Source organism: Myotis nattereri (assembly GCF_964212035.1).
Source record: "Myotis nattereri genome assembly, chromosome: 12".
Taxonomy (NCBI): Eukaryota; Metazoa; Chordata; class Mammalia; order Chiroptera; family Vespertilionidae; genus Myotis; species Myotis nattereri.
Window position 1 is genome coordinate 36,348,990 of NC_138087.1, and position 144,179 is coordinate 36,493,168.

Below are 144,179 nucleotides of genomic sequence, written 5' to 3' on the forward strand. Positions count from 1 at the left end.
GCCAATTTAAATAAACAAGTAATAAAAGATCCTGATCTAACCAACAACAACAACAAAAAGTGAAGCACAGGTTTAATACCCATATATGTACACAGTGGGTGTCGGAGAGTAAATATCTGACAATCACTCAGAGGATGTATACTTAAAATTTGTTTTTCCTCATCTTCACCTTATTTTTGGAAGTTTGTATGCGCTTAGTAGATGTTGCTAAAAATGGTATAAAGTATGTAGGGTAGGATTTATTTTAGTGGAGGAATTTAGTAACTTATTCTAATTCTATATCTATAGAATTATTAAGAGTCAAAGGGACTTTGTTTTATGGGGCAATCATATTACCATGGTGTTTTCAAATTTGAAAGTGACCTCAAAGCAGGTCCCCTGAGAAGATGATGAAGATTATATTCTGCATTTAGGAAAATCTTGGGAATCTCAGTTTTCATGAAACCATCCCACCACGATGAAGATAAGTGGCAGTGGCAGTGGCAGTGGCAGCACGTTGGACAGGAGCTGATGTCAGGGGCTGCTCTATGGTTGCCTGCTTCCCAGGATACCAGGCTGAGGAGCAACAGGACATACACCAGGAAGGTTCTCAGAGGTTCAGCTGTGCCTCTGACTGTGGTCACACAAGACCCCAGCTGAGAATACTTAAACACAGAGAGTTATGATGTCACGTAACAAAAAGTCGAACGGCAGAGTAGACTCTAGGATTGACGACTCAGCGGCTCTGTGGTTTCATCGAAGACTGAAGTCCTTCTCTCCTTTTCTCTGCCATCTCCGTCATAGCCCAGACCCCCACATGGGTGCAAGGCCACCATAGAAATTACAAGAATCTCATCCAGACACACCAATGTCCAGAGTTATAAAAACAGACTATCATTTCTGGTATCTCCTCTTAAAAAATGATGATGATGATGATGATGATGATGATGATGATGATGATGGACACTTACATAACACTTATTGTGTGCCAGGCACCGTTCTAACTGCTTTACAAATACAGTAAGTCCTCACTCAACATTTTTGATAGGCTCTTGGAACTGCAACAAAACGACATCCAAGGAAACCAATTTACCGTAGGCTAATTGACATAAATAAGAATTAAGCTCTTACAACAGCATCTCATCAATGTTACAATAAAATGACACTAAACGAAAGGATGTTATTTGAGGACCTGTGATATTAACCAATTTTTATTCTTTCAACAATCCTATTAGGTATGTATTGTTATTAACCTCATTGAACAGATGAGGAAAATTGAGGTAAGAAGGGTAAGTACCTGTCCTAATGGCACAGAGCTAACAGGTAGTGGAGCTGGGAATTTAAACCAGACAGTCCACTCCAGAGTCTGTGCCCTTAGCCACACAGCTGTCTCTACTGTAAGAAAGTCTTGCCTTCATGCTCCATTGGCCAGAACTGAGTCACATCCCCACCTCTAAACTAATCTCTGACAAGAGACAAGAGATTGTCACAAAGAGGCTCAATCAAACAAGATTTACCACTGAGCTGGAGGTGGACTCATCTTTTCCAAGGGATAAAAAGTAGTTCTGTTCCCAAAGAGAAATGGACAGAAGGCAAGGAACCAGCAACACCTGTTTCAGGGGCTGCCTACAAACTGTCCAGCTTCACTGTTAATTAATTCCCTTTCCTCTGCCTTCATCAGGTAAGATAGCATGTTACACCGTAGTCCTCCATGCATGTATTTCTACCTCCTCCAACTTCTTGCAAGCACTCAAGATAGAAACAAAATTGCATGTTCCCCACAGGGCCTGACATAGGGACCTGCACATAGAATGTGTTCAAGAAACGTTTGTTCATTATAATTGAATTTTCATTCTCAAGTCTACTTAATTGGAGAGGTCAACAGTCGGCCATGCTCGAGGCAGGCAGATAATGCATTTTCACATTGATCTAGCAATCAAATGAAGTCTGCGAAACTTCCCTTGCCATGCAAAATAGCATGGAATCTCACATTAACATAGGTCAATGCAAAAGCCCAAACTTAGTAAGTTGTTACTGTCTTGCACTCAGCCCCCCTGGAGATAACATTAATGTCACATTTTTATTATGACTTGACCTTTCCACTCTATTTAAAGAAACGTATCAGAGAGCCATAAGACAGAGCAGGCTACATCATTTACACCGCCCTGTGCAAAAATTAACTGAATTCTAGATCAAACTATTACTGAAAGTGATGTTATAGTACAGTGGATAAGGGTGTGGGCTCTTTAAAAATACTGTATCTGGGTTCAGATCTGTCGGTTAACCAGATAATATGGACTTGGGCCAATGACAGGCTTTTCCTAAGCTTCAGTTTCCTTGACTGCTAAAAGAAATAACAATAGGGTCCTTGTGAGGGTTGAATGAAATCATACATATGAAGTACTTGACACGGTGCCTGGGTCTTTAAATGTAGCTCTTATTATTATATTACGTTATCATAGGAAATGGGTCTTAGTTTCTCCTCTGAGCTCCATGATTATATACTTTTTAAAACTGGTGTACTTCCAGTTATAAGAGGGAGAGGGACAGATGCCTGGCCACCCCCATCTACCAGTTTCTCTCCCCTTTGCCACCCATAGGGGTGACATTTATTCCTTCTTCTACTTTATAGTTTTATTCTTTACCTTTGGGCACCAACCTCAAGATCTAGCTGTCCAGCAGGGCATAGCATCTTATCCACAGAGGAACTTTTGGCTAAACCCCTTATATATGAAAGGTATTTAGAAAAATCCACTTTCTGTTCATAGGCTAATTTTAAACATATTGTCTTGCTAAAGAAGTCACCCCATTCATTTATTCATTCCTTTATTCATTCACGCTTTCTTGAGCCCAGTCAAAAAGCCTACACAAATGATGACAAAGATGATGAAGAAAAGGAAAAAAACTAAAGAAAAGAAATAAACAAATACATTAGTCTAATAGTTGCAGTATTTTGTCTCCATTAAAAACAGAATTTTTTCATTGTCATCTGTAGCTTACCAGGGAGCATGTAATTGGGAAACACAACATAAACACGTATATCTCAGAAGCCCCAGAGCCTGCTGGCACTGTTTCCCAAGCATTGGGAAGTACCTAGAAATTGGAGTGAAAGAATGTCTTCATCAAAACAGAAACTCTAGGGTCATGTGCTTTCAAAAATGGAGGGGTTAACACCAGCAGCTTTAGAATTAGGCACACTGGTTTGCATGTGTGTGGACATAAGTGCTGCCTGCCAACATTTCTAGTTTTCTTCTCCTTCCAGGAGGAAGAGGATCATAAAAGGATCTGATTTCTTAGACCCCTTGAAGGTAGGCATGGCCTTGTGACTTCTCTGGCCTATCCCATATGAACGGAAGCAATGTATGTCACCTCCATGTGGAAGCATTTAAGAGATGCTCTGAGATCCTCCATGCCGGCTCTTCTTCCTCCCTCAGTAATTGTGGAAGTCCTGTTGAAATGACATGTCATTACGTGGTAAAGCCCCCTTCTGCCTGAATCTCTGAATCAGTCTCTGAATATCTCAGAACTCTCATGTCAACCTATGGATTACATGTACTTTGAGGAAGAAAAACAAACCTTTGTTATTTTAACCACTGAGCTTTGGGAATATTTCTCATTGCAGAATTAGTAAGCCTATCCTAACTAATAACAGTATTATGCTAGGCACTAGGATACATATTTATGCATCCTGGGATACATAAATAAGCCAGGTAGACAGAATTCTCCTTTTTATATTATAGCAGGAGGGATACACACAGTAAACATACAAGGAAATAAATACATAAAATATTCAAATATGCAGGGAGCTGTGAAGAACGTAATACTAGGAAATGGAATGTGTTGTGCCCTATTGGTTGCTTCTCAGACAGCAGTGCTCAGAGAAACCTCACTGAAGTGCTGAGTGTTGAGCTGCTGAGGAGGGGCAGCTCAAGATTCAGAGAAAGAACTTAGGTGGAGACATAAGCAATTTGAAGGTTTAAAGCAGAGGGGGATGTGGTCGGATTTATCCTGTGTACTGGTTCACTCTGATTGCTTTTGATAAGCAGACTGTATGTGGGCAAGAATGGAAAAAGGAAAATCCTGATATAATAGAACAAATGACAGATGGGCTGTTAGGGTGAGGCTTTAGCAGTGAAGATGATAAGGGACCAGATTGAGGGCCTATATTGGACACAGTAGTAACAGAACTTGCTGTTAGATTGGCTCTCAGTAGATGAGGAAAGCAATCAAGGTCAACTCCCAGGTTTTTGGTCTGAGCAACTCATGGAGAAGACACGGGGAGGAGCAGGGTTGGGGATGGGGGCTGGTGAACATCGAGACTTCTGTTGGGAACATGTTGGATTGGAGATGGCCACTTGATGTCAAAGTGGAGCTATCTGACAGGCAAATGTGTGCGTCTGGAATCCGGAGATATGGGTTGGAGAGTCACAAAGCAGACAGATGGTAATTAAAGCACAAACCTGGACGAGATCCCTTACAAGATAGTGTAGAAAAGAGAAGAGAGCCAAGAGCAGAGAATGCAAACATTTAAAAGTTGGAGAGTAGGAAGGGTCAGCAAGAGAGCCTGAGCAATGCCTGGGAAGGTCAGAGGAACGTGGTGATGTGGAACAAAAGAAGAAATCGCTTCAAGGAGGAGAGGTGAGCAATGTGTGTCAAATGTGCCTGTGATGTCAGAGAGGATAGGAACGGGAGATTTGACCACTGGAATAAGTAACATGGACGTTATTGGTGGCTTGGATAAGAGCCATCGCAGGGGTGAAGAGGGAAGGGGTAATGACAAAGTGGTTCAAATTTTTAAAAGTATAAAGGATGTACAATGAAGCCTCCATCTGACCTCTGCCCCCCAGCCTTCAAGTTCATGTCCCCAAAGTAAACTAATGTTTCTTGCCCACTTTTCCATATACACACGCAAGTACTCATGCATTGTTCTCTCTCCCCCTTTTGGAGCAAGTGCTGTCATACCCCACATACTGTTCCCCAGGAATTGGGCCACATGGAGAGTAGATTTTTTGCCACTTTACCTTACAGCTACTAAAATCATGATAAATATTAGGAATCATGATAAATATTTAGGAAAGCAGTTCTTATTAGGTAATAGGTATGATAAATGGAGTTCTCATGTGTCTGTGGAGGAGGCAGTGTCTGTTGAATAGGGTGAAGCTTGAGGAGTGGAAGTACCTAGGAGAACAAAAGTAGGAAATGTGATGTGTAAGCATTTGTATACATGTTCCCTGGGACTGTCATGGAACTTTGCCATCACTGATGGGTTTGCTCGCCATCACTCCATCCCTTTCAGCACTTTTGGGAAGGCTCTGCCCTCCTGCCAACACACCCACAGGGGCTCTTGGCTGGCTCTCTCTGAAGTCAGTCAGCTGCCAAGATCACCACCTGTCCCCTGTCAAAACGGCCCTGTATTGCAGACGCATCCCTCGTGGCTGACCATCCGTGCGATGCCCCCATCAGGGTTTATTGTGTAACCAGGCACCATGCTCCTGGTTTGCTGTCCCACCACCAGCTGCATGGGAGCCCCTCTCCTAGCAGGGGGCATGTGCCTCTTGAATGTGAACCAATTGTAATATTTAAAAAATAGGACCCAGTCTTTAAAATTGCCATCTGACATGCCAAGCGAAGCAAAGCTCATTTTCAAATGATTCCCCGCTGCCGAAATAGCATTGTGCCCAAATGGCTCAGTCGTTGCAAAAGCAGGGAGGGCGTTTTCATTTCATATCTGACCTGATAACGGGAGTTGTGATTAGAAATCAACTTGAGCTACGTAGAACCGCTACTTATAAGCATATCAATTAACATTTGTGCATTGCTATTTTTAAAGCACTTTCTGTACACTGTCTAGTATGGCAGGGAGTAATGCGGGCTCCAAGGAGAGAACAAAACAGAATTCTTTTACTTCCTAGGCTTAGAAGCAGGAAGGACACAGACAGGTTCTTGCAAAAGCGAATATCAAAAGAAGACCCCAGCGCTAAGCACAAAAGAATAAGCACTAACAGGGCCAAACCTAGAGAGGCTGAAACGAAACCATTGCCAGTTCAGTGGAGACATGTCACGGGAGGAGGGAAAGTCAAACAAAGTGCTCAAGACAGAGGGCGGTGGAACATCTGTTTGGTCAGAGTCAGTCGTCTGTTCTTTTCTTTATTCCGTAGGTAACACATAGCTTTGTATTAAAATATCACAACTGAAGAGAAACCAAAAGAAAAGAGCAATGTGCGTTAGGCTTCTCTGTCTGGCCTCTCTCTGGCCACATTCTTGGAGAGAATTGGCTGGCACACGTCTCCATCGATACCCGCCATGTGCTGCTTTTTCCCCCCATTTCCCTGAAAAGTACTTACTGGCTCCCTGTCTAACCTGCTCCCTCTTCCAGGGGTTTCACAATAAACATTTCCCAGCTGTTGGAGACTCCACAAGGACTCCATTGAGGATAAGTGCCTTTCCTGAAGAGCTGGTACCCATAGTCATCTGCCTCGCAGGCTGAAATGCCCAGTGTAGCCATACAAATTGCGAAGGAATTCAGCGTGATGAGTGTCACGGCAATGAACGCCAAGAAAAATAATGATGTGCTACATCAGGTGATTTTGATTTGCCATATTTTCTTCATGGTGCCTTCCCCAAAGGGTCTTAGGAAACTGGCTGGAGCACACTTTGTGTATCACTCCCCATCCTCACTCCGTTTCCTTACTGGGTTCCCTTGCACCCAGTAGGTACTCAGTACATGTTTTCTGAATGAAAGTTCTTTCTTAGAATGTGATGAGGCTCCACTGTCGAACTGATTCAGTAGGCTTTGTTTCGCCTGAACTCCTACATGAAGCCATTGTCCGCTGAAAAGACTGATTCTCCCCCTTGGGAGTAAACGTGTGGAGTGTGTGAGGGTAGATGGCATGACTACAATGTGATGAGTCTGATTGTGTGTAAGTGTGCCTAGGCATGATTACTGTGTTCCTGGACTGTGGGAAGTTCCCAGCATATGACCCTTCTCAGCAGAAGCTAACACTTAGAATTCTTGCTTCTCTCAACAATTCTCTTCTCAAGACTCCCCTCCCTGCAGAATTCTTCTCCATCTTATTCTAGTTGTATCCAAATGCCCAAGTGAAAATTGATCTAAATTCTTGGAGAAGACCAGACTCGGGCCATCCCAGGCAGATCGCAAGGTAGAGGTGAGCTCTCCAGAATTAAGACCAGGGATGGACAAGAAAATGGAACAAAACAAGTGGGAAAGTTGCCAGTAAGATACTAGTAAATACTAGCCTAGCATTTCCAGAACATACTTGAGAGGCTTTTTTCTGTAAAATTCTAATAGTGCTAAGCCTGCAGTTACCGCAACCCTATTCTTGCCCAGAGATGAGGAGGGGAGCAGGGATGGGACACAGGGGGCAGGAGAGGTGAATGAGTGAAAATAGAATTTGAATTAGAGGGAGAAAAGAAGAGAGGAAATTGTAAATGGAATTAAATGGAAATAGGTGACTATTAAAGAGAATCTATCCATCATCGATCTATTCACCCATTCATTCATCCACTCATCTATTTATCCATTTTGCCTTCCAAAAGGAGTTAAGTTAGTTTCCAAGGATAACTAACTTGTATATGATGATATAGTATAAACTATAATTGACTAGAATAACAAAGAAATACAAGGATGGGGCCAAAATGGAGTCAGGAGTGGGGCTGACCACACACGGTTGCCGGTCACTGCCTCGCTGAGGGACTGCCTCTGACTGGGCAGCTTGGATGCCCATAACCAAAGCGAGCATCTTGCTAACCCTGGGGCTCTGGCCTGTGATGTGTATCTTCCTCTCCAATTAAGCCTCTTTGTGTCCTGCGTGGACTCTGCACACCCAGTTGGACTTTGTAGGTGGCCTCAATTTGCAGTGGGTGGCGGGGGGGGAGCAGACCTCAATGTGTGTGTTTGGGAGGATTGTATATGTCAAAACCCAAATGCAGAAATTGCTTCATTACATAAGGTGAATTAACAGAACCCGCCCAACTATAGAACATATTTTGTCAGAAGTTATAAAACAACATTAATTTTTCAGAGCTCAAAAAATAGTAAATTTTAAAATCATTGAGTTGAGAAAATAATAAGAATTCTTAAAACATGTTGACAGAGCCTATGAGATTCTTTTCTTATCTGACATCTCCCTCTACTGACAGTATCATCTCTCACTCTCCCTTAGAACCCAGCAGGGAAATCCTTTGAAAGGGACTTGCCTATGAAATGCCTTTGAGTCCCTGCTCACAGATCGGGGGAGGATGGGGATGATCACAGGTACTGTTTGGGACTGGGGGGATTGGAGCCATCCAAGTTCAGTCAGCGATAGGATGCATGTGTCTGGAGCTCAGAAGAGAGACCTCAGACACAGAGAGAAGTGGCAGAATGGTTAGTGGGAGTGGAAGAAAGAAAAGAGGTGCAGGAGGGGAATGCCCTGACCTGGAGTCTCTCACACCTAAAGTTCAGGCAGATGGGTAGGAGCAAAACAACACAAATTCAGTCACTCATTCCTCTGAAGGCCTTTGACAGCACTTCCTATGGGAAAGGGGCTTGTGTAATCCCAATGTTGGGAAACTCCTTCATCGTCAAGAATTGTTTGACAATGTTCAGTGTTAGAAAGTTATTATTTATGATGAGCTAGAATCTGATTTCTACAGTTTCCATTTAAATATATATATATATATATTCTGCTGTTCTATGTGATGTAGATTCAGTTGCCTCACTTGTTTACCCAAGAAATGCTTCCCCATGAAAATCCTATTCCACAAATATGGCTAAATAGGTAAATGATCCAATTTCAGGTCTATCCCTTCCTCCCAAACTATAATCCCTTAAGGGCAAAGACTCCATCTCACACCCCTCCCTCCCCAGCCTCCAGTCTATCAAGCGCATCAAAGAGGCTTTCTATGTAGTAAGTGCCTCACGTGCATGATCTCTTTAGACATCTCATCCATTGAATGGGCCCTGCATTCAGATGGGGAAACAGGGTCAGAGAGGCGTGTAGCTTGCACAGAGCCGCACAGCAAGTGTGGGGTAGAGTGTAGCTTGGATTCCATCAAAGGTTGGGCAGGTGATTCTGCCTGTGTTGCCCCTAGACTGCATCGGCACAGAAAAAGATCACAGTGGTGTCCACTGGACTGAATCAAGTTGTTATAATTCCTCACTGGAAATGGGTAATGTGGGGGTCATGGGGCTTATAGATAAAATAAGTAAGACTTTATTTCTGGACTCAAGTTTCTTCCCAGTCGACACTACTGACTTTCATATCCCAGCATCAGCTTCCACGAAGCAGCTCTCCTTCCCAGCTTTAGCCCATCGGCCCAGCACATCCCATGGTGACCCCTGCTTGACTCCACCTGAGAGGCAGGCTCCCTCCAACTCTCTCCAGGAAGCACTGCAGCTACAGGGCGCCTGTTGTCCTGAGGTTTGGTCGGTGCTTCCAGCTCCCATTATTCTGGGTTTCTCCAGAGGCAACAGACTTCTGCGGGCCGTATTTTGGATGTCGCTGGCTGCCCACTAACCAGCTCTCTCACCTTAGGTAAGTTTCTTATCTTTAAAACTGAAATGAGTACTTCATGGTATGTGGTGAGTCTAATTGACCGTGTAAGTTAAATGTCAAATACAGTGTCTGCCCTACACCAAAGCTACTCAAAAGTAGTAGCTATTATCAGTCTGTGGTGGGAAATTGAAAAATCTGTGATTATTCTTTCTTGTGGAAGAAGATGGATGATTAGAGGAAATAGAGGCAGCAAATGGAAAGAGGAGTCATGTGGGTAGGAGTGCAAATATCATGGAAACTTGAGGAAGAGAGAGTGTTATCCGCAGTGCCTATTTCCGGGTGGACATTCAAGAGTCTCGGCCTTGCATTTGGCAAAGAGATAAGGCACTGTCAAGACTCGTTTCTGTAGAGAAATGGGATAGAAACAGATGGCAGAGAAACGGAGCAAGGTCTTATGGAAATAAAGGCAATTATTGATGTCTATTTGTGAAGCTTGGCAGGAAAAGGAAGTAGAGGAGACAGGCAGCAATCCAAGAGCAAGGGGATTATGTCAAGGAGATGATTGAGAAATGCTCACTGGATCAATGACTCAGGGAGTGAGGAGTGAGTGAGTGAGGATGCTTGGAGTTTGATTAAACAATTTTGATAACGTTGATATTGTTGATTCTGTGGCATCTATCTACATGTCTTTTCTATAGTAGTGATGAGAGAAAAATTGGGTGGATTATATAACATTTTCAGCCAAAAACAAAATACATCTTTACCAAGAGCATTAGATAAAATCCTTTCTCCTGCACCGCTTTGGCTCTCTAAACTGCCGGACGTGGACTGCCCTCCAGTTGCATGAGATTTGAAACACGGTGTCAGTCAGAGAAGACCCCGGAATAGTTGTGGTCGGAAGCTAGTCATCAAGGATCTGGAGCTGTAGCAATATGAGTCTGCGAATTTAAATCCATTCAGGATCATTTCCTGAGATTCTTCGGCTCAAATTGACTAAGGCAGGATGAAAACCCATTTCTCTGTTCCCTTCAGCCCATTCTCTGGATCCAGAAACCCACTCTGTGAGTGCTATCGCTTAATCAGAAATAGCCTAATCTTTGCAAGGGTGGACGGTGAGTGCCAGACTGACCATTGAGGTACACCTTAATGTGCATGAGAATCCCCTGGGGGAGCGTGCCAAATGCAGATTCTGCCTAAATGAATCTGGGTGGGGCCTGAGAGTCCCTGTTTCTAACAAGCCCCCAGGTGGTGCTGGTGCTTATGCTGCTGGGCACCAGTCTGATGGACCAGACTTGGGGTAGCAAGACTATGGCATATCTGATGCTGATGTGCCCACATTCACCGTTGTCACATGGCACTGAGACACTTGTGGTGTCAATTCTGTTCTAGGACTGGTTTCCTCCCCTTCCCAACCCAATCACCACCAACCCCTGGCAGGAAATACAGTAAGTAAAAATTCAGTAACAACAGTTGCTTAGAATCCTGAATTCACAGCGTCAAGGTATTTTTTTTCTTTGTTTTTGGAGGAAAAATGTTTTTTTCTTTATTTTGGATTCCATCATTCTTGATTATTATTACTTTTTTTTTACCTTAATGGTTTGGCACCAACCCACCCTTGTTGATTGTGGATAAACTTTCTGGCTTTGGGAAAAAGCCTCCTTCTTTTGTGAGGCCCTTTTAACCTGCAGGATTTCCATTTAGCTTAATTGTTATATTTATGTATTGAGATGGTTCCTAGAGGGCTCGGGCCATAGCATCTTTTGTATAAATCGAAAAAAATGAAATGAGCTGTTCTCACAGTTGTGTGCCCTTCAGTCATGGAGTGCAGTAAGAGGCTCATCGTTTACAGGCTGCAAAAGCTCAGGAAGATCAATAAACATAATTCAACCCGGAGTCATTTAGAAAAGCAAAACATGGATTTTCAAAGCCCAATTATTTCAGGATCTTGGCCATTGCTAATTCCCTGTGAAACCCTTCTTGGGCCTTCATTTCCTCTCTGTGTTAAGGAATGGCCTTCTCCACTTCTGATGAATCACACTCCTAAGGTTAAGCCCGGGAGCCTTCTCCTGAAGGCCGGACAAATTGTAAACTCTGAGACGCTGTCCCTGGCCAGCCCTCTCTGATCACAAGCCCAGCTGCAGACTGTCACTTTTAGGTCACTTCTGAAACCTAGCATGCTTTGAAGTCAAGTGTGGAGATTGATTCTTATTGGTTTTATATAGCTATGGTTAATGGCTTATAGATTTTTCTATAGTCTGGTCCTGCTAGGCATGTCTGTTACGTCTCTATTAAGGTTGACAAAGGAGCAAGAAGGTCAAAGGGCCTGGGCCAAATGCATGGTTTTCCTCCAAGTCAGACTGTGAAATGTCTCCTTAACAAGCATTCTTATGATGTCCTGAAGAATTGAGAGAGAAAGAGGGACCTTTTGGTGGATACTGGAGGAATTTAGCCTCTGAGCTGAAGAATCCATTTTTCTCAGGACGGGCAGGTGATAGCAGAGTCGCACCAATGCCTGCTGGGATGAGCTGATGAGCACAGGTACCGGGGAACCAGCTGCCCTGGGAGTTTTTAGCTCCTGTCAAGGTGGCTGTAGTGGGTTGAATGGTGGTCCCACAGAAGATATGTTTATCCAGAAACTGTGAATGTGACCTTATTTGGCAAAAGGATCTTTGGAGATGTCATTAAGTTAAGGATCTCTAAATGAGGTCTTCCTGGATTATCTGAGTAGGCCCTAAATCCAATAAATATGAAAAATATCCAAACCTACTACTAATAAAATGAATGTAAACTAAAGCAGTGAAATATTGTTTTAGTCCAAAATTGGGAAAGATGTAAAGCAACTACAGTTGATTCATCTGGGATGTCTATTTAATGAGTGTTTACATAGAAATACCATCGGAGAGGTTATGAGCTTTGTCATTGACACAGGTTTTGGAGTAATACCTGAAACTGGGGCTTGATGGACAACTGGGAAGAGCGAGCATGAGCACACTTGGTACCTAGAAGGATGAGGCCACACATGGCCAAGGACGGGCAGGGAGGTAGGCACACTCCTCGATGGCTGCTCACAGTTCTCTGGAGAACAATTTTAAACCGAGAATCTAGATCCCTTTGACCTACTAGTAATCCAGAGATCGATAAGAGATATGGGCAACAGTTTGTGAGATCTTTTGACTTGCCTTCACCTCCTTTCCTCTCTTCTTGCCCTCAAAGCAAAGCCTCCCCCTCCTCTCATTCTGGGACTTACAGTGACGTCATTCAGGCTTTGCTAAACTAGAAGGAGAGTGTTTGCCTTCTGGGAGCCATGTTGGATGTTGAATTACCAACCTTGAGGATACACACTCCGTGACCCAGGGCGGTAAGGCATAAAAAAAGAAGATGCCTGCATTCCTGGAGGTGGTGAGTTGCCATCCCAGCCTTGTACTGCCTATATCTGGAATATATATATATATATATATATATATATATATATATATATATATATGAATATATATATACTCATTCTCCCTCATTAGTTTAAGCCACTCAGATCAGGTCTCTGATTACCAGCAGTCAAATGTGATTTAAAGATAAAGGCTGTGTTCGTTAGCTCTATTCACTAGCACACTTGCCATAAATTTCTCCTTGGTTGCAAGCATTTGGGTGAGACTGACAGCCACTTCCTGAAACACTATGCAACTTTCATTAATCATTGAGTAGTTTATTTTCTCGTTAAATTTTTCATACCTAGTTGTTCTGCGGCAGCTTTGGAGCAGGTGGTTGATGATGCATGGAGAGCTCTTGTTCAAGTCATTCACAAGAGTGAGCAGATGTGAAAGGGCTTTAACTGCTAAAATGGAAAGCACATCTGCAAAATACATTTTACAGATACATGAGGCCAAACATTCCAAGGAGGGAGAAAGGTTTGGGAGAGAGAAGGAGGTGGTGGGACCGACAGAGGCTGGCACGGTATGGTAAGGGCGAAGGCAGGGTGGCACCTAGCATTCTGCTGCTTTATATCCTCTTGTTTAAAATTACATGAAGTTTAAAGTTAGTGTGAATGATTCATTGGGGTCATTTGTAAATGAGATGTTAAAACATTTAGGAGTGTTCAGCTCTAGTCTCTTTCCCACTCTATTAAATTATGTAGAAAAATTGTTTTACTGAAAAAAATAAAAGACAAGGTAATTCTTTTATAATTCAAATCTGAGCCTAAGAGAAAGTTAGAGTTACATAAGCAGTATGTTGTTATGAAATCTATTTGGATGAAAAGATTTCCTAGGAGCAAACAGTGGAGGGAGGGAGGAAAGAAAGAAATGACACTAAATAGATTCAGTGCAAAGCAAAGGGCAAAGATTAGCCAGGATATTCTTGAAGAAGACAGGAGAGCTTGCTCTATATATTATGGTGCTTAGACATTAAGACAGTGAGGTATTGGTACAAGGATGACAAGTAGATAAGGGTACAAAATAGAAAACCCAGATACAGATTCATACATAAATGATCACTTAATTTACAACTAAAGAACCACTGCAAAGTCAAAGGGGAAGGATGTCTTTTTAATAAATAGTGCTAACAATTGAATATCTTTAAGTGAAGAAGGAGAAAAGGCAGGGAAGGAAGGAGGGAGGGGGAAAGGAGAGGGAGAGAAAGAGGGAGGAAGGGAGGAAGGAAAAAGGGAAGGAAGGGTCTTGATTCCTACTTCGAGCCATGCACAAAAATCAGCTCTAGAGGATTGAAGATCTAAATGTGAAGGGCAAAACACTAAATCTTTTAGAAGGCAATGTAGAATATCTTCATAATTTGAGAGTATAAAAATATTAAACAGAACACAGAGAGCACTATTGACAGAACATATTAATTAATTGGACTATATTAAAATAAAAACTATTTTTATCAAAGGATACCATCAAAGAATGAAAATGCAAACCATAGAATGAAAAAACATATTTGCAACACATTTAACTAACAAAGGGAATTTATCCAGAATATATGAAGAGTTCCCACATAAAATAAGAAAACAGCAACTCAGTAGAAAACATGAGTGAAAGACATAGGCACTGAACAAATGCAGGAATCCCAGTAAAAACGTGCTCCCCTTCATTAATACAGAGGGGAATAAAAACCAAAGCCACAGTGAGCTGTCACTGCACATGCTCTAGATCAGCAGTTCTCAACCTGTGGGTCACGACCCCTTTGGGGGTCGAACGACCCTTTCACAGGGGTCGCCTAAGACCATCGGAAAACACATATATAATTACATATTGGTTTTGTGATTAATCACTATGCTTTAATTATGTTCAGTTTGTAACAATGAAAATACATCCTGCATATCAGATATTTACATTACGATTCATAACAGTAGCGAAATTACAGTTATGAAGTAGCAACGAAAATAATTTCATGGTTGGGGGTGACCACAACATGAGGAACTGTATTAAAGGGTCGTGGCATTAGGAAGGTTGAGAACCACTGCTCTAGATGAACTAAATTTAAAAAGTCTACCAATGTCAAATGTTGGTAAGAATGTGGAGCAGCGCCATCGCCCATGCACTGTTGGTGGGGATATAAATTTGAGGATTTACGTCGGAGGGTAGTTTGGCACTCTCTAGTAAAGCTTTAAATATGTGTTCCTCTTGATCAGCAAACTTCCTCCTAGATATATACCCTGAGAAATGTCTACATAGGCACATCAGGAGATGTGTAACGAGTATCCAGAGTAACATTATTCATACTAACAAAAGAGGAGAAAAAGTGACCATGAAAGTAAAGCCTATAAATAAACTGTGAAATTCCCATGCAATGGCATTTCATACAGCAACAAAAACCAATGAAGAACAGCTACAAACAACAATATGCATAAATCTTTTTTAAGAAATATATTTTATTGATTTTTTTTTTACAAAGAGGAAAGGAGAGGGACAGAGAGTTAGAAACATCCACGAGAGAAATAGCGATCAGCTGCCTCCTGCATGCCCCCTACTGGGGATAGAGCCCGCAATCAAGGTCCATGCCCTAGACTGGAATAGAACCTGGGGCCTTCCAGTCCTTGGCTCAACGCTCTGAGCCAAATCTCTTTTTTAGTGTTGGGCAAAGGAAGGTAGACATAAAATGAGTTTTGTCTTTGTCTGTTTGAGCTGCTCTAACAGAATATCGCAGACGAGGTGGCTTATCAACAACAGACATTTATCCCTTCCAGTTCTGGAGGCTGGAAGCCCAAGGGGGCCAGCAGCCAGCTTCTGCTGAGACAGAGCCTCCTTCTGGGTTACTTCCCATATCCTCACGTGGTGGTGGACAGAGCAGAGATGAGACCGCTCTCTCCTGCCTCTTCCAAGGCACTAATCCCATTCATGAGGGCGCCACACTTATGGCCTCATCTAATCACCTCCCGAAGGCCCCACCTCCTTCTACCATAACATTGCAAAGTAGGGTTTCAACATATGAACTTTTAGTCTATTATAGTTCCCTACGACTTCATTTTTATAAAGGTCCAAAATGGCAAAAACTAGGGTAAAATGTTGAAGGATGCACACTTATGTGGTTGACATGAAGAAAACAAGGAAGCGATTAAGAAGAAAGGGGTGGGGAAGGGCATGTGCTCAGGAATTTTAGGGTGCTGGACATGATATATTTCTTGACACAAATGGTAGTTACCCAGATGGTCACTGTACACTAATTCATTAAGCTGCATATTTATGTTTCATATGTCTTTGTATATGTGTAATTTTTTTTTTCCAAATGAAGTTTAAAAGACAAAACTGAAGAGACTCAATTCAGGCAGATATTTGAATCAGGGCAGAAAATTGGCAAGTTAATAAATGACCTTTTCATACAATGTACATGGTACTTTTGGATGTTTGTTTCCTGGTTTGTAAATACATTGTAAGTCTTGTCATCATGCGTCCCTCCTGGGCAATAATGATTGAGTCAGTGATTGTGCATGGACAGAATGTTTGATTTTCACAAGAGTTGTATTTCATAGAAAATATTCAGCTTACATCAATTTTTCTCTGCATGAGGGAACATGAATAAGAATGTTCAGAATATGACTATTCAAAATAGAAAAAAAGGAAAAGGTGTCTATCAAAGTGAAATAGGTAAATTGTGCTATATTCAGGCAATAATCAGCCACAAAAGAAAAGCTACAGATAATTCTCTCTCTCTCTTTCTCTCCCTCCCTCTCTCTCACTCTCTCATCTTTAATGTTAAGCAAATGAGGACAAATTTTAAAAGACATGTTTTCTATGAAATTGTTTTCATTAAGTCTAAAGACATGTGAAATCCAAATTATAGTGTTTAGAGGTAGATACTTACATGGTCAAAGACTGAAGAAAAGCCAGGAAATGATGAGTGTACAGGGACAGGCCAAGCAGGGGCGGGAAAGGAGCTGACATGCGCTAACACCGTTCTAGACTCACTGGGGAAATAAGTCTAACAGAGTCTCGTTGTCTGAGGATGCTGAGTAATTACTTTCTAGAATCATATAGCATCCCAGGATTGGAAGGAACCTTAAAGATCATGAAGATAAGTAGATATTTAATGTATTTATATAGATAAAGTCCTCAGCATCCTTGTTGCTCTCTTATAGTCATTCTCCAATTTGTCCATATCTACTTTTAAAAATGTGCTACTCCAAACTGAGTACATTTTCCCAAGTGGCCTGTGTCACCTACTGAAGAGTAGAACCATCATCTCTTATTCTAAACATTATACTTCTTCACTCATTGCAGCCCCAAATTGCCCAGATCAACGCTCTGGTTCTTATTAACCCGTTTGATGACGACAAGTTCATATTCCAGTGTGACTCTAGAAATTGGTTGGTCATAGAGAGAGAGGGTAGCATAGTTTACAATTTGATAACATATGAAAGTGGCCAATTATTTATTTTTTTAATGCTCCAAGTTCACCTAATTTGTGGTAAGTCCACATATCTCCACATGACAAAAAATATACCACCAGCAAGGTCCCCAGAGGTATTTCGGAGGAGTCTTGGCATGCCAGTCCAGGGAAGAAAATGAAGTTACTAGGCACCATTTGTTCTGGTGACTGCTCTCTGGCTCCACCTACTGTCATCAGGGTCTCTTACCGCTTCTCCAGTTCTCTGGAACTGAGACACACAGCTCCCCAATAATGCGGTTTGCAGAAATCGTGTTCTCTTTCCTTAGAAAATTTAAATGATGTGAATTTCCTGGTTTACAGTTTTCCGTCACCCATGTTATCCATGAGGTCACAAAAGTCCCTCCAGCAGTGGTTCGATGTATCAGTAAACAATACCTTGATTTGTCTGGGCTAAGGTGCACAAACATAAAATGATTAAATATCCTTACCCATCTTGTGCATAATGAGAAAGTGAATCGGTTTACAAAGAAATTAAATTATTAATAATAAAAGTATCAACGTTAATTTGTACTATTAAAAGATAGTGTGTATGTATAATTTATCCCAGCCTCTAGTATTTAGCAACATATTGCTAAATACATCCTTATTATATATATTTTACATTATTGAATACATTTATCCTATTTCATGTTTAATAGTCCCTCATGACCCATAACAAGCATTTTGCAGAAAGATAGTATAAAATACAGTGGAGTTTCTTTTTATATAATTTAAAAAGAGAAAATAAAATATTTGTTTTCATTAAATATTCTCTAGTGTATATGGAAAGTCTAAAGTGTATTTGCATTACATAAAATTAATATATTTATTCATATTAAATTATTTATAATCACCAAACCAAACCTTATTCTCTATTTACTCTTCCATCTCTTAAGAAGTCTCCTTCTCTCCTTCACTTTCTACTCCATGGAACTCACTCACGGTGTTTTTACATTTGTAGAGTCAATCAAATACCGTGGTTTTTTTTTTTTTTAAAAAAAGACGGAAATGTTTGTCATTGAAGAATTATTTGCATTTCCATTCCAGTCTGGTCCATTCCTGTATCTTCCACACACCCAGCCTGTTCCAGGCACTAGGGAGGTTGAGGTGAAAAGACAAGTCATCCTGCCCTCATGTATGGTAGCATTTCAGCTGGGAAACAGACAGTCACAGAGCCAATACATAAATAAATCATTTCAGAAAAGGATGGAAACTATGAAGAAAATAAAGCAGGGTAGGGGATAGAGAGTGATGGGCGGGGAGGAGGGGAAGGAGGCATTGTGTGTAAAATGATGTCAAGGTTCAAAAGCCGCCCTATTTTCTGTTACTCTAATACTGGACTTTGCTGGCTTCCATCCATTACTACATCCTCCCTTCCTCCTCCACCTCTGGAGGCAGAAGAAAGGGAAGGAAGAGCAAAGGACAAATGACTGAGTGGTGTTTGGGGCTGAGTGAGACTAATCGTATGACTTCAGATAAAGAAAGAGGAGGAGCGAAGAGGTGCCAGGAACTTGCTTTGGCTTCAGCTCCCAAAGAAGAGAGGAGAGGCTCCAGGAAGAGGAGGAGGAGCAGAAACCTTAGTGCTTCAGGGGAGGACAGAGAGGAGGACGAGGGGAGGGGAGCTGTGGGCCAGGGGGAGGATGACGGCAGGGAAGGCTGGGAAGGGAAGGGAATGCAAGATCTTCTTTAATATGAGCTTGGCTAGTTTGGCTGAGGATTTGCTTCCTTCAGTTGGCAAAATGCACAATAGACTGATTAAAGAGGCACGGACCAAGGATTATTCATCTGGGGTCTTTCAGTCTATAAGAGATTGTCTTTTTGTTGTTGTTGTTGTTAATTGTCATCCAAGGATATTTTTTCCATTGATTTTTTTAGAGAGGGGTGGTGGGGGGGGGGGAGAGAAAGAGAGAGAGAGAGAAGAGAAAGGAGAGAGAGAAACATTGATGTGAGAGAGATACACTGATTGGTCGCTTCCTGCACATGCCCCAATCGGGGCTGAGAATTGAACTTGCAACCGAGGTACATGCCCTTAACTAGGAATTGAACCCGAGACCCTTTGGTGCACAGGCTGACGCTCTAACCACTTAGCCATACCAGCCATGGGTAAGAGATCATCTTTGAACAGAATTTAAGAGGTCAAAGAACTTAAATGTTTTTTTTTAAAAAAAAAAGTGAGGAGGAGGAGAAAGAAAAATAGGCAGGGAGGGAAGAAAAGATATCTATAAAATAGTGAGAACATAAAATACATCTTTATTTTGACTAACTTCTAACTAAAATTAAGCAAAATCAAATATGATTGCAGGCCACATGACAACTGTTGTAGATACCAGATATCTTGAAATATCATTTTGCTCATTACTATTTCAAATTTATAATGGGTAGGAGGCCTACCTCTGCTTTTCATTTACTGCATTAAAAAGAAACACATCTATTACTATGTCTCACATTTTCTTAAATATTCTAATGACTACATTGCAATGTAATTGGCTCACTTTGTTATCCAATGCATTAGGTTCTATGCATCTAAATATATAATGCTGAGAAGGAGTTCAGAAGCCCGACGCAGACTGCTGAGGTGGCTAAGAGCCCCTGTGTGAAACTCTGCCGAGAGCTTGATCGGGAGACCAGAATCCTTCCAATCGTTGGTGCTGGGGGAGCCTGCGAAACTGCCTCGGAACAGACAGGTCCACATTCCGCCCTTGCCTCGGGGGCTCCAGGCACTCAACTTAGGGGCGATTAATCATAATAACGATTCTCCTCTCCCGCTGGCTTGGGAGTGTTTCATCCTGTGGGTTTGGGTACTGTCAGGCATTTCAGGGGAAGTAGTGCCATCTGGTGGCACGTGCTCCTCCTCTGCTGCACACGAGTATTTGTCTCGCGGTTAAGCACATTCACAGCAAAAACACATTGGCGTTTAGACTGGTCAGTGCCTAGCTCGGCCCGGCTTTGTTCCACTGCACGTGTCCAGCCTTGCCAATTCCCCATCTCACAGAGTCGACGCATGATAATACTCAAGCAAGATTCTGCACAGCCACGCCTAGCGTCTCCTTCACAGAAATGCTCAGCAGGGCAGTGACTGGCAGAGTGGGAATTTCAGTTCTCATGGCGAAGGTCTCTCTCCCTCAGAAACAAATTTCACTTGTGATGGTGCTTGGAGCGTTTCAGATGCAAGGTGCACACGGAGATGGGAGGGCTGTGGGCAGAATAGCGGCCATTTCCATCTGTCTGGGGGCTGCAGGTGGCATTGGTCTCAGTGGACTCTCTGGGTTTCTGACACACTGATCCTGGATTTGCTTCCGAGTTTTGGTCAACTTGTCCTGGAAGCACCAGCTGTGATACTGGCAGCTCACGGGGCTCTGAGCCGTCTCCTCCCCTCCCTGACCACTTCTCATGACTTCCACTGCTGCCTCCCTGGCCCTTCCTCTAAGATTATAGCAACAGCCTCCCAACTGGTCTCCTGTCTCCACCTTTGTCCCTACGAGTTCATTCACCACCTGCAGAAAGAGTGATCCTGTAATGACACCAGTCAAATCATAGCACTCCTCTGCTCAACATCTTTCTCACTCAGAGTAAAAATAAGTCTCTACAATACCCTGTAAGGCCCTGTAATAGGGCCTGTGGGTAACTCTGGTCTCCTCTCCAACTACCTTTATCCTCACTGACAATCCAGGCATCTTCGCTCCTCAAACAAACTAGGCATGACTCTGCCTCAGAACATTTGCACTTGCTGTTAATCTGCCTAAAACACTGTTCCTTCAGGCACCAACATGGCTCATCCTCTCACGTTCACAGAACCAGAGACCTGTACCCCACCCCCACCTTATTTTTTTCCACAGTACTTATCACCACCTCACATTTTATGTACTGTATGGACTGTTTGTCTCCCTCCTCCTGCTAGAATATGATCTCCATGAAAATAGTGATTGTCATCTCTCCAGTTATAGTATCCTTAATATCTGAAAACGTGCCAGTCACAGAGCAAAAGTCCAGTGTAGGGTGTGTGGAACACTGGTATTTCCTGCCATTGGGAGATGACATCCTACCAGCGCATGGACCTTCTTTCTCTACCTGCAGGAGATCTGGCCCCCACCCTCACCACAGACTCCCCTGACCCCTAAGCTCACTAGTTGACCCTCTCATGTTCTAAACTACAGCAGGTTTCTCTGCTGCTTGTAGCATTCAAGCAAGACCCCAGGAAGCAGGGTGACCCCAAATCTACTGTTCATTTGAACCAACCTTGGGACACAGGATCACTGAATTAAATGTGTTGACTATGATTACTTTGGGGAAGTCATTGCATCCAGATTGACAATGGCAGTGGTTCTCAACCTGTGGGTCGCGACCCCTTTGGGGGTCGAACGACCCTTTCACAGGGGTTGCCTAAGACCATCGGAAAACATATATATAATTACATATTGTTTTTGTGATTAATCACTATGCTTTCATTTTGTTCAATTTGTAACAATGAAATTGGGGGTCACCACAACATGAGGCACTGTATTAAAGGGTCGCGGCATTAGGAAGGTTGAGAACCACTGTTAGGATAGCTCTGCTTTAGTTTCGCCTCAGCAGCTTTTAAAAAATACCATGCCAAGACCTTTCCACTAAGGGCTTCTGGCCCACGCAGTCTGAGCTGGAGGGTCAGGCATCAGTATTTTTTTTAAGCTACCACGTGATCCTAATGTACTTAATGACAGACAACGCACTTTCATGCATTGTTGCATGTGCTTCTCACAGTACACCCATGTGATAGTTGGGATGGTTGATGTTTTTGTCCCCATTTTTTAGTAGATATCCAAGAGGATAATTTACTTGGCAGCCAGGGAGTCTAAGAGCCAAGATTCAAATCCAGTTCTGGCTCCAAACCCGGGTTTTTTCCCACCAGAGGCTAGCAGAAGTCATCCCTAAATGAGGCTGTGTATCCACGCAAAGCAACCTCTACTTTTCCTTAATAACATATTTCTAACTGCACTTTATTGTCTGTTTTCTCCATTAGACAAACTCGAGAACAGAGATCAGGCTGCCTTATTCACTCAGAGGCTAGCGTATTCTAGGCCCTCCACAAACTATTTGTTCAGTGAGTTAGTGGTTGTTTGAGTGAGTGAATGAATGAATTAACAAAGAAAAAAATGAACGAACAAATGAATGGAGCCATTGTACCCATGATTCATTGCCCTATTTTTCTTGCAAATTCATTGTCAATTTGGTTGCTCTTGTCCTGCCTCAGTGGCTACACTGCCCAGAGAGTTACACTCATATGCTGACTTTACTCCAGGGACATCGGAGCTCATGTTTCACTCAGTTCAGGGGAGCGTCAGAAACCTTCTTTTCTTTCCTTTTCCTCAGAACATTTGTGCAGCTGAAAGATTGACTGGGCCATTGGCATGAAGAAATTAAATGTATCTCTGTTCAGAAACCCCAAACCAGCAGGCTTGTCATAAATAGGTCTCAGTGGACTAATTCTCTCTCCCAGCAAGTCAAAGGGAAGGGAAGAATGATCTTCATTAAGATGTTTCACCAATCAATTTCTTTCCAGATGAATCTAATGGCTCCCTGCACACTGGAAAAGTCCTATCACCTCCAGTCAAGGATGTTATAGTCACATTACCAAGTCTGTGACTGGAGCCTGTGGACTGGTGTTTCCCAACCTTGGCACTATTGACTTTGAGGGCTGGATAATTCTTTGTTAGAGGCCTGTTTTCTGTGCACTGCAGGACTGTAGCAGCAGCCTCTACCGTAGATGCCAGTCTCACACACACACAACCCCTCCCACCACAATGATTAATTTTGTGTCCTCTTCTCTGGGCCACAGTGCCCAGCTATGTTGTCAACATTATTCTGGATGTTTCTGTAAGGGTGCTTTTGGATGCAATTGACATTTAAATTGGTAGACTTTGAGTAAAGCAGATTGTCCCTTACAATGTGGGTGAGCCTCGTCTAATCAGTTAAACTCTAAGCAGAACAAAAGACTGACCTCCCGGAGCAGGAGGGAATGCGGCTAGCAGACAGCCTTCGGACTTGCACCTCATCCTGGGCTCTTCCCTAGGTCTCAGCCGATGGCCTTTCAGTCTGAACTACAAATATTGGACTTGCCTGCCTCCACAATCATGTGAGTCAGTTCTTTAAAATACATCTCTGTGTATATACAAAGATCTTATTGATTCTGTTTCCCTGGAGAACTGTGACTGATACCCCCCCATATTAATTACCCAACGTTTGGAATTAATTACCCCCCAAAAGGTCCACAAGCATGGCGAAAAGACCCCTGGGAAGCAAAACAGTCTATTGAGAACCACTGCTGTGGACTGATGAGGCTGGACTTGTCTCAGGACACAGTCCCTAGAGAAGCTGACTGGGTGGGAATGATTTGGAACCCACAGGAAACTAAGCTATCTCCTGGCAGGTGTTTTCTCTATGTGATTTGGCTGCAGATTGTGCCAAGCCTGACCTGACAGCAGAGGTCTCAGGAATCACTGGAATAGCTTAAGCTACAAAGGATCAGCCCTTGCCTTCAGCCATAAAACCCTCTTCTAAAAGAGCCATAGTATATGCTTGAATTTTACTTCAAATAAAAATAAAGCTTACCGAGCTCTTTCATTTATAGGGCTCTCTCAATTTATGTTGAAACAAAGTATTGTTTGGAGAAGATGAGCCATAAAGCAGCTCAATCAATGCAGATTTTGGATGCTTATATAGGGTACAGGAGAGACTCAGTTACAAAAAAAAAAAGAGGCAAAGGAAAATATAGTTATTATTCCTGAGTTGTAAGCTTTAATGTTCAAATCCTTCCTTAAAACAATATGGGGTGACTCCAAAAATGCCTGTACTGATGACAAAGATGCTTCAGTCAGAAATGAAGATAAAGGGTTTATTAAATGAAATGTGAGAGTAAGAACCAGCAATATTTCTAAATTGCATATTATTTTCAATGTAGCTTTAAATATGTGCATGTCATTAAATAAATACGACAAGGAGACATTTGGCTAGTTTACCTGTATCTGTGAAAATTTAAGTAACCAAGTTGGCCCAAAGACACCTTGAGGAATTCTTTCTCTGGCAGAGGAAGGAGCGCCTATATTCAGGCATATACGGTGTTTCTTCAGGCAAAAGGATCAGGAGTGCAACAACCCTCTCTTCTCCTCTGCTTTGCTACTTTTAACCTTTTCTTCTCCACTTCCCTTTCCCATTCTTCTCGTCCTCTTCTGTTCATTCTCTCCCGTTGTCTTCTTGTTCTCCTGGCTTTGCTCACTCTCCTTCCTTCCTTCATATTCCTTTCAAGTATGTGCCTTTCCAACATCTCCATCCCTTTGGCCATCAGCACCCATTCTTGTCCACATACCAAATTCCGATGGAAGGAAGCGAAGAAACGTGGAGGAAGAGGTAGAAAAAAACAATTCTTGTTTTGTCACTGAACATGTAAGCGTGTAGGAGCCTACAGGATAGACGAGGTGTGGGAAAAGTTGGGCAGAGGATGGTTCTCAGCATGAAGTTGGCAAATATTATTCATTGCCTGCCATGTGAATCTCAAAACGGGGCTCCCCAGCACATAACTCCAAAAAAGCAAACAGAAATACAAAAGTGAAGGTTATATCTTAGTTATTCCTTCTATTGCAGGTATGAATGTGCTGCAAGAATCAACTTTTTTTCTTTTTCTTTTTAAATCAGATCAATTTGGCTAAGCTCCCACCCACCAGAGGTAGTGAATAATTTCAGTTGGGTTTCTGGAAACCACTTCCTCACTCATGGATCATAAAAAGTTCTACAGAACTTTAGCTGCCCGTAAAGCTGAGGGGCGCAGGGACCTTTAAGCTTTAGTTCATATGGTTGCCAAGAAAATGGCCATTCCCTAAGCCCTGTGACCTCCTGAGGCAGGTGCTTCTGGCTCACCTCATGTTCCCCCACATTTCAGGAGTCCGGCCTCCCCATCCCCACCTCCACTCTACTTTGCATCACCACCTCATTTTGCCCTTTGTAGGAAAACACCTACAATGTTTTCCCTCTTGGAGATCCCAGCTCCCTTCTCCCAAGAGCCGAGCTGCTGCCTTTCTCTTCCTCTTCCCCCTACCCCCACCTCCTCCTCCCCCTCTTGAGGAGCAGGGGTTTGAGGAAAGGGGAAATGCCTCTCATTCTTTTAGTCACAGCTGTGAGAATGAGACTAAATTAATGCCTCAGTAAATTATTCTCCCATGCTTCTATTTTCTGATTTTCAGACTTTGGTGAGTTTTCTCAAAAGCTCCTGCTTGAAATACTTGAACAAACTGTTAGGTTATTTTTACTTTTTAAAAAAAATCTTGGTTATTCCTAAGTATTGTTTCAAGATTTGCATTATTTCTTTATTATTTTTTTCTTTTGTTCCCATGAAAAAGACAGGATGGCTAACAGAGGCAAGTCTGAATGTGGGTGTATGTTGCACTACTCTCCCAGGGGTGTGTTTAAAAGCTTTCCCTACCTTTCCCAGGTCCTTCCCTAATGTGTGTAATTCATGGGTATTTTAAAAGATTAGTCTTATGAATACTTATTTTTCCTAATGTATTTAAAAAGAATGCATGTGTGGCCAGGCCAACTCTTTTCTGAAGTTAACTCCAAAGTAATTAAATGGCCAGAGTCATTTGTTGCCTTATAAGGCAAGAGTCTGTAAGACCAATCCTTGCAATTTTTTCTTTATAAAACTCTTAAAATCTGTTCCTTCTTTTCACTCCCTGCTGTCAGCACATTGGACTCATGTGACTCTCTGTCTAGGGGACTGAAATAATCCAGTTATTCCTGCCTGCGGCAGATCCTGCCAGTAGCCTGTCCACATTCCTCACCCTTCCTTCCTCATTCCACACTGCCCGGCCCTTCTTCCCCGCAGGTGCATCTTTGTCCGAGGGTTTCTCTGATGCCACCAAATGCCTTCTTGATGCCCACGTGGTAGGCTGGAAGTTCTGGGGAACCACAACCCCCACCCCCAGGAGCAGCCCTCAACTCTTGACTGGTGAGAGTTCATGTATAAACACCCCAGCTCCTGGACCCTGTGGGTGGGATCCCTCTGAGGTGTGTGTTCTGCACGGACTCCCAGAGCCCCCCAACAAGATTCCTCTCCAGTCACCCACCATGAAAAACAGCTTGACGATGAACACACTGTTGGCTGCCTTCTGTTCCCTGTCTCTCTCCCTCAGTCCCATACTAGTCTTTCCTGGCCTTGCCCCAAAGAATCAGTTCCTTGCACGCAAATCTTTGTTTTAGGGTGGACGTCTGGTGGAACTCATTCTAAGATACTGCCTCTCATGTTTACCCCCACAAAACATGGAGGCACAGTCTTATTAAACTTTTTTTAAAAAGTTCAAAGAGATTTTTTAAAAACTTTGCAAACACTGCCACCTCCACTTAGAAATCGTTGGCAACTTCCAGTGGATAAAGTACAAATGGTCTTGGTCTATGGCCTGAGACTCTGTACGAGTAGCCTTTTTCTCCATGCTGTAATCCGATTGCCTGCAACCCCAACTCAGAATGGAGGTTTCAACCACCTGAGACTATTCACCCACTCCCAAGGGACACAGTGCTCGTCTTAACCCCCAACCATCTGCTGGCACTGTTCCCCTCACATGAGTGCCCCCACATACACACTCTTCAGTGTATCTAAAGCTACCAACCAGCATCCACTCTCTGACCCCTTTTGCTGAACACACCATGACGTTGGCACTTTGCCCCTACTTTTTTATTCTGATATTTACCATATCTTGTTTGTTCCTATCCTGGCCTTCCCATTTGGACCGTAAAATGCTCCTTGGGTAGTTGAATCACTTTCTAGAACACCTAGAATGCAGCTCTACAAACAGTAGATGATAAGGCAAAATTTGAACTCTGGCCCTGGACAGGCCAATGACTAGGATAAAACCCAGCCGAGGGCATGCGGGTCCTGCTGAGTGAGAACAGAGACGATACCCCAAAGAAGCTGCAAGAATCGGCCTGGATATATGCCATCCAGAGCAGGAGCGTCCCAAGATACTGGAGTATGAGGGTGCCTGACCAAGGGGTGAAAGGTAAAAGTAAATTAACAGGAAAACATTGACGTGGGGGTCAACGTCTTAGAACTGTGCATTTAACGCCATGGGGGAGCCCTAGGAGAAGGGACGAATACATTGCCATATGGCTTTCCCAAGCCTGGAGAGCAAAGGTGAAATGCCTAAGTTGTCATCGCAGATGGTAAAATGGGATGATAAAACAGACAGAAAGTAGGATCGGAAACAGTTCATATTCCTTGGAATGAACAGTGATATTCATTTACAGTTCTGTACCAGGGCTATGTTAGCTCACCCACCTTCTTTCTTAATATAATTCAGAGAGATCTGGACCATCTGGAACATTGATCAATTACATCAATAAAATAAAGAATGGCTCCTAGGCGGGAGACCTTGGTAAGAAACGTGTTGAAGAAGGTGGGAGACAAACTCTACAGAAATTTAGGGACAGACCATTTCAGCAAAGCTTTCAGGAAGCACAAAAGCTGGGACTTAAAAAAGGGGGGCACACGTTTTGAGAGTCAGGGGCATGTCACGGCATCCCCTCTGAAGCAAAGACACATTGCCTCATCTGGCGGTCTCTAATACAGAGGAGGAGGCACAGTGCCTGGTGGGCCTCTTCGGGTTCAGGAGGCCGCATAGTCCACATGTGGGAATTCTTGCTTTGGTCAATACCTCAAAGGACATGGCCGGCCGCTGGCTGTAAGTGGGGCCTGGATCAGGAAGGCGCTGTACTCCAGGGCAGGCTGTGGTGAAAGCAGCCTGCTCACTTGGACCAGAACATCGGGCAGGCCCTGCGGAGTTGGAGGTGCCAGTGGTGGGAAGAGGTGCAGGTAAGCCCGACTAGGAGGATCACACCCAGGGCCTTGGGGTTCTGGATCGAGGTCATACCATCTGAACCGAAGAATTATCCAGGTGCCCTCAAAAAAATGTATGCACACTTTAACAGCTGATAGCTCAATTTTGAAAATGAAATGTATTTTAATAAACTCTGCCTTTCTAATAATTCAAAGTGTGTGTACACATCTTGGGGGGACACCCTATACACATCCCAAGAAACAGCTCCTGGCATGTCGCTGAGCCCTGATGGAGAATGCTTGGCTGGAAAGTGCCCAGGACCATCCTCTGTAACTGCCTATAGGAGCTGAGTTATGTTCCACCGCCACCTGTTACTTCACAAAGCCAGTGCACCCAGCACCAATACACTGTAAGACGGAAATGGTCTATCAGGGACTGAGCCCATGGAAGACCAAAGGGCATGCGTTCGCTGCATGAGAGGCGGCACAGACCTCCATACCACCCACAGGACTGCACCGTCCCCCTTTCTCAGCTCTCCCCTTGGCCATGAAGCAAGGTGCCACTCAAACAGCTGCAGGAGGAAGAAAAAGCCCGGGCCTACTGGACAGGTGAGTTGGCTCAGTTTGTGGATGCACGCTGAGACTAGACAGCATCATTCCGGCCTCACTCAGGCTGAAACAGGGAAGAGAGGAGCCTCCCCAGCAGGCAAGCCGCGTGCGTGAGCGTCCACTTCGTGTGGAAGGAGAAGTGGTGCCGTACGGTGGCATGACCTCCTTGGCTGTGCAGTGTCCCGTTCAGATGCTGTGTGATACAGGATCCACGCCGATGCATCAGGCCTTCATGAACTTCCAGGTGGCGGTGCTGGCTGAGGCCCTGTGGGCCGGAAAGGCAAGCCTATACTTGGAATAGGACTGTGTCCCTGTGAGGAGAAACCGCTGGTTATTCCTGAATGAAAGGCCCAATGTCCTCCACTGACCCGCAGGCGGCCTGTTGGTCCCTGGGAATAACGCCATATCAGGGGCTCAGCAGTGGTTTCTGTTGCTGGCAGCTTCTGCTTCAGAGAAAGGCACGAAAGTTCATGCCATTGGGCCCATGTGAAGCCTCCATCTCTGCCATTCCGTTCAGGCACCGGTCATGCTGGTTTTAGATGCTGAAATGGCCTAATGCTGAAAAGCTGACTAATGTCAACTGACTGAGTCATTTCGTCTACTTGGTGGTTTAGTGTTCACAGTGAAAGCCTTTCGCTGAGTATTAACATGTAGAAAATGTCTACAGTTTGTGTCCACTTTCATATGTCCATCCACATGCCTGTACCCTGGACCTCCTGATCTCCCATCATCCTTTTCCTTCCAGGCCTCTGACCAGCTGTTCGAGCTGCTGGCCAATGATTCGGGGAATGGTTCCAGGGCACCCCATGGATACCGAAAGCCATGGATGCTCAAGTCCCGTATTTAAAATGGTGCAGAACCGTGCAGACACACCTCTGATCAAGCCTAAAATAAAAATTTAAACAAACACTTAAACCCAGAAAACATAATTGACATAATTGTTCCCATTCTAGCTAAAACCAGAGCTGGTACATGTCGCTTGAGGAGTTTCGTTTTTACAAAATCATAGTACAATTTAAGTGCTCTTTATATACATGACAGTGTGTGGGCTGTGAGTGATATTAACTGATCATTATTTTTACTTTTCCATCGCACGCTGACGTGATCTTTCATTAAAGGTGGCACTTTGTGTTACAATCAGATACATTTTTATTTTGCTCGTATGATTTTTCTGCTGCTCCTAAAAAATTCACCAAAGAAAGTAAATTAGGACAAGGTCAATTTTGTGTTTACTAGACAGCAACCAGAACTTTCTTAATATGTAGTTAATGTTTAGACTATATTAGCACACTTTTTAGCAAATGTACAGTATTGAAAAGCATAGCCCTCCCTCCTCCAAAGCAGTTCTTTTTTACTAAAGGAAAATGTGTTGGCAACTGCTCTGTTTCCAGGGACTTACGATTCTAATAGGTCCTGAAAATAAAATCCAATCTTTGCCAAAATCTCACTTATGCTTTATATCAATAACATGCTCTTTACCCCTGCTTATGCATTCTGGAATCAGAGAAACAACTCCAATTAGTTAAACACCCATTAATTAGAACTCTAAAGAACTGATTTTGGGGGAGGGAAATGTGTGGGAGCTGACACCTAACACACTTTATTTCTATGAAAAAGAGAAAAATTGCACAAAATCACGTGGAATTGAAAAAAAAAGGCAAATATTTTTCAGAATATATTTGAAAGTGTGTAGTTCAAATTTAAACCATTTTCAGTGTCTAGTGATATTAAGTCACTACAGGAGACCCCAAAGAACAAGACATTCTATTTACAGAAACAAGTGTATTATACATTTAATTCTGAATTCTGGTGCCTTGCAAAAGAGCGGTCAGAAGGTTACAGGGTTTAATCCTCAGTTAACTAGAAAAATCAAATCAACAATGTGAACTCCATTCCTTAAACAAGTAGCTCTTAATTTTAGCTGCACATTAGCATGGTCTGGGGAACTTTCCAAATTTTTAATGCCCAGGCTCCACTCAGACTAATTAAATTAGAATTATTGGGTTTGTTTTTTGCTTTTTAAACGCCCTGGGTGATTTTCATGTGTGGCCAAGATTGAGATTCACTACTAAGGATACTACAATTATTTTAAGTTTTAGCTTACTGCTATTAAAATTTAAGTTTTAAACCAGATTAGTTTAAATCACAAATTAAATGTCTACCACTAGGTGGAGGCATATCTGCCAAGTGACCTTTCATTTTACTGGAAAAAGAGTGAACTCTAAATGCCTGGTTAACATGTCTGATGGACTTCCAATCTGGGGGTGCCCATGTGACCCAGTTTTAGGCAATGAACTAGAAGGGGAACCTTGCTAGGTCTTTTCCTTCTGGAATAAAAGGATAGCACCCTACAGTGGAGAAAAAAGTAAATTTCATTCTCTTTTTCCATTCTTCTGGCCCTGAACTCTGATATAAATTCTGAAACTAAGAAGTATATTTTGCAAACAGTGAAATAAGTCAGACAAAGATAAATACTGTATAATCCCACTTATATGTGGAATCTAAACAACCAGAACTCATTGAGACAAATCAGGTTGGTGGTTGTGAGAGGTGAAGTGAAGGGAGACGGGCAGGGGATAAATGAAGGTGGTCAAAAGGTACAAATGGGGGGAAAAAATAAATGAAAGCAGCAACTGTGAAAATGAAGTTAACAAGCTGAGCATGGTGGAGCATAGAACCTGTGCAAGAACATAAGTCTTCGATGACATTATGGAATCATTAAACAAGAGCAGTGATTTTCAATTGGTGTGCAGCGAGAGGCACACTGGTGTGCCACAAAAAAATTTAAAACCTGCAATACCTGACTATTTAGTCAGGGGCACTGACCACTTTTCCCTTAGATTGTTAAATAAAAAATGACAACAGCCAACACACAATACCTGTTGGTGTGAATGAATCAAAATTATACCTATTTTTTTTTACCAGATCAGCAAAAAAATATATGTATTTTTTGGTGTGCTGCAGAATTCTAGTAATTACTTTAGGTGTGCCATGAGATGAAAAAGGTTGAAAATCATTGAACTAGAGCAACCAACTACCTTCAGAATTGTGTTGTGTGAAGAAAATTATTGCTTAAGTCGCTATTAACTGAACTATTACTTGCAGGCAAAAGCATCTCTAATGGACACAACTTGGTTCTATCACTGTCTCTCAAGCTATGAAACACTCAACGTTTACTATTGGCTAATAACTTTTCATTTATTATCACTTTGAGTCACAGAGAAACCCCAAAAGGTAAGTGTTGTTATTCCCATTTTACATATGCAGAAATTGAGGCCCATACAAATTAACTATCTTGTCCATAGACATACAGACCTTGGATTCAGGGTTCATTTGACCCAAATGCCAATCCCCTTCATTACATTGCTGTAAACCTCTTGGATATGTACAAGTCTAGCTGCTCTGATTAAATTGCATTCTGTGTTATTTAGGAAGAGCATTTTGTGCTTCTAGGAATACACATAATTCTCGACATTAAGATTATTAGGTATTTGAAGAATTGTTGGGCTTTACTTGGTTAACTGCAAAATTGCAGGATAAGCTTTGCTGCTATTCTGCAAAACCAAAAGAGACTTTCAACTCATTACAAACAAAAACACTCAAGTGAATCTATTTTTGACAGCATAAAAGACTGGATAAATAACATTACTGATATTAATCTAGGACTTTGGTATGTAATCATCTTTCTGATGTACATGTTTAAGACAGCCAGCCACATGGATGTGTCTGAGAGCATATAAGGTGCTGCTCTCTGTGGCCTTTACAAATGCAACCCCTCCCAGGTATTGTGTGGTAGGGTGTATTTGTGAAGAATTTTTTATTTTATTTTTTTTGCTAGCATATGCCATGCTATTTGCCTAATAGGCACTACTGATAGACCTGCAATTCCTGTTCTTGAGCATTTACTGGAGAATTAATGGATTAAAGAAAGCAGTACAGAGGCAGTCATGCTGAATTTGGAGTCAGGCTCACCAGATCAAAACTACTTTATGTTTCCCCCTTTTCCTTAAAAAAAAAAGGAGGGGGGGAGGCCTACTTGAAATGTTCTTATGAGACTTAAATGAGCTGAAATGAAAATATAATGGTGGAGGCAAAAAAAAAATAGGTACTTATCAAATACCTATGTGTTGAGTTAGTGGCTTAGGTGCCTGGAAAGTAACCAGGGCCCCACCCTCAAGAAGTCTAGTGAATTACTGTACCAGGCTCAAGCCTAAAGCCTTGAGGGGCAGTAAACTGCGATTCAGAAAACAGTAAAATATGAACTTGACACACCTGGTATCAAGCTCCAATTCTTTAACTTCCCAGGTGGCCCTGGAAAAGAGATGCCGGTGCCCGAACCCCCATACTTGTGAAAGTAACCTTTCTTGGGAAAAGGGTCTGTGCAGATGCAATTGAGGACCCCCAGATGAGATCATCCGGGATGGTTACAATGGGCCCTAAAGCCAGTGGCAGGTGCCCTTATAACATAGACAGGACACAGAAGAGAAGGCCGAGCGACAACAGGCGGACATCGGAGTCATGCAGCCCCAAGCCGCGGGGCACCGCCAACTACCAGAAGCTGGAGGGGGCGCTACCGTGCCTGCCGCTTGACGTGGGGCTTCGAGCCTACAGAACTGTTAGAGAATAAGCGGTGTTGCTTGACCCGAGTTTGTGGTGTCCGTTTTCTCACCTGTGAAACGGGGATACTATCCGAACTAGTCTCACTTTCTGATGTGGGAAAATGGGATCGACGCAGTCTGGAAGAATGGACAGGCCTTAAAAATGGCAAACATTTATTGAGAGCTTATCATGACCATTGGCTGTTCTAAGAGCTTTGATTTAGCTACCTCTGTTGTATTGATCAGATCGTCAGGACTCAGAGAAACGGAATAATCTGCCCAAAGCCCCAGGGCTAGCAAGCGGAAAAAAACACCAGGATTACAACTCAAACCGGCTCCCGAGGTTTCCCTTTGATCCTTCGCGCTAGACTGTCAGAGAAGGTGCACATTAACGCGCTCTAAAAACGTGAACTATTTAGTATTAGTTCAGGCTACAGAAGGAGCCATGCCTACCAAGGCGGCTTTAAAAATCAGCCCGGCCCTCGAGAAACGCCGCCGTCTTCCCGGCGCGGAAGCGACAGGGTTAATGGCGTCACTTCCGGGAGCCGCTGACACGCCCTCGACGACGGATCGTTTCAAGGGCCAAACCCGCGTGTGTCACTGCCCCGGTTCTTCTCGGTGAGGTAATAGGGGTGGACCAATAGAAATGCCAAACTTCCCGGCTAGCCCCGCCCTTTAACCCAAGCTCCCCAGCGGAAGAAGAAATCCGTGGACCTGGGGGCGGGGCAAGTCCAGGAAGCGGAAGCGGCGGAGGGAGCCGGGAGCTGCCGGGTGGCGGCCACACGTGTGCGGTGAGTGTGGCGGGCCCGGCGACTGCTCCGGGGAGGGATTCGCCCCACGCCGGGCGCTGGAATCGGAGGGGGGGGGGGGGGGTGGGGGGGTGGGGGAGTGGGGAGGGGCCCTCGGGGCTGCCAGAGAGGATAGAGGTGTTCGCACCTGTCGCTCGCTGGGCAGCCTTCAGTGACCGTGTCTGCTGTGGGAGTTTGGAGACCCTTTCACTCGAATGTCCTGAGACTGCAGGGTCAGCCTGACTCCTTTCACCTTCCGACACCCGGGCCCGTGCTAGTTGCGTTCAGCCTTCCTGTCGTACGTTTGACACGCGTCCGCTCTGCGCCCAGTCGGTGCTACGCGCCGAGTTTGCACCCTGAATGCACAGGTGCCAGGCTCTGAGCGCCGAAGGGAAACTTGTTGGGAACCGAGGTGGAGGGCGGGGGAGTCTGACGAAGTGATCCTTAAGCCTTAAGCCAGTGGTTCTCAACCTTCTGGCCCTTTAAATACAGTTCCTCATGTTGTGACCCAACCATAAAGTTATTTTCGTTGCTACTTCATAACTGTAATGTTGCTACTGTGATGAATCGTAATGTAAATATCTGATATGCAGGATGGTCTTGGGCGACCCCTGGGAAAGGGTCGTTCGACCGCCAAAGGGGTCGCGACCCACAGCTTGAGAACCGCTGCAAGCCGACCTAAAGCGTGACGAGAGGCAGCCCTGAAACCCCGAAGCCGGGCGAAAGTGCTTTTAGTGGAAGCGGTAACTCGGGCTGAGTCCCTGAGCTGGGAGCTGTAGGAAAAGGACCCATGTGTTGAGCTCGGAGTGCAGCGATACCAGATAGAATGAGAAAGAGGGGGAGGGTGGTGGGACGAGCTTCTGCCGGGCTTTGAAGGCCATGGTGGGGGAGTTTAGGTCTTCTCTCCCTGGGAATACAGTGCCATTTCTGTTCCATGTGTAGAAAACAGCGAAGATTTATTTATAAGCAAGGGAGAAGCACGATAGGCCCCGGTTGTCTTTAGAAAAGGCCTGTAATTTGTATTATTGTTGATTATGTAATTGGAGATGATTGATAATGGTTTGGGTTGAGGTGGTGGCAGTGGAAATCAAAGGTGGAGGGTTAGAGGTGTTTTTCAAGGGTGTTGAACAAGACTTACTGCAGGCCTGAACGAAGCAGATAAGTGAGAAGATAAATCTTAGGTGTTTTTTGTTGTTTTTTTCCTTGAGTGGCTGGTGTGCCATTGACTGAGATGGAGAAGAAGAGGGTGGGAAAGATGAGGATTGTTTGGGTGTTTGCGGTGGCGGTAAAGTTAAAGAGTTCTGTTTGGGACTTAGTAAGTGTAAGGAACATAAATGGAGGTGTCAGGTAGGCAGTGAGATACACAAGTCAGGATGGCAAGAGAAGTCCCTAATGGAGCGGTAATTTGGGAGTCTCCAGCGTAGAGAGCCCTGGGATTGGATGAGGTCACCTAGGGAGAAGTCTGGAGAGAGAGGGCAAGATTTGAGGAATGCCTACATTCAGAAGTTGGGTATTCCATGTTCACTGCTTTCAGAGCCTAATGCTAAGTCTGCTGAAGGAGTGAAAGAAAGGTCAGTCCCATGTCCCCCTGTCTGTGGGAAATCTCTGCTATTACCCTTCACAAGGTATAAGCTGGCTCTCAGCTCTGCGGCTCCCTGAACACTTTGCGTACTTCCGTTATAATGCTCATAAACGCTGCGCTGTCGATGGTAGGTTTGTATCTCACGGGGATACAGGTTAGCAATGCTAGGGTTAAACAATACACAAATTGTGGATACGGAGAGGCAAGTTTCTCATTGTCAGAGGAGGAAGTTACAGATAAGCAGGAGAGGAAGGGTAGAGAACCCTGTGGCACTTGGTTCGAACTGGGAGACATTAGTAGGAGCTTATTTAGTAGGTACAGAAACAGGTTGTGTGTTCATACAGGCTCGTGTACACACACATGTTACCAGCCCTGTTTGGTGAAAACACCCAGAAGCAGTGACACCCCAGCGGCTGCAAGCACACCCAGCACTCATCTCCTGGTTTTGAAATACCATTCTCAGTACAAGGACCCTGGTTCCTTGGAGAAATGACTTATTTCACAGCCATCACAAGGAAAATATAAGGTGAACTTCAAACGTATCAGAAACATGATTTTTTGAAAAAGATGGGGCTTGTCAGAAGGACACAGCAGACTGAAAGATTTCCCACTGACCAAGGTTGGAACAATTCGAGCAACAAAAGGAATAGGTTATCAACCAAGTAATAAAAATATCTACGAGACCATACTGATGTAAATAAATGATTAAATAAATGAACAGAGGAGAAGAAACAAATGTTCTCTACAGAAGAATTTGAAATAACAAAGGTAGAAGTAATGAGGGAAATATAAAGTCACCATTAAAACACCACAGTTATGGATGCAGGGAAGATACATTGGATAATGCTAAAATTAGTGGGAGAAATAGAAAATATTGCATAATCTCCAAATATATCACCCAAAATATTTCTTAGTTGCTATGCTGATTTTAACATACATATTTTAACAAATTGTTTCATACTCCTCCTCTAGGAAGTAGAGTTTAATTCCCCTCCCCTTAATTTATGTGAACATAGTGATTTGATTCTAATAAATAGAGTGTAGAAAGGGAAGCATAGAGGAGAAACCTGGCAAACGGTACCTTAACCAGGTGAACAAGGTTAATATTGCCAGTCATGTTGTTACCATGTTCCTCATAATATGATGTAATGTCAGGGGCACTTCGCCTCTGTGATGTTCTTCCCCGAAAACCCATAAAGCCAGTCTTAACAGTGAGAAAGCAATCGGACAAACCCCAAATGAAGGATATTCTACACAGTGCCTGACCAGTAGTTTTCAAAAGTGTCTCAGTCATGAGAAACAATTAGAGACTGACAAGCTGTCACAGAAATAAGGTATTGTCTAGGGATCCCAACATCTACCCTAGGGCATCAACTTTAGAAATTTAGGAATGAATTGAATATACAGTTTTGGAAGGTGGAGAAATAGCCAAATAACTTTTGCTTTTGACATATTCTGCTGCTTTCAGGATCCTTGGGTAAGTGAGGGGTTATCTGTTGTCTGCCCTGTGTACCATGGGGTTTCTGTACCCAGAAGTGACCTGTTAGGCAGATTTCTCAAAATACTAAATGTTTCAACATAGTAGTATTTTGAGGGTTACTAGAAAACACTAGAGTAACAAGTTAAACATTTGAAGTTAGTCTTTGTTTTAGTTACATTGTGTTAGGAAACTTTTAGATAATCTTTTATTTTTGTGCATTAAATTTGAATATATGGTAAATGCAACCTATTGTTTCTGGCTTTTTAGGATAGAGACCCAAGAAAACAAATGGTAATATTTTCAGTTTCTCATCACAAAATCTTCCCCCATTATAAGAAACACAAATACTGACATGTATATCATATTTAATGTAAATAATGTTCTGCTTTTAGCCAGTACTATTACTGAAGTGTTGCCTCCGAATAATTAACACATTAGCCAGGGTGTACTTGTGCAAGTTTGTCTGTGTGTGTGTCCCCTTATTTTTTATGTTGGTATTTATTTCCCATTGTAAAATCTTAGAAGCAGTGATTGTTTACTTCCTGGACATGTGTGGGTTGCCCTGTACGTAAGAACTCAGGCTAAATGTTGCAGTGACTTAGATGACAGCAATTCAGTGATCCTTTTGGGTTTTGTTTTTGTTTTCCAGAGTTGCCATGATGGAAGTCAAAGCAAAACAAAAATTCACAGGAAAAGGTACAAAGACGTCACAAGAAAAAAACAGATTTTATAAGAACAATGGTAAGATAGCCTTACCAAAATATGCTTCTGGTGTGGTTATTTATTTGGCCTTTATAATCGGAGGGAGGGGTGTCAGCTAGTGATACTGTTGCCTCATGCTAGCTACACCAATCCACCACATTTTATTTTAATGTTTGATAAATTGTGGTTGGTTAGTATATAATACTGGTAAACCATATACTTTTATCTTCAAGATTTCTAATTGTGATGTCTTCATATTCCATCAGGTGTCAGTATTGCAGAATAGAAAAGTCAGTCTGTGTAAATGATTAAATGTTTCCTAAGCAATCTTTCTTTGTTTTTTCTTACAGCAGTCTTAGCTGTTGCAGTTTTCATTTCATTTGTTTGGTATTTAATTTGCAAACTTTGTTGACCAAAGAAGATTTTTTTGTCAAATAACTTTATTATAGGGTTTGAAAATTATTTTTGAAAATTAGAATTTTTGAAAAATTAACATCTTTAATTTGCCTATATGGTATACCTCTTAAATTTCAAGTGTTGCCAAAACCGGTTTGGCTCAGTGGATAGAGCGTCGGCCTGCGGACTGAAAGGTCCCAGGTTCGATTCCGGTCAAGGGCATGTACCTGGGTTGCGGGCACATCCCCAGTGGGAGATGTGCAGGAGGCAGCTGATTGATGTTTCTCTCTCATCGATGTTTCTAACTTTCTATCTCTCTCCCTTCCTCTCTGTGAAAAATCAATAAAATATATTTAAAAAAAAAATTTCAAGTGTTTATTCTATTTTTAGATTCCTAAGATGTTATTGAACTTTTAGAAGTTATATGTAAAGACTAATGATATGGAGTCATTAAATTAGAATACAAAGGTGTATAAATAATTCCTCACTTCTACTCTATGCTTAAAATAGAGAAATATACCAAACTGGTTATTTCTAGAATTATGTATTGTTTTTATTATGCATGCCTCTACTTTATAGGTTTTCTGTAATGAACCTGTAATATTACAGTTTTGTAATCAGAGGAAGTTTTTAAATTTTGGTTTGGTATTTTAAATCCTTTGCTCCATATTTGAGAGTAGGACAAAGTATTTTCACTAAAGAGGGTATAATTTTCTGTAACAAATACAACCCAGTGGATACAAGAGATCTAGGCTCAGGATTATTGAACTAATGATCATTTTGTATCCTCACTAGATTCTGGTTCTTCAAAGACATTCCCAAGAAAAGTTGTTAAGGAAGGTGGACCTAAAATCACATCTAAGAACTTTCAGAAAAGTGCCACAAAACCAGGGAAAAAAGGTGTGAAACATTTCAGGAATAAACAGCAAGGGGATAAAATACCAAAGAACAAATCCCAGCAGGCAAATCAATTCAACAAGAAGAGGAAATTGCAGCCGGACAGTGAAAGTGATGGTAAGCACTGGCTCCTTCGGCATGGTTTCTGTGGAAGGCTCGCCCCACCTGCGCTATTGCCAGGACCACTGTGCACAGGGACTCTAGAACTACTAGTGGCCTCCCATTGCTCCTTGACAGGCAGCATTTGGGGTGGGGGTGAAAAGTAGTTGGGATTGCCCTAGCCGGTTTGGCTCAGTGCATAGAGCGTCAGCCCGCGGACTGAAGGGTCCCGGGTTCGATTCCGGTCAAGGGCACATACCTGGGTTGTGTTCTCAATCCCCAGTTGGGGGACATGCCGGAGGCAGCCGATCAATGATTCTCATCATGGATGTTTCTATCTCTTCTTCTCCCTTTCTGATATCAATAAAAAGATATTTAAAAATAGATATATATATATATATATCTGCATTGGCTACGGACGGATGCCCTGGTGATCAAGAGACATATAGACCTTTCACAGAGCTTAGGTCAACCCATCAGATGGCTCAGGCCCAGCAGGCAGTTCCAAGGAGGGTGTAGAGTACGCCTGGCATATTTGACTTTCATTGGTTCAGGACAAGTTGCTCACTGATGGGATGTACTGGCAGGGCTCCCATGTGTGTGTTGAAACACACTGCTCATCTCTTCGTCAGGCTGTTCCAGGGGCCATTTCTAAACCAGAGCCTTGCCGTTTCTTGTACAGTGTGCCCCTCTTGTGTATTATCTTGCATTGGCCTCCGCTTTACATGTGCTGTTATACATACACCTTCTCTGCAGCATCATGGGACTTTCTCTGGTGTCTTTCATTCTCTTTTTCTCCAAGATGGCATCTCATAACACTGCTCCTCTGCTGCCAACTGAGGCCACTGCCATACAGCCTTCTCACGTGCTCCCTAACCCAGGCCCCTGCTCTCCGCTCTGCCTGGGCTGTTCTCTAGAGGGACAGCAGCCTTTACACAGGGAGGCTGGGGGAGGGGAAGGAAGGAACAGTTTTCGTTGCTTCTCCTAGGTCTGCAGGGTTCTTGCATGCTCCAGCTTCAGTGTTTTCTCTTGATCCTTTTTTCTTCCTCTTCCCCCATCACACACCCACACCCCATCGTTTCTCTTTCCTGCTTCGTCTAATAGCTCCTAAATCTTCCTTTCCCTACTAGGATTTGGGCACCCGATTTTTAAACACACACATTCTCACATGATCCTGTCATGCTATAGTCTGGGTTCTTTCTGCTTTGGGAGACATGTTCCTGACATCTCGAAATGGAATTCTGATTTTATTTTCTCATATTTTTATTCTAGCAACTGAGGGGGATTAGATACTAGACATTCCCCAAATTGGTATGTCTACTGCAACCTAGCATGGCATATGTCAAGGGTGCCCAAATGTTTATGGAATTAAATGAGCTCTGAGTCAGTTATTGTCCTCGACTGTATAGTGCATGATAGTCTAATATCAAAGGTAAATATGCCCTCTGCTACCTATAACCCTCTATTACCAGACCAGAAATAAATAACCAGTAAGGGGAATACATATGTTGTATGTTGTATAGCCATTAAAAATTACAGTTTCAAGGAATAGTTATTTTCATAGAAAAACGCTTACAATATAGTTATTAAGTTTAAGTGAAGACAGATTCTGAATTTTTAGGAAGAGTAATATAAAACATGCATAGATAAAAAGACAAGAAGGAAATAAAATGTCAATGGTTATATCTAAGTTTTGGGATTATAGAAGAATTTTGTTTTTGCATTTTCTAAGTTTCTTATAATGAGTGTATTTTCTAATCAGGGAAAAGGAGACATTTAGAAAAAACTAATTCTCCGAAGAGAATACTCATGTTAACAATACACATTAAGTTATTCTTTGGCCTCTTTAGGCTTTTTGATTCAATTGGTTTTGAGGACAAAAAATACTAATAGAAAGACACTTGACTTTTATAGAATTGCTCTGTTTGTAGAGAACTTAGGACTTTTGATTGTGCATTGTCATGAGTAAAAGGAAGCAGAGCATAAAGTTTCAGAGTTGTCTCTGGATATGAATCCCGACACTGCCACTTACCAGTTGTATGACCTTGAACCTGGGAGCTTAACTACTTTATGCCTTAGTTTCCCCAATGTGAAAGGGAGGGCAATAATAGTACCTACTTCTTAGCAAATGTGTAGCATTGAGGATAGTCATCATGCTATACATTATCTCTAGACTTACTCATCCTGTTAGCTACAATTGGTACCCGTTGACCAGTATCTTTCCATTTTCCCCGCCTCCCTGCCCTGGTAACCGCTATTCTACTCTCTGCTTTTGTCTTTGACAGTTTTAGATTCCACATGTACATAAGATTTTATAGTCTTTTTTTGTTTGTGTCTAACCCCAGAACTCATCTTAAAAAAAATAAATAAAAGTATTCACCTTAAAATAGAGTTGTTCTGAGAATTAAATGACTTAATACATAACAGCACTCAGAATGGTGAATTTTTTATTACATTGTTTTTCCTGTTTTAATTTGGACTAATTAACCTAATTATTTGGACTAATTAATTTGAACTTATTTTTGTTGTCCTTAAGAACTGATTATACCTGAAGTCCAATGAACTTGATGTTCTAAAGTAGAATTTTATTTTACAATTGAAAAAGATGCTTAAAAGTTCTGAATTGCTTTTTACAATCCTTTTGCTTTCCTTTTTTTTTTTTTTAAATTGGTATCCTCTTAAGAATCAATAAATAGCTACTGAATAAATGGATGGCTAGTTTGAACCAAATTTAAAATGTGTAAACTGCTCAAAGAATGAAATAAAGTATAAGTGTATAGAGAAAGATATTTTCCCCCTTCTAGTTTCCCCATATAGTATATGTAGATCCTGATCAGTGATTGCCCTGTGTACTTGACTTATACTTGTCTGTGGCACTCAGAATGTTAAATATAATTGGAAATAATTTCTATAATAATTAGAATCAGCAGCCAAGAAACCCAAATGGGATGATTTCAAAAAGAAGAAGAAAGAACTGAAGCAAAGCAGACAACTGAGTGATAGAACCAACTATGACATTGTTGTTCGGGCAAAGCAGATTTGGGAGATCGTGAGAAGGTAATGCTACTTAGTGGCATCTTTATTGGCCTCTTTGAGATGATGGAGGAGTAAGAGCATGCCTGGTAGATAATGAGATGTCATAAGCAAATGACATAGCACTTGGGTTATTTAGGGAGCATTCGTAACACTCCAGTGGAGGTATCAGTATTTGGATATCTTCTTGTTTTAGAGATGTGGGGATCACTAGGATGGTGTCAGATATGTTTATAAAAATGCATTCGAGTTAAATTGGGTTTGACATCCTTCCTGAAAGATTTCTAAGAAAATGAAGGACAATTTCTCATCAGCTAGGTTTTGAGATACTTAAATCTTTGGTGTCTTGCACTTGTTTTATTATTTTCTTCACTTTTGAAGTTCTGGCTGTGAAGGTTTAGATTGATGCATGAAATTATACCTTGTGAGATGAATTTCTGCCTTTGAGAAAATTACTTCTCTCTGGCTGCTCTGGAATAGTAATGTTAATGTCAGAAGGTTTGCTGCCTTCAGAGAAAATGACACTTAACGGGGTGAACATACACTGAAGCAGTTTTTAGTTTCGCGTGTATAAAATGTCTTCGCTTCAGCTATATGTTTCCACCCTCTGTTATTCTCTTTTATAGAAAAGACTGTGACAAAGAAAAAAGAGTGAAGTTGATGAGTGATTTGCAGAAGTTGATTCAAGGAAAAATTAAAACTGTAAGTAGAGCATACTTACAGTTGCAATTTTAACTCTTGAAATTGACTTACTCTGTAAAGGGTAGCTGGCCATTTATGACAAGTGAAATTGTTGTTATTTTAAATGCATTTAGCCAAAAATTTCAAATAATGACTAAATAAAAAGTTTAATAGAGAATATATTGCTGGGAAATTGTAAAAAAAAACAAAAACAAGTATTTGGCTGTGTCATTTTAAAATAATTTACTGAAGATAAATCAGTGTTCTTGAAAGTTATCTTGAAGAATTTATTAGTTAAGTAGTATGTGGTAAAATGTCTTGCTCTGGACTCTATTCTTTTGTATGTTTTAAATTACTGGCTTTTTAGGCATGTGATGCAAACTATTCTTTCTTTCATGCTTTTACAAACATGCAAAGATCTTTCAAATGTTACAGGTTTGGGAGTTCTAACGTAATTTTCATTGTTGATGTTTAGTCCTGTTTATAGTAAACGGTTGACTCGTGTATTTGGATAAATACTTAGCGACTGTTCACCTGTGAGACAGCAGACTCAGTAGCTTTGGGGACTCTGGAGGAGCAGCATGTGCCAAACCATGTACAGAGGTCTGACAGGCTACATTGCAGTTAGAAGGAAAGTTCCTCGCTGCTGCTTCCTTATACATCTGGCAGGATCTTTTTAGAAAGAACTGTTTCTCTGCTCCAGCAGTCTGTTATCCTCTATATATAAACACTTTACACTCAGGATCCTTCCCCAGTTACTCTTAGGCTATTAGTACATGCCCATGGACGTGGGTGTTTAAATCTGGTGTTCAATTCACTCTGCTGCTTAGCATCTGTACCTTGGACAATTACAACATATTTATTATGTACTGTGTGCTAGGAGTTGTGCTAACCAATGCATATGTTGCCTCCTTTACCTTAACCTTATTATCCCTATTAGACATTTCATACATCTGGGACTCAGACAAGTTAACTTTCATCTCCAGGATCACAGGGATTGCAGGTTCCTTAATGTCTCATGCATTCATTTTCTCATCTGTAAAGTGGGAATAGCAACAGCCCACTCTTAAGGTGGCTTTGAGGTCTACATGAGAAAAATATATTTAAACCGTGTATATTGGGTATGTAGTAAGTAGTCAATATATGTACAAAAGCGGCCTTATTTTTTAAAAATTGTTTTGGTTTTAATCATTAATGTCTATATAAATACCCCTTAAGGAAATTCTAATGAAATCTGTGGCTTTGATGGGTGTGTACCTCACCTTCTGATTTACTGGAATTAAAACATTTTAGAGACAGATTGAGCAACTAATAAGCACTATTAAAGTAGACAGGTACTATATCATAGTAAAAAATAATTTTGCATAACTGATAGTTGCTGCTATAGAAAATTGATCAGCAAGTCCTCCCTTCATTGAGGACCTAATCTATCCAGTAGTTGTGATGAGGGGATGGGTTGGGGAATTAGATTTGAAATACAACAAATTTCTAGGAATATAATTTGATATATGTTTAGGAAATCATAATAAAAATGTAAGAAATGGAGGGATTAACTTACGATTACCAATGTGTGTATTGACTTGTGTAGCAAGACTTTTTTTAGATCTATATCTTTGGTTGCCAAAGCCAAACTTTCTTAGATTTAAAAAGATCATAAAAGAATAGAATTTTTGAATAAGAAAATTCCCTTTTAGGGAAAGTAACTTTCAGAGAATGAGAAATATGGTATGTATAATCATTAGACAGGTTTGCTTTGATTTTTGGTTTTAAATAATAATGATCGGAATCTTGCAAAATAGTTAAATCTGTTCTTGTCTCAGTGCTGTATTTTAGGCAGCAAAACCAAAGAATGCCATTTTGTACCATTAAAACAGGTATTTTTACTCCCTAGTAGCTTAGATTTAATTTTATCCATGGAGACCCTACCTTTTATCTAGCAAGGAATTCTGAAAGCGATAGTAATAAAACATAAATAATACGAGAGGCCTGGTGCATGAAATTTGTGCACTTGGGGGTGGGGGTTTCCCTCAGCTCAGCCTGTGCCCTCTCACAGTTTGGGAGCCCTTAGGGGATGTCTGACTGATGGCTTAAGCCTGCAGTCAGACATCCTTACGTGCTGCCGTGGAGGCAGGAGAGGCTCCCACTACCACCATTGTGCTCACCAGCTGTGAGTCCGGCTTCTGGCTGAGCATTGCTCCCCCTGTGAGAGCACACTGACCACCAGGGGCCAGCTTCTGTATTGAACGTCTGCCCCCTGGTGGTCAGTGCGCGTCATAGTGACCGGTCGTTCTGCTGTTCAGTTAATTTGTATGTTAGCCTTTTATTATATAGGATAAGATAGAATGATAGAAACATAAATCTCAGAGAGAATTAGTCTAAAGGCCCAAACTGTCTTTCCTACAGATTGCATTTGCTCATGATTCAACTCGTGTGATCCAGTGTTACATTCAGTTTGGCAATGAAGAACAGAGAAAACAGGCTTTTGAAGAACTACGAGGTATTTCTTATATTTTGAAGATTAATTTTAATCATGTGTAATGAGTCACTTGTTTTCTCTTGAAATACCCAAGACTGTCCTGCAAAAGAATTCTGTTGTGGGAAAGCAGTGTGTTCTCTGTAGGACTGTTTAAATTTTTATTTGTTCTTTGCCTGGGATAGACAGAGGGCTAGTTGTTTATATTCCCAGGATTATGCATTTATTTAGTTCTTTCCTTTGTTTCTAAGGAGTCATTGTAATATATTTTGTTTTCCAGATGATTTGGTTGAATTAAGTAAGGCTAAATATTCCAGAAATATTGTTAAGAAATTTCTCATGTATGGGTGAGTTGTTTTATTTATAAAATCTATTTATATTAGTTTTTTAAAGATGTGGTTGCCAGTTGTGTGCAAATGTTTCTTGAATGTCTGTGACCATAAGAATAACCCTCAACAGTTGCTTGTAATGTTTCCAGGGAGTGTGATCTTAAGAACAAATACTGAAATTGATGTAAATTGATGGCACTGCCTTCACCATTCTTAGTATATATTTTGAAACCCTAGAAGAAGAGAAGTAGGATAATTAACTTGTAATTTGTTACCAGTATTTAGAGGGGAGGGGGTTGGGAGGTGCAGGTGAGTACACACAGAGGCAGAGGCAGAGCCAGTGGGTCAAGAAATGTCAAGATGGGCCCTAGCTGGTTTGGCTGAGGATAGAGCATCAGCCTGTGGACCAAAAGGTCCTGGGTTTGATTCCGGTCAAGGACAGGTATCTGGATTGCAGGCTCCTCCCCAGCCCTTGCCTTGGCCAGGGCACATGCAGGAGGCAACTAATCGATGTGTTTCTCTCACGTCAACATTTCTCTCTGTCTTTCCCTCTCTCTCCCATTCTCTCTAAAAATCAATGGAAAAATATCTTGGAGTAAGAATTAAAAAAATAATAAGATGAAGAAATGTCAAGATGGGAGGATTTCTTGAATTAGGTGGAATTGATATTTGTCTTGATTTCTCTTTCTGAGTGTAATAATGTGCCAAAATATGTTAATCATCAACAAAAAAGTACTGTTGACAAAATTTTCAACAGCTATTCCTGACTATAATTATCAGCTGCTTGATTTTAGGATGTAATATAAATACTTGTGATTAAGTTCTGTTTTAAAAGAGCATCCTTAGAATATGTTTTATTCCTATTTCTATGCATCTTTGACTTTTACCTTCCCCTTTCTCTTTCCCTACTTTTCTCAAGCTGAATAATTTAATGGGAACTGACATTTATTGAGCACTTATTATGAGCTGGTCATAGTTCTCAGTACATCTTAGCTCATTTAATCCTCACATGAACATTATTCTTTCTATTTTATGAATGAAGGAGCTGTGGCACAGAGAGGTTAAATAACTTGTTCAGGGTCTTGCAGCTAATAAGCAGAACCAGGTTTCGGCCGCCGAGTAACTTAGAAGCTTGAGGTAGAAATACAAGGCAGTTTGATTTTCTTTCCCATCAGCATTTCTCTGTGGTAGACACCCCTCAACCCTCATGAGTTGGTCTCAGGAGTTATGCTGGTGTCAAGTCATGTTTTGTTGTTACCCAGCCTTCTCCTGTATCACTTACCTTTTCCCATTATCTCATCGGGTTTAGGGGTAAACCTCAGATTGCAGAGATAATCAGAAGTTTTAAAGGCCACGTGAGGAAGATGCTCCGACACGCGGAAGCCTCGGCCATCGTGGAGTACGCATACAACGACAAAGCCATTTTAGAGCAGAGAAACATGTTGACAGAGGAGCTCTATGGGAACACATTTCAGCTTTACAAGGTAGCACTTCAAAGCATTTTTCTAGCGTTTTTGCTTTTCCTGTGAGCTGTTACTTACCTTCTGATGCCCTGTTTTCAACCTGTATTTTTACTTTGGTTGGTCCTTCAAGAGACCATCTTAAAAGACCCTTTTTTTTAATGAATTATTTTGTCTCCAGTATAGTGAGCAAGTGATTATACTTTCTCTTTCACCCGGAGCACTATTTTTAGATCCCCTTTAAATTGAACTACTGTCGTTACTCCCTCCCAAGTGCCGTGTGTAATGCTTCAGTACTTCCGTTTCTGCAGTCAGATAGACTGAGGTAGAAGACTCTTGAGTCTGCAGGCCGATGCTCTATCCACTGAGCCAAACCAGTTAGAGCTAGGTAGAAGACTCTTAACAGAAGTGAAGCTTCTAGCCAAAGTGCATTGGGCTCCCTGTTGCTGCCTTTTCCTGTGTTTCTTCATGTGTGTGGATTACTCTTCTCCAGGTTGTATCTAGAGAGGAATGGGAGTAGAGAGGCCCAACGTTGGATATAGTCACAGGGATTGAATCTGGAAAAGGCCAGGAATGCGAATAGGACATTTAAAGGATCTATTCCAGACTTGGGACATAAATGCCCACACTCACCTCCAGGGATATGGATTAATTCCTGGGTTGCCTCTACCAGTCAGGTTCAAGTCCTGGATTGAATTTAGTGCTTTATTTCCTTTGTAACTGTCACTGTAGGTGAGTACAAAACACATGTTGGCAAGGATTTTCAGCTGACTACTTGATTTTGTGATTAGGCATGTGCTAGGCTGTGGGCAAACTATGGCCCGCGGGCCGGATCTGGCCCGTTTGAAATGAATAAAACTAAAAAAAAAAAAAAAAAGACCGTACCCTTTTTATGTAATGATGTTTACTTTGAATTTATATTAGTTCACACAAACACTCCATCCATGCTTTTGTTCCGGCCCTCCGGTCCAGTTTAAGAACCCATTGTGGCCCTCGAGTCAAAAAATTTGCCCACCCCTGTTAGGTGCTTGACAAGTACCTATGGGCTGTTGAGTTGGTTGGTTAGCATGGCTCTTTTAAGTACATTGGTGGGTGTACACACTGAGAATGAGATAATCAAGAATTACTCTACAAGTGTATCTATAGCAGGGCTTTTGTTATATGAATATGGGATGTCTGAAACTTTAAGTTTATTTAAGTGAGTGTTATTGGTTTTCTTTGCTATGAAGCTGAAGAAACGTCATTAAGTTTAGAGGGCTTTAATGTTTTTTCTGTTGCAGTCAGCAGATCACCCAACTCTGGACAAAGTGTTAAAGGTACAGCCAGAAAAACTGGAGCTTATCATGGATGAAATGAAACAGATTCTAACTCCAATGGCCCAAAAGTAAGAAAGCTGTTGCTGTTGTTTTCTTAACAAATAGCATTTGAAGGAGGAAAGTTTTGTATAGCCCTTGCATAGAATGATGGATAGTTTTCCAAATATAATGTTATTTCAGTTGGATTGTAAGACTTAGAAATTGGGCATTTGGATCATGGTGGAGGGATTAAGATGTAGCCTCAGACCAGACGGCCTGGGTGTGAATCCTGGTGCCCCCTCAGTCACTAACTATGTGACCTTGGGCAACTTAACCTTTCTGTGCCTCAGTTTCCATATCTATAAAATTGGGATAATAATAGTACATATTTTATAGAGCAGAGGTCCTCAAACTTTTTAAACGGGCGGCCAGTTCACTGTCCCTCAGACATTCCACACATGCACACTGCGGGCCCGGGACAAGTCGGCTGCTAAGCAGGACAGGCAGTGGCGGCAAAAACTCCCGGTGGGCCGGATAAATGTTTTCGGCGGGCCACATGTGGCCCGCGGGCCGTAGTTTGAGGACCCCTGTTACAGAGTTTCATGAATATGGGTTGATAGTTTAAGAATACTCAAAACAGTGCTTTGCCCCTAAAAGCAATATGTTTCTGCTGTCTATTTAAACACTTGATGTGAACTTGAAGTTGTTGGTGCCTGACCATCAGCCTCCACTGTAACACCTGAATTCACCAAGTGTCACACTAGGAAGTCTGGGTCAGTTAGGTGTTGGCAGTTGCTGGTAATGTTTTGATCTACTTGGGTTTTAACTTTGCTAAAATTATTTTATGAAACTGATGCATTGTGAAGGGTGCTTGACAGAAAGAAAATAGGTTTATAATCATGTGCCTATTGTTGGGTAAAGAATATAGATGTTCTTATTTAAGAGAGTGTATTTTCAATGATTTCATCTGCTGGTTAAATACTAGCGATCTGTATCCTGGTTTTGATCATAGATGGTAAGCACTAAAATATTTCTATAATCTAAAAGGTTTTTTTAAAAAATATATTTTTATTGATTTCAGAGAGGAAGGGAGAAGGAGAGAGAGATATAAACATCAGTGATGAGAGAGAATCATTGATGGACTGCCTTTTGCATGCCCCATGCTGGGGATTAAGCCCGCAACCTGGGCATGTGCCCTGACTGGGAATCGAACCCGGGACCCTCCAGTTCGCAGCCTGACACTAACCACTGTGCAAACCGGCTAGGGCTAAACGTTATTTTTTTAATCTTAATATTGCTGAAAGATATAATCTGTCTTTTGATGAATTAAATTCCCTGAAACCATTTCACTTGCTTTGATTATTTTAGGACAACTGAGGTTACTATGTCTATATTAGTGTAGTGGCAGATCTGATGTATTCTCTTTTCCCTTTTTTCTATTTCCAGGGAAGCTGTGATTAAGCACTCATTGGTGCATAAAGTATTCTTGGACTTTTTTACCTATGCGCCCCCAAAGCTAAGATCAGTAAGTTCTTGGTTTTAGTTTTTAGATCAAAACATAGAAGAGCCATGTAAATATGTAAAATACTGCTTTGATATACATTGTCTTTTGGGAATTTTGAAAAGCTACTTATTTAAAGAAGATAATGCAGTAAACTTCCTTTAAGCAACTCTGCTAATTACCTTTAGATTTTTACCGGAAGGCAATAGAATTGATCATAGTTTTATCAACTCCATTTAATTTTTATATTTTACTTATAATCCAGAGTATCCTCTAGCTAACCTAATTTAAAAATTAACTAACAAATAGAGGGATATTCAAGTAGTTTGAAATTCACCTGTACCGATACCAAAAAAATTATGTTGGTGTTAACAGATTAGAGAGGGGGAAAGGTTAGAGGAGGACAATTGTGTAAAACTAAATGAACCATAAAAAATTGGACCTCATGTGATAGAAAAGAAACAGAGACTAAAGGTAAATTGCACTGCCCTTCAAGTCAGTGATGGGAATACCAATGAGAATTCATCATTTAGTCCCCTGAACTTTGCTTGCCTCACCATCCAGTGAGCTCATTGTCTGTCCTCATCCTAATAATAAGGGATCGCTAAAGTAGTAACACTGACTTCCTAACACATATGCCAGACTAAACTTTCATAGGAATTTTGACCTGCCGGAAATTGACATACAAAATAATTTCCCAAGAATAACCACCTACCTGAGCTTGTGGCTCGGTGACCATAGCAGCTGCTGCTTCTCTTTGGGGGAATTCTCTCCTGCCCCTGCATAGCACAGTATCTCACAGTTCTAGATGTACTGAGGCAGGACTATTTTCAGAACTGGAAAATGATCATTTCAATACATTCAGTGGTGGAAAATCTTTGTTTTTAGTGTTAAATGTGTTTTAGTAATAGCAAAATCAATCATTGAGAACCCAGTGTCAGTATAAAGTGATGAGGCAACTCTTTTCTGGCCCTGGGGGCATTTTCAAAAGAGAGACAAAAAAACCTTTTGGGGATAGTGGAAGCATAATTGGAATACATATATAGCTCTCCAGCTGGAGAGCTTTGAAGAGATTCATAAGTTTAGGTACATAAGTTGAAAGCTGTGCTGTTGAGATTCATCCTGGGTAAGGATTGTAAGATAATTAAGGATGGAATTGCTTGTTCCTTATTGAAGAAAATAGGCACCTACCTTCCTCTCTCCTGGCAGGAGACTTTGTACTTATTTATTTAATATAATTTTTTTTTCACTGGGAATGGGCTAAAATGGGACCCTGCAATTGTTAACTGCCAGAACTCATTTACATCTATAATTCCAAAATATAATTTAAGCCAGACTACCTTATAAGAAAGTAACAATTGATTTTTTACTAAAGAGTCATTGATAGTGTTGGCCTAGTCTAATATAGAGATTAATTTTATTAGGGAAATGTTGTTTAGTGTTTTTATGGTGAATTATTAATGTGATTTCTTAGAAGTAATCCAGTGATAAACTAAAAAAGAGAAACTTTTTAGGCCAAACTAGTGTTTTGGTTCTCTTCCCTTTTAGGAAACAGCATTTTATTTATTTTATCTGGCTTTTCTTTTTACCATAGCCACTTCCTAGCCTTCTTTTTCTTAAAAAATCATTTAGAATATATTGTATATATGCATTCTTATTTAAATAGACATTGTATTTTAATATAGACATATTTGATAAAATAGAAGTGTATTTTAATAGAAATTGCTTGTCAGCAGTATTTGTCACTCCTGATGGAAAAGAATATTCCTAGAAAGATGATATATATGCGTGTGCTTGTCTACAAAATGAAAAATTAAATTGTTTGCTCCCTATAATCTTTTTCATTCCCTGCGCTTAACTGCTCCCTAGCAGACAGATTAGTTTTAAAGGCAGAAAGAAAGCATGAACTAAAGCCTTGATGGCATTTGTTCCCCAGGAAATGATCGAAGCCATCCGTGAAGCGGTGGTGTACCTGGCGCACACACACGATGGTGCCAGAGTGGCCATGCACTGCCTGTGGCATGGCACGCCCAAGGTGAGTGTCAGGGCTTGGCCTGCTTTCCTCAGACTTCGGTCTCCTTAGGTCTTACGTTGTGCATAAACTGCTTATCTTTGCAAAGTTGTGCCTCAGGGCCTCACAGGAATTGGCCTTCTTTGGGCCTAGTTCTAAAAGGTAGTAGTAGTAAAAGACATTTTTAAGTAGTAAAGTCAGATTATTTTACTTTATAACAACAATTTTTTTCACTGCTGGAGTTTTCAGTAAAGTGTGAAAATCTTGAGTTGTCATTATTTGGGAAGGGATCTGTCAATCAAATCAATACAATATTTATTTATCTTAATGGAAGAGGAAGCAGGGGGAGGAGATAATGAACAGTTACACATTTGCTCATACAGATGTTAAGTATTTTGAGGGAAAAGTCCATATTAACTACAGAAGTTTAACAACTGATTCTCATTTCTTTGATCAGCATAATTCTGCCTTTAAAAGACAGTTGTACAGTGGGGCCTTGACTTACGAGTGTCCCGACTAACGAGTTTTTTGGGATACCAGCTGTCTCTCGGCCGATTTTTTGCATTGAGTTGACAGAGTAATTTGAGTTAACGAGCTCGGTCTCGGAACAAATTAATCTCGTAAGTCAAGGCCCCACTGTACTTTGTCCACATTTTACATTAATACAAATTTAATTTCAACAAATATGTATTGAATGCCATAGACTATATATTTGAAGACTGTTCAGACATTGGAAGAGAGATCTCTCATTTCTCACTGTAAAAGAAGGTCATTTCACTAGGTTAGTCTTGCAACTGATAATTTTATGACTCATATTTATGTCCGAATGGATATCACATACAAATGTAAGATCCTAATAGCTCTGAAAGGGCTAATATATTGCAATTTTTTTTTGTTCTGGCTGTATAACTATTTTCACTAATGGAAATAGTTCGAGACCAGAGGATAGTATAAAGCCACTCCAATGACAACTTAATATTAAATCAAAATTTTATATATGAAATACCTTAAATCTCTAATTAAAAGTTGCGGTTTTTTTTGTTTTGTTTTGTTTTTAAGGACAGGAAAGTGATTGTGAAAACAATGAAGACTTATGTTGAAAAGGTGGCTAATGTAAGTATAATAATATTTCTTTTAATTGTTAATAAAATGAAACCATGTTTATTACAGAAAATTTGAAAATTTAAGAAAACGACCAATAAATTTATTCTTTATTTTATAACAATCTTATTCTATGCATATGCATGCATTTTTATATATTAAACTTACACAAAATGAAATTTCACCTTTATTTAACATTGCATAGTGACACATTTTCCACTTTTATTAGATACTTTTCGAAGACTTGATATTTGCTACATTATTTAGTGAATTTGTTCAATCATATTAATTACGCATGGAAATTGCTGCCTAGAATAAATTCTAGTTAAGTTTTCAGTTCTTTGGAATCCTTTGGAGGTGTAATAGCTTTCCTGGTAAATTAGAGGATGTATAAAGTTTTTGTGAGGCACTAATGACCTCATTAATGTTTTGCATACTTACAACTATAAACTTACTTTTGCCCACCCTGTATTTGTAGTAGCAAATACTATAACATTTTTTGAGTTATTATGTTATGTTTTATAACCTCTTATTTATTGGAGAACTAAAATTTGTATTATCAACAACTTTTTCCTATGAAAAAATCTAATGAGAACTACTAGCATCTTAATGTAGTAAATACTAATTCAAGCACATTTGCTGCTGTGTGAATGAATACATACCTGTTGTCTTCTGTAGGATTGGAGACCAGGAGGAGAGTATAAAACCACTTAAAAGGCAGCTAACTTTTCTGTAACAAAATGAAATAAGATTCTCTAGTGGGTTGTATCAGAGTATGAGAATATTTTATGATTTATTATTCATCATCAAGTAAGTCCTTTGTATAACATTTAAGTTTGAATATTTTTTTTAAAATATATTTTATTGATTTTTTACAGAGAGGAAGGGAGAGAGATAGAGAGTTAGAAACATCGATGAGAGAGAAACATCGATCAGCTGCCTCCTGCACACCTCCCACTGGGGATGTGCCCGCAACCCAGGTACATACCCTTGACCGGAATCGAACCTGGGACCTTTCAGTCCGCAGGCCGACGCTCTATCCACTGAGCCAAACCGGCTTCGGCTAGTTTGAATATTTTAAATTAGAAATAAATATAATAAACAAGATGTTAGTAGAAAGTTCTAAAAAGTATTAGTTGTAAAAGATATTTTTTTATTTTTTTTCTTTTATTGAGTTTTTACAGAGAGGAAAGGAGGGAGATAGAGAGTTAGAAACATCGATGAGAGAGAAACATCGACCAGCTGCCTCCTGCACACCCCCCACTGGGGATGTGCCCGCAACCAAGGTACATGCCCTTGACCAGAATCGAACCTGGGACCCTTCAGTCCGAAAGCCGACGCTCTATCCACTGAGCCAAACCGGTCTCGGCAAAAGATATTTTTAAGTAATAAAATTAGATTATTTTAACTTCATAGTTTATTTTTAACAAATTTTTTCAAGAAACTAATCCCCACAAGGCATTGCAATGGTAACAAGAAATTAACAATGCAATGTATTTTTTATCTCAAGAAGTTCCTTTAAGGGGGGAGTTAAATTAATACAACCCATGGATTTGACTTACGGATTGTTTAGAAGTGTGCCATTTCCAAATATTAGGGGTTTCCTGACATACTCTATTATTTTAATCCTTTTCTAAATACTTATTTTATGGCCTAACATGGTCTATCTTGGTATCTTGAAAGGAAAGTGTTTTGTGGAGTTACAGGGTGTAGTACTCTATAAATGTCAATTAGATCAAAGTGGTTGATAGTGTTCAGATAATCAAAGTCTTTACTAATTTCTTTATCATTTTTCTGTGAGTTACTGAAAGAAGCCTTAAAATCTCCAACTGTAATTGTGAATTGTCTGTTTCTCACTTAAATTCTGTACCAGCTATTTTTGTATTCACTCAGATGTTTTGTGCTTGGGCATGTTCCTGTGTGTCAGACTTAAAAAATCAGAAACCAAAGCTTGTGTACTATATGCACATTGTTCTCTACTTTGTTTCCTTCACTTAATTTGTCTCAGGGGTCATTTTATTTCAATATACATATATGTACATCTATCTACCTTACCTTTTTGATGACGTCATAATATTTCATTATATGAGTTTCATAATTTATCTAACCAGTCCCTACTATTGGACGCTTAGGTAGTTCCTAGTTTTTTGTTATTTCAAATAGTACTCCAGTGCATGTCCACTGTGCATATGTGGAAGCATGGCTATAAGATAATTCTAGAACTAGAATTGATGAGTCAGAAAGTACATGCATTTTAAGTTTTTTAGATGTTGTCAGTTGCCCTTCAAAATAGTTGAACTACTTTGCATTCTCACCAACAACATAAAAGTGTGCTTGCTTTTCTCCAGACCTTTGTCAAGTTAGTATATTATCAAGGATTTTCACTTCTGCCTATAGAGTAGGTAGAAAATGATATTTTATTGTTTTAATTATTGCCTTTAATTAATGAGCATTATTTCATATGCTTAGAGCCATTTGTATTTCTTTTTCAGTGAACTGACTCTTCATTTTCTTTGCCCATTTTTAGTAGATTGTTGGTCTTTATATAGTAAAGGTGTTAGACCTTTGTTATTTGTCTAACTGATATGTTATTATTTGCCATACTCATCAGACCTGGCTCTGAAGAGGGTTATCAAAGTCAAATGCCCTCTCAAAGTAAAAAAAGGTTCATACTATCTAGAATACAAGAAGAATAGGCCTCAAACTCTGAATGCACTTTCTTCTTCTTTTTTATAAAGTAGTTCTTTAACTCTTGGGAACTATATCAGCATCCTAGATAATTCTGTCGGTTCAAGAGGTGGACGTTGTGAAATTCACAGTGTGTATTTGTATGATCTCTTGCTGTTATACTTTTTATTTTATTTTTTTTTAATTAAATCTTTATTGTTCAGATTATTACATTTGTTCCTCTTTTTTCCCCCCCATAACTCCCCTCCTCCCAGTTCCCGCCCCACCCTCCGCCCTCACTCCCCACCCACTGTCCTCATCCATAGGTGCACGATTTTTGTCCAGTCTCTTCCCGCATCTCCCACACCCCTTTCCCCCCCAAGAATGGTCAGTCCATTCCCTTTCTATGTCCCTGATTCTATTATAATCACCAGTTCATTCTGTTCATCGGATTATTTATTCACTTGATTCTTAGATTCACTTGTTGATAGATGCATATTTGTTGTTCATAATTTGTATCTTTACCTTTTTCTTCCTCTTCCTCTTAAAGGATACCTTTCAGCATTTCATATAATCCTGGTTTGGTGGTGATGAACTCCTTTAGCTTTTCCTTATCTGTGAAGCTCTTTATCTGACCTTCAATTCTGAATGATAGCTTTGCTGGATAAAGTAATCTTGGTTGTAGGTTCTTGGTATTCATCACTTTGAATATTTCTTGCCACTCCCTTCTGGCCTGCAAAGTTTCTGTTGAGAAATCAGCTGACAGTCATATGGGTATTCCCTTGTAGGTAACTGAGTTTCTTTCTCTTGCTGTTTTTAAGATTCTCTCTTTATCTTTTGCTCTTGGCATTTTAATTATGATGTGTCTTGGTGTGGTCCTCTTTGGATTCCTTTTGTTTGGGGTTCTCCGCGCTTCTTGGACCTGTAAGTCCATTTCTTTCACCAGGTAGGGGAAGTTTTCTGTCATGATTTCTTCAAATAGGTTTTCAATATCTTGCTCTCTCTCATCTTCTGGCACCCCTATAATTCTGATGTTGGTACGCTTGAAGCTGTCCCAGAGGCTCCTTACACTATCCTCGCATTTTTGGATTCTTTTTTCATTTTGCTTTTCCGGTTGGGTGTTTTTTGCTTCCTCGCATTTCAAATCATTGACTTGATTCTTGTGCTCCTCTGGTCTGCTGTCGGGAGTCTGTATAATATTCGTTATTTCAGTCCGTGTATGCTTAATTTCTAGTTGGTTCCCCAATATAACATCGAGGGTCTCATTAGTTTTCTTGTAGATCTCATTAAGTTTATCGGCGGCTTCTAAACAGTTCTTGAGAGACCTTAAAAGTGTGGTTCTGAACTCTATATCTTCCATTGACAATTTTGTCCTGTTTCTTTTTCTCCGCATTTTGTTATGCTTCCTTGGTGCACCCCCTAGTGGTCTTTGTGCGCAGTCTTATAGTTAAACTTTGATTGTTGTAGCTAATACCAGGGAGGGTTTGACCTCCAGGCCAAGTGGCTATGCGAATCAGCTGTGTCTGCAGTGAGAGAACTTCTGTCCTCTAGGGAGGTGCTAATCTAGCCTTTGCCTGAGGCTATCCGGCAAATGCCTCTGTGCAGGGCTTGGGCGGGGCGGGTCGCACAGGATCAACAGGGTGGGCTGGAGAGAGCAGTTATGGCGGCTCTCAGTCCTGTCCCCAGGGGCTCTGCCTCTCTGAGTCCCGGCACCCGCTGCAAAGCTCGGAGAGAAAGCTGCACTCGCTCTGACTGAAGCCAGACAGTCCCGCTTCTCCCATTTGAGTCTGGGTCCCTAAAGACTCGCCTGTATCTGGAGCTCAGAGTCTGCGACTCCCTCCCGATTGAAAACGCCAACCGCGCCCTCCGCCGCCAGCCCGCTCCGTGCACTCCGCACCTCAGAATTTGACTTCAGCACTGCGCCTCCTCTGAGTGTCCGTATGCGTTTCTCTTTCCTCCTAGTTGTAGGACTTCCACTCAGCCAGCGTTCCTGTGGTTCTGGGTGATGTCCCTTCCGTCTTTTAGGTGTGTTTTGATTTGGTTGTTCAAGGCAGCAAACTCCGGCGTTAACCTATGCCGCCATCTTGGTTCTCCTCTGTTATACTTTTTAAACATAATTATTTTTATTTCTCATTCAGTATATAAGTATATTCTTTTAGTTTATTTTTAGTATTTCTAGTCTAATTATATAGAATTATTTTAAAGAAATTGGACAGTATATTATGGAAAATGAAAAGTTTTTATCCTTCAACCCAGAGGTGACTATTACATTATGATGTTCTAGGATTTTCTGTATACATGTATTTTGTATACTTTGTATATGTATAATTATATTTGGATTTATATAATAGTGTTATGTTTTATAGTCTTCGTTTTTTTTTTAAACTATTGCATTTCTTTTTTAGTTTAATTTTTTTTAGTAGCTATTCATTAACAGAGTACCTATTTTTGAAAGATGTAATGAGTCCAGGCTATTTGATATTGAAGAATGTGCTTTCCTTTTTTCTTTTTAAAAAATCAACCTAGAATATTATTAACTAGGTCCTGATAAGAATTCCTTTGAATGGCTTTTATCCCTCTTATTTGTATTATGTTGTGCAGGTTACCAGGTTGGTAACCTTTATAAAGTGACTCCAGGGGTGGAATAAAAAGGAGAAGCTATGCATTTTTTTTAACCTTTCCTGACTTTCGATTCTTACAGGGCCAATACTCCCATTTGGTTTTACTGGCAGCGTTTGATTGTATTGATGATACTAAGCTTGTGAAGCAGATAATCATATCTGTAAGTAATTATCATGGTCTTGAATTTAAGTTACATTGATATATCATTTGTGGATTTATAAGTGTTATTTCACATATATATGTGTAAAGACTTTGAATTATTTGCTCCTTGATGGTCTTTCGTTATTTATTAGTTGACATTAAATCTCTTTGGGGGATTTGCTTTATTCCTGTATAAACCATAATCTAGTAACGATATTAATAATTATTGTTTTAAATATGTAAAAGAATGGTTAAATTAGGATAACATGACTTTTTAGACCATATGATATATTAAATGAAAATTTAGCAAAGCAGTGCTTAGATTTGATTAGAAATTCATTGACATAGTAATTCTTCAATTATTCAGGAGCTCATTCCAGGCAGAGGACACCTGTGACCTTTCTCCCTCTCCCTGTGGAGAAACTACCACTGCACAGTTACCCAGCCTGTCAATACATCTGTCCTGATTGAGCTGGAGAGGCAAACCTGATAAAACTCAATTGTGATCCTTCCTAGAGCTTTCATGAAAGTTTTTGTAGAGTCAGATTAAAAATTATCACTAAAATGAAAATACTAGCTTCGTTTTTACATTTCAGCAATTCCTTTTAGCCTAGTATAATGACCATAAAGTGGTAATAATTGAATGCAATTTATTTAACCCTAAATTTTCCTTCAGAAAAACTGAGCTGTCCTCTTGAAAGTACTACTCCAAAGTAAAAACTGCATTCCGAAATCATTTCCTTCATTCTGCAATGATTGACTTCTGAATCTGTGCTCTCTCTCCTCTTCCCTTCCTTATTTCTAGTGTGCAGGTAGTGTTGGATATGTAATAGAGGTTGCAGGGCTAGGGTTAAGAAATTGCAGCATTGGTTGCAGGGACAAAACTTGGGTACATTGTAAAAACCACATAATCTGTATAGAAATATTCATCTGAAAATTACACAAACGTTTCTCTTTGATACCATGGATGGGGCCTTTGGAGAAATCTCAGTGACAAAAACTACTTTCATGCCAGCTGCAGAGAGAAGCAGATGGGGTTCAGAAAGAGACTTTACCTGTTGGCACGTGGCAGTGTTGTGGCCTCTCTCTGTAGCCTGTCTAGACCAGTAGAGCTGGGTGTAGGGGAAAATGTATCAGCTAGCAGAGGGGAAGGAGATTTTTCTTAGATGCCAGCTGTACGTCCCAGTGTATGTGAGTTTCTCATGCCCTGGCTGTCATTTTCCAACTTTCCCCTTGACTATGTTAAGATTGTGATGACTTTCTTTGGGATAAGATTGTGGGAAGAAACCATTTGGCAAGACTTTCATGTCACAAACTGAGTTTTTTGACATGTTCCTTGTATCTTTATTACCCTTTTGACTCCAGTCATTAATGATTGTTTTTCATTCCAGTGACAGTGATGTGAGGCCATAGATTTTTTAATGAATAAAGTTGTTTCATGAAAATGGAAACAGGCTGGGCTATTCAAAGTTTGCTTTTGTTTAATATATTCAGGACAAGTAAAATTTGCATAATTGTTCCAGATAGATTTCAAGAGAAACTATACTTCCTTCAGAATTTGCCACAATTTGTCTGCTGGATATTTTCCCAAGATTTAGCCCACTTAAAGTTGCTGTTGAAACAGTTTTAATTCCTTGTGCTTATCAGATTGATTCCCACCACTACTTAACCCACATTCCTAATGACTTTCTCATACTCGGGGCAGCTTTCCGAGAATGGCCTGATTTACTGATCTCTTGCCTCTAGCTGACAAATGCTCAACAGCTTCTGTGTGTCATTACACTATGTAGCTGGTGATAAAATCCTGGAATGCTAATTGCACTTGCATTTTCCCTACCCATCTACCAGAAAACCTGTTGCAGTATGCAGTTCTTTTTCAAAATACACAAGAAAGCTTAGTGTTGCTAAGAATTCTCTTCAGGGTAGCCAGACTTCCTGAAATATAGTGTTGATATAACAACCTGGTCAGCTGAGCCCTCACTTTTCTAACTGGATACACACACTGCCCTGGCCGATGTGGCACAGTTGGTTTAGTGTCATCCAGTGCATCAAAAGGTTGCCGGTTCATTTCCCCATCGGGGCACATGCCTAGGTTTTGGGTTCCGTGGGTCAGTGTGCATAAGGGAGGCAGCCAATCAATGTTTCTCTCTCACATTGATGCTTCTCTCCCTCTCCCTTAAAAGTATCAATAAAAAACATTCTAAAAAAATAGATACACACTGTTTCCCATCTACTTTACTTTCCAAAATAAACATACCTATACAATTTTATCCATTTTACCCTGAAATTGTTGGTATGATGCAGCTGCTTTGACAGCAGTGTTTCTCAGAAAAGGAAATATATTATCATTAAAACATCCAGAAAGGTATAAGGAATTATACAGTGGATATTCAGCCACCTACTATCTGATAAAGAAGTGAAACTTGACAAATACAGTAAAAGTTCAAGCCCTTTGTGTACCTGTCCATGATTGCATATCCACCCTCACCCTCACCCATGGTGATGGATTTTGTGTTTATTATTGACATGTATTTCCTTATCCTTTTGCTATATGTAGATGTACATAGTACTATTTTGCATGTTTACATATTCCATGTCAGTAATATTGTGTATATTTTCTTATGTAACTTGCTTTTTTCTTTTGATATTAGGTTTGTGGAATTCATCATCAGGAGTTGGCAAGCCCTTTTTAAAAGGGCCAGATAGTATTTTAGTCTTTGTGGGATATATATGATCTCTGCTGCCCATTTATTTTGTTTTATTCTTTAACAACCCTTTAAAATGTAAAGACCATTCTTAACTTGTAGGATGTACAAAAATAGGCTGCAGGTTGACTCATGGGCCTTTGTTTGCCCACCCCTGTTCTAAGTCATTTCTGTTTCAATGCCAAATTGTATTTTACTATGAATATACTGCAGTTTATTCTTCCATTTTCTGTAGATGGACATTTAGATTGTTTACAATTTTTAAAACTTTAAAAACTCACTATTTTTTTGCTATTCCAAATAATTCTATGAGCATTCTTGTATGTCTCCTTGTTTCTCTAAGTCATTTACTTAGCAAAATTGCTGGGTTGCCCAATATGCTGCACATGGCAGGGGTGGGCAAACTTTCTGACTCGAGGGCCACAATGGGTTCTTAAACGGGACCGGAGGGCCGGAACAAAAGCATGGATGGAGTGTTTGTGTGAACTAATATAAATTCAAAAAGTAAACATCATTACATAAAAGGGTACGGTCTTTTTTATTTTTTATTTTTATTCATTTCAAACGGGCCGGATCCGGCCCGCAGGTCGTACTTTGCCCACGGCTGGTATAGAGTCACGTGTCCATCCCACTGAACCACTGCAGAGCCTGTTGCATTGTGTAATAAAAAAAATATATATATCACTTTATAGCCGTTTTCAGTTTGCAGTGTGAATTTTCAGCTTTGCTCCTGGTAATGGCCCACAAGTCAGGCAGGTACATCATTTCCTTTTACAGATAAGGGAATTGATGTGTGGGCAGGTTAAAAGATTTGTCAAAGGCTACTCTGCTTGAGTTTAAAGACTGAGTTCAGCAAAAAGTCGATACCAGTAGTTACAATAGTTGACTGATTCTTCTTATTTCTACATGTACTATACTCATTAGTGTTCTCCTCACTAGAAATTTCTCTCCTCTTTCTAACTAGGTTAAAGAGAAATGAATTAGTGCTCTAATATGATAGCACTCATACCATTTCCTTTTAGATATATGTTTTTTTTGGTAGGAAAGCTGGAATGAGGGTGAGATCGAGGAGAATTAAGTGATTTCACACTCAAACAAACATAACTTCAGATTCTCAATTCCTAAATTACAAACTGAAAGGCAATGAGTTTGGGCACTAGTCCTTGAATAGTGTTTGGACATGGAATTAAGCTTCTCTTTTTAAAGTGAAAGCTTTTCTCCCCACGTCTATGTATATTACCCTAGTCCTTAAGTGTGAAACCCACAGAGAAAGTAAGTACATTGAGGAATAATAGCAGCCATTTATATTTCTTCACTGAATACTTCACCCATTTTGAGTTTTTGTTGTATGTGTTTTATTTATTTATTTTTTAAGCAGCTGTTTTAAAGGGATTATAGCCAATAGTATTTTAGGACAGAAAGGTTGTGGGATTTTTACAGAAATTGGCCTAAGCTGTGTATCCTCACTCTCTTCTTTCAGCAAGTTAAAGCATCTTTGCTCTCATGAGTTGGTTGGTTAAACTTTAAATAGGAAAATCCATACTAATGGTAGCCCATTATTTGTGGCACTAAATGCTTCATTATCAAAAATGTGTATGTTGACCCCTGATCTGTGTGGCTCAATTGGTTGGAGTGTCTTCCCGGGCAACGAAGGATCAAAGGTTTCATTCCTGGTCAGAACACATACCCAGCTTATGAGTTTGAACCCCAGTCAGGGTGTGTGGGAGACAACCAATCAATGGTTCTCTCTCTCTCTCTCTCCCTTCCTCTCTCTAAAATCAATAAAAGCATGTCCTTAGGTGAGGATTTTTTTTTTTAATGCATATGTTGAATCCACTTTGGGTCATGTTTACCTTGAAATTACAAAAGAGCTCCCTCTTCTGTGAAGTGTACAATTTTGTTTTGTCTTGCCCTTTTTACTGAGATTTTTGTTCATTTTCCTTGAATGGTTGAAATTTCTCTTCTTTTTGAGGTGGTTAGGTCTATTGCACCTATTCTCTGGAAACCTTTATGTTGTAGAGGGAAATCTTTATACATGACCTTAAACTTCTTCAAAGGTAGAAGAGCAGAGTGGGGTTTAGAGTCAGGGAAAGAGGCGATCATGTCCTGGATGTGTGACCTTTACTTCTCTACTTTAAGTCACCTTACTTGTTTAAACCTTGGGCTTCTTACATGTAAAATGAAAGTAAGCTACAGTACCTTTGTCATTCATCATGCTGTGAAGAGTGTTTAAGATGATGGACATTGCACTCTCAGATAGGGTCTGGTTCTTAGTGAGTACCTTAAGTGTTTAGCTGCTCTTACTAATTACAGGAAGCACAGTATACTTTTGTGCAGGAAACGAGAGATGTTTGAGAATTTAAAGAGAAAATGTGTCTGGAATCTGGGTTTGTGTCATCAACCTCGGGGTCATGGACTTTGCTGTATCATGATCCCATAGTTGATGACTAACTTAATTTTTTTCTTTTTAAGATTATTTTATTTTTAATTAAATTTATTGGTGTGACATGGACTAATAAAATTACATAGGTTTCAAGTGTACAATTTTGTAATACATCTTCTGTATAGTGCATTGTATGTTCACCCCCAAAGTCAAATCTCCTTTTGTCACCATATGTTTGACCCCTTTTACTCTTTTTCCATCCCCTCACCCCCTTTCCCTCTGTTAATCACCATATTAATGTCTGTGTCTATGAATTTTTACTCATTTGTTCATTTGTCACTTTCACTTTTATGTCCACATATGAGTGAAATCATATGATTTTTTTTTTTTACTTTTTCCATCTGACCTACTTCGCTAGCATGATATTCTCACAATCCATCCATAGTGTCACAAATGGAAGTATTTCATCTTTTCTTATGGCTGAGTAGTATTTCATTATATATACTATGTACCACATCTTTATCCAGTCATCTATTGAAGGACACCTTGATTGTTTCCATATCTTGGCCACTGTGAATAATGCTACAATGACCATAGGGTATATACCTTTATGAATAAATATTTTCAAATTTTTCAGGTAGGTACCCAGAAGAGGGATTGCTGGGTCATATGGTAACTCTAGTCTTAATTTTTTAATGAACCGCCATACTGTTTTCCATAGTGGCTGTTCCATTTTACATTCCCACTAGCAGTGAATGAGGGTTCCCTTTTTCTCCACAACCTCTCCAACACATGTTACTTATTTGTTGATAGTAGCCATTCTGATAGGTGTAAGGTGGTATCTCATTGTTTTGATTTGCATTTCCCTAATAACTAGTGAAGTTGAGCATCTTTTCATATATCTATTGGCCATTTTTATGTCTTCTTGGGAGAGGTGATGACTGACTTAATTTTTAGTTTGGTTCCTTGCACTAAAATTACTGATCTCATTGTAATAAATAGGCACTTAAGAGAATAGCAAATCTGAGTATATCATCTCATAGAGAATTCATTTCCTTAATAGAGAGCTTATGTTTTTTTTGAAAGAGGCTAGAGTTAGAATCAGGGACCAGAACTTGTCAGAGTCCTGCCACTGATACTCTACGTCCTGTGGCAGAGTTACCTCTCCTCTTTCTGGGTTCCTCATCTGTAAGCCTGCGTGATTGGACCTAATTCTTTCTATGGCCCCAGCCAGTCAAGAATATCTGGTGCTAAAACCTACATGGCTTTGAGTATCTGTTAGGCTTGTGGCATGAAATAGGAATGTTAGAGGGAGAAATAGCTGATGATTTTTCTGTTGTTTATTGTCTATTAAGTGTAAAGGGATTTTTAAACAGTGAATTTTCCGTCTTTGAAAACAGCAAATTTACACAGGAGCTTAGTTGAGATAGGGATACCATTGCCATTGTTCCTTAAATTCATACAACTAGAAAAGGTTACTGTTCATAGAGTGCAGTTACTTGTAACTGCTCTGTGGAGTCTTTCTGCACGTTTCCTTCCCCTGTCTTTCTCGTGCGATACTTAAGTAGCCTTCATTTGCCATGAATGAGCAACCTAACTTTAAAAGCCTTTATCCACTCGTCCTGTTTAACAGAGTTTCTTTATCTCCCTCCACATACATTTCAGTGGGAAATTCTAATAAGAATGTTCTTCATCGATGCTGATGCTACACTTAAATGCAGCTGCAAATTAACCGATCTGCTCTGGTAATGGTGGCCTAAGTAATATCGGTAATATAGTGACTGAAGATAACTGCTTTAAGTATTTTTAAGTCTCCTTGGATTTTTCAGTAATGCCAGTCACAGCAGAGAATCTGTTCTGTGTCTGAGTGTAAATCTCTGGTGCTTTAATGAGACGATTTTACAGGTAGCTGCACATTTTCCATTAAGTAAGTTGGGGGAAATAGTTAAGTATGTATCCTCCTTTGCCATTCAGATTCCAAGCATCCTTTGAGCATACAGATTCACTTTTTTTGTTTCTGTAATTTTACAGGAAATTATTAGTTCCTTGTCTAACATATTAAATGACAAATATGGAAGGAAGGTCCTGTTGTACCTACTAAGCCCCCGAGATCCTGCACATACAGTACGAGAAATCATTGAAGTTCTGCAGAAAGGAGATGGAAACGCACACAGGTAAGAACGGTACACGGGTTTCGCCCTTTGTCCTCTGATTTATTAATTTCAGTAGTGCCTGCTTCCAGAAATCTACTCCTGCATGCAGGCCCCTTCTCATGCTCCTTTTCTCTCCAAAACTCAAAAAGTGTATTCCATTTTTAAACCTTTACTCATTTTTATCCTGAAAATAAAAGTGTTGTGCCAGAAGAATGCCTGTGAGCCCCTTGTACATAGTAGGTACTTAGATGTGTGATTTGTATTGGTTTTGCTTTTATTTTTTAAAGCTACTGGTACCATATAAATGAGTATTCTAGAGAGTAGGGTTCATAAAATGGTGTAAACATGGGTTGTCTTTTTTTTTTTAATATATTTTATTGATTTTCTACAGAGAGGAAGGGAGAGAGATAGAGAGTTAGAAACATCGATGAGAGAGAAACATCGATCAGCTGCCTCCTGCACACCCCCCACTGGGGATATGCCCGCAACCCAGGTACATGCCCTTGACCGGAATCGAACCTGGGACCCTCCAGTCCGCAGGCCGACGCTCCATCCACTGAGCCAAACCGGCTTCGTCATCATGGGTTGTCTTATAAGATACTTTGTTGTCATTTGGTTTTTGGATTGGTTTAGGTTGTTGTTTTTTTTAATTATTATTATACTAGAGGCCTGGTGCACAAAAATTTGTGCACTGGGGGGGCGGGGGGGAGGTGGTTCCCTCAGGCCGGCCTGTGCCCTCTCACAGTCTGGGACCCCTCAGGAGATAATGACCTGCTGGCTTAGGCCTGCTCCCGGGTGGCAGAGGGCAGGCCCAATCCCTAGGTGCAGCCCCTGTTTGGGCTCAGAGCAGGGCTGACTGGGGATTTGGGGCGCCGTCCCCTGTCATGCACAGAGCAGGGCGGATAGGGAGGTTGTGATGCCACCCTCAGTCATGCTCAGGGTAGGGCCGACTGGGGGGTTGGGGCACCTCCCCCAGTCACACTCAAGGCAGGGTCGATGGGGAGGTTGCGGCACCGCCCCCTGTCACTCACAGAGCAGGGCCCATCAGGGGGTTGGGGCGCTGCCCCCTGTCACGCACAGAGCAGGGCCCATCAGGGGGGTTGGGGCTCCGTACCCTGTCAAACACAGAGCAGGGCCCATCAGGAGGTTGGGGAGCTCCCCCCTGTCACTCACAGAGTAGGGCCGATAGGGGAGTTGGGGCACTGCCCCCTGTCACACACAGAGCAGGGCTGATCAGGGGGTTGGGGCGCCGCCACTCTCACACTCAGGGCAGGGCCGATGGGGAGGTTATGGCTCTACCCCGTCACACACAGAGCAGGGCCCGTGGGGGGCCGGAGGGGGTTGTGGCGCCGCACCCTGTCACACACAGAGCCGCAGGGCGATCAGGAGGTTGGGGAGCTCCCCCTATCAGGCACAGAGCAGGGCTGATCAGGGGGTTGGGGCGCCTTCCCCTGTCACGAACAGAGCAGAGCAGATAGGGAGGTTGTGGCCCCGCCCCCTGTCACACAAAGAGCCGCAGGGCGATCAGGAGGTTTGGGCGCTGCCTCCTGTCACGCTGATCCTGGTGCCGGGAGGCCTCGCGGCTCCGCTGATCCTGGTGCTGGGAGGCATATTACCCTTTTACTGTATAGGATAGAGGCCTGGTGCACGGGTGGGGCCGGCTGGTTTGCCCTGAAGGGTGTCCTGGATCATGGTGGGGGTCCCCACTGGGGTGCCTGGCCAGTCTGGGTGAGGGGCTTAGGGCTGTTTTCAGGCTGGCGGGTGACTGAAGCTCCCAACCACTCCTTTTTTTCTTTTTTCTTTTTTTATTCTGGGCCAGCTTTAGCTCTGAGGCTTGGCTCCAGCTTTTAGGCCTCCGCTGCTGAAAGCAGGTATCTGGTTTATTTGGGTTCTATAATCGAAACACTGTATCAACTCCAGCTCTGAGATCCTGGCTGGCTGAAAGCAGGTTTCTGGGGTTTTGTTTAGCTTCTATATTTGTTTTTTTGTATTTTTTTTTTTATTAGTTCAGTGACATTTATTTCAGCTTTTTTTATTATTATTATTATTAGTTAAGGTATTACAAATGTGTCCTCATCCCCCCCATTAACCCCCAACCTCCCCCCACCCCCACCCCGCACACTCATGCTCCCATCCCCCTGTTGTCCATGTAGCTTCTGTATTTGTAACAATGTTTCAAACTGCAAGTTCAGAGGCCAGCAGTGGCAGGCGGGGAACGTTGGAATCCTCCGACACTGAAGCAAGCAAGCCTCATGTTCGCTTCAAGCTGCCTGGCTGCTGGCCGCCATCTTGGCTGGCAGTTAATTTGCATATCACCCTGATTAGCCAATGGGAAGGGTAGCGGATGTACGGCTAATTACCATGTTTCTCTTTTATTAGATAGGATAAGGCAAGCTTCACTTGTTGAGTGCTTGTTCTGTGCCAGGTGCTAGTCACATCCTACGACACAAGCATGAAAAACACATCCCACCCTCAAATCACTTAAGCACATGCATAACAGAAAGATATAGTAGCGTATGCCACAGATTGTTTAGAGGTTTTTGTGAAAATACAGTCACCATGTTTCCTTTGTCATTTATCTCACCTTACTACTCATTCAACCTATTCCAACAGTAAAAAAGATACAGAGATCCGGCGCCGAGAGCTCTTAGAGTCCATCTCCCCAGCTTTGTTAAGCTACCTGCAAGGTCACGCCCAAGAAATGGTGCTAGATAAGTCTGCCTGTGTGTTGGTGCCTTGCATTCTGGGAGCTGCCATTGGAGACACTCAACCTGCCATGAATGCCGTCGCCAGCTTGGCAGCAGCAGAACTGCATCCTGGCGGCCAGGATGGAGAGGTAATGTGCTCTTAGACAGGCAGGAAAGCTGCAAGGAGGATTTCAGTCATAACTGCCGCACTCACTGCGTATCAGCAGTGCATTTGAAAACTGAATTCAAAACAGTGCTGTTGCAACACTGCCTTGCAGTGACTCCCTGAGCAAAAAGAAGTCTCTGTTATCCATGATCGGCCCCAAGCTGTCTTCCCAGTGTATTCTGTGCTCTTAATTCTATTTTTAATTTTTTTCTGGACTTTTGAACCTCTTTGCATTTGTCCATGCTTCTTCCCTCAGTCTCGAGTGTTGCCCATATCTCTATGGTCCTATGCTTTCCATGTAGAAAGCCTTCTCATCCTTCAGGGTCCCTAGAATCCTCTGTGACATCTCCCCTAATCCCTTCTTTGTAAAAAGTCTTTGCTGTTTCTGATAGGCTCTGCCTATATTTATTTGGGTCAACGCTGCCCCTCTTCCCCAGAAGCTTACCATTTTGATGAACATGAATATAATATTTAAATAAATAATCATTTCAAAAAAATCATTTCACATTGAAATAAGCGCTGTGAAAGAAAACTACAGGTTCTATGGTATTGTAAGTGGGAGCCATCCTATCCCCAAAAAGGCTTCCCTGGGGCAGTGAAAGCTAAACCCAAAGGATTAGTAGCTCAGTGAAGAATGGTAGAAAGAAGATTCTCGGCAGAGGGAAGAGCATGTGCAGCAGCCTGAAGGAAGGAAGGAGCGCAACTTGTGTAAGAACAGAAGGTTGGAGGGGTTGGAAATCGCTTAGCAAAGAGGAGAGGAAGGCAGAAGCCAGATCATGCGGGACCCTTGCCCTGACTAGGTGATAAGTTCCTGATGAACAGATAGATGTATACGGGAGCCTGTGGATCTTAGAGAAGCCCGGGCCCCTGCCCTCATAAGGCTGATCATGTTAGCAAATAGGGACGATGCGTGTATAGTGAAAGTTTCTTTTTAAAGAAATTGGGCCCCTTGTTTCCCATGCTTCAAAAGGAGAGATCCTAAGTACTGTGGGAACAATGATATGGCCTTGAGAAAGGAGTAGGATTGAGCTAAAAAGATGCTTTCTTGGCCGGAATCAGATAATGCCTGTATGTCAACATTCAGCATTAGTTTTCAATGTTTCTTCTAAAGGGTCTGTTCCATAGGTGTATTTGTACCTCATAACTGCATATCGCAGTCTGAAAAGTGGTGAGTTTGATCTCAAGATGAACTTTTGGGGGTGCTTTCTAAACCGGGACTCGTGAAGCCCAGCCTAAACTAGTTATCAGTGGCTGTGTTGTCTGGAACAACTGTCCTCATTTTAGTCTGGGGATTAGGATAGACCTCCAGGTATAATGGTCATTCTAGATAAAGATCTCTTAAGCCTTATGGAACTTTCAACATGGCTGAGTCCTTATCTGTATATGGTGATGTAGAATGGATTGTAGGCCAAGGCATGTATGAAATAAATTAATGTGTTCTTGATGCCTCCTAGCTTCACATTGCAGAACATCCTGCAGGACACCTTGTTCTGAAGTGGTTAATAGAACAAGATAAAAAGATGAAAGAAAACGGAAGAGAAGGTAGGTTGTTAAACTTAACCTTTGGGTTGCAGCCTAAGTGAGATTTCAGTAATTCTTGGCATCCCTGAACTTGATGTGAGCCATGCAAGTTCACATGAGTTTGTTGAGTGTTCAGAAATAGTGTCCTATAAGTAAGAACTGATTTAGCGGTTGCAAGTATTGCTTTAGTAAATGCTAGAAATTTGTGTCCTAGAATCCTTTAATTTTTTTCCTCTTTCCCCCCTCCCTCCTCTTACTCCTCTTTTCTCTGCTACTTCAGAATTCTGACTGGGCTTGGCCAGCTTTCTAAAACACCATTCTATTTCTTGAGGATGGTGAGAGCAGTACAGTGGGGGTGAGGAGGGGATTTGTGAGTATCATTACCCCATTTGAAAGGCATGGTATTTATCTCTAGTTTTGAGGAAGGGATATGCAGAAGAAAATTTGCATTGAAGTACATGTGACCAAAGAGCAAGCCAGTGGGTTGGTATTTATTGGTTTTTCATAAACCTCATGGCTGTTCTGTAAACTCAGCTCTCCAGGAGGACAGCATCTCTTATCTAATCGAAAAGTTGCATACCATTCCCCTCTCAGTCCTGTCTTTGACCAGACCTTCTCTTAGTAAATTCAACTCCCTCTGGTATTTTAGCCACTAAAGAGACTTTCCTCACTTAAGTAGTTTGGGCTCTTTATGACTGTATTTGAAAAAAACTGACAGCCGAGACCGGTTTGGCTCGGTGGATAGAGCGTCGGCCTGCAGACTGAAAGGTCCCAGGTTCGATTCTGGTCAGGGGCATGTGCCTGGGTTGTGGGCACATCCCCAGTGGGAGATGTGCAGGAGGCAGCCGATCGATGTTTCTTTCTCATTGATGTTTCTAACTCTCTATCTCTCTCCCTTCCTCTCTGTAAAAAATCAATAAAATATATTTAAAAAAAAAAAAAGAAGAAAGAAAAAAACTGACAGATTATGAATGTATGTCTTTAGGCAAGTTGCAGTTCTAATGGTTAGTAAGGCAGTCAATATAGCAGAGCTGTCACTTCTCACTCCACCTTTGAGAATAGAGACTTGGAGCTATTTTTCACTAAATTTTTTATAGAAGAGAAAAGCTTCTTATATTTTGAAGAAAAAACAATATACTGAATCATCTTTTTCAAAGTCCAGGAATTCTTAGTAATTTTATTCCTCGTAATCAAAATGCACTGAGAGCCCTATCACATGCCTGAAGTGTTTGTCATTTTCACGGAGCACCACATGAGTGTGGCTAGCTGTCTTGGTTATCTCTTGTTGTATAATAAGTTACCTCAAAACAGTAGTTTTCAAAAAAGTAATCATTTGATCGGGAGCTTGTTTTTCCTCTGTGCAGAGTGCTGCTCAGCTAGGGGTTGGAATCTACTTTCATAGTAGCTGGCAACGGCTGAGGCCAACAGCCTCAGTTCCTCTCCCTAGGCTGCTGCTTGGGCTTCCTTAGAGCATGGAGGGTTTGGTTTTAAAAGAACAAAGTACATGGGTGATTTTTTCATGATTTAGCCTCAGAATTGTTTAGCATCACTTTTATTGTACTCCCTTGGTTAAGTGAGACATAAAGGCCCACCAAGATTCAAAAGTAGAACACGTTGATTCCATGTGTTGCGTAGGTGCTGCTGTCAAACATTTACTTCCTGAATACCTTTCAGGTCAGGGTTAAGTCGTTCACTAGAACAAAGAAGCACAAACATGACCAAGTGAGCGTTTCTTATGAGTTATTACTGCTAACATAGCTTAGGATTTGAATCAGATTTGAAAGAAATGGCTTTATAAAAAATGCATTATATAAACCTGAACAGGAATTTTTCATCTTAGGGGAATTTGGGAGAGAACTCTTTTTACATACTTTTTTATTAAAACATATAGATTTAAGGGCAGAAGAGAGGGAGATTGAGTGTTTAAATCTTGGTATATGATGTCCACTAAGTTTCAGTATATTTTACAGGTTGTTTTGCAAAGACACTTGTAGAACATGTCGGTATGAAGAGCCTGAAGTCGTGGGCTGGTGTAAATCGAGGCGCCATCATTCTTTCTGGGTATGTGTAATGTGTGTCCTTCTCTGCGCAGGGTCCCCATCCTGAATGCTTGTTCGTGCAAAAGACTTCTCACATTTATTTCTCTGTTCCACCATTTGCTCGCCATAGTCCAGCATTACTTTCAGTCACTCATGATCTATACAAATATAGCAAATAGTAGAAAGCACATATAACTCTTTCAATCAGTCCTTGCAGTTTTTTTCATCTGCCCTCTTTTGGATGTCAAGGATCATAGAATTATAACATTCAGAGGAATCATTTAATTATCACATCACATTTATGGTTTTGACCAAAATGTATTTGTGTTCTTTTTTTTAAAAAGAAACATGTTTTTATTAATATTTTTAGAAAGAGAGGAAGGGAAATCGAGAGTGTCAGCTGCCTTCTGTATTTCAGTTGCCTTCTGTATGCCCCCTACTGGGGATTGAGCCCGCAACCCAGCCACGTGCCCTAACTTGGAATTGAATGGGTGCCCCCTCGGTGCAGGGGTTGATGCTCAACCAACTGAGCCACACCAGCCAGGACTGTATATATTTTTTAATGAATTAGTCTTGTCCTTAGGAAAATGTTGACAAGTTGTTTTTTAAATTGTGACTGAATTTACATGTAATTTTCATTCGTTGTTCTCAACTATTCTAAAAGGATTTAAAAGCATTTGCTTCTGAAGTCTGCACAAGTATTGTTTATTTCTAATTAAAATGGATAGGAAACTGATGATTTGTGAATTGAGGCATATGCTTTACTTGCATATTGTTCTCTAGACACCGTATGTTAAGTTTATAATTTACAGGTCATCGAAAATTTGTGTATTCTATTCCCAGATGAAACCATCTATTAAGAACATTCATTTAAAAGTCGGTTTGTTTGTAGATTGCTTTAAAGCAATCACTGTTGATTTTCCTTGCTCTATTACCGAGGTTTGGAACACATACTAATCTTGGTTTGAATTTCCCTCAGTATTTCACATGCAAATGCTATGCAATTTCATCTGTAATGTCGGTAAATGTTATGTTTGTTCAATATATAATTTAATTATATAATATACTTACAAACATACACATTCCATATGAACATTTCTTTTTTTTTAGTTATATCAATATCTACAAACATGGGCGACACATCATTTTGTTCATTTCCCATTAAAATTAATTTTTCAGTTGATGTTTAACACCCAGAATCTATGAGCTGAAACATGCAGTTTTTTTATATAAATTTCTTTATCAGACATTTGAAAGGTTACCATCTACTGACACATTCTTTCATTACACTTAATTAACTAGAAATTTCAACAGTGCCATAAAATTAATTTATAGAGATCGTTCATCAATCTGAGCTGCCCGTGGGTGGATTGCAAACATATCGGGGATGTTATAGGTTCTTATGGAACACTGCTTAGAATTGGAGCAGGAGCACATGAAGTATTTGGGGTTCGGAAGGGAAGATGAACCATAGATAACCTAATAATTTATTAATACAGTAATCATTTTTGTTTGGTTCTTAGAATATTGTCATGTGCTTGACTTGTTTGGTAAAATGATCTCCCTGCTTATAGTTTACTTTAAACTCTTGCAATTTTCTTTTTTTTTTTCTAAATATTTTTTGCATTAAGTGAAAAAGCATTCTGGGTGAAAAAGAAAATCGGCCTTGTGTGAAGTCTGAATACTAACCCAGGGAAGCAGAATTGTCTAACAGGCATGAGCTCTAGACAAACAGACTGGGTTCCAGTCCCAGCTCACTGTGTGGCCTTTGGTACTTTATTCAGCTTCTGAGTCTTAATTCTCTGGGTTTTAAAATGAAATAAATAATAGTTCTGTGTTGTTATAAAAAAATTAAATGAGATGATACATATAAAATACTTTTAGCATTATGTCTAATACACATGCTCAATAAATATCAACTTTTATCACTGTGCATTATGTGACTATGTGCTTAGCCAAGGTATTTAAAATAAAATTGCGTAGTGAGTCACAGATCTATTAAAAGGGCACTTTTCAGTTTCATAGGTGGCAAGCAATATTTGTTGCTTGTATCCCATGAGTGAGATAATGCTGCTTGGGGCTGCTAGCTTATCCTTCTCTTTCTCAACATGATGAAAGTTATAGGGACCAGGCACTTTAAAAAATGCCAAGTGTATGTTTAAGAAGTTCACATGTACATGTCCTTCAGAAGTGGGGGGGAAACAGGAATTTCATCCCTGGTGTGCTGCCTGAGTCCCAACCCCTATGTAAAGAGAAGGGCCTGCATGTAGCCTGCCGGGGTCCAGCCCCGGCCGACCAGGGGTTCCCAAAGGTGTAGACGGAGTCAGTGAAGAATCTTTAGTCTCCGTGGATCTTCCTGTGCCTGGCTGAGGCCACAGAGAAAGATCCAAGGCAAAAATGAGCCTTTATTTTATAGTCAGAGGTAAACAGGTAGTGGTTACCAAAGTTACACTATTCTTGTGAGTTTCACTTGTTTTTGTTCTTGTTCTTGCTGCACTTCCCTCAGCCCATTAGCTTCCCAGATAAGATCTAGGGAGGTCATAAGGTCAAACCTAATTATGCTAAGAGGACTGTGCCCTCTAAGCTGGGACTTGTTTGTGACTTTGCCAACAGGTCAGTCCATCCGAGGCTTAACCCTATACGGGCTCCCCACAGTAGCCCGCCTCTGGGGCCCCGTTCCCTGGTGTTGGATCACTCCAGCAAGGTCTCCGGAAGCAGAGCTGATGTTATTTTGTTTAATGACTCACACTGATTGAATGCTTCCTGAGTGTCAGGGTCTGGTTAGGTGGTGCTTTACATACAAGATCATTTGAGCCCCGAAAACAACCCTGTGAGGAAAAGGTGATTCTCTTGTTGATCCCACTTTACAGGTCAAGAGTGTTAGAGAATTTAAATAGCATTGCTCTTGGCTATTCAGTTACTGAGTGGCAGAGGCAGGTTTCAGATGTAGGCAGTAAAGCTCTTCACCCCTTCACTAAATGTTCTAGCTGCAGAGTTCAGTAAGGAGGCCGTTAACTGCTTCCCTTTCATGGCCCCACCTTTCTCTGTGCACCTGTTCATTCATGTGAATTCAGAGGCTCAGTGAACATTCTTGGCCATCTGTTCTGTACACGTGGTGCCATGGAGAAAAACACCAGGTTTCTGCTTTTGAGTTCAGGTGGAGAAGGGGAGATAGAATACACGTGGTAAAATAATTTTAAGGCAGGGTGTTAGCCCTAAGATAGTCAAAGTGAAAGGACCAATTCTGTATGAAACAGAGTTGCTCCTACTTTCCTTGAGTGACTCCACCAACAAGACTATGAAATGGTTTTTATTTATGTGGTTTTAGAACATAGGCTACTAGCCCTATCATTTATCTGATGGAAAAATGCGTTTATAGTTATAAGACTTGTCTCACAAGTCAATAAATTTTGTTTACTGTGGCTGCAGGTAGCACTGGCAGACAATCTAGGGATTTCTATGGAATTTAGTTTTCGTCTTCTCTCTTCAGCCTTCTCCAGAGTTCTGATCCAGAAGTTGCAAGCAAAGTCAAAGCTGGACTGAAAAGCCTGATCCCCACATTGCAGAAAAACAAAAGCACCAGCAAAGGAGTAGAAATGCTGCTTGAAAAACTGTCTGTGTAGATGGACACAATTACCAAGATGGAACCATTGTTTCTCGTCTGATCTGTTTTCCCAGAGTGGAGAGAAGGGCTAGGGGCCCACCACACTGGTGATTTGTGTACTCGGTGTATGTGCTACTGCTTTGTACATGAATTTATTTATAAAATGCTTTCTAAAAATGCCCTTTGAAAAAAATTCCAGCCATCTTCTATATCGTCTTGAGTAGTGAGTAAATCGCAGTGTGAGGAGTGATGTAAAGGGTTTAATGGTCAGATGCAGTGGGACCGACCAAATACATATAAAGTGGTTGCATGAGTTGCTTCAGGGGGAGACATCCTTTGTGAGCAGCAGTCTGAGAAGGCTCCATGGAGGGGGCGGGACTTGAGAGGGCCTCCGAGGAAAGCAGGATGTAGAAAAGAAGAGCTAAAGGGAGTTTTGAGGGCAGTGAGGTGGGACTTAATGGTTGTGAACTGAACTTCAGGAACTGTTCACCTTAGGGCCTGGATGGATGCAGGGAGGGGAGGGTAGCCTGCATCCAGGGCAGCCACATTCCTAGCTGCCTTATGGATTGGGTTCCACCGTAGATTTTGTTTGAAAGCTACTCGAGGAAATTAGGTCTAATAGGGAGAATGTGCTAGTCAGTGGTTGGCAAACTTATTAGTCAACAGAGCCAAATATCAGCAGTACAACGATTGAGATTTCTTTTGAGAGCCAAATTCTTTAAACTTAAACTATACAGGTAGGTACATTGTTATTAACTTAATTAGAGTACTCCTAAGGCTTAGGAAGAGCCACACTCAAGGGGCCAAAGAGCCGCATGTGGCTCGTGAACTGCAGTTTGTCGACCACGGTGCTAGGTGAGTAAGGGGATCATGATGGGTCGGGTTGGTAAGGTCCCGGTCACTGGGGAAATCTGCCTATCTTTGGGTCTGGGCTGTCCCTATAAATAGTTTCCTTTGATGACATTTTCTTCTGTGGGACTATCCCTAAAGTAGTGGAAACCTATAGGGTTTGAGTTAGGAAGTAGATGCTAATTTGTTAACAGTGCAGAAGTTTGAATTACATTCAGTTAGGATGTTTAAATTATGTAACTGCACTTGGCTTTTAGCAGCAGAGCTTGGAAGGTTTGGTAGACCATTCATGCTCAAGTAGCCTGCTGTAACATGATGCCCCCTGGAGTCTGTCACTGTAGCTACACTTGCTGGAGAATGCTGGGCCTTTCCTGACCAGACAACAGGGTCCCAGGACTACTCCCAGGACGTCACCTGCCACCTTCTCCTGCCTGGAACTTTGAACTCCACCCAATGCAAAAAAACTGACCTATTCATACTTCTCCTTGGCATGAAGCCCCTTAATCCCCACTACCCAGACCCCCACTACCCAGACCCCACCAGTGTAAGGGTGGGGTGGGACAGCTGGGGGAAAGGGATGGGGGGAAAGGCAACATCAGAACTTGCTTTTGTTTGAGTAATACATTGTGAGAGTGTGTTTTCCATATAAAGGGCCCATTCAGAAAGTGGGGGAACCTCACTCTTTTCTATCTATGAGACTAAAAAGATAAAGTGACATACAGAATTTTAAAAGTTAGAGTACTGTAAAGTGTATAATAAAAGCTGCAATCCTGCCTGGCCCTCCCCAGAAGCAGCTACTTCCAACTTGTTTAGCTTTGCTAAATTTTTAAATATATAGTTTTTGATGGGATTTTTTTTGAAGATGGAGGGATTTGTGTAGCAGTTAAGGCACTTTCTTTTGACTTCCTGTTATGGGACAATATAGATTAAGACTTAACTACCACTCCTGCCCCACTTTTTTTCTCTCCATGTTCCCAGTATAATTGCATCATTTTTGATAAATCAGTTATACTGACATAAATTGTGAAATATTCAAATAACTAGTAAACTGTCATTTCCTAAACCATTTTTATTTACCCTGGAATTAATAACTGTCTCATTTATTTTCATTTGCTTACTTTCCTACGTTCCTCTTATTTACCAAACTTTTATTAAATATATATTTTATTGGTTTTTTACAGAGAGGAAGGGAGAGAGATAGAGAGTTAGAAACATTGATGAGAGAGAAACATCGATCAGCTGCCTCTTGCACACCCCGCACTGGGGATGTGCCCGCAACCAAGATACATGCCCTTGACCAGAATCGAACCCTGGACCCTTGAGTCCGCAGGCCGACACTCTATCCACTGAGCTAAACCCGTCAGGGCTATTTACCAAACTTTTAATGAGAATCGCTTAAACTCTTCTGCAGCACGTACCATTCTCCTCTTTTATTCAGCCCACTAGACTCCCATGTTATTCTGATGTTCACAATCTTTACCCTGTGGCTCTGATATCCTGACTGGTCTAATTCAACATTTCACACCCAGTGTGATGAGTGGGTGCCAGATGTGCTGAGATTTTCACAGCTTCATTTATTATTCCACCGGGCTATACAGATATTTCCCTTGTGTGTCTAGTGCAATAGAGCACTGCTGTGAACTAAGCCTGGGCACATCCCTTTAGTCAGTGGTGGATTGGAAGGAGCCTGGCCCAGGAGCCCTAGAAGAGAAGTGGTGTTTCAGGGGAAGGTTTCCTAATAGACCCACAAGGAAGAGAGTCCCTTTCCCGCGGCTGGCTTTGATGTGTGCAGATCAGAGGCTTAGAGTGTGGCATGCAGCATCTTGCAGCTGAGAAGGTTAAAAGCATGCAGAGGATAGATGAGCAGCAACAGGTAGGAAGAATCTGGAATGATGGTGATGTTGAACTGCTGAACAAATCAGCCACTGAAGTGGCCTCCTCCTGTACCTCTGGTTATGTGAGAGAATAAACTCCCGTTTATCATTTAGACCATTCTGAATTGGATCTTTAGAAACTTGCAGCCAAACATGTGCTAAACTGATTGTCTTTGAATACTAATTTCCACACTATTCAACACAACTCAACTAGCGTTTCTACTCTCTTCATACGCCCTTCCTGGAGTCAGCTGGCTTTCTGGATGTCCTGAAGGATAGTTGCACAACCAGCACCATCATCTGGGCCTTCCCTCATTTCTGCTATGGAAAGCCCATTCCAGGATCCCATGCATTTCTTTTCCTTGCTGAACACCTTTGCTTGTTGCTATTGTTGTTTAATGGATCAGTTGATTGATTAATTAGGTTAAAACTTCTTGAATCTTTAGTAGCTTCCTGAGTAAGAATGCATATGTGGCAAAATGTTAAAGACTTTGCATGTCAGAATGTCTTTATTCTGCCCTTTCATATTTGATTACTTAATTTAGCTGGATATAGTTTGAAATTAATTTTGCCTTGGAACTTTGATGGCACTGGTCAATATTTTCTTTGACTTGCAGAATTGCTATGAAAGTCCAGTGCCACCCTAATCCTCAGTCTTTTGTATGTGGCCTTTGGGATGGGAGTCGGAGGGCAGGTTCTGAAAAGTCACAGGACTTCTTTAAATCCCCAGCTGCCTTATATGTCAGGGTCATGTGAACTGGTATGTGTTGTGTATGTCTGTTTATCATTCTTCATGCTGACATTTATTGAACTATTTTAGTTAGAAAAACAGAGCCTTTTTTTATTTCATTCTGGGAGCTGTATTTGTATTGTTTCGCTGATCCCCCAGCCTTGTTTTCTCCCTTCTTTCTCTTTGGCACTCTCCTTGTTGAGATTTTGAATGCTGGTTTGATCCTCTGGTTTTCCTTTTCAGGTCTTTGGCTTTTTGTTTTGCTTTTCTGGGTGAGCTCTTTCCTCCACACACTCTGCCAGTCCTTTCTTTGTAATACTCTTTTGTTGTTTTGTTGTTTCTTGGATAAAATGTCTCTGTGTCTCTGGGGATGTTGTATTTTGTGTTTATTTGTGTTTTTTTGAGTTGCTTTATCTCTTCTGCTATCTGCTTTATTTTTGTTTATTTTGGTCTTTTATGTTCAAGGCTTTCTTGGAGATCTTTGTCTTTATATACTAAAAACTGATCAGAAAGGGGGCAGGCTCCACCTTTCTATTGACTGTTCTTTGCCCAGGTGACTGGGTGTGGATTCTGCTGTTTCACTGGCGTCCTTCAGATGTCAGGATCTCTAAGCCTTTTGTCCTGGGCCATTCATTGCCTCTAGACAGAAATCTACCTGACAGCCAGTATTCTCTTTGCTCAATACTTGGTGCAGATTTTAATTAACCCACCTGCTCTCAGTTCAGTGCCTCTCTTTCATGCTCTCTTTAATCTAAAGTCCCCTGGTCTGGAGAAACTAAACCAACATGAGTCCATAAAATAAACTGTCAGCCTTCTGCCAAGGTGTGGCGTGGTAATCAGTTTTAGCCACTACCCCTGTTTTCCATTCCAGGCTTCACCTGAGTTTTCCCCAGCATCTGGTGTCTCTCATTGCCGGGACTTGCTGTATATTCCTGTGAGAATGAACCATCCTTCTGCACGCACTCGGTCCTCAGCTTTCTCAGCCCTGCTACTTTCTGCACAGCTTCCTTCGCTGCTATTGCTCTCCATCTGATGGTCTCTCCGGTTCACTTTGTTCCTGTGAGTTTATACATTCTAAGCAGAAATCTACGAATAGTCTCAACCAAACTCAAAACAACGCACCTGGAGGGCTTATTTTCCATGTAAGATCTTGCTGGGTTTGAAATGTCTTTAATTTTTAAATTGAGCTTTTTGTAGTTTCCAGGTTTCCCCAGGGATCAGACACTGCCTGGAAGGAAGAACCTTGTTTTCCCTTTAATCGGGGTGATGTGTGTTTGCGGAACAGAAATAAGGGCCTCTTGAAGGAAATGGCTTCCTGCGTGCCAAACTCAAAGCTCTTTAACATATGAGATGGCACTTCTGTTTTTGTTTTCAATGAAAATTTGAAAAGGTCACATCTTAATTATAGCAGATTAATCAGTCTGTAGAGACATGTGTATTTCAGTGGTTCTCAGCCTTTTGGCCCATTAAATACAGTTCCTCATGTGACCCAACCATAAAATTATTTTTGTTGCTACTGCATAACTGTAATGTTGTGAATCGTAATGTAAATATCTGATATGCAGGATGGTCTTAGGCAACCCCTGTGAAAGGGTCATTCGACCACCAAAGGGGTCGTGATCCACAGGTTGAGAACCACTGATTTAGAATAATGGTTAGAGCACACAATCTCAAAAAGAGCAGCGGTTAATACTGAGTCACTAATCATAAACTATTTCTATACCAAAACTGAAGAAGTAAACAAACACAGAAGTCCTCCTCTTGCACTCTTTTCCTCACCTCTGGATTGCTTAACCCGAGGGAACTAAGTTTCTAATCACCTCCATCAGTTTGTGCCCCCCTCACATTTGTGTGTAGAAATCCTAATCCTCCAGAACTGCAGAATGCGACTGTCTTTGGAAATAGGGCCTTCACAGAGGTGGCTGGTGGAGTGAAGTCATGGGTTGGCCCTCACCCAACATGGCTGGTGCCCTTGGGAGAAGAGAGTCAGACACACATAAAGGAAAGACCATATGAAGGCAGAAGACCATTGACAAGCCAAAGGGTGAGGCCTGTGCGTGCCACCCACCCTGCTAGCTCCTTCATCTGGGATTTCAGATAAATTTCTATTGGTTAAGCCCACCAGTCTGTGGTGTTTGGTACAGCAAACTACACCATCTCTCCTTTTCTAAATCTAAAGGCACCACCAAAGTGTCCCGAATTCCCTAACCTTTTCCCAGATGAATAGTCTTTTTTTTTTTTTTAAATCAAGATGAATAGTTTTAAACAGGAGATACAGTTTGCTGTTTGCATTGCATGTCTGATGATTAGTAACAAAATGTCTGCCCTGCATTCCCAAGTGTTCCAGCAGACAGTGGCTGCTGTGTACATGTATGTACAACAAAGGGTTGCCTTAAAAGATAGGGCCCATATTCCCACTCCCATCCCCTATAAAGTGACGGTGTTTGGAATCCTTCATCAAAATGTTTTATCCAATTTTAAACATGGAGTCATGCCAATTGTTGAATGTAAGTGGACAAAGCGAACTGCGATAACGTGCTAATGCGAAATATTGGTCCATGCTGTCTTGTTCTTAGGGGAATTGATTATGCCTTGGGGGAAATGATTAGCTCTTGGCTGTACTTGATATGTGACAACTACTTGAGTGGAAGGCTGGGAATCTGGTAGGGTTATGAGAATCATTTTGCCTTGTGTTCTTGGTGACTATAATTAAAAGTAATGAATAATTTAGATGTTTTAAATGACTTCCAGATGCTTAAAAACAGACTTTCCTTTTAGATAGAAATTCTCTGGCATTTAAAACTCATTGGTATACGTACCGGTAAAGACATTGGCTTGCTGCTTGCTATTCTACCCAACAGTGGGCAGTGATAGAAAGAACAAACATGATTCTTACAGACCTGTGTAACAGCACGAAAGTGCTTCTGAGGAAATGGACAAGTCTTGAGTTTTCTTTTTCTTGCCAAGTCAACTATTCTGCCCTATCTGTGTTGCTTAATATTTAAGTCTAGTTCTAAACATAGACCCATTGGAATCCGCTGTGTCTGCTTGTAATAGCTTGGTGGACGTTTGTTTTGGTCTGTCTCCCACATTTTGCAGTCATCCTGTTTGGGTGGGGTGAAGTCATCATAACCTGCTTCCGCTGGCGGCACATGACCCAGGTCTCCCAAGTCAACACCATTCCCCTGACCACAAGGATTAGTTCATGGGGTGAAGTGTACTCATTAGTAAGCAGCATCAAATCAGAATTTGGCGGAGGCCCAAACCCCAGGCATTTGGAGTTCTGGGGCTTATAAATCATGAAAGATACTCTCCCTTCCCCTAGGATCTCGGCTCCTTAGCCTGTTGCCGCCTGCCTGGATGTATGTCACCAGTTGTACAAACCAACTATTTTTGTCTTATTTTAACCTCTGAAAGGATGCATCTTACAGTTGATGGCATCTTGGCATGATCCTTTTTAATAGGCAACTTTTTTTCTCTCTTATTTTTTTAATAAGTTTTTTTATTGACTTCAGAGGAGGAAGGGAGAAAGAGACATCAGTGATGAGAGAATCCTCTTTCAGCTGCCTCCTGCACGCCCCCTGGGAATCAAGCTTGCAACCCTAGCACATGCCCTGACTGGGATCAAACTGTGACCTCCTGCTTCTTGGGTTGACGCTCTACCCCTGAGCTACACCAACAGGGCTAGGCAGCTTTTTTTCTTAGTGACACAAAATAGTGGTGGGTTTTTACAGTCAGGGCATGTTACAATTGGTAAAATACAGTATTCCGTCTTTTCCTCTATCTAGCCTGCTTGCTTTTCTGTACATTTTTACTCCTCTCAAAACTTTTCTTCGTTGCTAGATTCTTATGTGTCTCCTGCTATGTATTTGCAGGCTTCACCCTTTGGAAATTGAAAATCAAGTAAAATTAGAGACATGTAGGACAGTGACTGGGAGCTCTGGCTCACCCACTTTGTCATTTTTGAGCAAGATACAGAGCCTCTCTGATTCTGTTTCCTCATTTATGGAAAGATGATGCACATTTCGCTGGCTCACTGTGTGAAGTGAGCTTATGTACATACAGGACCTAGAACTGGGCCTGACACACAAACACGGGGCTTACTTTTGGGGCCAGGCTTACATTTGGGCAGGTAGAATCATGGGAAATTTGGGGGTTGCTGAAAAGGCCTCTGTGACAACTGTGAAACCATGACATGGAAATCAAAGTTCCCATCGTTGAGATTTTTAATATCAAACATTTCAGCAACCCTTGCCCCAAAATGCAAAATTACATTTGTACTCCTGAGTATATATTGGCTAAGAAGTCATATAGAAGCCCATGAATTCACCATGTATAGATGCTTATTTTACAATCTGAAACAGCTGTATGCATTTGAATAGTAGTTAAATGTGTGAGCCACTGTCATTCCATTTGTAGCTGGTACCTGGGTTAAGGTGGGGTTTGCAGGCTCCTTGCATTGTTTCTGCCCACAGGTTAGCAAGCGGAGGGTGAAGGCAGGTGAGACCAAATTGACTATTTTTAAAAATGCAAACAATCCTTGTAGGAATAACACCTTTAGCTGTTATCTGTAGTTAACATCTTCCTTCAAAGTCTATCAACTTGTTCAAGTAGAATGCTGAGGGCTAGACAGGTTGGAAAGGGAGTTGGTGTCCTTGGAGAAAGCATAAGGGGTACTTTGGGATCACTTTCCTGGGCCAGTAGGCCTAGGTACAGAAGAGAAGTGGGGGGCTTCACCTTAGATAGTGGTCTTGGCATCCAGAGATGGCGTTGGTCGCACCAGGAGACGGGGTGTGCTAACTCCAGGCAATGGTTCTAGAGAGGAAACAGCCTTAGACTAGCTTGGAAATCTTGGACCCTGTGTGAGTTCTGCCACTTGCTAGGCAGGTGATGTTGGTTATCAGTTCTTTCATCTATAAAACAAGGCACCTGCCTCATGTTCCCTCAGTTTACAAAGACTTTTTAAACAGTAACATTCTCTACAGCTGTGGAGAGCCGTACCTCGCGAAAAGCGCTGGGAGTTTGTTTTCAGAGGATCCTGGCTCTGACCAAGAATGTGGGTAAGTCACAATCTTTAGGAACTTCTGTTTTGTGTTATTTTTAATCTGTAAAAATAGAGATAATACCTGAAAATCTCAGAGGGTTGGGGTCAGAATCAATGAGATTGTGCTTGAGAAGGTGCCTTGTAAAATTGGCCGGTGTTTGTACGATTCCCCAGGTAGAATAGATAATCCGTGCTCTGTCTGATTCCCAAGTCACAGGATTGCAGTGTACAGATGCAACTTTTTAAAAAATCACATGTTAAGTAAAATTATCCAAAGCCTAGAACTAAGACGAAAAGATTTGCTCCATTCAGAGACATCCTAGAGCACCGTTTACAAAACTACAGGCTATTTGACTTTTCGGGGGGGTGGGGGGGGCTTTGTTTGACATATTAGTTTATTAATTAGGGCCTAGACCAGGGGTGGGCAAACTTTTTGACTCGAGGGCCACAATGGGTTCTTAAACTGGACCGGAGGGCCGGAACAAAAGCATGGATGGAGTGTTTGTGTGAACTAATATAAATTCAAAGTAAACATCATTACATAAAAGGGTATGGTCTTTTTTTTCAATAGTTTTATTCATTTCAAATGGGCTGGATCCGGCCCGCGGGCCGTAGTTTGCCCACGGCTGGCCTAGACTCTGGAAAGGTAAGTTATATAGAATATCAATAAGTTGCAAACAATTTCTGTCTAAAGTAGGGATGACTCCAAAGATAAGTTTTATTGCCTTGTAGAAAGAACATGAACCAGTATTGATATAACTGCAATCTTATTTTAGTAATCTTTTGTTGAATATGTAAATATATATATATTTTAGAGGAAGAAAAAAATAACTTTCCCTCTACCCTTCTAAGATGGAGAAGAAAATATCTATGGTGCCTACATGTGATATATCTTTAAATCTCTGTGTCTTCTTTTTCATACTATTAAGATAACTTCTATCTATGCTCAGTTTATAAATATATTTTATGTCCCCATAAACCCAGGGGCTCCCACTCTTTCCCTCTGGGTGGTACAAACACTATCTGTTCCATTCCCTTTCACTCATCTTTCCTAGGGACTTGCTCAGAGATAGAAATAACTTCCAGTTAATTATGTGGAAGGGGTACCCAGTCCTTCCACCAGGGCTGCGGTGGGCGATGTTCTGACTCGCCATAGAAGCAGGTAATGGCTGTGCTTTGATTCTACAGTATAACAAACACTGCATTGGGGATTAAGTGAGAGATCACTTGGCAATAGGCATTTAAGGGCTGGTCTGGGAATTGAAGGATAACTATGGTAGAGTGAAAAGATCTGTGTGCCCCAACAACCAGTGTGTGCGGTAGGCTGAGCTAGTCAACCTTTCTGGGTCTTCTGTCCTCTGTAAGAAAAGGGGCTTGGAATAGACCCGGCGATTTTTCAGATGAGATCCTGGAAGACCCAGGGTGCCTGGATGCCTTGGGAGCTGTGGGGTGGGGGGAGGCAGGGGCAGAGTAGATGGGGCTCCTGACCAACTACCTGGACTCCTTTGGGAGCAGCCCCACTTACATCTGTTTAACATGATCTGACTTTGAGTAAGATTTCTCTTTGTAACAGGGTTCTGCTGCTAAAAAACAAACAAAAAGTTAGAAAACTACTCATCAGCATCATCTCCCCCATCTGGATGAAACAGTCTGAGTGCCTGATTGCAGTCACCTGCACGCGTGCTCAAGGCCAGGTACCCTGTGCCCCGTGCAAAAGCAGTGCCGGGAAGGGAAGTGCTGGCAGCAGATTTCCTGGGAAGCCCAAGGTGCTTAAGTATCAGGGCCCCTTTCCAAAGCCTGCTACCTAATATTTTATTCACAGTTTAATGTTTTCCTTAAAGGGAGATCCTAAATTGTACAAGCTTCAGGCCCCACAAACCCTGGGTCCTCCCTTGCATTAGGCCCGAGCTTCTCTGGTGCAGACACCACTGCAGGCCTGTCTTGTGAGCTGGAAATGCAGTCTTAAGACAAGCCAGCCACGGGGAGTGCGTGGGGCTGCTTTGCACTCACCCTTATTAAGTGACAGCAAAACCAATGCTACATTTTTCCTGTTAATGAGGAACGGATGTAAAATATCGTTAGTACTCATCGTTCGTCTGAGAAGCATAGCTAAACTGCCTCGGTGGAAATTCTGCTCCACCACTTTCTAGTTATGTGACATCCACACATTAACCAACCTCTGCAAGCCCAAGGTTTTTGTTGTTCTTCTCCATCTACAAAAAGTGACAATTCCCCATAGAATTGTGAAGCTTAAACAAGATACTGTTGTGTTGTGTTTAACCCAGTTGCTGGACACCCCAGTTCCTGGACACCCAGAAAACACGCATAAGTTTTAGTTTTCCTCATTGCTGTCATTAAGTCACTAGTTCAGGCAGAAACAACTAGTTGTCTATCTTAGTACCTCTAAAACAACTTCAGTTTTTAGCTGGGAGCCTGTGCCCAACTCAGACATTTCTAGCCTTCACAGAAAAGATTTTTGTCAGTGAAGTGTAAGAGGAAGTGTTGTATTCGGGTAGGAAATCACGTTAAAGGAGACAGAGCCCTTCTCTGGTCTTTTCTCTGTCCTGCTCTTTTGAACTTGGATGTGATGGCTGGAACTCTAGCAGCCACATTGGATCACAGAGACAGGTTTTTGCCTTAGGGATGGAGTAGTGAGCAGAAAGGAACATGGGTCTCTGACAACTTCATGGAGATGCTGTGCTAGCCGCAGAATGCAGCTCTGAAGGTCTTTTATAAAGGCAGTTCTCAAATCACCTGCAGGCCTTATTAAAACAGAGTTTTGAGTTCCACCTCCAAAGTTTCTGATTCAGTAGACACAGATAGTTTAAAGCCTGGGTCTGCATTTTTATTTTTTTATATATTGTTTTGATTTCAAAGAGGAAGAGAGAAGGAAAGAGAGAAACATCAATGATGGGAGGGAATCATTGATCTGCTGCCTCCTGCACACCCCACACTGGGGATCGAGCCCAAAACCCAAGCATGTATCCTGACCAGAAATGGAACTGTGACCTCCTGGTTCATCGATGGATGCTCAACCACTGAGCCATGCCAGCTAGGCTGGGTCTGCACATTTTTAACCAGTTCCTAGGTGATGTGGATGGTGTGCTGGTCCCAGGACCATGTTCTGAAAACCAAGATGTTATGTGTTAGGGAAATGAACATTTATCTTGTTTAAGCCACTATTAGTTTGGGGCTATTTTGTTACTTAAAATGAGTTCTACACATTATTTAACTTCAGTAACTACTTATTCTGCTAAGTAATAAAAAGCAAAATTATTAAAATGCCACTCAACGTGAAACCGAGATGAGGTGAATTGCAAATTGAATTTTTGGTCTCTGCACCATTCTTTTGTCAAATGAGTACTGAGCTCCTGGTATGTGCTAGGCATATACAGAATACTATGTGAACAGCAGTTACCTCCTCACTGCCACGCATGTGGATTTCAGCTGAGACAGACTCACTGTAACCAATGTCTGCAGGAGAGTGATGCACTAAGCCAGCGACTTCCCTTCACCCAATTAGTCTGGAATTGGAGAGGACACAGGCCCGGAGGGGTGCTTGGAGACCACCCAGTGCAGTGGTGATCACCTCACCTGCACACTGGAATCGCCTAAGGAGCTTTAAAGTACTAACGCCTGTGCCTGTCTCCAGGATTTTCATTGCTCTGGGCGCGCCGGGTCTCTGGATTGTTGGAAGTTGCCTTGGTGATTCTAGTGTGCATCCTCGGTTGAGACCCACTGATCTAAACCAAGCCAGAGAGAGGAGGTGACTGCCCCAAGGTGGTATAGCGGGTCAGAGGCAGGTCTGCCATCCTGCCAAGTGCCCTTCAGATGCCTGGCTGGCTCTGGGAACCTGGCCAAGGCTGGGTACCCCACCAGGCCAATCCTCCTTCGCCTGTCATCGTCAGTGACATAGGATGCCTGGTGCTCCAGGCGCGCTTCTGCTCCCAGCCCGGTGACAAAGCTCGCTGCAGCTCATCAGTTTCCCTAACAAGATTTTCCTTAGTGACAGGGAAACAGATCATTTTAATTAGCATTAGATAATGAATTTAAACAGCACTGAAGTAATTTCCAGAGTCTCCCTTAACTGCCCTAAATAACATCATGCGGGAGGTACTGAGGGGGATTTATTGCTGAGAGATGTCTGGCAAGGGCCCAGCTGAAAGTCTCCTTACCTGGGGTTGTGTTCCCTGGTTCTACTGGGAACATGCAGTTGGGTTGGAACCAGGGGCTGTGAGGGCTGCGGACTCGGATGTCATCTGGTGTCCTCACCCCTTACCAGGTATGCACATCTTCCTGTCTGCTCGTCCCCAGTGACCTCAGCTCAGACCCTGCTGGCGACAGGGAGTTCATTCTCAATCTCCCGGGAACCTCTCTCCACTCAGGAAGTCATTCTATTCAGCTGACAGGGTCCCCTGTAACTTCCCGCCTTGATCCCACTTCTGCTCTGGGAATTGGTTCCTACCCTCCACTCTCAGGGGAGCCGTGCAGCGTCTGAGGGCACCCTGGGCGGTTGAGTGGGTGTGTGTTTGGGAGGAATAGTGCTGCTGTTCGCCTCTGGCTGCAGGGACTGGGACAGTCACATTATCCTCGTGGCCCTGGAAGAGTCTGTAAGCGGATTTCCGCTTCACCTAGATTTCTGTGAAATTGGCAGTAGATATTTTTGATTCATATTTCTCTGAAAGGAAAAGGAAAAGGAAAAAGAAAAATCTTGCCAACCTTTAAGACATTAGGCTCTGGACATGCTCATCTTGTCATTATGGTGTTAGGGTCTCCCAGGCCCTATTCTGACGTAGAAAGAGGTGTTCTGCCCTCCCCCCTAGCCTCACAAGTTGTATCACCGGACCTGAGCTGCTTTATGGTAACATGAGTTGGTAACTTGAAATCACAGGAGCTAAAGACTCTTAGGTTCCAGTTTTCTTGCATCTTTTGAACATAATTTTCATAAAGTGAGATAGTAAGAGATAATTACCTAATAATGGCTTCTGTGTTGGGGGGGGGGCATAGATAAAGTGTTCATTTTGCTTGGTCTTTGCTTTAAGAAAGAATCTTTGAAGTTTGAATACTCATTTGAGGTACTGTACAACCACATCCCTGTCTCTAAGTTACGGTTGCTATGACATCAACTGGTGTCCTGCTGTGCAATTTTGACACTAAAAGCCTAGTTAGCATTGAACTCTGTAGGTTAAGGGCTTGGTTCCCAGCAGGACTACCTTTTCCTTAATTGCCAGCCTCCTGCACTTCTGACCACTGACTACAGATTCACAGTTTTCCACAATAGCCTCAGGTTCGATCCTTCACTAGAATGACTCACAGAGCTCAGGCAAGCACTGTGCTTATAACGACAGCTTTCTTACAGAGGGTAGCCAGATGGAAAAATGCATAAGCCGAGGCATGGAGGGTCTGGAGTGCAGAGTTTGGTGGAGTCGGGGCCCATCACCCTCTGTACATATTTGTGATCACCAATCAGGAAGCTCCATTTAGCTCAATGTCTAGAGTTTGTGCTGGGGTTTTATTTTGGGGGCATGAGTGATGGAATCATTAGCCATGTGATTGAACTTAATGTCCAGCCTCTCTCTCCTCCCTGGAGGTGGGGCTGGCTCGAAGTTTCAACCCTCTGATCACATCAGTCTCCTGGTGACCAGCTCCCATCCTGAACCATGTCATCTCTCAACATAAACTCCCGTGTGATCCAAGAATCCTATATAATAAAGATGTAATATACAAATGGCCGTTACGCCATGAAGCATATCGACCGACCGACCGACGGCATAACGACCGGATCACGGATCAGCAGGAGGGTGGGGCAGCGACCTACAAGTGGGCAGCAGAGAGCTACAGGAGGGGCCAGGGCAGCAAGCTATGGGGGAGGGGCGGAGGGAGCTACTGGAGGGTGGCAGCGAGCTACTGGCACATGGATTCGTGTGCAGGGCTACTAGTTCATGAATAACAAAAACACTCTACAAGGATTGAGCTTCTCCTTCCTGGGAACCAGTGGCAAAGCCAGTCAAATTTATTGTACAACAAAATGATTCAACTAAACATGCTTGCAGAGTAGTGGGAGGGACAAGTGAAGTTCTGTCTACAGTGTACCGACTATTACACTCTGTCAGTACGTGCCCCATAGTGTGTGAAATAGACTTGAATCAGTAGTTGCTTTATTTGGTCCCCACATATTTCTCACAGGGTTGTATGACACCTGTGTTTAAAAGATTGCCCTCTTTATTATACAGTGAATTATTAAATGTATTACACATTTATGTCACATGCACAAACTCATGATCTATCATTACCATACTTTATAGGTAGTAGTTTTCAAGGTGACTTTGGCTATATCTGATTTTCCTTACTGACTTTAGAGCCCAGCCTCCATGTAAAATGTTACTCTATTATGCAATATCCCAAGAAAACTCTCCCATCGCTTTCCAGAAATTTGCTCATCTAAATTCGACCATTTCTGGTGACACAGAGTCAATCCATTCCATTGCTGGGCAGCGCTCACGGTTCCAGAGTAGTTTCTACGTTGAACCAAATCTGTCCCCTGGCCTGTGGCGTCTCACATTGGACACCTTCTGTTAGCAGAGGACTTTCAGTATTTAAAAACAGAGATCCTGAGTCTCTAAGTGTTCTCCCCAAAGCAAACATTCCCTGGTTCAACCAGTTTTTCATACATTCTTCTGCATACATAGTTTTAGGACAACCTCATTAGCCTTCTCATGTCCCTTTGTATAGCACAGGGCCAAGAACTGAATACAGTACTTCAAGAGTGGTTAGGCAATTACAGCACAGTTCTTACACTTCCTGATTTGACATAATATGCCTGTTAATTCAGTCATTCTATTATTACACTTTTTTAGATGAACTATAATTCCTCCACCATTTTACAGATTAAGCAAATGCACGTGGTGGTCACATGTTCCTCAGATACCTAGCATCCGTCTCCCTTTCTCCTGGTAACTTTATGAAAAAGCAGCATGGTTTTCCCTGGGCCAGCCACTTCCTCATGGTCAGTCTCTGCACACAGATATGGGAGTATAACCCAGGACTAACAATCGGCATTCTATTCATCTCATCAAAGCGATGGGATGCTTGGCTTAACCTACTGGGAAAGAGGGGCTCTCTTCCCACATTGTTGCAATGCTGATATGATCAAAAACAAAACAAGACAAAAAACCCCAAAACCTTGAGTTACTACTGAGCAAAGCCAACATGGAAGAAGATGGGATAGAGGGAGAGAGACGAGCGTTTCTGACATCACTCGAGCTCAGGTTCCAACTCTGCCTGCAGGTAGGTTTAACGTGGACTTGTCAGTTACTTGAAGTTGCTGGGTTTTGTTTGTTGGCTTAAACCAGTTTTAGCTTTAGTCAAAAGAGTCCTGACTGACATATCTACTTTCTCTTCAGTGGTGTGGTGGTACATGTTTACCATCCTCTTGTGGCCTGGTTTGCAGTGCTTATTATTTCTGTGGTCTAAACACCCCTCCATGACCAATTTCAGTCTAACGACATGATGTCTGCCTGCTCACATGGTTTCTGAAAATGTAATGATCTCTCACAAACCAGCTTCAGCACACCGAAGCGTCTGAGTTCTTACTCAAGTTACTAATAAAATTTTGATCGAGCCAAGGATCAAGTTCAGAAGCCAATTAGAGAATTTTCTTATGCTGCCCAAGTTGTCATGGACACACCAATCGACACACACACTTTGGACAAGCCCAACAAGCCACAACTTGAACATTTTACTAACATCCAGCTCATGTTTCTACTTTGTCCCACCTCATGAAAGAATGTCAGAAATTTTGCTAATGGCCAATCCTCTATATCCTTCTATACTTTGCTCTGTCAATCCAGTCACCATGATAAATGAAGTCACCTTGTCATAGCTTGGTTTAATGACTCTGCCCCCCTGAAGACCACTGCTTTCCATTTTAAAGGGCAAACTATGCTAAATACTCCGGACTTGGATTTTTATTACTTGCCATTGGTCTATTGTTTCTGGAGTCTGTCCTACTCCCCACTTGGAAAATTTGAACATTGCCTGTGTCCAGTCTTTCCTCACTTTCACAGATAATTTGGGGTATGTGTCATGGGAGAAATCAGAAATGATTGTACTTGGAATTTTGTTGTTTTTATTTTTGTAATTTTGCCAACATCTATTTTCCCTCTGACAGATCTGCAAGTTCTTATGGGTCTAGAAGCCTGCCTCAGAAAAGAAACTGGAGTTCTTTTTTAATCTGTTCAGTCTTGAAATGTGTGACTTTCTTAATGTTTGCTGTAGCCTTTTAGATAAGAACATACTCCCACGGGTAGAATTTCTCTCCTTTTGCTTCACTTAAACGTTCTTCTCTGTGTCTATTTCAGATCTATGGATTTCCAATTAAGACTCTACCCTCTTTATATTTTGTGACTCTCCTTTTCCTACTACTAGATATTTCTTTTGAATGATTCAACTTTCCATTGGGCCGTACCATAGGTGAGATCCTCAACCCACAAGGTTTTCTTGACATCAGTAGGACTATAGTTCCCTTGGGTTAAAATTCCAAGTTTACTGTGATCATTCCTAATCTTTTGTGCATCAGTATAAAGATGTCTGAGGTCATAAGCACTACATCTAAATGCATTTTCCATGATTTCCTCATGGGAATTACTGCCGTTTTATCTAGTCATCTTCTTTACTTATGCAGTTCCCAAATTCCTTATACCAGCTCTCCTTGGGGAAAAGAATGTGAAAGTAAGACCTCTATAACCAAGTTCCTCAGTTGCCAAACCAGGTAGCAGTAGGGCATAGTGGCTATAGCATTCAAAAGGGAGTCTTTACTCTTGGCTTCTAGTCCTACCCTGGCAACTTGCTAACTGGGACCTTGGACAAGTGACTTTGATTCTCTGAACTTTGCTTTTCTCACTTGACAGGTGAAAATGGTAATATCTTCCCTGCTCATATCACAGAGTTATGTTCAGAATGAAATGAGATGGTGTACGTAGAAGTATTTGTGAACTGAGCATTACACATAGGTGAGCTACTGTTAATAGTTCTTATGAAATGTGAAATTAAGGTAGATTTGTGGAATTTCAATATAGCATTATCCACTCATGATCAGAAGTTTTTATTTCACTGATACAGCATCACAATGGGAGGAGAAACATGACTAATCAATTTGCTGAGCTCACTCATCTTCATTTGGTCTTTTTTTTTTTTTTTATTTTAGAGAGGAAGGGAGAGGGAGAGATAGAAACATCAATGATGAGAGAGAATCATTGATCAGCTGCCTCCTACAAGCCCCTCACTGGGGATCAAGTCCACAACCCTGGCATGTGCCAAATTTGGACCTGGTCAATGCAATAATTCCTTACCAATTTGAAATAAATACTATGGGAAATGGGCTTTTTATAAGGGATTTACAAGTTAAAGCAAAGTAATTTAAAAGTCATTGGTTATATGTGAATAGTTTGTGGATCATGTTAGTCTGGAAGACAAATGATTATAAAAACTCATAGGGCATGGAATGAGGAATGTTAAAGCAAACCTAAGCGGGAAGACCCATCTGCAGTCACACCAAGTTAACATAGCCTCCCAGCTCTTGTTCACGTGCACAGAGGTGGAAATAAAGTCGAGAAGCTCTGTAAGAAATTCTTTCCTGGGCAAATTAAACCTGTCCTAAGAGTAGCTAAGAAGTCCATTTTCAGTCATTATTAGGATCTTGTGGCCTCCAACCCATGCGTTCACATAAGAATCCTTGACAAACCTGGCACCGGACTGTGGGAAGAGCCTCATCCTAGGTCCTGGTGTCACCATTGTTGCCAGTGGTGCTGTAGAGCTGGTCCTCCGCCCTCTGGTGGGCACTGCGCTCCCCACAGGGCCCCTTCAAGCCGTCTTCCACTCTGTCCTTGAATGCCGCTTCCAAGCTGAAGTCCATGTGCCATAGTGACCCACCGACGCCCTCCCCAGGGGACTCTGAGTGCAGGTGTGACTTTCGGAAACAGGATTCTTACTCTCTTCCTGGGCTCAGGAAGTTATCACCCCAGCAGACTCAGCCAGTTCCACCTCTTTAACTCAAAGCACCAGCTCCCAGCCCCTGCCTCTTTGGTTCTCAACATAATCCCATCCCCTCAACTTCAAAATAAAAAACTACATATGGACTCTTTTTTTATTATTATATACTTTCATTGATTTCAGAGAAGGGAGAGGGAGAGGGAGATAGAAACACCAATAATGATTAGCTGCCTTCTGCACACCCCACACTGGGGATCAAGCCTACAACCGGGGCCTGTGCCCTGACTAGGAATCGAACCATAACCTCCTGGTTCATAGGTTGATATGCTCAACCACTGAGCCATACCAGCTGGGCTATAGTGGAGTCTTTTGATAATTCTTGATTGTGATTGTAAAGTACCTAAATCATAACCCACTGAGTCAAGAGAATCAAAAATCAAAACTACCAAAACCAAAGAGCAGCAACAAGAAAAATATTTTGGTATCTATCCTACTATGGAGGAGGGAAGGAATGGTACAAATTACCTTTTCATTCTAAGAGTCCCCTACATTAGCAAAAAAGTTTTAGGAAAAAAAATGTATACACATATATAAATCTGTCACATATAAATAAGGGTAGAAATGTAGACATAGATTTGGTACCCTGCCTAACTAGCAGTTTGAGAAATGAGGCAAGATAGAAGAGCTGCAGAGGGAGGACAGCGTGTAGCCAAGTCTGGGCCCTTGGGAGTCGTGACCTTGGTGATGTCATGAAAATTCACTGGTTGTCAGCTGTGTAAACTCTAAATCATAATTATCATCCAGAGGATGGTGGATCTCTCTCATCTCTCTCAGCCCAGTGCATAACCCAGGAGGTCAGTTTACTGACTTGTAGCATGAGTGTGTAACTGTCAAGCAGGTCAAAGCTTGTGTTCAGTCGCTTAGTGAAGATTCATCAAGTGTGTGCTATGCACAGGTATTGTGGATCCAGTAGGGAACAAGACAGAGAGGTTAGTTTCTGCCGGTCTGTTCATTCCCTCTCTAGGAAAACCACACAGAAAGCCAGTTTGTGATCACAAAGCTGCTTTGTGTGTCTGAAATCAACCCACAGGTGGTCATGTATGAGACCTTCCTTAATTGGCTAGTGTCCTACCCTGACAGTCCAAGAGTGCACACCTGCCCACATGGGGGCCGCATAAAGAGCAATGAACTCGACCTGCTGTGGGAGCTTCGGAGTCAGCTGGGGAAATGAATGGCAGCTTGGAGAGGCAGACCTCATCTGGAAGTGTGAAAAGCAAAACCCCAATAGGTGAACAAAAAATCCAGGCCTTTCCATTTTGGCAGCCTGTCCTGGAATCCTAGAACCGCAGGGGCCTACTTCAATTTTATGCAGATAAAAACAACCAGGCGCCTGGAGAGAGGAAGTGTAGCCCCAAGGTATTCCAACAAGTCCTGGTTGAATGGGAGCGTTTTAACCAGGTTTCCTGTCTCCAGGACCAGTTCTCATTTTCCCACCAGAATTTTAGAGCAGAGATAAGGAAAGTGAAAGAACAAAAGTAGCTTATTTTCATGGTGGAGGGAATATAATTTTAAACTTAAAGGAAAGTTGCAAGAATTATACTCTTCACCCAGACTCACCAATTGTATTTGCCTCCTATTTCATTATTTTGTTCTCTAAATATATGTGTGTCTGCACACTTTTAAACCTTTTGAGGGTAACTTGGAGATATGTCCCTTTATCCCTACTCATGTGCATCTTCTTAGACAAGAACTTTTTTTCCCACATAATCGTAGAATAATTCTTAAAATCAGGAAACTTAACGTGGATGTAATATTTTCTAATCTATAGTCCATATTCCAATTTTGCAAGTTGTCTCCATAATGTCCCTTATGGCTCCCCCCGCCCCCCCTCTTTTTTTGACCTGGTCCAGAATCACATATTACGTTTAGTTGTTATGCCTCTTTAGTCTCCGGTATTTTGAAATGGTTCTTCAGTTGATCTTTCCCATTCTTGACCTTAACATTCTTGAAGAGCACAGAAGAGTTATTCTAGCATGGCCCTGAACTTGGATTTGCCTGATTAAATCCAGAGTTTGCATTTTGGGCAGAAAAAGCACAGAAATGACATGTGTTCCAGGTGCGTCAGGAGGCACCTGCCTTCAGTTTGTCCTATTACCAGTGATGTTAACTTTGATCAGGTTAAAGCCACTCAACTTTAAAGCCACTTCTTTTTTCTTTATAAATTAAGTAACTTATGGTGCTGTATGCCAAGACTATATAAGTAATTGTGTCTCATCAGACCTTTGCCCACTAGTTTTAGCATTCATTGATGATTTTCTAACTCTACCATTCAAAAGGATTGCTTTCTAAGTATAGCTGGAGATATACTTGAAATGGTCCCTGATGTGTGTTTCCTTCTCCACAATTCCACTCTATTCTATAGTCTTTCCACTGCTGGGACTAAGGCCAAGTCTCGCTACCCTCAGGGTGGGGGTTGGATGCTGGAGAGCTTAAAGAGCAGAGTAAAATTCCTCATGTGATATTCCGACCTAATGTGATATTCCAAAATAAGATATTGAAGCCACAGCTACCAATTTTAAGAAACTGGCACTTTTACAGGAAGAGAGACTTGTTGCTTCTTCCTTTTTCACACCCCACCCCCTTTTTTTTTAATGTTAAAGGCTTGGCTTTCGCGACTAGTAACAAAGCCTAACCCCTGTGTAATAATTAATTCAGGGAAGAATTATCAGTGGGTGCGAGAACCTGTTGGAGAATGAACTGTTTGCTTGATACCAAAGGATCTCACCTCAGATTTCTTACAACTTCGAAAGGAAGATGGTGCCTTGGAGGAGAGATCTTGCAGTTGCCATCCAAGTACAGTAATCAAACTTAATATCACCAGTAGCAAGAAAAACTGACATTAAGTGAGCTCTCATTGTATTTAAAATAAATAGCACCTATGCAGTATTGTTGCCAAAATGATTTAAGTTGAATCTGATCTAGTCTCCAGACTCAATTTCCAATTTGTCAGGAATATATGGGAAAGAGGAGCAGGTTAACTTATATCACAAGAAAGCTCTCAGACCAATTTAGAATATGGGATTTTTCCCTCACTGGGAAAAAATGGAGGTGGTTCTGTGTTAGACAAAAAGTAAAGAGACAACCAAATGGAATGATTAACCTTGATAGGATTATATTTTGTTGTGTTTTGTTTTTTTTAAGCCATGAAATAGTTTATTGGGAAAATAGGAATTTTAATATGGACCGGATATTAATGAATTATTGAAGTTGTGATATTATGAAATCATTGTCAAATTTGTTACTTGTGATAATGATATGGTAATAGTACATGAGAATGCCTTTATTTTTACAGTACACATGCTGAAGTACTTAGAGGTGCTGTTATTTTTGTGGGAGACAATCTTTATGCTTTTCTTGTATTTCTGCACATCTTGTGAGCAGAGCACTGGTAGCTTTTGTTCCAAACATTCTTTTCAATGATGTTTGCATAACACACAGTCTTAATGGATAGAGTGTCTCTCTGTAAGTCAAAGGGAGAATACATTTAGATTCTTTAGCTTATGAGGTAAGTGAAGAACAGGGGATGAGTTGCTTTAGCAGATAATGCCAGCAGAGAACAACCATGGCCAGATGCCCACCCTGCCCTATCCACCATGTTACACTGTTAACAAACTTCCTGTGATCCCATGGGCCGCTTTTAGGATGAGAGAAAAGAAGGGGAATCATCTAAATTAATATTTTCCCACTTAAAACAGTTTAGATCAGAAGTTGTCTCAAATTAGCTCCCCAATAGAGTGATTAAGGGAAAGGTACATTTAGTTACTTATTAGCTAACATGAATCTGGGCAGGAAAAAAAAGTAAGTTTGCTATAAAACCCTGGGCCAGCCTGTGGACTCTCATTGGTCTACTTTTCTGTGGCTCTTTAGTTAGCAAAATTCTTAAAATAAAACAAAACTTCTAAAATTTTAAATGGTAAGTGGATAAAATAAAATACTCCCATGGGTCTCTTAGCAGCTATGAACTGAATGTTTGTGTCCCCTTGTTCATATGCTGAAGCCCTAACCCCCAGCGTGGCTATATGTGGAGTAAGGAAGTACAGTGGGGCCTTGACTTACGAGTTTAATTTGTTCCATGACGGAGCTCGTAACTCAAATTACTCGTATGTCAAATCAAAGTTACGAGTGAGACACGTGATGCTGGGCTGATGTTGTGGTGTTCACTGTGACGTTCGCTGCACCAACTAGCGGTAGGGTATCTGAAGCTGGCTCGTAACCCGAATTTTAGCTTGCAACCCAAAGCAAAAAATCGGCCAAGAGACGGCTCGTATCTCGAAAAACTCGTTGGTCAGGACACTCGTAAGTCAAGGCCCCACTGTAGTTATGTTTAAATGAGATCATAACGGTGGGGCCCTGAGCTGATAGGATTAGTTTCCTTATAAGAAGAGACACTGTCCAGAAGGGATATTTTGTTACAACAGTTTAAGAAAACTAATACAATAACTAAAAGCAATCACTAACTGATTCTGAAAGCCTTGGAAAAAAATATACTTCCTGCAGATTTTCTTGAGGGAACAGCAAAGGGAAGATAGCATAGCAGAACAAGGAAACAAAATTCTTTCCCATGATTCTTCCCTCTTCTCAAAGTTCCACATCTCCCAGCAGCCCCCCAAATCTCTCTTCTCTGCTTTTTAAACTGCACTCAATACAGTCACAACTAGCCACGCACTGGGAGTGTGGCAAGGCTGACTGAAAAACTGATTTTAAAATTTTTATTTTAATTAATTTAAATTTACAAGCCAAAGCAGTATAAAGCATTTTGCCATTGAACACAAATGTATTTTTGTAGTAGGGCTACATTTCACTTTAATTCAGTGGTTCTCAACCTTCCTCATGCCGCGACCCTTTAGTACAGTTCCTCATGTTGTGGTGACCCTCAATTTCATTGTTACAAATTGAACATAATTAAAGCATAGTGATTAATCACAAAAACAATATGTAATTATATATGTGTTTTCCGATGGTCTTAGGCGACCCCTGTGAAAGGGTCGTTTGACTCCCAAAGGGGTCGCGACCCACAGGTTGAAAACCGCTGCTTTAATTGCATCACTTAATATATCAGTCGGGGCGTTGTAGTGTGCAGGCTCGCACTTCTGATAGTGCCAATGGATTGTTTCAGTTCCACTGAATTTTTTTCTATATATTGCTAGAGTATTGTAAGTTTCTTTGAACATTTTAAATACAGTATGAACTACCATCATATAAGTTGTTGTTGATAATTAAACTGGAGTACTTATTATTTTAGTTATAATTAAATCAGTGTTTTAGTTAAACAAATACAAGTGGACAAATCTTTACGTTTAAAATTTAGGCATGATATTGATGCGGCAGTGAGTGGAGACCAAGACACGAGTGCTATAAAGCCTCAGTCCATTTGGCTGCGATAACAGTGCCACAGACTGGGTGTCTTGAACAACTTCTTCCTCACAGTCTGGATGCTGTGAAATCCAAGCTCAGGGCACTGGTAGATTTGGTGTCAGACAAGAGCCAACTTCCTGGTTCATGACAGCTGTGTTCTCACAGGTGGGGGCCAGGGAGCTCTCTGAGGTCACTTATAAGGGCACTAATCTCACTCATGAGGGCTCTACCCTCATGACCCAAGTACCTTCCAGGGGCCTGACCCCCCAATACTGTCACTTTGGGGACAAGGGTTCAGCATATGAATTTTGAGAGGGCACAGACGTTCTATAAGATACAACTAGACAGTTTTATCTTATAAAACTAGAAGGAGGTGTATTGCAAATTTCATAAAGAATGGCAATTGCAATTTGCTACAGAATGTAAAAGGTGTTTGTCTTGTAAAAGCATTTTAAGCCAATAATACTGAAATTCTGCTTACCAATCAAAACACAATTGACAGTCACCTGAAATCAGAATTAAATGTTAAGCAGAAATAAATTTAAAAGATTTTCAACAGGATTTGAACTCATAACTTTGCTTGATTCTTATACACACACACACACACACACACACACACACACACACACACATACCACCTCTAATTGTAGATGAAGAGATGGTAAAAAAAATTTTTTTTCAGTTATGGAAACTTTGTTAGATAATTAAGAGAAGCCTAAACATATTTTACAAAAGGGGAAAGATCATGAATTAAGTAAACAAAGAATTTCCCATAGAATACAATACTTTTTTAAAAATATCAAATATCAGTTGATTCTAAATGTGCAAAATTGCAAGCACTTCTCTTTACCTTTATGTGAGCCATGAGTTATATGCAATATTAAAGATACAGCTCAATTGCCGAAACCGGTTTGGCTCAGTGGATAGAGCATCGGCCTGTGGACTGAAAGGTCCCAGGTTCGATTCCGGTCAAGGGCATGTACCTGGGTTGCGGGCACATCCCCAGTGGGAGATGTGCAGGAGACAGCTGATCAATGTTTCTCTCTCATCGATGTTTCTAACTTTCTATCTCTCTCCCTCTCTGTGAAAAATCAATAAAATATATTTTTTTAAAAAAAGATACAGCTCAATTAATACATTGGGTACATTTTATAGCAAAGGATGTACAAGTTTATGGAGAAATGTTTTCAATTTGTGACTTAAACATTTAAATTCACAGTACAGATATTTTTTAATCTATTACATCTGTCTAAGAACTTCCCCCAGACAAAGATCAGTTTTTATCAGTTTTAACAGTGTTCCAGCTGTAGATCAAAAGTATGGATTCAGGGTAATTTAATTCAAAAGGCAGATGTTTCCCTGATTGCTTCATTCTGCTCATGATATTGACAGTGTTCAACTGGATCTGAGCCCTGTGGACCTGGAAAAGTTTTTTTGCAAAGGACGACCCAGTTCTCACACTTTCTGAGATCAGACTCTCTTCCACCCTTCCCTCAATGACTAGACTCTCTTGTTCACCTGGCTGTATATTCCCAGGTCCCCTTTCTTCTCTTTGGAAGAAAATCCTCCTATATGATAAAAGGCCAATATGCAAATTGACCAAAAGGAGGAATGACTGGTCGCTATGACGTGCACTGACCACCAGGGGCAGACTCTCAACATAGGAGCTGCCCCCTGGTGGTCAGTGCGCTCCCACAGGAGGAGCACTGCTCAGCCAGAAGCCGGGCTCCCGGCTGGCGAGTGCAGTGGTGGTGGCAGGAGCCTCTCCTACCTCTGCTGCAGCTCTAAGGACTCCTTGGGGGATGTCCAACTGCCTGCTTAGATCCACTAGCTGGCAGTCAGACATCCTGGACTGCGAGAGGGCTCAGGCCAGGCTGAGGGATCTCTCCCCCAATGCACGAATGTTGTGCACTGGGCCTCTAGTAAATAAATAAATGGATTGGTTTATTTTCCTTCAAAGAAAAGGAAGGGGGCTTGTCCCCTACCCCCTGCATAGAATAAAATGTTCCAAAAATTTGATAAAAGATACAAAACTGTGTACAATCCATAGGGTAATACTCCATTGCATCTTCATCCAACAAAATTTTACATTTCTATTAACATTTGCATCCTATTAGGCTTGTAGAAGTTAACTTCTCTCTCTACAGAATTTCAAAATAGACAATAAAAGGTACAGACCTCTTCAGAATCAGGTAACCCTGGAGACTTTCTCCAAATACTTAGCATTCTTTTGAAATGATACTCAGTAATCTTTTTGTCCATTACAAAATTTTTATAATTTTTCTTGGCAGCATTGTGTACACCAAGACCTTGGTAAAGAATATAGCTTTCAACCGCCAACTGTCCATTTGTTATAAATGAGAGAATTGTTTACCTATCTATATCTGTAGTCTACCTATGTTTATATGAATGTATATATGCATATACTTTACAACTATACACACATATATATACATACACAGTATATACACACATCTATACACACATACATACACACATACATATATACACTCATACATACATAGGGTTACTAAGACAAGGTACAGCCCATTCATTTCTCGCAAAGACTGGTAGCCTAGATTTGAGCGTTGAAGCTTAACGGGCACAACACCCAGAGAGCTGTGTGTCCGGAATAGTGTTTCGGCTCCTGTGGAAATGTGTTTGCTAGCTTGTATCCTCAGCTCACACCTAGGGACACCAGGAGATGGAAACATACAAAACTGAAAGTATGTGAGTCGTAGGGATGTCTTGTGCTAAAACGCTGCCTCTGCTCTCAGCCTGCCATCCCATCTTTGAAAGACTCTATGTGCAGACAGGAGACTCCCATCCGTTTCCAGGTAAGCTCCCACCACAGGGAAGGGCATGTTCGCCCGGGTCCCTTCTATCCTTTCTTGGAGTTTCTGAGAATCCAAATCTCTGAGGATGGGGCTCCAGCATCTGTATTTTTAAAGATTTCAGATTATTCCAATTTGCTTTAAAAAATGAACGACACTCCATTGAGGTTGCAACCCTTCTCCGAGGACAACGCTTTCTTTTGAACTTGCTACCGTCAAGAAGAACACATGTCCCATAAAGTTAAGAAATGTAACTTGATTTGGGGGAGAGTTATAAAATACTGGAGTTAAAGGGAATTTGTGGTCTAAAAGGGACAAGGGACTTTTCCAAAGTTACTCAGTGGCAGAGGCAAGACTAGAACCTGTGTGGTCAGTAAATTATTGAGATGGTGCCTTTGCTCCCTGGCGTTACTTCTGTGATTATGTTATGTGACATGACACATGGGAGATTGTCCAGGTGGGTGTAATGCAATCCCATGAGCCTTATAAAAGCAGAGAGCTTTCTCCATCTAGTGGTGAAGTCAGAAAAAGTCAAAGCATGAGGTGGACTGTGCTGTTCAGTTCTCAGTTCTCTGTTGTTGAGATATAGGGGGCAATGTGGAAGGATCATGTGACATTGTGGTATAATAAGAAGTATATGTCTAGTCTTCATGCCTGGTTCCTGGCACAAAGCTCCTAAAACCCTTGTTATTTCCAGATTGACAGGAATGAGAAGAGTGTCTTTTGTTAACCAAAATAAGCCCCTCTCAACCATGCCTTAAGTGATGCTATTGAGGTGACTGTTGGCAGGCTGCTAGACAGCATCTAGGGCAGTGGTTCTCAACCTTCGTAATGCCGCGACCCTTTCATACAGTTCCTCATGTTGTGGTGACCCCCAATTTCATTATTACAAATTGAACATAATTAAAGCATAGTGATTAATCACAAAAACAATATGTAATTATATATATTAATCACAAAAACAATATGTAATTATATAGGCGACCCCTATGAAAGGGTTGTTCGACCCCCGAAGGGGTCGTGACCCACAGGTTGAGAACCGCTGTATAGTTGGAGACTGAAATCGGTACCCAGGCCCCAGGCAGAGGGTAAAAGGAACCTTTGTGCTCCCTTTCCTGCCCTTTTAGTCTTCCCATTCCTTATCACTCCATTTCAGGCCTTCAGGCATCTCCGCCTCCTCAGATCCAGCAGAGGAAGCTGTTAACCCCTCCTGGCTGGCTGCCCCCTGCTTCCATCCAGATCCTGCTATTCTCAGCAGCGCTGCGGAGAAGGGCCAGTTCTGGCCAGTTCCTGCTGGCTGTGTCCAGTGGAGGAGGGATGGGGCAGGTGGGGGTGTTTCAGGACATTGCTGGGGCTTCCTGGGACAACTGGTCGCAGGCCCAGGTCAGAGAACACCTGCTGCCATCACTTTACTTGCTGCTTTCTCCTGTTACCTGGCGAGAGCCTAGCACTACCCTTTGTTAACGTTAGACTGCAAGCCAGGCCCTGTTCGAGGGCCTTCATGTGTAAGGTCTCACTTTATTCTCATTCTCATACTCAGTGCTTTATATCTGCAAAGCACCTTTACTGCATCTCGGATTGCATTTTCACTGGGTGGGTGGGCAAGTAAGGACCTTGACCTGACGTAGGGAGGGCTGAAACCTAGTTCACAGAAGCAGCTGGACTTTTCCAGGGGAGCTGCCGAAGGTCCTAATCTAGAGAAGCTGTTTTATTTCCACCTGTTGTTAGGCACCTTTTAGAATTTGCCTCCTTTTAAGGCCCAGGTAGGAAGCAGCCATGCCTGCGATCCCGGCCCCATCCTGACATTCCTGCGCACCTTTGCCTCTCGCATACATCCTTCAGGAACACACATGAGCCTGTGATCTCACTCTGGGAAGAAAGCGTGCATTTACTTTGATAAGCTCTGTGCACCTCCTCCCATTAGTGAGTACCATGATCTGCTCCCGAGGGACACTTTAAGGGAAGCCTCAGCCCAATGCAGCCTTAATTCCTAGCTTTCTTGACTCTTTGCTACCTATTCTCCTTTAGCCTATATATATGTTTAATTGATTTGAGGGGTTGGGGTGAGGGAGAGAAAGAGAGAGAAACATTGAGAGAGAAACATCAAGCCTCTTGCAAGCCCCGTACTGGAGATCGAGCCTGCAACCTGGGTATGTGCCCTGCCCGGGAATTGAACCAGCAGCTTCTGGATACATGGGACATTGCTCAACCAACTAAGACACACTGGCCGGGGGACCACCTATTTTTCTTTAGGAAGCACAAGGCTGACACACAGTAGGTGCTCTATGAAGAATGGTGATGGTCTGTGTTTACGTATCAGCAATCTTTTGCTGCTTGACAAATCATCCCAAATCTAGACGCGTGAAGCAGCACATGTATTATCTCATGGTTTCTGTGGGGGCAGGACTGGAGGCAAGATTGAACTTGGTGGTTCTGGTTTAGGGTCTCTCAGGAGGTGGCTGTCAAGTTGTCACCTGGGCCTGTAGGCATCTAGGGGTGGTGGGCCTGCTTCCAAGCTCACTCCCAGGGCTGAGGTTCCTCTCTGGCTGTTGGCTGGATACCTCACCCCATGGGCCTCTCCACTGGCTTCCTGAAGGTCCTCCTGTCATGGCAGCTGGCTTCCACGAGAGCGATGACTTGAGAGGGAGGCCAAGACAGAAGCAGCAGTCTTTTCTTGTCCCATCTGAGACGTGGCATCCATGACTTCTGCCACATTCTATAGGTCACACTGATGTCAGCTCTGGGACAGTGTGGGAGGGGTGCATACCAGGGCATGGGGTCACTGAGGGGCAGCTTGCAGGCCAGCTCTCATAATTTGTCTATACAGATATTTCACATTTTTTTCAGAGAACTTACACACTATCTCATTTTTTAAAAATGTTTCTCCATGGACTTATCTTGTTTTTCCAATAAAAAAAGCTTTTCAAGGGAAAAGAATGTCACATTTCCAGATCACTTGTCTCTCTCCCCGCCCCCCCCCCCCAACGTCCCAAGCAACACCAGTGAGCAAAACAAAATAGAAATGAACCAAGCTTCTGCGTCTTTGGCAATAGTATTTACTGATGAGGTAGGTGGCTGCTTTACATTCTCGGCCGCAGGTTTGCCTCTATATAAAGGGGTGTAGAGGAGAAGGGGTTGGACCAGATATTCGCAAAGGACACTTCTAGCTGCAAGGGTTTTTCCTAAAGTGAGTGGGACTATTCCTACTTGACAGAAACGGAGGCAGGGGGCTGGGGATTTCACCCAGCTTTAACAGGGCAGTCAAAGCCGGGAGCAGAACGGCATTCTCGGGACTGTTGGGGCTGATGAACTCAGGACCGGCCAGCACTTTATGTTAGTAGTAGTATTATTACTACTAGTTCTTCTAACCATCACCACCTCTGCCATTCATTGAACATCTGCTAACTGCCATGCACACTTCAAGGGTTTTAGTGTCCATACAAGTCACAATAATCTTATGCCGTGGGGATTACTCCCACTTTACAGGGGGAAAAACTAACTCCCAGTGAGTTTTACCTGATTGATTGGCCCTAAATCACCAAGAAAGGAGTGGAAAGCAGGAGGTTGACACTGGGAGGCTGGGTCGAGAGTAACTGGATGCCAGGTGACTTCCTCCCAGGCACCCACAATTTCTGGCAAGGCAACTGCACTGCAAGCAGCTGCCACCAGCCCACGCGGAGAGGGGGAAGTGACCTCCAGGGCTACCTGTGCAGAGGATGACCTTGACTCCATAGCCCTCTGACTGCATCTCCAACAGGTGGACTGTGACACTCTGAGCCAAGTACACGATGGGGAAAAATGCCACATGTTTGCTGTGCACACAGCGTGTGCCCTTGACTTCCAGGATGCAGGAACAGCCGCAGTGAGGCAGGGCTGGAGAGGAGTGAGACTGAGTGCCTCCCAGGAGCAGGCCTGCCCACCCCCATGTGTGCCTTAGGCTGCCGTCCAAGCCACTGCCATCTCCTTGCAAACTTGGGCTCCTCTCTCCCCATCTCAGGGAATTCCCCTCTCTTCTCTTGGGGTTGGGCTACTCACAGCCCAATGTCAACTCCAAGCTCTAGTCTGTGCTGCCCTCCAGTTCAGCATGACCCCGCCTTACTCCTTAATGTGCTCTGACCTCCCAAACAAAGCCCTTTTTAAAGAAGTTCCTAATTCCCCCTGGGCCCAGGGAGCCCAGCACATACAGGCCTGCTGACTCACTTTAGAAGTCATTAAGGGTAGAGAGGGAAAACTTCTCTTTTTGCTTTGGAGTTGTGTTTGTTTGTTGTTGTTTTTTTAGCAAAGACAAATTAACAGATCATTACATTAGCCTTTCATTTTTTCCTTCCATTTGTTCCTTATAAGAGTTCTATGTACCTGGTATTATTCTCCCAATCTTAAAAACAAGAGACTGAGGCTCAGAAATGTTACATGGCTAGCCCCAGGCCATAGTAGTGAGAGTCAGAGTTAGGATCTGAACTCAGGTATGTGTAACCTGAGCTGCAGGCTGTGGGCCTATTAGCGGTGAGCACCGATCACAGGCCAGGCTGTATCTTCTAGATGTTTCTGGACATCGTCTAATTTCTACTCTTGAAGCAACCCTGAGAGATAGGTATTTTGGTGCCACTTTATGGATTACAAAACTGGACCAGCAAGATTAGGTAACTCACCCAAGGACACACAGAGCTTAGACATGGTGGGACTTGAGAAGTTCAAAGTGCCCTTGTAGGGCTCCCTTCCTCCAGTCTCCAGGGCCAAGAGGGCATTCTGAGTTCTGGGTGCTCCAGATCAGATCACTCCTTGCCAAGACTCCACGCTTTCATCAGTAGGAGTGCAGGGCGGATCCAGAACTGCGTGTCCCTCCCACCTTCCAGTCACAGTGTCACCACCACCACCACCTGCCCTGAGACCAGCAGGGCCATCTCACTGCCCCTTCTTCTGTGCTTATGACAGTCACCAGGAGAAGCCTGGGGCTCCTGGCTCATCACCCAGCGCCCCAGACTTTGATTCTGACACCCCTTTTTCTGACTCTAACTCTTACCCTTCCCAAATTCTACAAGTCTTCCTCTAGTGCAGCGATGGCGAACCTTTTGAGCTTGGCATGTCAGCATTTTGAAAAACCCTAATTTAACTCTGGTGCCGTGTCACATATAGAAATTTTTTGATCTTTGCAACCATAGTAAAACAAAGACTTATATTTTTGATATTTATTTTATATTTTTAAATGCCATTTAACAAAGAAAAATCAACCAAAAGAATGAGTTCGCGCCGTAACCGGTTTGGCTCAGTGGATAGAGCGTCAGCCTGCAGACTGAAGGGTCCCAGGTTCGATACTGGTCAATGGCATGTACCTTGGTTGCGGGCACATCCCCAGTAGGGGGTGTGCAGGAGGCAGCTGATCAATGTTTCTCTCTCATCGATGTTTCTAACTCTCTATCCTTCTTCCTTCCTCCCTGTAAAAAAAAAAAAATCAATAAAATATATACTTAAAAAAAAAATGAGTTCGCGTGTCACCACTGACACGCGTGTCATAGGTTCGCCATCATAGCTCTAGTGTCAATCACCAATACTCTTAACCTTTCCATTGAAAGTTGAATGCTCTCACTTCCTAACTATTGTGTGTTTTGCAGTGGGGACACTCTTGGATGGGACAAATCTTTATTTTATGGGACTGTGTTTTGCAGGACATTTAGCATCCTTGACCCACCTGCACACTGAATACCAATTTTATGATAATGAATCTCACTGATACCTGACTCTCCCCTGAGGACCCCGTGGCCCTGAAACTCTCTCAAGTGGTGGTGGTCTTCTATCCAACAGTCCTTATTTGCTGGGCCTGGAGTAAGATAGGTGTTCTCCTTGGTCCTTATTGCTGCTTCCAGATCATTCTGCCTCTCTCCCCCTAACGGCTCCCAACTAAGTTTGAATTGCAAGTCTCAGACCCTTTCCTCCTCTTATCATAATCACCTACCAATCTCCAGGCCCTCCTTCCAATCCCTTGATAAGTAGAACCTGGCTCACCGTCACCCTCTCCAACACCACTCCTCTCTAATTCTTGGTGAATTTAATACATCCACAGATGAAACTTTCAGTACCCTTGTCTCTGAGGTCCTTCACTTCCTCTCCTTTAATGCTATTATCTTTTACCCACTTCCAATACTTCCTCCCATTTTCTTACTCTAGAACTTGTCATCAAGGGAACTACAGCCATTCCTTAAAGGCAACTCCAAATTTCCTTTTCTTCACCTTTTATTTTTCCAGTTAACGCTAGTGTCTAAACTTCAAAAATCCTACCTCACCAGGACCCACAACCCATTGGTCTTTCCACCTTTTCTCTGTTGCTCATGCCCTCACAAAGTATAGTCTCGCTCCAGGGCATTTGCACTTGAGGTGTGCTCTTCCCCAAATACTAGTACCTGCAGGGTTAACTCCTCACCTCATTCAAGGTGTGCTCCAGTATCGTCTTTCACAATGAGGCTTTCCTGATCATTTTATTTAAAAGTTCTCCTCACCCAATATTGTTGCTCCTTATGAATTGTCCTTTCACTAAGATACTATGTGTGTGTGTATATATATATATATATATACTGGAGATACCCCTAGAGATACTGAAGACATTTGAAAGAAGAGGAAGGGAGATACCCCTTTGGATAGTGGATCTTAAAGCTGATAGAAAAACATAATCCTCTTCCTGAATGCCAAGTTTTTTTGTTTTTTAAATATTTTTATTGATTTCAGAGAGGAAGGGAGAGGGAGAGAAAGAGAGAAATATCAACGATGAGAGAGACTCATTGATCGGCTGCTTCCTGTAGCGTGTGCCCTTGACCAGAATCGAACCCGGGACCTTTCAATCCTCAGGCTGACACTCCATCCATTGAGTCAAACTGGCTAGGGCCTGAATGCCAAGTTTTCATTTCCATGGATGAGTGGGCCTGAGGGAGGCCAGTTTCTCTTTCCCCTCCAGGAGTTAGGTGACAGAAGCTGCATGTGGTAGAACCGTGGGGACAGATGTGATGTGGGGCACTGGCCTCAAAAGTAGGAAGCTGAGGTGTCAGGAGAGTGCACCACACTGAACTTGGCAGTCTTCACTGGCAGTGTATGGGGCAGCGTGGAAAGAACAAGGACTTGGGTTTCAGGCAGAACGAGAACTCAAATCCATGTGGATTAGTTTATGCCTCTGAAACTTTGTCTTATTGCTTAACTGCTTTGTGCCTTCGTTTCCTTTTTTGTCAAATGGAGATGATAGCAGTCCCTCCCTCGTGGGGTTGTCATAGGACTGGAACTAACGCATAATAATAACGATGACGATAATTAGCATGAATTTGGGTATCTACATGCCAGACATTTTGCTAAGTGTGCACATTAGGTCACATGAAGTGCCCAGAACAATGCTCAGCTCATATGGGCATCTGACACATTTTAAGAAACTTTGTTATCCAGTGCTGTGTAGGGCACATGACTTTGGGGACACGAACATTTAAGATATGTGAATATTTCAAGTCACTTTCCTGTCATGAGATGGCGAAGCTTCAGCTGCTCTGGAACCTTGATACCCAAAGAAATATTCAGCCCGGCCGGTGTGGCTCAGTGGTTGAGCATCGAACTATGACCAAGGAGATCACGGTTCGATTCCGGTCAGGGCACATGTCTGGGTTGAGGAATCAGTCCCCCGTAGGGGGTGTGCAGGAGGCAGCCGATCAATGATTCTCTCTCATCATTGATGTTTCTCTCTCTTCCTCTCTGAAATATATATATACTAGAGGCCCGATACATGAAATTCATGAAAGAGTAGGCCTTCCTTCCCCCAGCTGCTGGCACTGGCCTCCCTCGTAGCCCTGGCTTTTTCTGGAAGGTTGTCCGGAAGGATGTCCAGTCTAATTAGCATATTATGCTTTTATTATTTTATATATATATTCATCAAGATGGGTCAGTTTATGGCTATACCAACAAAAGTGTATTTCTCACTTAGACCACACACCCAAGAGGGGTCAACCTGGGGTTCTGCTCATCAGTGTTACTTGGAGCCACTGATGGTTGGATGCTCCATGTTGACATCTGTTTCCACAATTACCAGGAGAGAGAAAAGGAGGACTGATAAAGAGAAGCAGCAATTAAATGCTTCTGCCGAAAGTAATACACATCTCTTTTGTGCACATTTGTTTGGCCAAGGCAAGCCGAACTTGGCCCCATAGGATTTGAATATGGTGGAGAAATGCAATCTACTCCCAGGAGAACTAACATATTTGTGAACAGACCAATAATCATGATCTCTAATGAGTACTGCAGAGGGGCATGCTATGGATGGTGGACACCATTGACATTCTGATGATGAAGAATGAATAATAAGTACCATGAACTGAACATTTACTATATGATAGGTATTGTATCAAGTACTTTACATTCATATACCCGTTAACTTTCCTGAGGAGGTCTTAATTATCTCTATATTATAATGTAGAAATTGAGGCTCAGGGAAGTTTGATTACAAAGGCTTAATAGTATTAAGGATAGCGTAAGTATCGTCTGCACAGGTTTTCTGGATTCACAGGAAAATCCTTCAAAAGGAACTGTAGCTCTGGCCTGTGTGGCTCAGTTGGTTGAGTGTCATCCATGCACCAAAAGGTCACTGGTTTGATTCCTGGTCAGGGCACATGCCCACGTTGAGGGTTCAGTCCCCAGTTGGAGTGCATACGGGACACAGTTGATCAATGTTTCTCTCTCACATTGATGTTTCACTCTTTCCCTTCCTTTTCTCTAAAATCAATAAAAGCCTGTATTTTTAAAAAAGAACAGTGTAGTTCCCCGTAAGTTCTGAGCATGTGCAAGGATAGCAGACAGGTGTTGAATGTCAACTCTGACAGCTTTGCATTGGCTGCTAGGGAAAGGCGATGAGAAGGCTCGCCAATGGGAGAGAGTAATGTGGTTGATTAAGAATGTCCGCTGTGGACGTAGGAAGTGGGTGGCAGCATGGAAAACAGATGTTTGTCATCTCTGGGCACATTTCTTAACTTCTTTGGGTATCAGTTATATCACTTACAAAACAAGGTTAATAAAACCTTACCTGAGTGAAGGTAGAAGACTGGCCAAGATGGTTCTTTTTTTTAATGTTCTCTGAGGCCACTTTCTGTCCCTAGGTGCATATATTCCAACTCATTTTATGCATATTGTTCCATCATGTAGTCATGAAAATTCATTAGTATGTGTAGGATGGGCTGCGGAAGGGAACTCAACAGATTGAGTCATTGAAAACTGCTCCTAAAAAGAGCAGAGACTTTGACAGGAAGAATGAATCATTTATTGGCACTTAAGGGTGCCAATCATTGCTGCCCTACCAACCATCTGTGAGCTGAATATGCCTCCTGGTCTGTAAATCCAAGGCCTGTATTTCTCAGTTTGGGGTGATGTGTAGGGGAGGCATGAACCTTCAGATACATGTGCCTCATCTTTTCAGTGGCGATGTGGGGAATACGAGCAATGACTTTTTCATAAGGTAGACAAGATGTACTAATCAGGATCCCAGTGGGAAATAGGTGGTATACTCAAAGGGGTTATTTGAAGAGATTTTAATAGAGATCCTATTTCCAGAGCTATGGTCTGGATTAAGGGAACCAACAAGGGGCAGTGAGATCATCGGTGACTAGCAATGCAAGAAACCATTACCACTCACAGCCTGAAGGAATGACAGGAGGGGGAGGTGTTACTGGGATCTGTGAGTGCTGTGGCTGATCTAGAAGGCTGCTCAACCGAGCCCTGGCTATGGGAACTTAGCAGCTACCCAGACTCCTGCCACACAGAGAGAGGTGGGGAGTTAATAACCAGAATGGTCTCTCCTCCCATCTGCTGACAGCCAGAGGGTGAGGGACACATGGAAGGCAGACCTCTTGGACCATGCAGCAGGGCAGAGCGGGGTGAATATCTAGATAGACACATGGAGAAGGCCCAGCACACATGAACAGACGTGTACAGTGGGATACATATGGAGAATCACGTAAGCTTTAAAGATGCCACATCAGAGTTGAGCAGGGAGGAAAGAGGGAGCATTGAGGTGTGGGGAACCACATTCATCTTGAGTTGGGGGCCAGCCATCAGCCTGGGAGGAGGAATTTGGAGCTTTTGTGAATATTTTCTTGAGTGATAATCTAACGTTTTTCTTGAATTTTACCCCCCACCCCACCCCCCTCCCCCGGACCTCAGAGCAGATGCCTCCATGAAGGCAGATAGCAGCCTGGAGCCACGTGTGGCCATTTAAATTTTAATGAAATGAATTAACATGAAATACAGTAAAAAATTTAGTTCCTGAATCACACCAGCCACATTCCAAGTGCTCAATAGTCACACACGGCTATGCTGTATTAGATATGGCATCACATTTCCATCACCACAGGAAGTTCTCTTGGGCAGACTGGCCAGGATCCTTGTCACAGCCCTGGAGGGGTAGGGGGCTGGCCACAGGACTCAAAAGCTGTCTTCATCCGCCGAATCCTCTCCTTGATGACAAATGACTCTGCGCAGCCAGCAAAACAGTCATGATGATAATTGCAGCCCACAATGATTTAGTTCTTTAACATGAGCTGGACAGTATGCTAAGGATTTTATCTCCATTTTAAGGATGCAGAAACAGGCTTAAAGAAATGAAGGGACCACGCAATATTAAGTTGCACTGTATGACATTGCCAATACTCAGGTTTTTTTTTTTTTTTATGAAAATGGCAGTTTCACATGCTTCAACATCACAATACATAGCAGAGCCAGGTTTCAAATCCAGAGCCAAAAATCATGTCAAGTTCAATGTGGCTAAGCCTCTGTAAGTGATCACCTTGAAACCTACTTCATAGGGCTGTTGAAGGATTAAGTGATGCTGATTCTGTGCCTGGCACACAGTGGGGCTCATGGAATGTTGGTTTTTTGTTTTGTTTTGTTTTCATTCCCTTCTGTCTGTCAGTCTCATTCTCTTGGGAGGCAGAGCACAGCTGTTTCAACAGATGTGGCTAGTGAGGTTGGGAGATGGGGGCTGCTGTCATGTACCAGATCCCCTCCCAGGGACCTGCAAAAGTTCATCTTCCTCACCAAGACCTCCTGCACCCCCACCCCTCTCTCTCTCAGGGAGCTGCCTCTGTGGGGCTCCTTGGGGTCATTCTCTCAGGGCCTCCAGCAGGGGTCGAGGTGATGAACACCAGTCCTTCCTGTTCCCTGTCTCCTTAAGGGGCAGCTGCTGCCCTGAGCATGGCAGGTGGTTGCATAAACTGTGTTCCGACCTCCTGCCTGTTGTAACTCTGTTTCCATGGTTCCTTCTGGCAAGGAGCCTCATTCAAATTCCTCCCTCTTACTTGGCAAGAGGGAGAGAAGTCCGTTTGGTGGAGGGTCCTGCTGTTTAGATGGGGTTTTAGGATTGTGGGGGGGTGTGTAATTTCCATCCATATGAGGAAGCTTTGTCTCCCAGAAGCAAATGGAAACAGAGGGTGCCCACTTAAATTTGAATTGCAGATAAGCGGGAGTTAATTTTTTTAGTGGAAGTATATACCATGCAATTCTTGGGATATACTTCTAAACATTATTTACTTATCTGGAATTCAAATTTACTTGCGCATCCTATATTTTAACTAGGTGACCTTCCAAGAAATAGTGGGGTTTCTGTCCACCCTTCAGATGCCAAGGCACTTGGGAGTAAGGGGGAGGGAAACCTGGCCTAGTTTTTCCAGCTGCATCCTAGTTTTGCATTCAAAGGGAAGTGATTTAGACCATGGTTCTCAGGATGTGGTCCCTGGACCAGCAGCATCAGCATAACCTCGTAGCTGGTAGAAATACAAATCCTTGGATATCACCCCGACCTACTGAATCAAAGACCCTGGGGGTGGGCTCAGTAATCTGTGTTTAATAAGCCCCCCAGATGATGCTGATGAAGTTTGAGAACCACACGTTTAGACTTTGGGCAAGGGCCTTAGGGATCAGACAGACCGGGTTGGAAGCTTGATCTCACTATTTACTGACTGTGCCAACTTGGCTGAATTACTTAACCTCTCTGAGCTTCTGTTTCTTCCTCAATAAAAAAAGAAAAATTGTTTCTTCTTGAATAAAAAACAAGGTACAGGCAGTCCTCGGGTTACGTTGGACTCGATGTACGTCATTTCGTGGTTACATCGCCATCTCCCATTTATTTATTTAAAAAAAAAAAGATCCGTCATTTTGACATATGTACATATTTGCTTTATGTTTTTTATTATTTTCCACAGGTAAAGGTCAGGAATTATCTTTCTTTTAAATTTTTTTATTGTTACACTTCATTACTGCTGTGTATGTGCTCCATGTGAGTGATGTAGGTGCTTATGTAGGTGGGTTCTGACTTACAGGGAAAATCGCATAGGAACGGATCTCTGAGGACCTACTGTAATACCTAATTTAGGGATATACCATGGTATCAAGGGTAAAATGAGGTCAAATGTTATAAAATACAATCGGTATTTGTGCCTGTAATTGTAAGAACACACAACATGATTGTTTTTACGACATGAGCATGATTGGTCCAGTTATGCCCTGAGACACGTTGGATGGTCAGCATAGCAAAACTTCTCATTATTGGGCCAATCTCTGTTTGCTCAGTTCAAACACACCTTTAATTCCCAGGGCTTCAATTCCCAGGAGTCCTATGGAAAAAGGAAGAAATTCGGAGGAAAGGGGGCAGGGAGAGAAAGAACTTACACCCTATGGGAGCTGGCTTTCTGACTCACAGACAGAGCCCAGAGTAGAGGGCCACATCGATTTAATTCACTTTGTTCAGAATAGTCCCCCAAAGGCAGAGTTTTTTGGTTTGTTTGTTGAAAGTGAGGGAAAGGAGGCCTAGAGAGGTGAGGACATGTGTGGGCTCCTATCAAGGGAGAAGCGATGAGCACACTTTAGCATGTTTCACAGGTCGAGTCTGGGGGCTCACATGTTAACTGCAGACCAGGGTTTCTCAGTGTTGGCTCTGTTGATATGTTGGGTCAGATAATTCTTTGCTATGGGGCTGTCCTGTCCATATTTAGCAGCGTCCCAGGTCTCTGCCTACTAGATGCCATAGCTCCCTCATCCTTCCTCACAATGGTGACAGCCAAAAGCATCTTTAGAAAATGCCAAGTTTCCAGGGGGGTAGGGGGTGGACAATGACCAAATCTCCCTGGATTGAGAACCATCGGTCTAGAGAATCTAGTAGACAGTACCCTAACTCAAACAGTTTTAACAGCTTCCATTTATTGAGCATTTACAAATATTACCTTTATTCTCCATGCTCATATTACAAGGTGGTTTCTTATTACCTACACTTTACAGGTGAAGAAACTGAGGCTCCGACAGTTAAAGTAACTTGTCCCAAATCCTACAGCTGGTAGATCCGGGCTTCCGACTGGGATTGGTCTAACGCCAGGGCTCATATAGTTCTGATGCAACATTCCCTCTCTCTGGAAAATCAAGGATTTCCTTTCTTCAATGTAAGGAAATTCTTCTCAAGTCAACTCAAGTGCAAAAATATTTATTGAGAAGCCATGAGAAGCTACAAGAGAAAGCTAAGAAGTCGCTCCTCCCAAGGAGTTCTCATATCAATGTCATTGGGACGATCAGACTCTCACACAACACCATATGAGGCTGTCTGAGTCTGGGTTCAAACAAACATTCATGAGGTAGAACTCTGTGAAATGAATGCCCTTTGTGTATGTCTGCCTCACGTGTCCTTTCACGGGCAATCCTGACGATAAAAAAAAAAGAAGGCGGAAGGAAGCCTTGAAGGTTGCAGGATCTACCAGCCACGTGGCCTCTGGAACATTAATTCTCTTGCCTTGGGGTGGGCTGTGGGTTGCTTTCAGCCAAGCACTCAGCCATCTTTTTTCTGGCTCGCTGCACGAAGTCCACCTTTCCCCTTTCCCTTCGTATGGCCGTGTACTCATAAGCCTTGAGCTTGCTGTAGTAATCGGAGAACTTGTTGTAGAGAATGGAGATTGGCATCCCGTTGAGGATAATCCCAAAAGCAATGCAGAGGAAGGCAAAAAGCCTGCCCAAGTGCGTCTCTGGGTACATGTCTCCGTAGCCCACAGTGGAGATGCTCACCTGTATGGGAAGGAAGGCAGGGTTGAGTTGTTAACTCCGTGAGGGAGGAGGAGAAAGGGATGGAACAGGCAGGGAGTAATCTGTCTCCCTGAAGGTGCACGTGAGCCATGTAAGAGCTCCCCACGGAGGCAGCTCTAGGAGGTGCCAGGACATTTGCCTGCAGGACCCCTGTCATGGAAAGAACACAAGCTTTGGGGTTGCAAGACTTGGGTTTAAATCTTGACTACCACTTCTAATTTTCTTATAGACAGTGCAGGAGAGAGAAGACGGCCGGGGCCAGCTTTAGGACTGGGGCCCTGGGTTTGCCTAAATGATACACATACTGAAAAGAGCTCAGGCTTAGCACCAGTCAGACCTGGGTTCAAGTCCCTACTCCGACCGTTCCCAGCAGAGTGTCCTTGGGTAAAACATTCAGTCTCAGCCTTGGTTCCTTCCTCTGAACAGGAGGGTATTGCCTAACTCTCAGGATCCCTGTGAAGACTAAGCAATAAACAACTACCAAGCCCTTAACACAGTGTCAGGCACACAGAAGGCACTAAGCAACCTCGTCTGTGGTCCTTCTCTCATCTTTAAAATGGAGACGATTATAACACCTTTCAGAATTAAGTAATTCCAATGAGATATTTTATATGAAGGTGCTTTAATTGCAAATGTTTGGCGAAACATATTCTCATTATGCTGTGGAGGGATTTTTTAAAGACATCAACAACCAAAGACAGTTCACTCTGCATGAAAGTCTTCCCAAACTCTAGTCGCCGTGCTTTAGATTCCGCTAAGTAGAGATTTATTTAGGTTGTCAAGCTTCCGTTTTGACATGCAGATCCATGGAATTAGTTATCAGTCAGGGTAGCGAGAGAGAAAACTAGGAAAATCCCTCGGGGCTTGTTTTGTATGCCTCATGTACTAAGACTCCCTTTATCCCCAGACTATTGGCTACATTAGGCAGGGCTGCTGCCTGCAGTTGTAAACACTGTGCATTGCACAACTCCAGGGGGCACTGTGTGTGCCATGGATTTGTGTTGTCATTGCCATAATTTCCCAGCAGGTGGCAGTAAAATGTGCGAAGTCATCCTGTTTCCCTGCACCAAAATGGCCTTTACTTTAGAAATGCAAACTTTATTATTATTTGTTTATAATGTAAGGGTCAGTTTGAACTTAGAACGAGTGTGATGGATTAGGTAGAATGAAATGAAGAATTGAGCCAGCTGGGCAAATCTGATGGAGCTGATTAGCACAGGAGCTCCATCCAGCCCTTAAAGAAAGCTTGTATCTCCCCTTTGGGGCGGGTGCCCCACCACCTCTCACTGCTCCATCCTCGGTGAGAGACCTGCTGAGGGATGGGCTGTCCACAAACAAGCATCTAAGAGAGGCAGAATGGTGTAGACTGGTTTAAGGAGACAAGTATGGCACTAGGCCAGTGGTTCTCAACCTTGGCTGCACATTAGAATCACCTGGGAATCTTCTTAAAATCCTGATTTCTGGGCCTCATCCTCCGGAAATTCTGTTTCTTTGTTAGGGGGTGGGGCCACAACATTAGTAACAAAGAAACAATTTCCAGAGGATGAGGCCCAGCAATCAGGATTTTAAAAAGATTCCCAGGTGATTCTAATGTGCAGCCAAGGTTGAGAACCACTGCCCTGGGCTATATGGATCCGAATCCACTTCTCAGATGTGTGTCTTGGACACCTACATTGTCTCTGCCTCCATTGCCACTTCTGAAATGAGGGGAGAATACAACTACCTCACAGAGTAGTGGGAATTGAAGGAGTGCCTGACTCAGCGTGTGTGTGATAATGTTAGTCCTTAAGCATATTAGACTGACAGGCTGTGGAAGCAGGTCCCTCTTGGCTCCTGCAGAATGCTCCGAGGGAGACTGGCTGGGGCAGACACTCGCTCCAGGACAGAATCTCTCTTTCCTACCTTCTGGATCAAAGGTGATGAGAGGTCGTGATCAACTAAGAGTGTGGGTTAATCTCCAAGTATGCGTGTGTGTGTGTGTCTGTCTGTCTGTGTTTCCTGTCACTAGCCACAGCAAAAGTAAAAGAACCTGAGTCAGATCTCTGTCAGAACTGAACATATGTCAGTAACAGCATCGCTCACACCTCTGTATGAATGTTTGGTTAGTCTCCATTCCCTGGAGGAGGCCTAAAGGGAGTGTGGATAATAAGGGTGAGGGACAAGAAGGGTAGAGTTATATATAACTGTGTGTATGTACACATGTATTATGTACTATGTCTGTCTATATCTGTGCATTAAAACAAATCACATGTTTGTATATATATATATATATATATATATATATATATATATATATATATGAAGGGTAGAGTTAGAACAGGAAGCTTCCATGAAAAGCTAAAGCTGAGGCTTTTAGGTGAACCAGTCCTTCAAGGGCTCAGGATTGGGGAGGGTGGGGGGCAGAATGGGATGCAGAGGAAGGAAAAGAATTGAGACAAAGTGCCTTTTTAAACTTCTGGTCAATCCTGATACTGGCCTTGCCTCACTCCCAAAGCAACTTCATGTCTTTCTTTTTTCTTTATTGGCTGAATGTTTAGTGAAAAGCTAAAAGCAAAGCTAATTGACGTAAGGAAGATTAAATATTTGATGTGCATAATATGGTCTGAATATCTTTGTATATCTTGGATCTCTATTTTTAGAGAAAAGATCTCTCCTGCTAGGGGCTCTGTATGACGGGTGTGGAAGAATTTGTTCAAAATGCATAGCTAATTTATGCCTTGTCGGTTTTGTGGGTAATTTGACTCAGCCGGTGATCTGGGTGCTCCTTGGCTCCAAGAGGAACTCGGGATTCCTTGGCTTTAGGTTACTTTTCTCCATGTTCCACAGGCCCGACCATTTCTCCCTGGATGAGCATTAAACATTGAAGGCCCCAGACTGACCCATATGAGTTTGCAGATTGAGTTCTCACATTAGCACCAACTGGGTTTGGAAATGTGGCCAAAATTTCTACAATCCATCTTTTAAAAAAACACACACAACATAACAGCAGCTTTATTGAGGTATAATTTGCATAATATGAAATTCACTTGTTTCAAGGGTACAGTTAAATGATTTTGAGTGAATTTACAGAGTTGAGCAATCATCACTAAAATCCATCTTTAGAACATTTCCATCACCTCAAAACATCCCTTGTTCCCATCTGTCACTACTCTGAATTCCCATCTCCAGTCCCACGTAACCACTAATCTACTTGCCTTCTTTGTAGATTTGCCTCTTCTGGAAATTTTATCTGGCTTCTTTCACTCAGCCTAATGTTTCTGAGGTTCATCCAGTTTGTAGTATGTTCTATAATCCATCTTAATATCCTGAAAAACTGGCTGGCTCAGCCATTCTGTAAACTGGAAACTTACCATTCCATTGAAAACTTACATATTTTCCCTAGCCTTTGGGTCCCAAAAGCCCGGAACGTGACTTTCCCCTAGCAGCTCACCCACTAATCAGCAAATCTTGGCCTGCTAAACATTACAAGGAGGACAAGCATCCAATTTTTCTCCAAAGCTGTAGAATGGCTATACTTGAATTTCTCCTTCAACAAGGAATGTTTCTTTCATCATGAACTAGGCATGTATGAAACCTTGGCAGCCAGTAATCCATGAATCTTGAAATTATGATCCCAAGGAATAAAACTGATTTTAAAAAATAATTAACATTCCTTCTTATTTTTCCAAAAAAATTTAAGACTAAGATGTTCTGGCTAAAATCATTACATACCTCAGTCCTTCAAAGGACTTAGCTTCAAAGGCTATACTTAGGCTATACTTAGCCGACCCAAATATTTTAGGAATTCCTCTTTAGGATTGTAATCTGCACAGAGGATTCAGTGGAATGACCTTGAAACAAGTGGTCTTATTGTGCCACAATTAGGACACAGTTATCTGATGCCTCAGCTTGAGGATTAACTTTAGATGCCAATATTAAACTCAGGGGTCTAGACTATTTTAAAGTATTGAATCTACTCTCAAAAAGGTAAAGATTAAGCATGATTAGAAGGAAGCAAATGGACATGTCACAGACTCTGAAGATAGTTCTTCAGTGAAATTCAAAGACTGTTTTGACCAGCGGAAGCACTGTTAGAATCACATCATAGGTGACCACCTGGAAGAGAACAACCAGCTCATCTACATATTATAGGGCTGACACGTACATAAATTGCACAGTAAGGAGGAGGTGTGCAAAAGCTAAAGCAAGCTTGGGAGTCTATGAATATACTCATAGAAAGGTGCTAATAATCTGATGCCCTCTGCATCTTCGGCTGACCTGGCACTTCTCCCTGCCCTCTGCAATTCTGTCATGTCCCAGTCAAGTCATAATGGTCAAACAGGAAGAGCATAGTTTAAAGAGATAGAAGGGGGCCACCCTCAAATCAGGAGTCCACAAGATCAAAAGTCATAAAGGTGCCTCGTAGCCTTTGTCCACTGACAGCTCCTGTGCTAGCTCTGAAGGAGCCAGAACATGAATTGCCGGCTGGGCCAGACATTGACCTGTTGTCTCTCAGTCCCAAGTCTGACACTCTTCTGAGCTGTATTTTGTAATTCTGCAACTGGGAGTCTGCAAACTACAATCCCCGAATTTCCTTGCCCACTGTCTTCTGGTTGTGCTCTGCCAATGAGAGACGCTGTTGGGAGGCTGGAAGGTGCGATGAGGAGATGGGAGTCTCTATAGCTGCTTCTGTTTCTGGCGTCACCCTCCAATAAGAGCAGGTATTTATGGCCCAGGGACCTTTCAGCACACGTGGCGTCAACCTCACGGTGCTAGCTCAGGGGTCCCTGCAACAGCTGCCCAGATGCTCCTCCTCTGTACGCCGTGCTTGGTAACTCTCCCTTCTCCTGTTTGTTCCCCAGTTCTAGGGCTGACAGCTGTTTCCTACATTTGCCAATCTTTGGGTTATCTCAGTTTACCCTTTTTGCTTCTAGCCCTCTGGCACCTATGTATCTATTTCCCAGCATCAAATCTCCTGTTTAAAATACCCACACTGTTCTCCTGAGTATAACTTCACTGATTCACCTTCCAAATGGCTCTCCTCAATGCATGCAATCAATCCATAACAATACAGAATATATAGTGCCCTGACCGGGTAGCTCATTTGGTGAGAGTGTCATCCCAATATGCCAAGGTTGCAGGTTCGATCCCCAGACAAGAACCAACCAAAGAATGCATACATAAGTGGAACAACAGATTGATGTTCTTCTCTCTCTCTCTCTCTCTCTCTCTCTCTCTCTCTCTCTCTCTCTCTCTCTTTCTTCTTCTTCTTCTTCTTCTTCTTCTTCTTCTTCTTCTTCTTCTCTCTCTCTCTCTCTCTCTCTCTCTCTCTCTCTCTCTCTCTTTCTCTCAAAATCAACAAAGATTAAAAAAATAAAACAAATCTGAATGATCTCATAAGTACACCCATTTACAAGGAAATGATATCATACTCTAGGAAACCAAAGAGAGGAGCAAGGTCTCTGGGGCTCAATTATCAGATGCCTCAGCCAGAGGTAAATTTTCTTTTTGAAGAGCCTCTGTAGGTTCCTGGAGGAATGAGTTCATGACACAGTTTCCTGTTTGGTTTCCACAGTTTTAACTCGCTCTGAAAGCTCAGAAGGAAATGGTTTGTTGAATGGCCCATTTGCCCTTTTCTACATGAAAACATAGCCACACTGGAGGCCAACGATTACAGCTTCATCATCGAGCTAATTGTTCTTACTGAGCTGTGCCATGTATTTCCCACACCAGGCAACCCTGAGAGCTTAGCAAGCCTGGGCCTCTTCATCTAAACACCCAGAAGCTGTCCCAGGATAAGACAGCTGACCCTTTTGTATGTCCCACAGTCTCTCCCCCCAGTAGAGAAGGAATCACTTCTGTTTTATTTCTCCCCAAATGAATCCGGAAGCAAAGGTTATTGCTTCCATGTGATAAAGACTATTAACTAGTCAAACATGGTAGCTTCTATTTATTGTGGATGTACTACAGGCTAGCATCTTACATATGTTTCCTATTACATTAGCGCTCACAAATAACTGTCATTTGACAGCTGAGTGGGACGGGTCTATTTTATATCCAAATGCACGAGTGTTTGCAGACATGAGTGTCCTTGTGGGATTTGTTTTGCAGCTGTAGGAGAATTCACAGCAATGAAAATTATTGTATTCCTCTTAAAACCCTGAGTTGAGCAGAGGAAGGTCCTTGGCAGAGAGAGAGGGACGATTATTAAAAGTAATTCATATATGGGGCTGTCTGGAGGCACTAAAAGCATAGAAGAATGGATTAGAGAATCTAATGTGGGTGAATATACTGCAAGGGACATAGCACTGGAATGGCGGAAGAAAATATCAGTCCTACCATTCTTTACCTCATCCTTGAAATGTCAGTGTGAGTGTATGTTTTCTGATGTGTATAATATATTTGAGCAGGAATATTTACTGCAGTAGAATGATTGTGCTTTTGAAACTAGTTCTTTATATCTTCCTTTATCCAAGCTATTTGCCTATAACGTTAGAGGGCTTTCCTATAGTGGGTGGGTTAACCTACCCTGCCCTTTGACTCTGAGTGTGGTCTTGTGACTTGCTTTGGCCAATGGGTTGAGCAAATGACATTAAAGAGAAGCTTATACAGTGCTTGCAATGACTTCTCTCTCTCTCTTCTCTTCTCTTCTCTTCTCTTCTCTTCTCTTCTCTTCTCTTCTCTTCTCTTCTCTTCTCTCTCTCTCTCTCTCTCTCTCTCTCTCTCTCTCTCTCTCTCCTCTCTCTCTTCTTTTGCTATGGATACATGTCTGCTAAAGAATGACAGCTATCTAGCCTAGTCTCCTCCTTCACTCCAGCTGTTAGCCAGCTGACTATCAGATATGAGGCCAAATCAGAAGAACCTTCTGGTTGAAACCAGCGTAAATTGATGACTTCCAAACTCATTAGCTAAATATATGCTTGGCATTTTAAACCACTGAGTTTTGGGGTGGTTTTTGAAGCAATATTATTGTGATAATAAATGGCTTAAAATTTATGAATAACTAAACACACACTGATCATGGGAGTGTGCTCAAAAATTTTAAATTATGAGATGTATGATCAATACAATGCTTGGAGACTATTCAATTAAAGTTACTTCTAGGATTCCACTTCTTGGATTCTCACATTTGTTTAGTTATATAGTGGGGCCTTGACTTACGAGTGTCCCGACTAACGAGTTTTTTGAGATACCAGCTGTCTCTCGGCCGATTTTTTGCATTGAGTTGACAGAGTAATTTGAGTTAGCGAGCTTGGTCTCGGAATGAATTAAACTCGTAAGTCAAAGCCCCACTGTATATATTTATATGAGTTTTTTTCTCATGGTTCAAATTTTACCTAAATGTTCTCTTTAAGAGGGCATCTCTGGCCATCCATCAGATGTAGATTTTGCCACCCAAGTCACTCTCGATCCTATTATTTTTTTTTCCTTCATCTTTTTAAAATTTATTTTTTTATTGTTGACTCAATCCTATTATTCTATACAAGACACACAAACATCTGAAATTTTTCTCCATTAGAATATACACTCTACAAGTGAAAGAACTTCATCTTCTCTTCTTTCTATCACTTGGTATCTCTAGTGTTTAGAATACTGCTTGGCACACTGGAGGTGCTAAAAAATTCTTGCTCAGTGAATGAATGAGATGGATTTTTGTGGGTTAACCTGAGGAATTGGTCCTAATATTTTGCATCTTTTTACTTTGTATCCATATAAGGAAATAAGACATTCTGTCTGCATCATTTTGACAGTGTTCCTTTCTCTTTGCTGTACGGAGAATACAAACCCTTAGTACACAATATGCAATGTTAGTAGAAGTATTAAGAACTGGGTTAATAAGACATTAGTCCTGGGGAATAGAGAAGCGCTTGAATGTTCAAGGGCAATTGCTCTTATAGATAGTTTAGAAATAAATACAAGTTATCAGTCTTTTATCTAATTCATAATGATTCTTACTAGTATAAATAATTGTCAGAGAATAAAATGAACAAAGGCCATTGATAAAGGCTAAGGTCGGGAAACGGTAAGGTTGAAACGTACAAATTTTGGTTTGTGAAAATAGCGCCTGCTAGAGATAAAGGCTACAAGAGAAAACTCATATTGGTAAACGCAATCATTGGTAAAATTTATTGTAGATAAAACCTGGATGTTGATTCAATTTTTATTGTTCAATTTATGGAAAATACTGGTCTTGAGTAAAATAATTTCAGCTAACATAAAAGGGGATCATTTGAAAGTTTTAAACATCATTGTATAGTAAGCCAATCAAGAAATTAAATGGAGTCAAAGGGCATTCATTCAGGGAATTTTTAAAAAGGAAAATCCAGTATTGGCGAGAACAATTTTATAAAAATCTTTCTGTTCATATATAAAAGATAAAAAAAAAAAAGTTTTGTGGGTTAAAATTAAAATATTAATGCGTCCACTAGGTCCGGCCTATATATGCGAGTCTTCTAGGATATCTGAATGAATGAGAAGTTGGCTCTCTAAAAACGTGGAATTATATCATCAGCATGTGGATTTGCTCTTTTCCCTGCCTACCTTACTCACCTCCAAAGTAAATGTCATTTGCTGGGGAAAAATCACTCTCTATCAGCTCCATCTGTACTTACAGTTTACCTACCATGGAGATGACCTTTTGTCGTTTGGAATATGATCAGAGGAGTGGCATTTGGGTAGCTTGTTTGGAAGAGCCTAATGTCAACCCTTCACTGAAGAGAGCTCTCAAGCTGAAGGACATTTGAGCTCTCCATCCTCCCTTTGTAGAGCCGAGGACACTGAGGGTGGGAGTGAGGGAGTGAGGTTTCACAGCTCATTATTTAGAGTCATAGGTAATTATTACCAGATCTGATGCAAGAATCGAAATAGAAATCTTCCTTCCATCCTACCAAGCTGCATGGTTAGTAGCCCCGGGTTGGTTCATCTCAGATAGTTCACCCAAGACTTTGGGTTCTGACATACCCAATGTTAATGTTGAAAATACCGACTTTCTAGAAAAACTGGTTATATTTGCTTAATGTCTTTAAAGGCATTATAATAATCTACTTAAGAAAATATATGGAACAGACTGACAGGTGTCAGAGGGGAGGAGAGTGGGAGGGTCTGGATAAAAGAAGGCAAAGAGAGTAGCTAAAGAACATCAATGCAGAGCCCATGGACACAGACAACAGTGTGGTGAAGGCTGGGGGTGGGGTGGCGGGGCTAGGTGTAGGTGGGCAAAGGGGGGAAAATTGGAGGCATCTGTAATAGTGTCAACAACAAAAAGAAAATATGGAAGCCATATAATTTACCTAGTTCTTCGTATGCACACATGCCAGCTTACTCACTGACCCGAGAAGACAAGTCAGCATTTCCAGGACGTCAGGGATTTTTCAGGGATTGGTCTAGCATCCCAGAAATGCAGGTATGAGAGTAGATGGCATAAATTGGCATGAAAAGGCAACTACTACAGAAAGAAGTGACAAAAATAACTAGTGTATTCACTGTTCAAGGCCTGCAGACGAGCTAACGCATGGAAGAGGCGGTGCTGGGTGTGGAAGGGGCAATGGTTTTGTGCTGGTACTGGCTTGGGCTTCAGTCTTCTCTCTGGATTTAGCTGTGTGTCTGCACTCAAGCTCCCTGCACCTCAGTGCCTCTCTCTATAAAATGAGGCAATAATTCCAGGTCCTGAAAGCGTTTCCGTGACATTGGAGCATGTTTCAGTTTTAGGTGCCCCTTAACTCACTCAGTTCAGCTAGGACCAATGGGATTTCAGTTAAGGTGACAGTGTTCAGCCAAGTCTCACTTCCTCTCCGGAATAAACATGCAGTCTCCTTCCAAAACAACAACAACACACACAACAATCACAACAACAACAAAACGGAAACCACTTCCAACTTGTTCTGTTTTAAATAGAAATAGTGATCAAAACCACCACCTTGGGTGAAGATAAAGTTATCAACGACTTAGGGTAACAGCTGTTCAATGAGCGGCAACAAGAATGGTGATCAGGCAGCTTCCCACAGACATCAACAACGAATTCTTAAAATCTGCCTGGCAAGGGTTTTAAAACTAACTCTAGATTTGGAGATTCTGAGGGCCAAGTCAAATCGTTACTTACTGGACTACAGTGTCTCTGTCTTTCCAACCCCCCACAACCCTCTCTCTTTTTCGTTAGCTGGAGGCAGCCTTGGGGTGGTCCTTTTGCAAGGCAAAGGGGCGATCAGGGGATGAAGACAGGCAGCTGAGCACCCGGGAATGGGAGGGCGGTGAGGAGAGCAGGAAAGCCCACGGCCATGGCACTCACCGCGGCCCACCACCAGGAGTGCGGGATGCTGGTGAAGTTGGTGCCGGGCACGTCGTGCTCCACGGAGTAGACGGCAGCGGAGAAGGAGAAGATGCCCATGGCGATGAAGAGCAGCAGGCAGCCCACCTGCTGGTAGCACTGGCGCAGGGTGAAGCCAAAGGCGCGCAGGCCGGTGGAGTGCCGCGCCAGCTTGAGGATGCGGAAGATGCGCATCAGGCGCATGACACGCAGCACCTGGCCCACCTTGCCCACCGTCTCCAGGTCGTGCTCCCGGGAGGAGCCCTGGCCGCGCCGCCGGTCCTCGTCCGCGAAGCACTCGAGCAGCAGCTGCAGGTAGAGCGGCAGGATGGCCACCAGGTCCACCAGGTTGAGGGCGCTGCGCGCGAAGCGACGCAGGTCGGGCGTGGAGGCCAGGCGCAGCAGGAACTCGAGCGTGAAGAAGGCGATGCACAGCACCTCCACGTGCTCCAGCACCGCCCAGCGGCCGCCCTCCGCCCGCTGGTGCATCTCCTCCACCGTGTTGAGGGCCAGCGCCACGATGGAGACGAGCACGAAGAGGCTGGAGGCCACCCCGATGGCCTTGGCGGCCGGGGACGAGAAGGGCTTCTCCATGAGGTTCCAGAGGCGCTGGCGCTGCGGCCCGCAGAAGCGCACGTCGCGGAAGAGCTGCTCGGCCTCCTCGGCCCGCGCCTGGGCGCGCAGCTCGCGCTGGATCTTGAGCTGCTCGCTCAGCTCGTCGCGCCGCTCCTCGAAGCAGATGCGGCAGCAGCGCGGCGTGTACTTGAGCCGCACGCCCCAGTAGCCCAGCTCCTCCAGGAAGCGGCGCGGGCAGAGCGCGCTGCACACCCGCAGCGCCCCGCACAGGTAGAAGTTGTAGACCAGCTGGAAGACGGCCGGGTCGCGATCGAAGAAGTACTCTTCCGTCTGCGCCTCGTAGTCGTCGCACAGGCCCAGCTGGCGGCCGCGGCTGGTGCAGGCGGCCAGGCGGCCCAGGCGCGTCTTGGGGTAGCAGGCCAGCTGCGCGCAGTCCAGGTGGTAGCTCTGGCCGCCCACGTTCACGTTCAGCGTGGAGCCGTCGGTGCGGCCTTCCGTCCGGGCGGCCTCCTCTGGCTGCTGGTCTTCCTCGGCCACATCGCCCAAGTCGTCTTTCCACTGCTCCTCCTCCGCCCCGTCCTCGTCCTCCTCGATGTAGTAGTTATAGTTGCCCTCGGTCCACGGCGGGATGCTGGCCTGGGAGCCGGAACGCGCCTCCAGGGAGCAGATGCTCCCGCGGTGTTGGCTGTTCCCTGAAGTGGGTGCGTCTGTACCCTCCGCGGTATTCCAGGGCCTGTAGCTCCAAGACCGCCTCCTCTCACTGTTTTTCAGCATGGCTGCGGGAAGCCGGTCCCTGGCTTTTCCGTCCTGGCTGTGGTAGGGTCCCCAGCTTACTCACTGCCACGGGGCAGGTGGATCGTATGCCCGGCACTTCGGACCACAGACTGGGGTCCCAGACACTGCCCTCCAGAACTGGGCAGTGCGGCCCGGGCTGCTGGGTCTGAACACATAGGCAGACGGCTGTTGACTGCTTTAATCTTGCTGAGAAGGGAGAAGCAAGTCTTAGAAGGGATTTGGATCCTCTTAGCCTGTTTCCTCCCCGTCTCCCTTCACTCTGTGACGTGGGGGATGATTATGTGGTCTTAAAGCTGTAGATGATCAGAAAGGGGCAGAGATGATTGCTGATAAAAATGTGGGCCACCCGTTAGGCCTTCCCTTAGGGAGTGCTGGGTGTACCTGTGCTGAGATGAAATCAGCTGAATTAGCTATAGAACATGGCTCAGTTTCTGTTTTGAACTCTCTCTGTCTCTTTCTTACCCTCCCTCCTCTTAAAGGTAGAACCCCAGGACTGGTGGGTAGATGTTCGTGGGGCCTTGCAGCCCTGCTCGCTGCTGTATTAGGCCATATGTAACGCTGGCCTAGACTTCTTTCCAAGAAAAAGGTCTCCATCACTCTTCAAGACATCACTTTTTTTTCTTCTTTCTTCTAAGTCTCTTTTTGTATGTAAGGCACTGTGCTGGATGCCGGAGATGGGAGTTCGATGGAGACACAGTGCAGCCCTCAAGTTGCGCATGGTTTTATAGGTGATCTAAGTCTGCAAGCACAAGGAAAAGATGGGGGTATCAGAGAAGAGCAAGGGATTTGCTTTGAGCAGGGAATTTGTTTTTAAATTCAGTTTATTTTGGTTAGCTGATACACGTGGTACAAAAGGTGCAAAGGTGCATTATGGTAAAAAAAATTTATCTCAACCTGAACTTACAGCTATCAAGTGGGCCTCTGAGGAGGCAACCACTGTTAGTACTTTCTGGTTAGCCTTCCAGAAATCTTCTGAACACATACAAGCAAAAACCTGTCTCCATCTATCACTTGAATAGCGCTCTATTGTTAACACAAATCACAGTGTGCAATACATTTTGCTCTTTCCAATTAACCGTATGTCTTGGAGGTGTTTTATATCTGAACATAAATATCTGCCTCATTTTGAAAATATCTACTTGGTAGTCTGATAGTGATAGACATTCTACCTTTGCTCTCATAGACAGTGGCGCAATGAATAATCTTATACATACATTACTTCATACATATTAAGATATATGAAGGATAAATTGTTGGAGGTGGAATTGCTAAAAACCTCACATGTGTAATATTGACTGGTAATGCCAAGTTTCCGTCGTAAAAGTTTACCAATTTACAACTCACCATCAGTATCTGAGAGTATATTATCACTTTTCCTGAGCCCCTCCTATTTCAAAGGTGAAAAATGTGTGGGCTAATTTAATGTTTCTCTTATGAATGCATTTGAACATTCGTGTGATTAAAAGCTGTTGTATTTCTTTTTCTACTTCCCATTGAGTTGTTGGTATTTTCTTATTGATTTGTAGGAGAGCTTTATATATCATGAAAACAGACCTTTTGCCTGTGATAGGAACTACAAATATATTTTTCTGAGTTTATTTTATGATTTCTGGGTGTATGTCATGCTAGAAGTGTTTTCACCTCTCTAATTCTTTAAAAAATTTCTTCTTATGGTTTCATTTTTCACAGTTAAAGATTTGATTTATCAGGAATTAGTTTTGATGTAAAGAGTGAAATAGAGACCCAACTTTATTTTTCAGTTTTTTTTTTAATCTAGAAGGCTCAACATATTAATTGAATAACCCGTTCTCGCCTCGCTGATTTGTAGCGCTATCTTTATCATGTAGTTCAGTTTAACTAGATGTCAAAGGTGTTGGGGAGGTGACAGTTGCCACAGGGTCTGTACCTGCTAGTATAACATCTGCTGCTGTTGTTTAGCTTCCAATAGTGCTCAGACCTACAGGCTTCGAATAAAGCCTCTCACCAGGACTGGCCTCCCAGTTCCTCGGTGTATTTCCAGTGTTCTCCTGTGGGCACACAGTACTGATGTTTCTCTAGCCACATACTTAACAGATTTTCCAATTACATCTCTGCTTTACATTGTGCCAACTGCTGTCACAACTGCTTTTATATATTACATAAATTCACTATTTTCTTCAGAATCAATTATCCTATATAATGAAGAGCTAATATGCTAATTAGACCAAACGGCAGAACAACTGTCCAGACGACCTTCCTGACGAAGCCGGGGCTGCGAGGGCCGAGCCCCTTGCACGAATTTCGTGCTTTGGGCCTCTAGTACTATTATAAAAAGGAAAAGTATTATTTTCATATTTTTAATGTTCTCTCTTTCCATTGCAATCATATAATACTTTGTACCTAAACTTTCAACACTCTTGTGCCTTTTGCACTTGAAAACAATGGCGTGAGTAATGTTTGTCAGGTATCTCAAAGCCATGCTCAAGCACCAGGACCGTGCAGTTGAGTGGGGAATATTGCTTTGATGAGCACGCCAAGGTGACTCTGACAGCCCACAGGCGTCTGTTGGCGTGGACTTGTTGCTTAGGTTTTGCTCTGGTGTGTCTGTACGTCAGTGCAATGGTAGATGAGTGCTGACTGTGTACCTATGGGGAAACTCTTTGTGACAAAGAACTGCCCAGCCATGGCTGGGTTTGTTCATACAGTGGTGAGCTCCTCTCTGAATGCAGTTAGGACTCCGCAGGACTACTGTAGAGGGAAACTTGCATGGGTAGAAAGTGGCCTGGATGAACTTTAAGCCCTTTCTGGCTTGTCATCACTAAGATTCTAAGTTTTTGATTAATGTTCCATTTGTCTTGAATTCCCTCCTGCTCTTCTCTTAAGTCCTTGTTCTTGAAAGTCAGCTGAGACAGCATCTTCCTCTCTCAGCGATCCTTCTCTGACATCTTTCTTTCCCCGAGATGGATAAGCTTCCCCTTCCCAGTGTCTCCTTGAAAACACATACTACTAACTTACAACACAAGTCCCTTATTTAACAGAGTGATTTAAAATGTTTTTCATTTTAATAGTTATATAAGTACATTATAGGAAAATTTTAAAAATAGAGAGCAGAATGCTAATAATTTATATAATGATAATAGTAGCCTGCCCACATACTATACATGATAATGCTTACAACAACCTATCATGTAGGTGCTATAATTATTCCTATTTCACAAATGAGGAACTGAGACACAGAAGTGAAGTAACTTGCCCAAGGTTACACAAAAAGTAAATGAATGAACTGGGTTTTGCTCCAGACTAACCATCCTGCTATAAACAGCATATACACAAAACCCAGCTATAATCTAATCTCACTGTCCAAAGACAATCCTATTCATATTTTAACCTGCCTCCTTCCATTTAATCTCTCTCTCTCTCTCTCTCTCTCTCTCTCTCTCTCTCTCTCTCTCTCTCACACACACACACACACACACACACACACACACACACTTAATATGCTTGTGGTCATTTAGGACATGAAATTATGTATCCTGCCTTTCTCATTTAACATTTTAACATAAGCATTTCAATATTAAAAAAACACTTTGCAAGCATTATTTTAAATGGTTACAAAATATTCTATATTATGGATATACCATCAATAACTTTACCAGATCTCTTTTATTGAAATAGACTATAATATTCCACTATTATGAGGAACAATGTAGTGAAAATCTTCACATTGGAAAGGTTGGCTTGCTGTTATTCTGTATTCTGGGTTATTCCTTGAGATACTTTTGCCAGATTTTTCTAGGCCATTCTCCTTTGATGCTCATCCTTCCCGTGAGCTTGCTGCTCATGCTATTTAGGGTACTTTCTCCACGCCAGCCTGTCTCCTCTTCCTCTGGCTAACTCCTCTTCATCATTTAATAGCCGGAGGGCCCTCCTCCATCCTCTCCTCTAGGTTAGCCTTCCTAACCACCCAAGGCTGAACTCAGCTCCCCTCACAAGTGCTTCTGTAACGCCTCCACTTTGCCTCTCACAGCACTTCTCACACGCTTGTCTGCCTGTAAACCAGACGCGCCTGTGTAAGTCTCAGAAGGGCTGGGCAGTGTCTGCTTTGTTCAGCGTTCTCCCCATGGGTCTAGTCCAGTGCCTGGCATATAGCAGGCACTCACTCAAAAAATATTAGCCGAGAGATGAAAATATTTCATGCATATTGCCAACTCGCTTTCCTATTTGCCTCCGTTTACACTTTCACCAATAAAATATGGGAGGGCCTCTTTCACAGTAGCTTAGCTAGAATATCATTACTATCATTGTTGCTTGCTAATTGGTAGGGGAAAATGGCATTACCTTTTTGTCTTAACCAACTCGATATTATTTTTTTATATGTTCCCTGCTGGCCTCTAAAGGCTTCGAGAGGAAAGGCCGTCTTGTCTTTGTGACCCCAGCACCAAGGAGAGTGTCAGTATGTAGCAGATTATAATATACATGTGGAAAGGATACAAGAGCTCTCTGTATCAGTTCTCACCCTGCACTGAATCTACAATAATCTCAAAAGGAAATGTTAACAAAGACTTGTTGCTCTGTGCTGACATAGCCCTCACCCCCACTTGGAAGGGAGAGAAAGGAGTGGCTTTGAGGAGCAGTGGCTGGGAGTCCCACCTGCTTTTCCTTGGGGACAGAGATCGATAGGCAGCAGGTACAACAGAGAGGACACTGAGATGCCAACAGTCTTGAGTCTGCATTCTGGTTTCAAAGCTTTGGGTAAATTACTTAACCACTTTTCATTTCTGTGTTCTTGTCTGTAAAATGGGTCGTTGGAGGACTGCCTGTTTAATAAAAAGTCCCGCCGTTGGCTGGCCTGCCTGTGCCCGCACCCTGGCATATAGAACTCCTCAAAAGGCGGTCATCTCTCCCTCATCCAGCTCCTCCCACCCCAGTCCTGATTACACACCTATTATACACAAATATACTTACTTTTAGCGCCTGTAACTTTGCTCTGCACAGAAATAATGGTCACATTCACGGTCCGCTACTAAAATTAATTCCTTTTTGTTAAGCAGTGCTAATAGAACTTTCTGTGTTGGTAGAAATATTCTTTTTAAAAAATATGTTTTATTGATTTTTTACAGAGAGGAAGGGAGAGGGATAGTTAGAAACATCGATGAGCAAGAAACACCGACCAGCCACCTCCTGCACACTCCCTACTGGGGATGTGCCCGCAGCCAAGGTACATGCCCTTGACCGGAATCGAACCCGGGACCCTTGAGTCCGCAGGCCGACACTGAGCCAAACCGGTTAGGGTGATAGAAATATTCTTATGGCTTAACAGTGGTTCTCAACCTTCTGGCCCTTTAAATACAGTACCTCACGTTGTGACCCAACCATAAAATTATTTTCGTTGCTACTTCATAACTGTAATGTTGCTACTGTTATGAATCGTAATGTAAATATCTGATATGCAGGATGGTCTTAGGCGACCCCTGTGGAAGGGTCGTTTGACCGCCAAAGAGGTCGCGACCCACAGGTTGAGAACCTCTGGCTTAGAACATGACCAGTGCCACTGACGAGCAGAATTTTACATTTTATTTAACTGATAGATATTTAAGTTTAGTCACATGTGGCTACCATGTTGGACAGGGCAGTGTCTGTGTCTGGATGAGGCTCATGTAAACAGGCAGTGCCACAGGAGCGATGAACTTTGCAGGCATTAACACGTTAAGCGCCCAGTCAGTCACCTGTACTTGATCTTCTACCATACTTTCCGTCCGGAAGACAAAACAGGCTGGGCACTTAACGTGTTAACCCTGCGGTCATTGGAGTTGCCAGCATAACTGGCCGACCACTTTTAAGACTAAAGGGGATGAGACAGGGGAAAGCAATCTTAATACGACAATGAATGAGGCAACAGGGTGGTACTGAGAAGTGTGAGCAGGTGGGCTTCGGCTGGGGGCATTTCAGAGCTGATTCAGGTTCAGAATGGCTTGGGAAGAGAGTAGTAATAAAAGGGAGAAGTGAAGGCAAATGGTAGAAAGAGCAAGTTTGCTGAATATAAACACCGTTGTAAATTTACCAAGACCTAATCCTGAAAGGGGGGGGGGGAGGGGAGAGGTTTAGTATTTATTTGGAAAACTTGCTTGCATGTCTTAAAGGCCTTTGAAGTCCTGGTCAATATAAAGAACTAAGACTATAATTGAATATCAAAGCCAAAACAAAGAAATTACAAAAAAAAAAAAAATCAGCAATCTCTCCAACTTCCAATAAGGGGAAAATAAGGTTACTTTTTTAAGTCTTTGCTAAGCCTGGTGATCCCACCCCCCGCCCCCAGTAATTGAGTTATGTAGGTATTTGTTCACCTGCTTCTCTTTAGAGTTGCCTGTCCCCTCATAGGTGAAATGTGCAGTGAATGGGAACAGGGATTGATTGCAGTGGCTTAGTCAGTTGAAATTCTTGCTGGCCTAGTCGAAGTTGTCTGTGAGTTTGGAAGAAGCAAGAGAGTGATGGGGAGAAGAGAAATATGTTACTAAACTTTCGTTTTATTGATGTCTGTAACCAGGCTTAAATCTGGAGGGTGTACCCTCTTTCCCAAAGCACATCCATCCTCTTTAATTCCCTCCTTAAAGATGAAGACCCTACGCCTCAGCGATGTGGGTTTCTTGCCTGATGTGTCCCCCCGAGTGGCTGGCAGGGCTGGACCCAGACCCCGAGACCCCTCCAGCCGCCGCTCCGGGCACTGTCCTCGCCTCGTGCTGCAGCCGTGGAAGAGCCACCTGAAATGCTGTGCGCCTAACTGAGAAAACCTTCACCTTTTCATCTTCGTTTATTGTTTCTCCTAAACATACAGACTTTCAACATGGTTCTTTTTGTTCTTTTGGCCCCAGATGACACAACAGCTCTTGACATCTGTTATGCTCATCTGGAAGTGGATGCAATCCAGTTCGATAGGAAGTACTATAAACATATGCATAACGCACGGTGCTACTTTAAGGCTGGGGCGACCCCGTGGTTGTCTAGTTTCACTGCTCCCTTTAGAGAGAAGGAAACTGAGGCGTCAGATAAATCGGGCCACTTGCCCAGGGTCCCCTGGACAGGGGAGTTCATACACACCCGACTCTAGAGCCCTGTTCTAACAGCAGGCCAGGGCCCTTTCCCCCTAATCTGACATGGTTTCAGCATCTCTGCATATAGTTTCACTTTGAGGTGTGTCCAGGTGGAACAGTGAGTTGTAGATCTGGAAGGAGTGTTTTAAGTAATTTAAACATCAGATCCTGGCATTCAATGAAGAACTGGGCTCAGTTGTCCCAACTAGTGGTCTTTGGAGATCTAATTCCACGGAAAATCTCACAGTCCTCCGTTTGGTAGGGCGCAGGCGGTCACAGCTGTATCTCACATACCTGCCAAAGCCCATCTGCTCTCTTCTGCCCGGACCAGAACATTGCTTAACTCCATGGTGGAATCAACTCAGCTGATCTTTAAAAGCTTCACCTCATATAATTTGACGCAACTTTGTTCTCACTTCCTTTGGTTTTCCAGTGTTCTCTCTCGTCTCCGTCTGTTTCTGCTTCCTGTACTCTGAGCAAAGAGACTCTCTGACCAGGTCTCCAGAAGAGCGGAAATGAGGCTCCTGAGCACTGCATTGGATACAGAGAGAGCACACTTGCAGAAAGTGCTTGCACCCAAGAGTGTTTTTCCTTCACCTCAGAATTTGCATTCCAGAACTCTACCTACCGGGAGAGGGAAATATGCCAGGGAGTATGGAACATCTGCCCCGACACTGGTATTACTGAGATGTCTGGGGCTCCCTGGAGTCGGGGTGACAGGAGCCAGATGATTCTCCTGAGGAGATTTGCCGATTTAAAAAGTGGCATCTGTGAAAACCTAGTAAGAATATAAGGAATGTGCTTGAACAGATGGTATGTGAAGAATATTGGAGCAAAACCATTTTTCTGAAAAATCTTTAAGGATTAATAAATGTGGCAAAGGGAAGGGATTCCAAGTGATTTAGAATGACTTGATTATATTATTCAAATTGCCTATGTAGTTTTAGTCCAAAAACTATTTTTTTTTTGTACAGGTCAATAGTTATCAGTCATGGTAAAATAATATAGTATAGGTGGATACTTTCTGTGTAGCTTTCTAAAACATCGTATTTCTTCATTGCAAAGTTTACTCATAAAATCAGAACAGAAGAGTTTAGACCTTAGGTGATGAATGTGTGTGGGAATTACACTCACTGAAAAGCATAAATAATAGATTTAAAGAAATACTTTGGGGTTATATTGTTCATCTGTGGATGTGGATGGAACTTTAAAGCAATGTAGCTGACTGTAGAGAACTTATGAGAAAAGTCAGTTTTCTGGACTGAAGATCAAATTGGAATGGATTAGCAAGGCATTGCCAAAAAGAATTATGGAATAACTACAAATTATTATCATGGAAATAGCATCTACGTGTATGTAACTCTGTGCTCGGTACTGTTAAAGATCTTGTGATTGATAAGTAAGTTATTCTTTCAAGAAAGATAATGATTTTCCTTGCCTCCATAATTTATATTCTTGATTTATTTTAAAATTAATTTGGCAAAAGTTAATTTTAGCTCCTATAAAAGAACATCACAGTCCTAGCTGGTTTGGATCAGTGGATAGAGCATCGGCCTGCAGACTGAAGGGTCCCGGGTTTGATTTCTGTCAAGGGCATATGCCCGGGTTTCAGACTCAATCCCCAGTAGGGAGTGTGCAAGAGGCAGCTGATCAATGATTCCCTCTTATCATTGATGTTTCTATCTCTCTCTCCCTCTCCCGTCCTCTCTGAAATCAATACAAATTTTTTTTTTTTTAAAGAATATCACGGGGGGGGGGGGATGGAGACATATGTAATACTCTTTGTAATATTTTAAGCAATAAAACAAAATTTTTAAAAAAAGAACATCACAAAATATGACTAAGCAAAGTCCAATTTTAGAGGTTTTATTACATGCATATTTTAGGATTACCTTCAGCAACAGGAAGCTGAAAGAATTCTACATGTAGGTGTTGTTTTTCTCCTATGACATTATGCCCAAAGATTGGCAGTCCATGACTGGTGGAGGCCAAAGGCGTCATCAAGAATGCAGGCTCCTCCAGATTATTTGTGCACTAGAAAGGCCCATCATTTGGTCCTAAATACAGATTCATTTCCTCACTTCTGTTTCTGGATAAGTAGGCCCTGCTGTGATCTCTATATCCAATGTCCACATTCTAGCGTGAATATTTGCTCCAACCCACTGGTCATGCTTCTGGTACCTGGAGTTATTCAGAGAAATCTATCTTTTAAATTGCATTGCTTAAAAAAAAATACCAGATCAATATAAAAAAATTGAAAATAGAGAAACGTACAAAGAAGAAAATAAAATCCACCTTATGTTTTATAACACCAAATAACTGGTTAATATCGTGGTGAATATTCATCCAGAAACTGTTATATCTCTCTCTATCTCTACACACACACACTATATGTATACACATACATACATACATATGTCCACACATATAATCTATAAATATAAAAAGCTAAGTGTCTGGCCAACCAGTCGACCAGCCAACTGGCCGGTAGGTATGACATGCACTGACCACCAGGGGGTAGACATTCAATGCAGGAGCTGCCGAGTGACAGCAATTTTGCAGAGTGCCCTCTCACACTCCGGGACCCCTCGGGGGATGTTGGACTGCCAGTTTTGGCCTGATTCCTGCAGGCCAGGCCGAGGGACCCCACCTGCTGGAGGGACCCCGCTCACTCTGCAGACACCAGGGCCTCTAGTTACATATCATTTTTCATGTTGTATAATTTCACACACCAGTATTTACATATATGTTTTTACATATACAGGATAAATGTAATATTCTATAACCTTTTTTATTCACTTAATAATAGGAAATAGTCGTATTTCCATATGTAGATTTTTTCCAGATTTACATAATTTTTAATGGCCTTCCCGATATTCCCTTGTTTGCATATACCCTACTCATTATCTAAGAACATATTAAAAGAGTTTGTACACCATCACAATGCCTAGTTTTCCTCATGTCTAATGCCTTCTGTGTATAATTGTACTACAAAAATCTCTCTAAATACTAGATTAGACTATACCCCTCAGACTATAATCTGAGAGGAAGAACTGTAAGTTGAGAAAGTCAAGAGAAGTGAGCTCTAGTCCCAATGTGATGACTTACTAGCCATATGGACCTCAACAAATTGCATCTCTGTCTGGGCGTCAGTTTCCACATCTGTCAAGGTGACATTCAATGTCTCTATGTGTTGTGATTTTCTAAAACCTTGTCTTTCATTACTGCCAAATCAGCTCCATGAGAACAGGGACTAAGTCTGGATTATTACTCACATGTAGCTGAGGCTAGCACTTAGTAAGTGCCCAATAAAAACCTGCTGAATGACTGAATGAAATTGCCACCTTCCCTGCACTCTGAATTATTCTCCTGTACCAAGCCATTCCCTGCTCCTTGCTCTTAGGCAGGTAAAACTAGAGGAATTGTTCGGAATAGTTTGTCTTTCCTTTTGGTAAGATTTTATAGATTTATTTATTTATTGAAGTTCTAAGCCTGCCTTGTTAAATTTCTTCTGAAATACTGTATTCACACTATCTGCCATTGCAAATGAAATGTCTCCCACATTTCCATTTTTAGGTGCTTATGCTAGCATGGCACAAAGTATTGATCTTTGTGTATTTATCTTCTATTGAGCCATCTTTTCAAATTATTTTATTAATTCTAGCAATTTTTCTTTTTTTGTTAATCCTCACACAAGGATATTTTTCCATTGATTTTTAGAGAGAATGGAAGGGAGTGGGAGAGACAGAGGGAAACATTGATGTGAGAGGGACACATCGATTGGTTGCCTCCTGCGGTACCCCAACCAGGCCTGGAGATAGGCCTGCAACTGAGATACATGCCCTTGACTGGAGTTGAACCCAGGACCCTTCAGTCTGTAGGCCAATACTCTGAGCCAAACCAGCTAAGGTGCAATTTTTCCTTTTTAACTAGACTTCCTGGGATTTCTGGAAACAAAATAATATCCTTATATTAAGGGAGTTACCTCTGCTTTTAAATGTGTATACAGATTATAGTATTTTCTTATCTTGACTTTGCTGAGAGCTCCAAGACAATGACTAGTAAAGAAAGAATATATATAAATAGGAAATTTACAAGGTACCAAAAGAAATGCCCAATAAACATGTGCTGCAGCCATTTCAGTTGAGCCAGGAACAAGAAAATGATGCCAAATCCCACTTTTATATTACAAAACACAGCATACTAAAAACCAATGAAAAATATTCAGTTTTATTGTTCATCATGTTTCAAAGTGACAAAAATTAAAAAAGCTATAACATTTATTGCTGGTGGGGATGAGCCCTCTGAGTTGCTAACAGCTTCTTCAAATACTCTCTATCAATACCTATTAAAATAAACAGTTCAACATATACATTGATACAGTAATCCCACTCTTGAAAATTAAGAAATACCTTATCTCCAGGACACTGTTATTTTTGTTAATAATATTTTTGTTAATAATTTTTCCATGTATGACTTGTCTTTTTCCCTTTCTTTTTTTAATTTTTATTTTATTATTTTTAAAAATAAATTTTTATTTTTCAATTACAGTTGACATACAATATTTTATTACAATATTTTATTAGTTTCAGGTGTACACCCCAGTGATTAGACATTTGTGTAATTTGTAAAGTGATGACGCTGATAAATCTAGTACCCATCTGCCAACATTCATAGTAATTATGATATTATTGGCTGTCTTCCCTATGCTGTACTTTACATCCCCATGACTATTCTGGTAACTATCAATTTGTACTTCTTAATCCCTTCACCTTTTCCACCCATCTCCCCAACTCCCCTCCTATCTGGCAACAGTCAAAATGTTCTCTGTTTCTGTGAGTCCATTTCTTTTCTGCTGTTTTTTGATGTTCAACTTTATTCATTTTAATATAGTTATATTTATCAATCATTTTTTTAGTTATCATTTTTTTCTCCTTAAGAAGCACTTCCATACCATAAAACCACATAGACATATCCTTAAATATTTTTTACTTTCAGAGTTTCACCTTTTACACTTAAGTTTTAAATTTACCTGGACTTCATTTGCTTGGGAATATGGCCTCAGACAGGGATACCATGTCACGTTTACCCCCAATAATGTCACAGCATTATTTATTAAACAGTATCTTCTCCCTCAAGTGACATGCAGTGTTCCTTCTGGCATAAATCACATTTCTGTAGTTGTATAGGTCTCTAGTTCGTTTATTTCTGAGACAATCCCATACTGTTTTTAACTCCTGTTGATATCAAACTTTACTAGAAGTTTTGAGCTATATGGAGCATGTTCCTCACTCTTGTACTTTTTCTTTTTCAAGAGTGTATTTTCTATCCTTGGATCTTTGAATTTCCATATGAGTTCCAGAATCTGCTTTTCAGGTGAAAAACATTGTTTTTAATGTTCTGTTGGGGGTTTAGGTTAGTGAATTGATTTAATAAATCAGTTTGAGAAAATTGCTATTGAGACTACTTAACACATATCTCTGCCCTTATTTAGGTCTTTTCAGATGTCTGTCATTAAAGTTTTAAAATGTTCTTCTTAAGGTTTTGACCATCTTTTATTAGATTTATTTTTAAGTAACTTAGACTTTTTTTGTGTTTGACATCTCTGGTGGTTTTAAAGTATTCCTGCACATTCTTTGAAAAGCCTCCCTTTAAAAGGTGGAGCTTAATGCTGATCTTATTAGGTGTGGGATGGACTTACACACTTGCTGCTAAGGAAAAAATAAAGCAGAAGTAATTCAGAGGCTAGATCATAAATGGTACTATGCCTTCTTCCTTGCTCTTTCTCAGATCACTGTCTGTGTAGGAAGACATGTCATGAGGATACACGAGCAGCCTTATAGAGAGGTCCACGTGGAGATAACTGAGACCTGCTGAGACCCAGCAGGAACTGAGGCCTGCAGACTCCATCCGCAAGGATGGACCATCTTGGAAGTGGGTCCTCTAGCCCCAGTCAAGGCTTCGGATGACTACAGCCCCCCCCCCCCACATGTGACTGCAGCCTGTACGAGACCCTGAGGCAGTCCATCCAGCTGAGTCCTTCCCGGATTTCTGCCCTCAGATACCGCAGGAGGTAAGAGATAACGCGTTTTCTGTTGGTTATCCAAAATGTGTTTATCGGGATGGCTCCCACTCACTTGATTGGAGGTGCTTTCAGTGCTGCCTCTTTCTGAAGGAGCATCCTTCTGTAAGCCTTGTTTTCCTCCTGTCGGCTGGCAGGACAGTGGAACTACTGTCTGTGCGAGGCTAAAGACGGTGGTGATCTTACAGCATCCTGGGCATTTCACACCCATGACGTAGGGCCTGGGGCTCTGCACAGGCGCTTCTTCTTGTGCCCCCTCCTGTCCGCTTCTGGGGAGGGATGGAGGAGATCCTTAGCGAGAGGCATGTCAGCATGAGGAGGTTGTCACCGCCAGACCGTCATGTTTGTTATTTTAAGCCACTATGTTTTGGGATAATGTGTTACAGAAAAATACATAAGTTATACATCTTATTAAAAATTAGGTTTCCTGTTTGTTGCTGCTATACAGAAAAAATATATATGCTTATTGATTTCAGAGAGAGGAAAAGGGAGGGAGAGAGAGAGAGAGAGACATCAATGATGAGAGAAAATCATTGATTGGCTGAATCAAGCCTGCAAACTGGGCATGTGCCCTGACTGGAAATCAAACCCTGACTTCCTGGTTCGTGGGTCAGTGCTCAACAGCTGAGCCACACTAGCTGGGCTGCAGTTGACTTTTTACATTATTCTTATAGTTAGCTACTTTCCTAAGTTCACTTATTAATGCAATAATAAATTTCCCATAGATTCTATTGGGTTTTGTGTAAACAATCAACAAAAACCACTTAGTGGCAGATTTTTTTCTTTCTTTCCATCTTTATTTTTCTTCTCTTACGTAGATGGCTTGGTCTTCAGTATGATATTGATGAGAAACAATGATAGTGGGTATTCTTATCGTGTTCCTGACTTGAAGGGGATTTTTGGATAGTTTTCCACTTACGAATGTTGTTGCTTCCCAAGGTTCTAGTTTCTATCCTTATTGGGTTAAGGCAGTTACTGCTTCCCTCTCCTTGCTTCCCTCAATACCCAATGCACACCTGCATACACATTTGTGCTGGTAGATCTGTGGTTTGGAATTGCATGGAATTGATGAATCAGAAGAAACAAACATTCAAAGTGCTGTTGGATGTTGCCAAGCCACCCTGCCAAAAAATTGCATTAATATAAAACCCCACAATGGTATATGTAAATGTATGCTTTTCCATATCTCACCTAACCCTTTTTATCCTCAATGCAACCCCCACTTTCTTAATAATAAAAATCAGTCATATAGCCGTTACTGTGTTCCAGGCACTGTTCTAATGCTTCATTTATATGAGCTCATTTAATCCTCACAACCACCCTTTGAGGTAGGTGTTATTGTCACCCCCAGTTTACAGGAGAAAAGCTATGGCACAGGGAGATTGAATAACTTGTCTAAGGTTACCCACTATGAGTGATATCGTCAGGATTTTAACACAAGCTGTCTGGCTCCCACATTCATGCTCTTAAACCTGATGTTGAATGGCTCTTTATAGCTCACAGCTATTGAACGCTTGCCATGTGGCAGGAGCTGTGGCAACTCAGTCATCACAATCACCTTGTAAGGTTAAGTACTCTTATCACCCCCAGTGCTTTGCATATTGCAGCATATTATACTAGTACATTTTTGTTCCTGAGTGAAAGCATTGGTTTGATGGTGGCTTGGCTGGGTGGTTGATCTTCCTATGCCTTTGATTTTTCTAGGAGTGGTTCCTGCAGGCCATCAGAATTTGCCCTGGGCCTGGGGCTAGATTGAGACACACTGCATGACTCAAGAAAAGGCATGTGGTTGTAGTTTTAATTTAGTAAGGATAGGATTCATATTTATTCTGAACAAGAGACTGTCTGAAAGAGCAAGGGCTCAGGGAAGAGAAAGGCTTGGATAAATATTCCCTTCCATTTACCAGCTAGGGTTTTTTTTCAAATCTCTGAGTCTTAGAATTTTTTCATATGTAAAATGAGGGCACTAATCGCAACTTTGTGGTATTGTGAGAATTAAGTAAAATGGCATGTGTGATGTGTCTGGCCAATTGCCTGGCATATGGCACTTGCTCTGCAAGTGTGAATTCCTTTGTCCTTCCCCAAGAGCAGCTGTGTAACAAGAGCACGGATCTCTATGTGTGAGGGTGTGGCAGGCAATTAGACAGACATGAACAGAGCAAGGACAATGGGGCAGGTACACAAGGTCACCAGGGTGAAAGTTCGGGGTGCCTAGCAACAGGCAAAGCTGGGAAAACAAGGACCTCGCCCCCAGAGTAACCTCTCCTCCCCTAGCATACTGCTGGTTATTGAGTTTAGGTCTCTCTAACTTGTTATAAGGCTTGTCATGTGGTTCAGATCTCCTCCGGCATGTTGCTAGTCAGGTGGGATAAACCCCTGTAGAGGGGACGAAACAGGGGTGAAGCATTAAGCCCCCAGGACAGTGGCATTCCCACTCGTATCGTACATCTAGGCCTCAGCTGTGTCTCAGCTTCAGGCTGCATTGACTAAGGACCCCCTTCCCTGGTGCCGGCCAATCAGTGGAAATCACAGCTCTGAAAGGACACACCTGGAAAGCTGACCTCCTGTAAAATCCCCGCCCTTAAAAGGCATGGAGGACCCAGCCGCTCTCCCTCTTGGGAACATGCCCACGCCTATCCGCTCCCTCTCTTTTCTCCTGCCAGGTATGTGACGTTTACCCTTCTCTCTGCTAAGCTGCGGGCTCCTTCTGTTGCCTC

The 144,179-nt window shown here is 42.2% G+C and overlaps 2 protein-coding genes and 1 pseudogene across 4 annotated transcripts; 1 reads left to right on the plus strand and 2 right to left on the minus strand.

The window, feature by feature from the left end:
- Nucleotides 1-34,071: 34,071 nt before the first annotated feature.
- On the plus strand, nt 34,072-76,034 carry PUM3 (pumilio RNA binding family member 3). 2 transcript variants are annotated; one of them, XM_081103233.1, is made up of 18 exons: nt 34,072-34,129; nt 37,838-37,929; nt 39,082-39,300; nt 42,204-42,339; nt 42,942-43,017; nt 45,400-45,493; nt 45,750-45,816; nt 47,108-47,282; nt 48,539-48,642; nt 50,000-50,078; nt 51,991-52,089; nt 53,125-53,178; nt 58,535-58,615; nt 65,716-65,858; nt 68,451-68,673; nt 70,145-70,232; nt 72,182-72,272; nt 75,741-76,034. In XM_081103233.1, exons 2-18 carry the CDS (start codon nt 37,845-37,847, stop codon nt 75,871-75,873), a joined length of 1,947 nt encoding a protein of 648 aa, XP_080959359.1. In that variant the 5' UTR covers nt 34,072-34,129; nt 37,838-37,844; the 3' UTR covers nt 75,874-76,034. The 2 variants fall into 2 exon arrangements, with proteins under 2 accessions (XP_080959359.1, XP_080959360.1); XM_081103234.1 differs by lacking the exon at nt 34,072-34,129 and adding an exon at nt 35,434-37,185.
- A 40,326-nt stretch (nt 76,035-116,360) lies between these two features.
- Nucleotides 116,361-128,292, minus strand: KCNV2 (potassium voltage-gated channel modifier subfamily V member 2; the record flags this gene model as incomplete). The annotated part of the gene is made up of 2 exons (XM_081103235.1): nt 116,361-116,642; nt 126,925-128,292. The coding sequence occupies 2 exons, from the start codon at nt 128,290-128,292 to the stop codon at nt 116,361-116,363; spliced, it is 1,650 nt and encodes a 549-aa protein (XP_080959361.1).
- Nucleotides 128,293-141,533: 13,241 nt separating this feature from the next.
- On the minus strand, nt 141,534-141,768 carry LOC308527833 (small ribosomal subunit protein eS27-like; annotated as a pseudogene). The gene has a single exon. The product of its transcript is annotated as a small ribosomal subunit protein eS27-like (transcript).
- Nucleotides 141,769-144,179: the final 2,411 nt, after the last annotated feature.

Coding starts and splice junctions, on each gene's coding strand:
- PUM3 (XM_081103233.1), top strand. CDS start 37,845: ATGATGGAAGTCAAAGCAAAACAAAAATTCACAGGAAAAGGTACAAAG. Junction 39,301..42,203: donor GCCGGACAGTGAAAGTGATG/GTAAGCACTGGC, acceptor TATAATAATTAG/AATCAGCAGCCAAGAAACCC. Junction 50,079..51,990: donor CGCCCCCAAAGCTAAGATCA/GTAAGTTCTTGG, acceptor TTTGTTCCCCAG/GAAATGATCGAAGCCATCCG.